General features: G+C 45.9%; 3 protein-coding genes across 5 annotated transcripts; 1 reads left to right on the forward strand and 2 right to left on the reverse strand.

Moving 5' to 3' along the window:
- Window positions 1-7,894: 7,894 nt before the first annotated feature.
- On the reverse strand, window positions 7,895-34,643 carry Zbtb8os (zinc finger and BTB domain containing 8 opposite strand). 2 transcript variants are annotated; one of them, XM_042677774.1, is made up of 7 exons: window positions 34,599-34,643; window positions 23,357-23,381; window positions 21,954-22,075; window positions 21,667-21,749; window positions 18,454-18,506; window positions 12,758-12,794; window positions 7,895-8,075 (listed from the first exon to the last, which is right to left on the reverse strand). In XM_042677774.1, exons 3-7 carry the CDS (start codon window positions 22,024-22,026, stop codon window positions 7,989-7,991), a joined length of 333 nt encoding a protein of 110 aa, XP_042533708.1. In that variant the 5' UTR covers window positions 22,027-22,075; window positions 23,357-23,381; window positions 34,599-34,643; the 3' UTR covers window positions 7,895-7,988. The 2 variants fall into 2 exon arrangements, with proteins under 2 accessions (XP_042533708.1, XP_042533707.1); XM_042677773.1 differs by lacking the exon at window positions 34,599-34,643 and adding an exon at window positions 34,090-34,231.
- A 180-nt stretch (window positions 34,644-34,823) lies between these two features.
- Rbbp4 (RB binding protein 4, chromatin remodeling factor) lies at window positions 34,824-50,941 on the forward strand. The gene is made up of 12 exons (XM_042676290.1): window positions 34,824-34,960; window positions 35,559-35,706; window positions 40,195-40,340; window positions 42,396-42,569; window positions 42,876-42,991; window positions 43,922-44,082; window positions 44,211-44,337; window positions 44,476-44,553; window positions 47,261-47,337; window positions 47,669-47,726; window positions 47,824-47,934; window positions 50,106-50,941. The coding sequence occupies exons 1-12, from the start codon at window positions 34,945-34,947 to the stop codon at window positions 50,169-50,171; spliced, it is 1,278 nt and encodes a 425-aa protein (XP_042532224.1). The 5' UTR covers window positions 34,824-34,944; the 3' UTR covers window positions 50,172-50,941.
- Sync (syncoilin, intermediate filament protein) lies at window positions 50,682-72,810 on the reverse strand. Of its 2 annotated transcripts, XM_042676272.1 has the most exons (5): window positions 72,740-72,810; window positions 63,363-64,524; window positions 56,599-56,723; window positions 56,361-56,437; window positions 50,682-52,292 (listed from the first exon to the last, which is right to left on the reverse strand). In XM_042676272.1, exons 1-5 carry the CDS (start codon window positions 72,784-72,786, stop codon window positions 52,282-52,284), a joined length of 1,422 nt encoding a protein of 473 aa, XP_042532206.1. In that variant the 5' UTR covers window positions 72,787-72,810; the 3' UTR covers window positions 50,682-52,281. The 2 variants fall into 2 exon arrangements, with proteins under 2 accessions (XP_042532206.1, XP_042532214.1); XM_042676280.1 differs by lacking the exon at window positions 56,361-56,437.
- Window positions 72,811-109,875: the final 37,065 nt, after the last annotated feature.

The following is a 109,875-nucleotide window of genomic DNA, read 5'->3' on the forward strand; positions in this document are numbered from 1 at the left end:
CTGTTTATAAGCAAGTAACTATGGGTGTCTTAGTGAAGAAATGACATCTTAGTATAGTGTTTGTTCTATGAGTATCAGGTCTTAAGATGCTTTCAGAACCAATGTTTTAAATCTTTTTTACTATTATTTTTTTAAGTACATGCTAATTAATATTTTTTAAATACACATAGGGCCTAGCGGCAGTAGGTCAGTGGTAGAACACTTGCCCAGCATGCATGAGGCCCTTGGTCGGATTTACAGCAGCATACACAGGAACGTGGGTGTGCATGTGTGTGCGTGCGCGTGAGTGCGCACGCACACACGCGCACACACACACGCACACACACATGCACAGAGTAGTTCCTGCTTCTTATGTGGCCAAGTTATTGCTTGATGCATAAAAAAAAATTGATGTTTCAATTACTTATGATCTCAGAACTCAATTGATGAAAACTATTTTTCCAAGGCATGCTAAGATATATTGAAATTTCCATTCATATTAGGTTTTTGGGGTTTTGGTCAGTCATGGGGCCTGATCTCTGGGCCTAGGTGCTGTCCCTCAGCTCTTCAGCTCAAGGCTAGTGCTCTACCACTTGAGCCACAGTGCCACTTCTGGCTTTTTCTGCTTATGTGGTGCTGAGGAATCAAACTAGGGTCTAATGAATGTGAGGCAAGCACTCTACCACTGAGCCACCTTTTCCCATCCCTACATTAGTGTTTAAAATATATTGAGTCCTATTAACATTATGGAAAAATGTCTGAAGTGCAGTACATTGTAAGAACACATATTTAACTGAGAAAGGGACATCAGGTACAGGAGAACCAGACTTTTTAGATTTTACTGGGAAATTTTTGTTATTGTATATGAGTATAGCACTTACTATTTATCATTTATGAAGTATCTTGTATTTGTAAAATGTTTAATAATTTGTACATTTCTCTTATGTATGAAGTATAACAGATATCCTATATAAAAGATAAAGCAAAGCACAAAACAGTGAAGCCACCAATGAGGTAATGGTGGAAATAGGAGTTAGGCCAGGTACTAGTGGTTCATGCTGCTACTAATGAACCTGAGATCTGAGGACCTGTTTGAAGTCAGCCTGCACAAACAAGTACATGAGACTTACCTCCAGTTAACTACCAAAAAGCCAGAAATGGAGGTATAGCTTAAGTGACAGAGTACCTGCTTGAGCCAAAAAGCCAAGCAAGAACTTGCGGCCCTGAGTTGAAGATCTATTACTAGCCAAAAAAGTTAGAACGGCCAGATTTTCTGAAGTTTAAGTATCAACTGAATTCTGAAATATTGTCATTCTAGTTTATAAAATGACTACAAGTTTTAAAGCTAATTGTTTAGTCTTTGCGTTTGTGTAAGTCCTCTACAGAACAAATATTATGTAAGATGTGACTTTAGTTATGAATTTTTTTCTTTCTTTTTTTTGCTGGTCCTGGGCCTTGAACTCAGGGCCTGGGCTCTGTTGCTAAGCCTCTCTGAACTCAAGGCTAGCACTCTACCACTTGAGCTACAGCACTTCTGGCTTTTTCTGTTTATATAGTACTAGGATCAAACCCAGGACTTCATGCATGCCAGGCAAGCACAGGTTGTCATAGAAATATTAGTATTTATCTTTTCACAAAATTTTATTAGTTGTACAAAGATTTCACTGTGACATCTCACAGGTATACAATGTATCCCAACAGAACTCACCGCCCCCCCCCCCTTCCTTACATTCCTTCCCACTTCTAAAACAATTTAAAAAGCTGGGCGCCAGTGGCTCATGTCTTTAATTCTAGCTACATAGGACACAAATCTAAGTAAGGATCAAGGTTTGAAGCCAGCCCGAGAAGAGAAACCCAAGACATTTTCCTGCCCAGACTAGCTTCAGACCACCATCCTTAGATCTCAGACTTTTTTTCCCCACACCCCCCCAGATCTCAGCTTATATAGCTAGGATTACAGGTGCTCAGCTCAGTTTCTTTTTTTTTAGTGTGTATTAATGATGCCAGGGCTTTCACGTTGATATTCCAAACATGCGTATATTTTAATCAAAATAATCTTTTCTTTCCCATCTCCCTGTTTTTTGTTTTGTCAGTCATGGGGCTCGAATTCTGGGCTTGAGCGCCGTCCCTGGGCTCTTCAGCTCAAGGCTAGCCCTCTACCACTTAAGCTACAATGCCACTTCTGGTTTTCTGGTGGTTTATTGGAGATAAAGAGTTTCACAGCTTTTCCTGCCCGGGCTGGCTTTGAACTGTGATCCTCAGATCTCAGCCTCCTGAGTAGCTAGGATTACAGGTGTGAGCTACCAGTGCCCAGCCCCATCTCCCTGTTAATCAACAGCCTTCACTGAGATATTTTTTGTTGGTGGTGGTCATATAACTTGAACCCAGGGCCTAGGCATAGTCCTTGAGCTGTTTTTGCTCAAGCCTAGTGCTCTACCACTTTGAGCCACAGTGCCACTCTGGTTTTCTGGTAGTTAATTAGAGATTAGAGTCTCATGGACTTTCTTACCCAGGCTGGCTTTGAACCGCAATCCTTAGATCTTAGCTTCCTGCATAGTTAGGATTACAGGCATGAGCCACCACTGAGATTTTTTTTTTCTTTTGGGGGTCTGGTCATGGGACCTGAACTCTGGGCTTGGGCCCTGTCCCTCAGCTCTTCAGCTGAAGGCTAGTGCTCTACCACTTGAGCCACAGCACCACTTCTGGCTTTTTTCTTTTTTTTTTTGGGTCCGGTCGTGGGGCCCGAACTCTGGGCCTGGGCGCTGTCCCTCAGCTCTTCAGCTCAAGGCTAGCGCTCTACCACTTGAGCCACAGCACCACTTCCGGCTTTTTTCTTTTTGCTTATGTGGTGCTGAGGAATTGAACCCAGGGCCTCATGCATGCAAGGCAAGCGCTCTACCATTGAGCCACCTTCCCAGCCCAAACCACTGAGATTCTTATGTCATCTTCATACACATATGCTCTTTCCTTTTCCCTTGTTTTCCTCATTCCCATGAACAATCCCATAGTTTCTTTTTTTTTTTTTTTGGGTCCGGTCGTGGGGCCTGAACTCTGGGTTTGGGCGCTGTCCCTCAGCTCTTCAACTCAAGGCTAGCGCTCTACCACTTGAGCCACAGCGCCACTTCCGGCTTTTTTCTTTTTGCTTATGTGGTGCTGAGGAATCGAACCCAGGGCCTCAGGCATGCAAGGCAAGCGCTCTACCACTGAGCCACCTTCCCAGCCCTCCCAGTTTCAATAGTGGGTTTTTTTTTGTCAGTCATGGGGCTTGAACTTTGGGCTTGGACGCTGTCCCTGCGCTCTTCAGCTCAAGGCGAGGGCTCTACCGCTTGAGCCACAGCACCACTTCCGGTTTTCTGGTGGTTTTATTGGAGATCAGTGTCTCATGGACTTTCCTGCCCGGGCTGGCTTTGAACCTAATTCTCAGATCTCAGCCTCCTGAGTAGCTAGGATTACAGGCGTGAGCAACCAGCACCTGGCTGAATAGTTTTTTGTGTGTGTGTGTGAAAATACCGTATAGAGGGGTTACAATGACATGGGCAAGGTAATGAGTACATTTCTTATCAAGCATTGTTGCCTCCTCCTTTGTTTCCCCTTCCCATCTCCCTACCTCAAGTGTTTCGTGTGTATATACTCACATCCACGAATATGTCCTTTCAGTCTAGCTTCCACAATGATCAAAAACATGCAATGTTTTATTTTTAAGCTTAGTTTATCTTGCTCAACATGATGTTCTCCATTTTCCTGCCAATTATTTCATTTTTCTTTATAGTACTTCATGTGTATATGTACAATATCTTCTTTATCCATTCATCAGTTATTGGGCACTTTCGCTGATTACAGTTTGGCTATTGTGAGCAATGCTGTAATAAACAGGGGTATATAGGTACCTTTCTTTTATATTGATTTACACTCTTTCAGATATATGCCCAAAACTACAGCAGGTCTTGAAGTAGGTCTATTTTCAGTTTTTGAGGCACCTTCATACTGATTTCCATAGTGGTTGTACTAGTTTACATTCCCACCAACAGAGTTAAGAGGGTCCCCTTTTCTTATATTCTTACCAGCATTTATTTGTTGTTTGTTTTCTTAAGAGTTGTCACTTGGGGGCAAAATGGAATTTTTACGTGTTCTTGATTTGCATTGCTTTTATGACTAAAAATAACGAACATTTCTTCACATATTAGCCATTTGTACTTTGTCTTCTGAGAATAAGTATTTGTTCTTTTGGTTTTTGTTTTCTTTTGATTGGTGGTGGGGCTTGAACTCTGGGTCTGGGTGCTGTCCCTCAGCGCTTCAGCTCACAGCATGTACTTTACAACTTGAGCCATAGCACCACTTCCAGTTTTCTGGTGGTTTATTGGAGATAAGAATATCACAGGGGCTGGGAAGGTGGCTCAGTGGTAGAGTGCTTGCCTTGCATGCATGAGGCCCTGGGTTCGATTCCTTAGCATCATATAAGCAGAAAAAGCTGGAGGTGGTGCTGTGGCTCAAGTGGTAGGGCGCTGGCCTTGAGCTGAAGAGCTGAGGGACAGCGCCCAGGCCCAGAGTTCAGGTCCCACGACCAGCCAAAAAATAAAAAAGAATTATCACAGACTTTCCTGCCCAGGCTGGCTTTGAACTGCGATCCTCAGCCTCCTGAGTAGCTAGGATTATAGGGTGAGCCACCAGTACCCAGCTGTTTCTTTTTTTGAGCTCTTTATAGATTGTGAATATTAATCCTTTATGTGTTGAATAGCTTAGCCAGCTGTTTTGTATGTTGTTAAGTATAATTAACATTTTATTTTTCTGCAAGACTTTGTTAACTACTCATGCTAATAGACCAGCAAAATGAAATCCACATATTATCTATAAACTTTATTGAACATATAAACCCTCTCATTCTTGTAGGAAGGCTTGCCACCATCAATCAAATATTTTGATATAGTGTTAACAAGAAAAACTACCCATACAGCTGGGTGCTGCTGTATACATTCAGCTAAACAGCTGCTTTTCAAACACCAGGCTCCTGGGTTGCCTGCATTAAACCCTAATTTTTTTTAAATTTTTTTTTTGCCAGTCCTGGGGCTTGAACTCAGGTCCTAGGCACTATCCCTGAGCTTCTTTTGCTCAAGGCTAGCACTCTACGGCTTGAGCTACAGTGCCACTTCTGGCTTTTTCTGTTTATGTGGTACTGAGGAATTGAACCCAGAGTTTCAAGCATGCTAGGCAAACACTCTACATTAAGCCATATTCCCAGCACCATTAACCCTACTTTTAAGTATCCAGAGAAAAATAATCCAGTGCTCAGGGCTAGGAATATGGTTTAATGGTAAGAGTACTTGCCTAGCATGCAGGAAGCCCCAAGTTCAATTCCCCAGTACCACATAAACAGAATAAACTGGAAATGGCACTGTGACTCAAGTGGTCGAATGCTAGCCTTGAGCAAAAACAGCTCAGAACTCTTGAGAGCACACAGCTCTAATTCTCTCAATTCAAGGTGAACATAATGTCTGGCACCATCTAGTGGCAATTTTATGAAGTTGTAAGTTCCCCAATTTAGCGATCACAAGAGAAGCCCTCAATCAGTGCAGACTAATGCTGTAATCAAACCAAGTAATTCTTAAAAAAACAAAAACAAAAAAAACCTACTTCCAGGGCTGGGAAGGTGGCTCAGTGGTAGAGTGCTTGCCTTGGATGCATAAGGTTTGATTCCTCAGCACCACATAAGCAGAAAAAAAGCCAGAAGTGGTGCTGTGGCTCAAGTGGTAGAGATCTAGCCGTGAGCTGAAGAGCTCAAAGACAGTACCCAGGCCCAGAGTTCAGGCCCCATGACCGACAAAATTCAAAAAACAAAAAATGCTCGGCACTGGTGGCTCACGCCTGTAATCCTAGCTACTCAGGAGGCTGAGATCTGAAGATCACGGTTCAAAGCCAGCCGGGGCAGAAAAGTCCGTGAGACTCTGATCTCCAATAAACCACTAGAAAACGAAGTGGAGCTGTGGCTCAAGAGATAGAGAGTTAGCCTTGAGCTGAAGAGTGCAGGGACAACATCCAAGAGTTCAAGCCCCATGACCGACCAAAACAAAACAACAAAACCCACTTTCAGTCTCCAACACTGAAAAAAATTCAAATACTTCAAAAAGTCTGAATAATTTTGAGGTTACTCCCCCTTCTGTTTTATTAAAGATTACAATCTTGTTAGAAAAGAGGATTCCTCTGTAAGATGTCAATTTTTTCTTGTAAGAAACATGAGCCAATAATCCTAGCTACTCAGGAGGCTGAGATCTCAGGATCCTGGTTCAAAACCAGCCCTGGTAAGAAAGTCTCTGAAACTCTTATCTCCAATTAACCACCAGAAAACCAAAAAGGCCCTGTTGCTCAAAGTAATACAGTGCTAGCCTTGAGCAAAAAAGAGATCAGAGACAGTTCCCAGGGCCCTGAGTTCAAGCCCCAGGACTAACAAAAAACAAAGAAACATAAAATCATCATTATCACTTTGTAAGGAGTACAGAACATTTCCTAGAGAAAGGTCTAATTAGTTCTAAGAAAACTACATGGAATATAGATGATCTGTCTTAATCTAAAACAAAACCTCCTTAATCATACATATCTAAACCATTCTGGAAAAAAACAAAATTCTAGGTGCAAAAATCTGATTTTCTCAGCCAGGCTCATGTTTATAAGCCTAGCTACTTAGGAGGCTGAAATCTAAAGCCCATAGTTTAAGGACTCTTATGTCCAACCAATCAGCAAAAAGCCAGAGGTGTGGCTCAAGTGGTAGAGGGCCAGCCTTGAGCAAAACAACCAAGTGACAACATGAGACCCTGAGTTCAAGCACCAGTACTGAACACACAAAAAAAGTACCTTCTCAAATCACTATTTTTTATTTATTTATTTATTTTTTGCCAGTCATGGGGCTTGAACTCTGGGCCTGGGTGCTGTCCCTCAGCTCTTCAGCTCAAGGTTAGCACTCTTCCACTTGAGCCACAGCACCAGTTCTGGCTTTTTTTCTGCTTATGTGGTGCTGAGGAATCAAACCCAAGTCCTCACGCATGCAAGGCAAGCGCTCTACCACTGAGCCACCTTCCCAGCTCCTCAAATCACTATTGTTATCATCATTGGTACTGGGGTTTGAGTGCTAGGCAAGCACTTTACCATTTAGTTCATAGACTCAGCTATTTTTGTCGTTGTTGTTGGTTGTGGGGCTTGAACTCTGAGCCTGGGCACAGTCCCTCAGCTCTTCAGCTCAAGGCTAGTGTTCTACCATTTGATCCACAGCACCACTTCTGGCTTTTTCTGCTTACATGGTGCTGAGGAATCGAACCCAGGGCCTCATGCAACTGAGCCACCTTCCCAGTCCCTTAGCAATTTTTTTTTTGGGGGGTCCGGTCGTGGGGCCTGAATCTGGGCCTGGGCGCTGTCCCTCAGCTCTTCAGCTCAAGGCTAGCTCTCTACCACTTGAGCCTCACCTCAGCGCCACCTCCGGCTTTTTTCTTTTTGCTTTATGTGGTGCTGAGGAATCGAACCCAGGGCCTCATGCATGCAAGGCAAGTGCTCTACCACTGAGCCACCTTCCCAGCCCTCCCTTAGCAATTTTTAAGATTTCTTTTGAAATAGGGTCTCATTATTTAACTCAAGCCAGTCCTAAATTCCTTCATCCTCCTGCTTCAGCCTCCTGACTGCTGGGATTACAGGCAACTACTTCTTATACAGGTCACTGATTATTTCTGGGACCAGGCTGGAAATGTTTCATTCCATTGGAAAGGTGTGAGGCACCTCCTGCTACAGCAGGGAATTAACAAAGGAAGCACCTTAATATCTCCATAAGAATCGAAGAAATTACTATAGACCAAAGCTTTGCCCTGATTTTCTATTTCTGAAAGTCAGACTTAAAGTTAAAAATTTCTGTTCTGTAAACTTCCATTTAGCAAAAAGATACTATAGAAATTAAATCATTATATTTTCTCAAAAAGAAAAAAGAAATCAGTTCTTCATAGGAGTGTTTTCTTTCTTTCTTTCTTTCCGGTGTTTTAAATGTCAATGATCACAAAAACTTCCGCCTTATCTTCATTATGGACCTGCATCGCTGAATATGTTATTGCTTTGACTTCTGTTCCCTAAAGTTGGGATTAGAGAAAAACAAATATGAAAATGAGAATCTGGAATCAAACTCTTTAGTAACAATTGGCATAAAGCCCAGAGTGAAATATTATTCTGAAAAATTAAAAAGCTTTAAGGACCAATGTGTTATCAAATTAGCATAGTAGTATATCTCATTTGATAAAAATGAGAGCAATATGTGCCATCAGAAAATCACTGATGTAGAGCTAGGAGTTAAGAACCCTAATCCAGGATGTGGTTACACAAGAGCAGGGAAACTGTCTGCCTATCCAGGCATATGTTTTTTTCCATTATAAAGTAACTTGTACCAGGCATTAGTAACTCACCTGTAAACCCAGCTACTCCGGAGATGACATCAAAGGATTGTGGTTCAAAGCTAGCCCAGACAAGGAAGTTTGTGAGACTCTTATCTCCAATTAACCACCCAGAAAACCAGAAATGGCAGTGTGGCTCAAAATGGTAGAGTGCTCAGGAACAGCACCCAGGCTCTGAGCTCAAGCCCCATGACCCACCAAAAAAAAAAAATTAAAAATAGTAATAAAGTGGGCTGGGATGGTGGCTCAGTGGTAGAGCACTTGCCTTGCATGCATGAGGCCCTGGGTTCGATTCCTCAGCACCACATAAGCAGAAGAAAAAAAGCCGGAAGTGGCGCTGTGGCTCAAGTGGTAGAGCGCTAGCCTTGAGCTGAAGAGCTGAGGGACAGCGCCCAGGCCCAGAGTTCAGGCCCCACGACCCGACGCAAAAAAAAAAAAAAAAAAAAAAATTAATAATAATAATAAAGTGACTTGGATTCAAGAACACAACTGTTGCTACTCTTTGGCTCCTCTTGGTCTCCACCTACTCTCTCATGCTGTGTCTTGGCCTCTTTTCAGAGGCCAATATTCCCTCACCTCTTGGGACTCTGTTGTCTTTAACTCTAGCTGGAGTGACATAGCTCCCCATGTCAGAACCCTCCACAGGATTCTGATATAAAACACTCCTCACACACTGCCCTCATTGGATCCACGGGATTAGATGTTCTCTTAGGTCCCTTCTAGCTCTAAAATGGAACCTATAACAATCCTGTGTACCACCAGATGGCTCAGGCAATGGGTGAATAGCATTTGTTAGGTCTATAGCACAAAATACATATAAAGATTTCACAGGAGCCGGGTGCTGGTGGCTCACACCTGTAATCCTAGCTACTCAGGAGGCTGAGATCTGAGGATCGCGGTTCAAAGCCAGCCTGGGCAGGAAAGACCGTGAGACTCCTATCTCCAATAAACCATCAGAAAACCGGAAGTGGCGCTGTAGCTCAAGTGGTAGAGCGCTCGCCTTGAGCTGAAGAGCTGAGGGACAGCGCCCAGGCCCAGAGTTCAAGCCCCACGACCGACAAAAAAAAAAATATTTCACAGGAGGTATGAGTGGAACTGTCTCTGATTTCCCTCTTGGCCATTATCTCCCACAACCTGCCAAGTTTACCTTTCTGCCTGAGGTGCCACATTCACTTGCCCCGTCAGCACGACTCCCTAATCATATGGACCGCTTCACTCCCCTCCCTCTCAGAGTTCTCTGGCATCCCTTTCCGCATTCTCACTCAGTCAACAATGTTTCCAAGAAAAAGAACAACTAGGAAGAACTAGCTCATCCTACCATCAACTTAACATCTCTATCTGTTCTGAAGTCAGCCTCCCCTACAGTGACAATGGAATCTGTCCCAGTCCTGCCAGACGGCCATGGCTTCCACCTGAGCACCGGATCTCACACACTCCCCCCCTTACTGCATCCATAGTTCTGAAATCATCGTTTCTCTGTTTTTACATACAGCAAATCAATTTTCTTCTCCTTCCTAAGTCATTTCCACTCAGCATGCAACGGTGCTATAAAACATCCCAGCTCAAACAAAACAAAACCCTTCTCTACTAGCCACACTTATCTCCAACTAATACTTTCCTAACAATCTATTCTCCATTTTACAACTGTTTCAAAAGGTACAATTAGAACAGACAAGCCAGAAGTGGTGCTGTGGCTCAAGTGGTAGAACAGTAGCTTCAAGCAAAGGAAGATCAGGAACAGCACCCAGGCCCTGAGTTTAAGCCCCAGGACCTGAACTGAAAATATATGTGGATGTGCATGCACACATGCACATGTGCAGGCACATGCGGGTATACAGGCTCTTACACACACACACACACACACACACACACACACACACACACACACACACACACACACACACACAGTCTGTCTTTACTTTCTCATCATTTTTCACTTCTTTTTTTTTGTATCCAAATAGGGACATAGATCCAGAGGCCAGTGGCTTATACCTATAATCCTAGCTGTTCAGGAGACAGAGATCTGAAGATTGTGATTCAAAGCCAGCCCAAGCAGGAAAGCCCAGAATATTCCTATCTCCAATTAATCAACAAAAAAGCTGAAAGTAGAACTATGGCTCAAGTAGTAAGAGTGCTAATCTGGCACAAAAAAGTTCAGGGACATATCCAGGTCCTGAATTCAAGTCCTAGGACCAGAACAAAAACAAAAATGGACAAACATGACTATATTCTGATTAGTAAATGTAACAGCTGTTGGATACTTGGCTTTTCTTGTTTGTTCTTTTATTAGCCTCTCTTTCTTCTTTCCCTTTTAGCTCCTTCTCTTCCAAACTTCATGGCCAGGACTCAATTACTTCTTTTTTTTTTGGTCGGTTGAGGGGCTTGAACTCTGGACCAGGGCGCTGTCCCTCAGCACTTCAGTTCAAGGCTAGCACTCTACCATTTGAGCCACAGTGCCACTTCCGGTTTTCTGAGTGGTTTATTGGAGATGAAAGTCTCACAGACTTTCCTGCCCGGGCTGGCTTTGAACCTCGATCCTCAGATCTCAGCCTCTGAATAGCTAGGATTACAGGCATGAGCCACCAGCACTAGGCTAGGACCCAATTACTTCTACTACTCTCTTACATTAGCTGGTTGGTAATCTAATCTAGTCCTATTACTATAAATATCTGATTAGTGATGACTCTCAAATTTTTACTTCCAGCCAGGCACTGGAAGCTTATGCCTGAAATACTAGCTACTAAGGAGGCTGAGATGTAAGGATGGAGGCTCAAAGCCAGACTGTGTAGAAAAGTCCCCAAGAGACTCTTTTTTTTTTTTCTTTTTGGGTCCGGTCGTGGGGCCTGAACTCTGGGCCTGGCCGCTGTCCCTCAGCTCTTCAGCTCAAGGCTAGTGCTCTACCACTTGAGCCACAGTGCCACTTCCGGCTTTTTTCTTTTTGCTTATGTGGTGCTGAGGAATCGAACCCAGGGCCTCATGCTTGCAAGGCAAGCGCTCTACCACTGAGCCACCTTCTTAGCCCCCCCAAAAGACTCTTATCTCCAATTAACCACTCAAAATCTGGAAGGAGAGCTGTAGCTCAAAGTGGTAAAGTGCTAGCCTTGAGCAAAAGGAGCTTCAGGGATAGTGCCAAGCCCTGAGTCCAAGCCCTATGATTGGGAAAAAAAAAATTACTTCTAGACATTGCTGTCCCCTGAACAAGTCATTCCATAGCTGAATGCCTATAATCTAATATTTCCATGTAGATGGCTAAGAGGCAGCTCAAATGGAACATATTCATAGCCAGGCATGGTGATGTAAGATTGTAATCCCAGTTACTAGGAAGGCAGAGGAAGGAGAACTGCAGCTCAAGACCAGCCTAGGACCTGTCATCCCAGCCAGGACAAAGATAGGTGGATTGAGTATCAAGCATACACCCATGCAGGAAGTAAGACCCAATCTCAAATAAACAGTGCAAACAAGGGCAGGAAATGTGGCTCAACAGTAGAGCTCCTGCCTAGCAAACACAAGGACATGAATCTAAACTCTATTAATGCAAAGAATAAAATTTAGTCCAACTTTTTCACTGTAGAAGAAACAAAAGCTCAAGAAGACAAATGGAGACAGGAACTGGTGGCTCGCTCTTGCAATCCTAGCTACTAAGGAGGCTGAGATCTGAGGATCGTGGTTTAAAGCCGACCTGGGTGAGAAAATCCATGACTTTTTTTTGGCGGGGGGGGGGGGGGGGGGGGGCGGTGTTCGGTCCTGGGGCCTGAATCCTAGGCCTGGGCGCTGTCCCTCAGCTCTTCAGCTCAAGGCTAGCGCTCTACCACTTGAGCCACAGCGCCACTTCCGGCTTTTTTCTTTTTGCTTATGTGGTGCTGAGGAATCGAACCCAGGGCCTCATGCATGCAAGGCAAGTGCTCTACCACTGAGCCACCTTCCCAGCTCCAGTCCATGACTTTTATCTCCAATTAACCACCAAAAAGTGAGAAGTGGAACTGTGGCTCAAATAGTAAAGTTTTAGCCTTGAGAGAATAAAGCTAAGGTACAACACCCATGCCCTGAGTTTAAGTACCAGTAGTAGCATGTGCGTGCACGCGTGCACACACACACACACACACACACACACACATAGACAAATGAGTTTTTATTTTCCACAGCAATCTGTAATACAGTATGTAATAACAAATCTGACCCTACAGTACAGTGCTGACTCCTAATCTAATATGTGAAAGTATAGTTTTTACATATGTAGACAGGTTAGAACACTTGAAGAAAAACTTAGCATACTAATTAGAATGAGTTAAAGTTTACTTTCACATATATAGTCCTTATGGAAAGGAAATACAAAATGTTTCCAATGGTCAGACTTTAAAACATACCTGAGGGTGCTTGGACAGTGAAAATTCTTCTCCCCACCTTGAGAAGAAAATTAAAACATGATTGAGAGTTTTAAATTTTGCATTTATTCTCCTTATGTATTTTTAAATAAGCCTTACAAATGTGGTTCAGCTACTAAAGAACCAAAGGCAGAAGTCTTAACAGATATCATTTATTCACCAGCAGATACATATGTGAAGGACTTATAGTAAACAGCCACTGTTACTCTCAGTGTTGACAATGGTCTAAAATTGAGGGTGAAGCCCATGGTAGTGTGTTTATAGTAGAGTCTCAAATTTTTTTTGTTGGTCATGGGCTTGAACTCATGGTCTGAGCACTGTCCCCGAGCTCTTTTGCTAAAGGCAAGCACTCTACCACTTTGAAACACGGTGCCACTTCCGGTTTTTGGTAGTTATTTGGAGATAAGAGTTGCAGAGACTTTCCTGCCCAGTCTGGCTTTGATCCATGATTCTGACATCTCAGCCTCCCAAGTAGCTAGGATTACAGGCAGTACCCGGCTCAATAATCTTTAGTGGACAATATTTCAGGATAGTGTATAATACTCAAAAATCTCACTATACTTAGAGCTAAGAGAAAACTGTGGAGAAAGTTGGCCTGAGTACTATAAACACTAGATTAGAAATAAATTTGAGCTTAATTTGTCTTTATAATTTTGTTTTTTTTGGTGCCAGTCCCAGAGTTTGAATAGCAAGACTAGTGCTCTACCACTTGAGTCATAGCTTCACTTCTGGCTTTATTGGTAGTTCTAGTGGAGATAAGAGTCTCATAGACTTTCCTGCCAGGTCTGGCTTCAAACTATAATTCTCAGATCTCGGACTTCTGAGTAGTTAGGATTATAATAGGTGTGAGCGCCCAGACCCCAGCTTGTCTTTACAACAATTTTTTTTTTTCTTGGTCATGGGGCGTGAACTCTGTGTGTGGGAGGTCCCTGAGCTCTTAAGTTCAAGGCCAGTGCTCTACCACTTGAGCCACTGTGCCACTTCCAGTTTTCTGGTGGTTTATTAAAGATAAGAGTCTTGGGCTGGGAAGGTGGCTCAGTGGTAGAGTGCTTGCCTTGCATGCCTGAGGCCCTGGGTTCAATTGCTTAGCACCACATAAGCAAAAAGAAAAAATCCGGAAGTGGCGCTGTGGCTTAAGTGGTAGAGCGCTAGCCTTGAGCTAAAGAGCTGAGGGACAGCGCTCAAACCCAGAGTTCAGGCCCCACAACCGGACCAAAAAAAAAAAAATCTCTCTAGAAAAAAAAAAGAGTCTCAGGGCTAGGAAGGTGGCTCAGTGGTAGATTGCTTGCCTCGAATGCATGAGGCCCTGGGTTTGATTCCTCAGCACCATATAAACAGAAGAAGAAGAAAAAAAAAAAGAGTCTCACAGACTTTCCTGCCTGGGCTGGCTTTGAACTGTGATCCTCAGATCTCAGCCTGCTGAGTATCTAAAATTACAGATGTAAGCCACCGGCAACAAGCTTTTTTTTTTTTTTTTTTTTTGCTAGTCCTGCAGCTTGAACTAGGACCTGGGCACTGTCCCTGAGCCTCTCTGTGCGCAAGGCTACCACTCTACCACTTGAGCCACAGTACCACTTCTGGCTTTTTCTGTTTATGTAGTACTGAGGAACTGAATCCAGGGCTTCCTGCATGCTAGGCAAGCACTCTACCACTAAGCCACATTCCCAGCCCCTTTTTACAACTTTTGTCAAGATGTCCACACCCTGAGTTCAATTCCAGGACACACACACACACACACACACACACACACACACACACACACACACACACACACACACACACACACACACACACACACACACGATGTTCACAGTTTGTACACAGATAGCTCTAGAGAGATATGCTCCTAAAACTTGGAAAATGCTCTAGTCTCTCCTTTTCATACCAAACTGGTTAACTATTACAACATAGCATAATAGAGCAAAGTTTAGAAATTCTGTTCAACCACTTTTAGCTAAGAACCCTGAAACAAACTAGTTTTTTTATTCATTGAAAAGAAAAACATTGGGCTGGGAAGGTAGCTCAGCGGTAGAGTGCATGCCTTGCAAGCATGAAGCCCTGGGTTCGATTCCTCAGCACCACTAAGCAAAAAGAAAAGCCGGAAGTAGCGCTGTGGCTCAAGTGGTAGAGCGCTAGTCTTGAGCTGAAGAGCTGAGGGACAGCGCCCAGACCCAGAGTTCAGGCCTCATGACCGGCAAAAAAAAAAAAAAGAAAAACATACACATGTACACACAAAAAAACAAACCAGGAAGATGGGCATGTTACTGAACCTGTATTTCTAACACTAGTGAGGCTGAGGCAGATGGCTCATGGGGTTTGAAGCCAGCCTGGACTACACAGTGAGTTTACTGGGCCAGCAGTATGCCTCAAGTGGTAGAGCTCCTGCCTGGCAAGTGAAAAGTCCCAAGTTTAACAATCACTGCCAACCTGCTCCCCATATCAGTGTTTCACTAAATGATTTATGTTGTAACAATGACTGCATTTTTGGGTACTAATAAATGCCATGAATTAAAAAAAAAAAAAAATCACTGCCACTCAGGAGGCTGAGATCTGAGGATCGTGGTTCAAAGACAGCCTTGCATGCATGAGGTCCTGGGTTCGATTCCTCAGCACCACATAAGCAGAAAAAGCCGGAAGTGGCACTGTGGCTCAAGTGGAAGAGCTGAGGGATAGTGCCCAAGTCCAGAGTTCAGGCCCCATGACCGACACAAAAATAAATAAATAAAGCCAGCCCAGGCAAGAAAGTGTGAAATTCTTATCTCAAATAAAACACTCAGAAAACCTGATGTGGCACTGAGGCTCAAGTGGTAGAGTGCTAGCCTTGAGCTGAAGAGCTGAGGGACAGTGTGCCCTGGCCCAGAGTTCAAGTCCCATGACCAACCAAAAAAAAAAAAAAATCACTGCCACATTGCTGGGTGCAGGTGGCTCATACCTGTAATCCTAGCTATTAAGAAGGCTGAGATTTGAAGATCACAGTTCAAAGCCAGCCCAGGCAAGAAAGCCTGTGAGACTCTTATCTCCAATAAACTACCAGAAAATCAAAAGTGGTGCTATGGCTCAAGTGGTAGAGCACTAGCCTTGAGATGCCCCACAACCAAAAAAATAAAATCACTGCCACAAAAAAACAAAGCTGGGCACTGGTGGTTCATGCCTACAATCCTAGCTACTCAGGAGTCTGAAATCTGAGAATTACAGTTCTAAGCCAGGCCTGGCAGAAAAGTCTGTGAGACTCTTATCTCCACTAGAACTACCAATAAAGCCAGAAGCGAAGCTATGACTCAAGTGATAGAGCACTAGCCTTGAGCTGAAAAGCTGAGGGATAGCACCAAGGCCCAGAATTTAAACCCCATGACCAACCAAAAAATAATTAAAAAATAAACAACTACAACAATAAAGAATTAGGGCTATGAATGTAGCTTAGTTGTATAGTGCTTGCTAGCATGCATGAAGCCCTGGGTTTGATTACTCAGTACCATAAACAGAAAAGGCTGAAGGGTGCTATAGCTCAAGTGGTAGAACACTAGCCTTGAGCAGGGGACAGTGCCCAGGCCCCTGAGTTCAAGCCCCAGGACTGGCCAAAAAAAAAAAAGATTAGACATAGTGACTTTGCAGCCAACCAGGGCTATTACAAAAAAAAGATAATAAAGCTGAGCACTGGTAGCTCACGCCTGTAATCCTAGCTACTCAGGAGGCTGAGATCTGAGGATCACAGTTCAAAGCCAGCCCAGGCAGGAATGTCATGAAACTCTTCCCTCTAATTTACCACCAGAAAACCGGAAGTGGCACTTTGAGTCAAGTGGTAGAGCACTTGACTTGCGCTGAAGAGCTGAGGGACAGCGCCCAGGCCCAGAGTTGAAACCTGTGACCAGAAAAATAAATAAATAAATAAATGTAATAAAATACATCATTTTACAAAAAGAAAATAATAAGATTCAGTATTAAGGGCTGGGAAGGTGGCTCAATGGTAGAGCGCTTGCCTTGCATGCATGAGGCCCTGGGTTCGATTCCTCAGCACCACATAAGCAGAAAAAAAAAAAAAAAGATTCAGTATTAAATGGAAAAATAAACTGCAAATATTGGGGCTAGGAAAGTGGCTCAGTGGTAGAGTGTTTGCCTTGCATGCATGAGGCCCTGGATTCGATTCCTCAGCACCACATAAGCAGAAAAAGCCAGAAGTGGTGCCGTAGCTCAAGTGGTAATGCGCTAGCCCTGAGCTGAAGAGCTGAGGGACAGTGCCCAGGCCCAGAGTTCAGGCCCCACAACTGACAAAAATAAATAAATAAATAAACTGAAAATATAATTATCTCACTGAATAAACAAAGTCAAGGTAAATTTGGTCAATTGTTTGCAAACATTGGAAGGAAAAGAAGATATAATTTATGTGGATGTAATTGGTTTCAGTAGGTCTAGAAAGATGGGAGTATGAGAAAGGGTGACTTTGTATTTCTCATCCAACAAGCTAGGTTGGTATGCTGTGCCCTTTAGCAATTACACACACACACACACACACTCTCTCTCTCTCTCTCTTCCTCTCTCTTTGTCCTCCACTAAACAACAAAATCAACAAATTGAAAATCAAAATCAATTTTTGTTTGCTTTTGTGCCAGTACTGGGGCTTGAACTCTGGACCTGAGCACTGTTACTTAGTTTTTGCTCAAGGCTGGTACTCATCACTTGAGCTACAGCTCCCCTTTTGGCTTTTTGCTGGTAAACTGAAGATAAGAATTCATGGGGAGGGCTGGGAAGGTGGCTCAGTGGTAGAGCGCTTGCCTTGCATGCTCAAGGCCCTGGGTTCGATTCCTCAGCACCACATAAGCAAAAAGAAAAAAGCCGGAAGTGGCGCTGTGGCTCAAGTGGTAGAGCACTAGCCTTGAGCTGAAGAGCTGAGGGACAGTGCCCAGGCCCAGAGTTCAGGCCCCACGACCGGACCAAAAAAAAAAAAAAAAAAGAATTCATGGGGAAAAAAAAAAAGAATTCATGGGGCTGGGAAGGTGGCTCAGTGGTAGAATGCTTGCCTTGCATGCATGAGGCCCTGGGTTGGATTCCTCAGCACCACATAAGCAGAAAAATCTGGAAGTGGCTCAAGTGGTAGTGTACTAGCCTTGAGCTGAAGAGCTGAGGTACAGCACCCAGGCCAGATTTTAGGCTGTATGACCAAAATAAAAAAAAAAAAAAAGAATTCACGCAGGCCGGGTGCAGGTAGCTCATGTCTGCAATCCTAGCTACTCAGGAGGCTGAGATCTGAGGATCACGGTTTAAAGCACAGGAAAGGCCGTGAGACTCTTTCTTATCTCCAATGAACTACTCAGAAAACCAGAAGTGGTGCTGTGGCTGAAGTGGTAGAGTGCTCACCTTGAGCTGAAGAGCTGAGAGACAGTGCCAGGCCCAGAGTTCAAGCCCCATGACCAACAACAACAAAAAAAGAATGCATGGACTTTCCTGCCTGGGCTGGATTGGATTTAGGCCAGGATCCTCAGATTATAGCCTTCTAAGTAGAAACGATTACAGTTGTGAGCCACTTCACCTGGCTCATGATCAGTTTTATTCTGAGAAGTTCTGATCCTTCAAAGCTCAGCTGAATCTACAGGGCTCTGCCAAGCCCAAATGGTCCTTTGAATTAACATGTTGATTTGACTTTCTTCCCACGTTCAATGCAGAATATAACATTCAAAACTTACCCAATTGACCGTAGTTTAAAATTTCTTAGGTCAATATTAAGTACTTTCACTTCCTAAAAAAGAAAAAAGAAAAATTTTATTAAGAAAAAATTGTTCCATTAGACTATCTACTAAAACCTGTTAAGTGACCATTTTTCTAAGAAATAATAGCTTTGATGGGGCTGGGAAGGTGGCTCAGTGGTAGAGCGTTTGCCTTGCATGCCTGAGGCCCTGGGTTCGATTCCTCAGCACCATATAAGCAAAAAGAAAAAAGCCGGAAGTGGCGCTGTGGCTCAAGTGGTAGAGCGCTAGCCTTGAGCTGAAGAGCTGAGGGACAGCGCTCAGGCCCAGAGTTCAGGCCCCACGACCGGACCCCAAAAAAAAAAAAAAAAAAAAGAAATAATAGCTTTGAAACAACTTCTCTGAAGCAAAGATTAAAATGGAACAAGCTAAATATATTTCAAGCAATACTTCAAATATATACAAGATAAAAACATGAATCAAGGAGCTGCTGCAGATAGAACTTAGTGGTAAAGCATGTGCTTAGCATGCATAAGGCCCTGGTTCAAGATCTGTTGCCAACACAAAAAAAAACAAAAAGCCATCCAGGCATGGTGTATACCCTTGTAATCCTAGCCCTGAGGAAGCTGAGGTAGGAGATGGAAAATTAAAGGACAGCCTGGGCTGTGAAGTAAGCGAAAGACCAGTGTGGGCTATATAGTAAGACCATCTGAAACCAAAAAAATGATAAAGTAAAGTCAGACTATCTCTGAAGGAGGATATGAGATTCTAATCACTTCTATTTTTATGTAATACTTTAGGCACCCGAGTGCTGTCAGATAACTGATACAGCTGGTATAGTATGTATAGCAGAACTGCTAAAGGAGAGGATGACAGAACCAAGAAAGGCATGGGTGAGATAACAGTGAAGCTAGAGGAATGTTTATTTTGGTCCGTTGCAGGGCTTGAACTCAGGGTCTGGGTGCTGTCCCTGAGCTCTTTGGCTCAAGGCTAACACTCTACCACTCTGAGGCACAGCTCCAATTTGGTTTTTGAATGGCCTAGTCTGGCTTTGAACTGCGATCCTCAGATCTCAGCCTCCAGTAGCTAGGATTACAGTCATGAGCCACTGGCGCCCGGCTTAAAGGAGTATCTTTCTAGAGGCTGACAGAAATAAACAACTTCCTTTTTTTACATTAAGGAAAACTAAAATCAGCTATTGTTGAACTTAGGCCAAAGTGACAGAGTTTCACTTGAAATGGAACAAAAGTAATATATGAATGTCTATAAGCATCAAATTTGGGAGACATAAAGAGTGTAGATGAAACCGGGTATGGCGGCTCATGCCTGTAATCCTAGCTACTCAGGAGGCTGAGATCTGATGATCAAGGTTCAAAGCCAGCCAGGGCTGAAAAGTCTGATATACTCTTTTTTTTTTTGTCGGTCATTGGGCTTGAACTCTGGGCCTGGGTGCTGTCCCTCAGTTCTTCAGCTAAAGGCGAGCATTCTACTGCTTGAGCCACAGCACCACTTCCAGTTTTCTAGTGATTTATTGGAGATAAGAGTCTCAGGGACTTTCCTGCCTGGGCTGGCTTTGAACCATGATCCTCAGATCTCAGCTTCCTGAGTAGCTAGGATTACAGGAGTGAGGCACTGGCACCCACCTCATAAGACTCTTTTTTTTTGGGGGGGTGGGGGGGTCTGGTCATGGGGCCTGAACTCTGGGCCTAGGCCCTGTCCCTCAGCTCTTCAGCTCAAGGCTAGTGCTCTACCACTTGAGCCACAGCACCACTTCCGAGCTTTTTTCTGCTTATATAGTGCTGAGGAATCGAACCCAGGGCCTCATGCATACAAGGCAAGCACTCTACCACTGAGCCACCTTCCCAGCTCCATGACTTTTATCTCCAATAAACCACCAGAAAACCGGAAGTGGCCCTATGGCTCAAGTGGTAGAGTGCTAGCCTTGAGCTGAAGAGCTGAGTGACAGTACCCAGGCCCAGAGTTTAAGCCCCACAACCGACAAAAAAAATAGTGCAGATGAAGAATGAAGCTGTGCTTTTTTTTCTTTGTTTTCCTTCTTATTTTGCAGGTACATTCTTTTTTTTTTTTTTCTTTTTTTATGTCGGTCATGGGGCTTAAGCTCTGGTCCTGGGTGCTGTCCCTCAGCTCTTCAGCTTAAGGCTAGTGCTCTGCCACTTGAGCTACAGCACCACTTCCTGACAGTACCACTTCCAGTTTTCTGGTGGTTTATTGGAGATAAGAGTCTCATGGACTTTCCTGTCTGGACTGATTTTGAACTGTGATCCTCAGATCTCAATCTCCCAATAGCTAGGATTATAGGTGTGAGCCACTGGTGCCCCGCTCAGGTGCACTTTTTTTTTTTTTGGTCGGTTGTGGGGCCTGAACTCTGGGCCTGGGCACTGTCCCTCAGTTCTTCAGCTCAAGGCTAACGCTCTACCAATTAAGCCACAGCTCCACTGCTGGCTTTTTCTTCTGGTGCTGAGGAATTGAACCCAGGGCCTCATGCATGCAAGGCAAGCACTCTACCACTGAGCCACCTTCCCAGCCCCAGGTGCATTCTTATTCAATCCTAACTAATGACAAGTGCTACCTATCAAATATCTAAATACAAAATGCATGCATATAGGCAAACTCAGGTTAACCAAAAAGTGCTCATAATTTATGCAAATTGGTATCATCTCATATGGCTATATAGACTTTTTTTTGGGGGGGGAGGGGTCAGTCATGGGCCTGAACTCTGGACCTGGGCACTGTCCCTCAGCTCTTCAGCTCAAGTTATGCTCTACCACTTGAGCCACAGCACCATTTCCAGCTTTTTCTGTTTATGTGGTGCTGAGGAATTGACCTAGGGCCTCATGCATGCTAGGCAAGCATTCTACCACTGAGCCACCTTCCCAGCCTGACTTTTTTTTTGGTCGATCGTGGGGCTTGAACTCGGCCTGGGAGCTGTTCCTGAGCTCTTCAGCTCAAGGCCAGCATTCTACCACTTGAGCCGCAGTACCACTTCCAGTTTTCTGGTGGTGGATTAGAGATACGAGTTTCATGGACTTTGTTGCTCAGGCTGGCTTTGAACTGTGATCCTCAGATCTCAGCCTCCTGAGTAGCTAGGATCACAGGCGGGATCCACCGATGCCCGACTTCATTTGTTCAGTTTTAAAATATAAGCTAAGAGCCCACTTGTTTAAAAATAGAACACAAAAAAGCCTTTCTTACCCGGGGTATGAAGAATTCATCAGCACTGAACTTATAAAGCCATTCATCCAAAAAGTGAAACAGAAGAGATAGTAAGTCATCTCCTACATAGGATCAAAAAAGGCCACAACAGTATGCTTAATCATTCTGGTCAGTAAAAATTTGTTTCAATTTTAAAGGACGGTGAATTTTTTAGCTAGTTTATGGACTCATAATCATTTTTGTTGTTTGCATTGTGAAAAAATACTCAGATCAGGGAGAATATCACACATCTGTCTGCCAAATTTTTCCTTATGAATAAATGTTACCTTGAGTTTCCACCTCGACTGTTTGGAGGGGCTCCACAGTCCCAGTATCTGTCATGTAGCCAAACATGGCCATTGCACATTGCTCAAATGCTTCCTCCAGCGTATCTCCCCAAGCGTGTAACCTAATGAAATACACATGTACCTTATGTAAGGTATTCCATTGCAACAGACCAAACTCAACAGCAAAGTCAAAATAAAATCAGTACAAGAAGTACAAAACTAAAGCTCTAATTTAATAGCACCAAATTTGGGAGTTTTTATTTTCCTCCCAGGAAATGAAAACATGTTTTCTTTTTAAAAAATAATAATACAGCGGTGGCTCACATCTGTAATCCTAGCTACTCAGGAGGCTGAGATCTGAGGATCATGGTTCAAAGGCAGCCAGAACAGGAAAGTCCTTGAGACTCTCCAATCAACTACCAGAAAACTGGAAGTAGCGCTGTGGCTCAAGTGGTAGAGCACTCACTTTGAGCTGAAGAGCTCAGGGACAGCGCCCAGGCTCAGAGTTCAAGTCCTACAACCCTCAAAACAAAACAAATCCTCACTATTAGATTGTTAGGGTTTTTTTATTTGTTTGTTTTGGTTGGTTGTAGGGCTAGAATTCTGGGCGTGGGTGCTGTTCCTCAGCTCTTCAGCTCAAGTCAAGCACTCTACCACTTGAGCCACAGCACCACTTCCGGTTTTCTAGTGGTTGACTGGAGGTAAGAGACTCAAGGACTCTCCTGCCCAGGCTGGCTTTGAATGGTGATCCTCAGATCTCAAGCCTCCTGAGTAGGATTACAGGTGTGACTCACCAGCACCCAGCTTAGTGAGGAAATCTTAGACAAACATAAAATGAGAAAAAAATTCAGACATTACCTTTCTATGTAATGCAGGCTTTCCTGGACTTAATTAATTAATTGTACCAGTCCTGGGGCTTGAACTCGGGCATAGGTGCCTTTCTTGAGCTTCTTTTGCTCTAAAGCTAGCACTCTGCCACTTGAGCCACAGAGCCACTTCTGGCTTTTTCTGTTTATGTGGTACTGAGGAATCGTACTCAGGGCTTCATGCATGCTAGGCAAACACTCTACCACTAAGCCACATTCCTAACCATTGCCTGGAATTTATAATCTTATCTCAGCATTCAGAGTGGCATCTATCTGCATTCAGGGGAGAAAATTTGGGAGTTTTTAAACCATCATTTTCATATATAAAACTAAATTAAAGGAGAAAATTAAAGAACTAGAGACATCCAAATTAAAACATTCAGCTTGGGCTTGGGATGTAGCTCAGTAGCAAAGTGCTTTCCTCGCAAGTGCAACGCCCTGGGTTTGATCCCCAGCACCAAAAACAAAAAACAGGTAAAACATTCAGACTTCCTATTTAAAGACAGTTTCAAAGGAACAAACTCAAGCTATACTCACTGAACATCTGCTGTATGATCCAAATCTGAAAGAGAGGAAACACATCTGTAAGTCAGTAATATTGACTCCAAATCATAAGACCTCTAGGAAGGCTGGGAATGCGGCTTAGTGGTAGAGTGCTTGCCTAGCATATAAGCCCTGGGTTCGATTCCTCAGTACAATATAAACAGAAAAAGCTGTAAGTGGTGCTGTGGCTCAAGTGGTAGGGCGCTAGCCTTGAGCACAGAGAGGCTCAGGGACAGAGCCCAGGCCTTGAGTTCAAGCTGCAGAACTAGCAAAAAAAAAAACAAACAACTCTAGGGAGGTAACAGGCAGTGACATGCTGAGAAAAACAAAATACAACAATAAAAAATCTATTTCATTATTACTCACTATTAAGAAAATCATCCTAGAGTCGGATGGCAGTGGCTCACACTCATACTCCTAACTATTCAGAAGGCTGAGATCTGAGGACCAAGGTTTGACATCAGCCAGACAGGACAATCTCTGAGATTTTTTTTCTTTTTTCTTTTGGCTTGTCATGGGTCTTCTGGTTTCTGGGGGTTTATTTGAGATAAGAGTCTCATGGAGGGCTGGGAAGGTGGCTCAGTGGTAGAATGCTTAACTTGTAAGCATGAGGCCCTGGGTTCAATTCCTCAGCACCACATAAGCAGAAAAAGCCAGAAGTGGCTCAAGTGGTAGGCTAGCTTTAAGCTGACGAGCTGAGGGACAGTGCCCAGGCCTAGAGTTCAGGCCCCACAACAGATTAAAATAAAAGAAGTCTCATGGACTCATCTGCCTGGGCTGTCTTTGAACTGTTATCCTCACATCTCAGCCTCCTGAGTAGTTAAGATTGCAAATATGAGCCACCAGTGCCTGGCACACAATTTTTAAATTTTTTATTTTGTTGGTTGTGGAACTTGAACTAGGGCTTGGGCACTGTCCCGGAGCCTCTTTGTGCTCAAGGTTAGCATTCTATCACTTGAGCCACAACACCACTTCCAATATCTGAGATTCTTATCTCCAATTAACTACCAAAAAAACAAAAACAAAAACAAACCACTAGAAGTGGAGCTATGGCTCCACTTTTCTGTCCGAACTAAGGACAGTGCTCAGGACTGGCATTAAAAGTTTTTGGGTTTTGGGTTTTTTTGGGGGGAGGAAGGTACTGGGGTTTTGAACTCAGGGCCTCAAATTTTCTGAGTAAGTGTACTACCACGTGAGCAACTAAACGAAGTTCCTTTTTGCATTCATTTTGATTGATTGTCAGTCTTGGGGCTTGAACTGAGGGCCTGTGTGCTGTCCTTGAGCTTTTTTGCTCAAAGCTAGCACTCCACCACTTTGAACCACAGCTCTACTTACAAGTTATTTTTGTGGTTAATTGGCATCTCTTGGACTTTTCTGCCTGGGCTGGCTTTGAAGAACCATGATCCTCAGATCTCAGCCTCCTGACAGCTAGTATTACTTAGACATGAGCCACCAGCACTGGTCTGCATTTATTATTTTTGAGCTAGGATCCCACACTATTCTCAGGCCTGCCTTGACTTTGATCTCCCCCTATATATGCTTCCCTTTTTCACTGTGTTAACAGCTTACTCCACTATGCCCCACCTTTGTTTCTCCTTAGCTTGGAATAACAGGTGTGCCAATGCGTCCAGCACTTATTAATCGAGACTTATGATTTTTTTTTAATGTGTGTGTGTACTGGGCAGGACTGAACTCAGGGCCTGGGTACTGGCACTTAGCTTTATTTGTTCAAGGCTAATGCTCTACTAACTTGAGCCACAGCTCTACTTTGAGCTTTTTGCTAGTCCATTGGGCCTAACAGTATCACATACTTTTCTGCCTAGGCTGACTTGTGTTATAAATATATTCTCCAAGAACCACTGGAGTCACATGATAAGCTTAAAAACAAAGAATTGTTTCAGCAAGGCAAAATTTCCTTCAGGAGAAGGGTGATCCATCAACCAAAAACCTAGCAAGGACACAGAGCAGGCATGCTGTATCCCTAAAACAGGAGGCCCTACCCCTCAACTCGTATTGGTTGGGCTCAGGTTCACAATCTAGTTATATAAGGGGACCTTTAAAGACTCTGAAATAAAATAGTACACAAGCAATCTCAAAACATAACCATACCCTCTACTTCCTGAACAATTTGAGATGTATCTTCTGAAGTGTGTCTTAATTTTAATTAGGAAAAAGCTTACATTTCAAAAATCCTTTACATCCCAACGCAGTTCCCCTTTTTCTTGCTAACCTCAGGACTAGCAAGAAAAAAATAAAGAAAAAGAAAGAGAAATTAATATAGCCAAAAAGGCATGTAAAATTGTTTACAACCCAGCCTTAGTGGTACTCCCCTGCAGTCCCAGAACTCACGAGGCAGAGGCAGAAGGTCTCCAAGTTTGAGGCCTGCTAGGGACACACACACACACACACACACACACACACACACACACACACACACACACACACACACACACACACACACACACACGCGAAGCTTTTTTCTTATGTGGTGCTGAGGAATCGAACCCAGGGCCTCATGCATGCAAGGCAAGCACTCTACCACTGAGCCACCTTCCCAGCCCTGTAGTTTGTTTGTTTTTTATTTTGCTGGTGCTGGGGCTTGAACTCGGTCTGGGCTCTGTCCCTCAGCCTCTTTGTGCTCAAGGTTAGTGCTCTCGCTCTAGCACTTGGGCTACAATGTCACTTCTGACTTTTTCCTGTTCATGTGGTACTAAGGAATTGAACCCCAGGCTCCATGCATGCTAGGCAAACACTCTACCACTAAGCCACATTGTAGCCCAAGTGGTAGAGCGCTAGCCTTGAGCTGAAGAGCTGAAGAACAGCGCCCAGACCCAGAGTTGAGGCCCCATAACTGGACCCCCCCAAAAAAAAAACTACATAGAAAACTTAAAAAAAAAAAACCAAAACAAACCAAGGACTAAGCCAGCACTGGTGGCTAACACCTGTCATCCTCGCTACTCAGGAGGCTGAGCTCAGAGGATCATCTCAAAAACAGGAAAGTCTGAGACTCTTATCTCCAGAAAAAGCTGGAAGTAGGGATGTGGCTCAAGTGGTAGAGTACTAACCTTGGGCTAAAGAAGCTCTGTGATAGTGCCCCAGAACACATATGCATACACACACACACACACACACACACACACACACACACACACACACACACACATATGCACATACACACAGCTAGAGATGGTGCTGGTAATAAAGCACTTGCCTAGGATGTGCAAAGACCTAGGTTTGATTCCCAACACCACAAAATAAACTTTAAAAAAAAAGTTTTTTTTTTGCTAGCCCTGGGGGGGCTTGAACTCTGGGCCTGGACACTGTCCCTGAGCTCCTTTGTGCTCAAGGCTAGCAATCTACCACTTGGGCCACAGCTTCACTTCTGATTTTTTCTGGTAGTTAACTGGAGGTAAGAATCTCACAGCCTTTCCTGCCTGAGCTGGCTTTGAATAGCTATCCTCAGATCTCAGCCTCTTGAGTAGGTAGGATTACAGGAGTGCGCCACTGATGTGTGGCTATTTTTTTTTGGGGGGGGGGGTAGAGGGGTTGGTCATGGGGCTTGAACTCTAGGTCTGGGTGCTGTCCCTGAGCTCTTCAGCTCAAGGCTGGCACTCTACCACTAGAGCCACAGTGCCACTTCTGGTTTTATGATGGTTAACTGGAGATAAGAGATAAGAGTCCCAAAGACTTTCCTGCCTCAGTAGGTTTTGAACTGTGATCCAATCATCAAATGTAAGCCTCCTGAGTAGTTAGGATTACAGGAATGAGCCATAGGTGCCCAGTCTGACTATTTTTAAAAATTATTTTCCCCCCCAAAATTTAACATCTATTTTCCACCAACAAAAAGGATAAAGTGAAGGGCTGGGAAGGTGGCTCAGTGGTAGAGTGCTTGCCTTGCTGCATGCATGAGGCCCTGGGTTCAATTCCTCAGCACCACATAAGCAGGAAAAAAAAAGGCCGGAAGTGGCACTGTGGCTCAAGTGGTAGAGCGCTAGCCTTGAGGTGAAGAGCTGAGGGACAGCACCCAGGCCCACAGTTCAGGCCCACGACCAGACCCCCCCCCCCCAAAAAAAAAGGATAAAGTGAAGCATAATCACACAGTAGGATGATAGGGGTGGGAAGAGGGAAAGATGGAGAAAAATGTGGGAAGGAACAAGTTAGACAATAAATGTAATCAATACCTTACTTATATAACCACAACCTCCTCTGTACATCACCTTGACAATAAAATTTTTTAAAAAATCGACTAGATGCTAGATCTAAAATACACCTGGACATAATAAATTACATAGGTCTCTAGGCATTCACACACAATGAGACCAAAGGAAGATATTCTTAGGAGATGAACAGAAGGCATAAAGCCTATGTGCCTCTGATCATATAAAATAATATTTATTGAAATGAACTCCAGGAAACAGAAATGAGTTTTTTTTCTTCTTTTTGGTGTTTTTGTTTTCTTTTCTTTTTATTGTTTGTTCATTTATGTCTTTGGAAGTGTTAAGGGAGGCACAGAAATGAAGAGACAAAGGGTGAACAAATGCAGCAATGGTACTCACTGGACACTATGTTGAAATGAACTATACAACTTGGGGTGGGGGATGAGAGGTAGAAACTGGGAAAGAGGAAGGGGAAAGGGTGACCTTGTCCAAAAAGAAATATACTCTTTACCTGACTTACATAACTATAACTCCTTTGTACATCTCCTTTATAATAACAAAAAGAAACTTAAGGAAAAAAAGTATCAACTATTGATAATTTTTTTTTTGGGGGGTTGGAGGGGTCGGTCATGGGGCTTGAACTCTGGGCCTGGGCACTGTCCCTGAACTCTTCAGCTCAAGGTTAGCACTCTACCACTTAGCCACAGCACCACTTCATTTTCTGATGGTTAACTGGAGATAAGAGTCTCACGAAAGGCCGGGTGCTGGTGGCTCATGCCTGTAATCCTAACTACTCAGGACACTGAGATCTGAGGATCATGTTTCAAAGCCAGCCAGGGGCAAGAAAGTCCCGGAGACTCTTATCTCCAATAAACTACTCAGAAAACTGGAAGTGGTACTGTGGCTTAAGTAGTAGAGCAGTAGCCTTGAGCTGAAGAGCTGAGGGACAGCAACCAGGCCCAGAGTTCAAGCTCCACAACTGACAAAAAAAAAAAAAAAAGAAGTCTAATACACTTTCCTACCCAGACTGTTTTTGAACCATGATCCTCAGATTTTAGACTCCTGAGTAGCTAGGATTATAGGTGTGAGCCACCAGGGCTGGGCTCAGCTATTGATAATTATGTTAACATGAATCCAAAAATAACATAGAAAACTGAAACACAGAACTACTGTCAGTCTGTGACAACTTCACCTGAGTCCCTGCACTTGACCTGAGTTCCTGCACTCTAGTATGGCTTCTAGTAGTTTATTGACACACTACTAAAATAGGGGGTAGAGGGGATACTAAAATACCTGACTAAGTTCAACAAAGGTAATTCAGTATTTGTTCTAGTCACCAACTGACATAGGCCTCTGATCTCCCTTTGTTTCAGTATCCAAACGGGCTTACCAAAAGAACTACCAAAAGAACTGTGAACGTGTATCTCTTACAACTCCAAAGTATCTTTCTCAAGGACCTGAGAGACATTCCTTTGAAATGTAATCATCTCTACAAACTGAACCTTTACCGCCCAATCTGTAGGAGGAGAGCATCCTAATTCTGTAACTGCCAGCAAGCAGACACAACCAGCCTTGGCCTAGGGGTGCTTAACATCATTTACAATGACTGGCCCTTTGTACTTTTTCATATCTTTTAACTACTGAGCCCTAGGTCTGTACCCTCCCTCGTTTCTCTTGTAAAACAGTATCTTTATACAAATTGAAATAGTCAGTAGTGATTTCAAGCTGGGCCCTGGGGGCCTATAATCCTAGTTACTCAGGAGGCTGAGATCTGAGGATTGGGGTTCAAAGCCAGCCGGGCAGGAAACTCCATAGACTCTTATTTCCAATCAACCACTGAAATTGGAAGAGGCACTTTGGCTCAAGTGGTAGAGCACTTGCCTTGAGGTGAAGACCTGAGGGACAGGGCCCACGTCCTGAGTTCAAGACCCACAACTGACAACAATAAAAAAATAAAATAAAATCCAACCTTGTGCTGAAGTGATAGCTCAGTGCTAGAGTGCTTGCTTACCAAAGTAAACATGCATGTGGCCTTAGGTTTGAATCCCAGAACTAAGGAAAAGATAACTAAATCCAACCTCACAGGTATGCAAGAGAAAAAGACACTGAGCATGAGAGAAGGCTAGCAAGGTGTAGTCACCTATAATGCCAACATTATGGATGCAGTAGGGTCATGAGTTTGTGGTTAACTTAGGCTACAATAGCAAGAGCAAAGAAAGGATCAGGAAAGGGGGATAGAGAAAAGAAAGGAAAAGAAAGCAGTATTTTTATATGTATTTTTAATTTTCTTATTGGGGGGGTTGGGTACTCAGGATTGAACTCAGAGCATCATTCATGAAGCCCCGAAGTGTAAGCCAAACTCCAGAAGAGCATTTAAATAGCTTTTTCAAATGACATGGGTATGAAACCAAGCTTGTGCACACTAGGTCCAAAGTCCAGAAATTCCAAATTAGGTCTAGCCACATGCCCCAAAATGCCAAACAAGAAACATGGCGAATGGTAAAGAAAAAAGACTTGCTGGGTGCCGGTAATCCTAGCTACTCAAGAGGCTGAGATCTGAGGATCATGGTTCAAAGGAGCTGGAGCAGGGAAGTCCATGAGACCCTTATCTCCAATAAACCACCAGAAAACCAGAAGTGGCACTGTGGCTCAAGTGGTAGAGTGCTGGCCTTGATCTGAAGAGCTGAGGGACAGCGCCCAGGCCCAGAGTTCAAGCCCTACTACCAACAAAAACAAAAAAAACAAAAAACAAAGGAGACTTATTACATGGCAGTTGGGAAGACAGCACTTCAGTACACCTTCAACCATCTTCAGGAGTACAGGCATCAGGTTAAATAGGGAGAATTGGGGACCAGGGGGTAAGAAGAGTATACATAGTTAAACCAGTCTCAAATCAGAGGAGTGGCCAGGTAGACCATTATCTCTCTCCTCCTGTGAGTTCTGGAGAACAGTTATTACCTTACATTGGAATGGGAACAGGCACAAGTTGCTTGGTAGTATAGTGGGGAAACTGAGTCACAGCCATCCCTGTGCCTGGCCAGGTTCTGGGGCTGTTGGTTTCACAGACATCCTGAACCTTATTACCTGGCTAGGCTTCAGTTTCCCCACTACAGTAGGTGATCTCCAGTTTTGGGCTATTTCCTTTAAGATGGTAAGAAGGGGGCAGAATAGCTTATTTAACAACTGTTTGTCTACCACATTTAAATACTTAATAAGGAATTCACTCTTTCCAGAAGCCCAAAGTGGTTATTCTGACTACAGCAGAGAATGAAGTAGACATTGTTACCACTCCCTAGTAACTGTGTTCCCAGCAAAGGCCAATTTGCTGGAATGTGGCTAGGCGAAGCAGTCTCTCAGAATGTGGGCTTTGGGCAGACTAGGTAGGGCTACCTGGATTGATAACAGAAAGTCCACAAGGTAATTTCGAAATTGTACCCCTGGCCTGAAGTTGATGTTACCTCTACTGGACTGTTGCCTTTCTGATTAATGACTTGTCTTTGTGTGTAATATAAAACCCAGGGACTCTCCTCCCTCGCTATCCAAACTTCTTTCTAGCATCAGCCTAGTTTGGATCACTAGCAATAAACTTTTTTTATCCTTTCTAAAAAGTGGTCTTGATCTCTGCTGGTCTGCGCTGCCTTAATGGGAATGGTAGATCTGGTCAGGCACTGGTGGCTCATGACTGTAATCCTAGCTACTCAGGATGCTGAGATTTGAGGACTATGGTTCAAAGCCAGCCTGGGCAGGAAAGCCCATGAGATTTTCATCTCCAAAAACTAAAAGTGGAGCCGTGGCTCAAGATGGTAGAGTGCTAGCCTTGAGAAGAAAATTTCAGGGACAGCTCCCAGGACCCGAGTTCAAGCCCCAAAACTGACATTCACCCCCAAGAAAAAAAAAGAACAAGAGATCAAAGTGAACAGATATAAAGTTGGAGGACTTTTAGTTAATATATTGGTTCCAACAAAAGAGGCATCTTTTAGGATGCCTCTTATAGCTTTTTTGATGTTACACCAAAATGCAGAATGTGGTAGATGGTTGTGGCTTATTTGTTGGAGGACAGATTTGTTTTTGTTTTTGTCAGTCATGGGACTTGAACTCTGGGCCTGGGCCCTGTCCCTCAGCTCTTCAGCTCAAGGCTAGTGCTCTACCACTTGAGCCACAGCACCACTTCCGATTTTTTGGTGGTTAATTGGAGATAAGAGTCTCATGGACTTTCCTGCCCTGGCTGGCTCTGAACGATGATCCTTAGATCTCAGCCTCAAGAGTAGCTACGATTACAGGCTTGAGCCACCAGTGCCCAGCTGGAGGATTTTTTTTTTTTCTGGTTGGTTGTGGGACCTGAACTCTGGGCCTGGGTGCTGTTCCTCAGCTCTTTAGCTCAAGGCAAAGGCTCTACCACTTGAGCCACAGCACCACTTCCAGCTTTTTCTGTTTATGTGGTGCTGAGGAATTGAACCCAGGGCCTCATACATGCAAGGCAAACACTCTACCTCTAAGCTACCTTTCCAGCTCCAGGGAGGGCAGGCAGGTTTTTGAGACAGGTTTTCAAAAAGTTCAAGCTGGTCTCCTGCATCAGCCTACCATGTAGGAAAATGTCATTTTTTTCAAAAGTTAGTTATAATGTAGAATTTAAAGCTATAACAAGGGAGTTGCATACTATGTAACAATATAATCCAGTGGTATCTTACAGGTTTAAAATGGACTTTATACAAGCAGGGAGTGGTGACACAGTAATCTCAGTATTCAAAAAGCAGAAACAAAAGGATCTAGAATTTAAGGCCAATTGAAACTGTCTCAAAAACTTTATTTTTTTTGGTCAGTCATGGGGCCTGAACTCTGGGCCTGGGCTCTGTCCCTCACTCTTCAGCTCAAGGCTAGCACTGTACCACTTGAACTAAAGCTCCATTTCTTGCCTTTTCTGCTTATGTGGTACTGAGGAATCGAACCCAGGGCAAGCGCAAACACTCTACCACTGAGCCACCTTCTCAGCCCCTCAAAAACAGTTTTTAAGTACACATTTTCTTCTGTAAAACAATCTGAGAAATTTATTCTACATCTCTACTGGCACAATACAATGGATGTAAATTCATTGCTGCATTGTTCCAGTCTCAAAACTGAAATATTCTACATGTCCCTCAACTGGAAATTTAAGTAAATTCCAGAACATTTGTGCATATATACCTAAGAAAAAGGCATCTGTAGTTGATTTAGAGATGATTGAGGATTTTAAATTGTTTCTAAATGAGAGAAAGACATGAAAGAGAGAGTCTGGGTCCTAAAAGCATAGAACCAAGAATGCTATGGTAAATACTTGCACTTTTTTTTTTTTGGTCTGGTCCTGGGGCCTGAACTCTGGGCCTGGGCACTGTCCCTCAGCTCTTCAGCTCAAGGCTAGCGCTCTACCACTTGAGCCATTGTGCCACTTCCGGCTTTTTTCTTATGTGGTGCTGGGGAATTGAACCCAGGGCCTCATGCATGCAAGGCAAGCGCTCTACCACTGAGCCACCTTCCCAGCCCTACTTGCACTTTTTATACAGAGGACAGTGGAAAATTAATGAAAGATTTAAAACAGAGAAATGAGACTGATCTGTACACCCAAACAATAGCCACCCTTAGGAGTGACAGCTTAACTTTTATTAACAGACTTTAAAGAGACTGGAATTGGGGATGTAGCTCAGCTTAGTGGTACAGCTTAGCAAGTATGAGGTTCTGAGTTCAAACCCTAGTACAGAGACAGACAGACACACACACACACACACACACACACACACATGAATTTAAGAAAAGGCAGTATACTTTGCTATGCATTATCATTATGGTGCTAGGGATTAAATCCAGAGCTTTATACATGCTAGGCAAGGCTCTACCACTGAACTACTTCTTTAGGCTACTTCTTTATTCCTCAGACAAAGGAAATAAGATGTAAAAATAGGTAATGTAAAGTGCCTAAAATCACTAAGCTGATAAATGATAAAGCCCAGATCATTTTACTAACAACATGATTAAGTTTAAACAAAAGTTAGAAATCCACTCAAAAAAGCTGGAACTGGTGCTATGGCTCAAATGGTAGAGAGTTTGCCTTGAGCACAAAGAGGCTCAGGGACAGCACCCAGGCCCTGAGTTCAAGCCTCAGGACCGGCAAAAACAAAAACAAAAAATAAACAAGTAGTTCCCAAGGGGCCGCTGGTGGCTCACGCCTGTAATCCTAGCTACTCCTGAAGCTGAGATCTGAGAATCTTGGTTTAAAGCCACCGTGGGCAGGAAAGTCCTTGAGACTGTTATCTCAAATTAATCACCAGAGGACCGGAAGTGGCTCTGTGGCTCAAAGTGGTAGGGCTCCAGCCTTGACCAAAAAGAGCTCAGAGACAGTACCCAGGCCCTGAATACAAGCTCTACGTCTAACCAAAAAAAAAAAAAAAAACTAAAAACGCAAAACGGCAAAAAACAAGGCACAACTGAACCTGCTTGAAACACCTACAGGGCAAAGTTAAAGGAAAGGCCAGACGCCGCAGGCAAGGAGCCAGGGACGCCCCAAGTGTTCCAGCCTGGTGAAGCGAGCTACCTACTCACATTCATACTTCTGATTGATCGGAGGATATTTGGCCTTGATCGCCTTCTGCTCCTCAGTCAAATTGTAATCCCTATCGTTTTTCTCTAGAGCCATGATTGCAGGATTGTGCACGCTACTTCCGCCCTTTACCAGCTGGTCCACGGCCCGGCGTTACAACTTCCGCACCAGACCCCGCCCCTTGGAACAGGCTCTTAAAGGAACAGAACACGCTTCCAACTCAAAGCAGGGCCTACTCGATTCTAGGCTCTGCCATCTGCATGTCATGTATGGAAGACCAAGGCTCCATCTGCTCCTGCTTGCTTTATCAATAATCCTTTCTAAACACGTAGTAAAGCAAGGCCTTAAATTAGGTACAATGCTCTGGGTTTATGTGGTGAGGCCTTTTCTTCCTCTTCGTCCTCAGTGTTGATCACTGGACCCAGAAGCATGCCTGGCTTTTTAGGGTACTCTGAAAGTTAGTATAACGGCCCTTAAGAAAATGGCTGCCCGCGGGAGCGTGCAGACAAACCTCTCACGTGATGTGGATGGGCACAATCCCATCAGCCCGGGCGCGCGCAATCGCTGGAAATCATCTCCGAGCGGTGGGGGGAGAAGGGGAGGAGCGGATGCCTGGGCCCCGCCGAAAACGGCTCTGTGCGTCTGGATAGGCTGAGAATGCAGATTCCCCGCCCACTTCATCGCTCGCTGCGCTCCGATTGGCTGACGTTGGCGCGAAGGTGCGCGAGCCTACCCTCACGCAGGGGCCGCAGGAAACAATAGAGGCCGCGCGCGCCGAGCGAGCGCTCGCAGCCTCCCCGCCCCTCCCGCAACGTACGACCCCGGGATTCCCCCCTCCCCTCGGCTAGCCTGCCGCCATGGCCGACAAGGAAGGTGAGAATGCTGAGGTTTCCTCGGCAGGGCGTGGGGTGGCCGGGACTGCGGCGTGGTCCCCTATAAGGCCGAATAGGGAAGGCAGGCCCGACTCTACCCAACGGAACGCAGCCCCAGTAACGCGGCCGTGAGGTGGGAGCTAGCGGCGGGGCGGGCTCACAGCGCGCCCGCTCCCCGGGAGCGGATGCGGGGCGACGCCGACGGCTGGGGCCCCGGCGGGTGTCCTGCCTTCGTCGCGCTCGCAGTCGGACCCTCCGCCTTCCTGGGCTTCCCTACGCCGTTCCCTCCCCCTAGGCCCGGTGCGCGGGCCGTCTCGCCGGTCCTGCGGACTTCCCTCGCGCTGGAGCGGGCTTCGGGGTCCCAGGAGCCGTCGCCCCAAACGGGTAACGGAGTGCGTGGCCCGGGCGGCCAGAGCATTTCCGGCCTGCCGAGGTGGAGAGCCGCGCTGGTGGCTGCGTCTAGGGAATTTCAGACAGATTCCCACCATTTCAAAGTCGGAACGAAGGAGCCATTCCCGGAGCTTTGGGGAGGGTTATTTTCCCCTTGTTTTGTGTTGCTGTTGGCTAACTTAAGTTGTTACTGTTTACAACAATTGTAGCAGCCTTTGACGACGCAGTGGAAGAGCGTGTGATCAACGAGGAGTACAAAATATGGAAAAAGAACACTCCCTTTCTGTACGACTTGGTGATGACCCATGCCCTGGAGTGGCCCAGCCTCACTGCACAGTGGCTTCCCGATGTGACCAGGTGACAGGAGTCTCTTAAACGTTACTTTGATAGCTCTTCAATATAAATGTCCTACGTTGATTCTTCCATGTTTTTTCTCTCTTGTCACCTCCCCCCAGAAGCCATGTGATCAGAGTCTGTTAATAACATTTGTCTTTCCTAGCCCCAAAAGTGAGGCAGAATGTACAATTATTTTGTGGACTTACCAGGCAAGAGGTAAACGTTTTAAGTCCAGTTCGTTCAGCAAAATGTGTAGGTTGATTATGGGGCTTGAACCGGTCTGGGTGCTGTCCCTTGGCTTCCCCGCCCCCCAGATCCAGCCCTCCACCACTTCGTTTAGAGGTAAGGGTCTCCAATACATTTCCTGCCTGGGCTCCCTTTGAACCTTCGTCCTCAGATCTCAGCCTCCTGAGCCGGTGAGATTATGAGTGTGAGTCCCTGGCTCCCAGCTTTGTGTCGTTTGATTTAAGAAGTTGAAAGTAGTAAGGGCTTTAGACTAGTATGATTCCACCTGTCAGTACAATTACAAGCCTGTGGCGGTAGGGTTTAAATCAAAAGGGAAATACATACTTCTACTTGGTAGGTCCAGAAAGGAGTTACAATGCAAACCTGAAGGTAGCTAGAGATAACTGTTAGTGTAGTATGTGTACAATCGGTGTCTGTTGGAATAATTGCTTCACTTTCCAGAATATTAGGAAATTAGATTTCAAACTAAGATTAACAAGTGATATTTACAAAATGGTACTGGACTGATTCAAGTCTACAGGTATGGGAAGTTTGCCATACATATAAGAATGGCTTAAGGGGAGCTGGGAAGGTGGCTCAGTGGTAGAGTGCTTGCCTTGCATGCATGAGGCCCTGGGTTCGATTCCCCAGCACCATATAAGCAAAAAGAAAAAAAGCCGCAAGTGGCGCTATGGCTCTAGTGGTAGAGCGCTAGCCTTGAGCTGAAGAGCTGAGAGACAGCGCCCAGGCCCAGAGTTCAGGCCCCACAACTGGACCCAAAAAAACAAAAAAAGAATGGCTTAAGGAAAGAGGGGTTTTGATGCTAAAGCTTTTGAACAAAGCTATAACCTAGATACTTGGAATTGGAAACTTTGTAAATATTGGAAGTTCCCAAGTTTAACTGATTGCTGATCTTATGAAATACTTGGAATTCTGGCTTGGGCAGAGATTTCTCCTGTTTTCAATGATAAAACACTGAAGAACTTGTATTGTTTGCTGGGTGTGGTCACACTGAGATGTTATCTCACTGGTGGCTCTGGCATTTTTTTTTTTTTTTATGGATTTGGGGTTGAGGACTGTTTGGGCTACAAAATAAGACCCTGCCCATCCCCAGGCGCCCAGGCCCTAGTTCAAGCTCCAGGTCCTGCAAAAAAACAGACACGTTAGCCAGGCACCAGTGGCTCACACCTGTAATCCTAGTTACTTAGGAGGCTGAGGGCTGAGATCCGGGCATTGCTGTTTAAAGCCAGCCCACGGTGGAAAGTCTGAGATTCTTAATCTCTCATTAACCTGTGGAAAAGGAAAGTGTGGGTAAAGGTGATAGAGCACTAGCCTTGAGCTGAAGAGCTCAGGGACAGCGCCCAAACCCAGAGTTCAAGACCCAAGACTTCCCCCTCCCCCCACCCCCCCCAAAAAAAGAAAATGGTTAGATTGTAATTTCAATTTGCTATAATCATGTACTAAATTTTGGACCAGTGAGTACCTATGTCTACTAAGTCCGTCGTGTGCCCCCCCCCTTCCCAGCTGATTAGTGATGTCTTGGTTTGTAAAGCAACACAGACTAAATTCCCCAAAGCAGAAATCTACATATTTAGTAAAATTTCTGCATAAACAGATCTATAAATAATACAAGGTGTGAGCAGTGTTTGGTTTAAGGTGAAGATTACAAGTGCTTACTCTTTCTGGGGGGCTTTTCTATTGTTTTTAATCCTTCAATTTGTTTTTTTCTTTCAAAACATGGCTGTAGGTTCTGCATCACTGTTATTCTCCCTCTTTTCTATTTTTTTGCCTAACTTCCTAAACAGACCTTTTTAATTTTCTTTTCAGGTCCTTTCTTTCCTGTGTTCTTTTGCTACACAGAGTAGATATTCCTAGTATATTTGCCTGTCAGAGTTGTACAGAGACGTTTATATTGGTATCTCTAGACCTAATGTTGAGTTCTTGCTGTTTGGCTGCCTGCTGGTTTCTTTCTTTCTCTTTTTTGTTTTTGGTCTGTTGTGGGGCCTGAACTCGGCATGGGCCCTGTCCCTTGCTTAAGGCTAGCACTCTACCACTTTGAGCCACAGCACTGCTTCTGGCCTTTTCTGTTTATATGATGCTGAGGAATTGAACCCAGGGCCTCATGCTTACTACATAAGCACTCTACTACAAAGCCACATTCCTAGCCCCCTATTGGTTTCTTCTCTGGAGTATCTTACTATTTCTCCAATTTAACATCTTCTGATAAAATCTCCATAGTCTTTTTTTGACATTTCTTAGATTTTTCCCTTCATCCTTTTGAATAATTTTTCTTTTTCTATTTTTTTTTCTTTTTTTTTCTTTTTTGGGTCTGGTCGTGGAGCCTGAAGTTGGCCTGGGCCCTGTCCCTCAGCTCTTCATCTCAAGGCTAGCGCTCTACGAGCCACAGTGCTACTTCTGGCTTTTTCTGCTTATGTGGTACTAAGGAATCAAACCCAGGACCTCATGCATGCAAGGCAGGCACTCTACCACTGAGCCACCTTCCCAGCCCCTGAGTAGTATTTCTAATGTGAACATATTTCCTAACTAGACCAGGGGTTTTCAAATTGTGATGTACAACAATATAATCAACTGGAGATGTAAAATAGTGTGTGCACCTCCAAGGTTCTTAATTCAGTAGGTCTGAAGAGGACCTGATCATTTTTATTTCTAACAACTTTGCAGATGATCCTGATACTAATGGTCTTAGGATTATATTTTTTTTTGGTTCTTGGTTTTTTTGCGGGGGGGGGGGGGGGGGGGGGGTCCGGTTGTGGGCCTGAACTCTGGGCCTGGGCGCTGTCCCTCAGCTCTTCAGCTCAAGGCTAGCACTCTACCACTTGAGCCACAGTGCCACTTCCGGCTTTTTTCTTTTTGCTTATGTAGTGCTGAGGAATTGAACCCAGGGCCTCAGACATGCAACTCAAGCATTCTACCGTGCCACCTTCCCAGCCCCTTTTTGTTATTTTTGAGACGTGATCTCACTGTTTAGCCCTGGCTGACAGCAATGCAGGCTTCTGCCTCAACATCCTGAATGCTGGGATTACATGTGTACATTAGTACACCAAGGTTCTTGGACCACAGTTTATACTGTTAGATTAATCCTGAAGGGAACACAAATGATATTAAGCTATGTCCCTGTTTAGAAATTTACCATAATTCCTTGTTCTCTACAATTTACAATTTATCCACAAAACCTTTTAAGTTCTCATTTAGGACAGAGTCTCATTATGTAGCTCAGGCTGATTTCTTCTCTTCTTTCTCCCAATGTGCTTTTCTACCTCAAAAGCTAGAGGGTTTGAAAGGATGGCTCAGGTGGTATAGAGCTCCAGCCAGTGAGTGAAAGTGTCATAAGGAGTTCAAGTCAGGGAAAGGACAAAGCTAGATTTGGACTTTAGCCTTGGTTTTTTACTTAGTGGTTGTGTAATCGTGGATTGCTTTAATTTTCCTAAACTTCAAGTATCTTCATTCTCAAATAGGAATACTACTAGTGATGATAGAGCGTTTAAATAGTGTGTGTAAAGTACTAACATGGTGTTATGTTTGAGACTGTTCTGTTTAGTCTCTGTTTAGTCCTGGGGCTTGAACTTGAGCCCTGGACACTGTCTCTGAGCTTTTTTGCTCAAGGCTAGCACTCTACCACTTGATTCATAGTTCCACTTCTGGTTTTTCTTTGGGGTAAGAGTCTCAGGGATTTTCCTGTCTGGGCTGGCTTTGAGCCATAATCTTTAGATCTCAGCCTCCTGAGTGTCTAGGATTACAAGCATGAGCCACTGCCATCCTGCTTTGAGTTTGATCTCTTCAAGTTTTGTTTTTTGTTTTTTCATTTTAATTAACCCCCCCTTTTTTTTTGTGTACCATTCATGTAGTATATATTTTTTTATTTTTGCTTGAATTTGGCCTGGTCACTGTCCCTGAACTTCTTTTGCTCAAGGCTAGCACTCTACCACCTGGGCCACAACACCACTCTTGGCTTTTTCTAGGCAAGCACTATATCACTAAGCCACATTTAGCCCTGTTGTTTGTTTTCCTCTATCTCCCAGCTCTTTCTCTCCTTTCTTCCCTCCACTACTGTTTGATCTCAGTTAAGTTTACCCAGATTCTTTCTGTTTACCTAATGTTCTTTTCTTTGGGGAGTCAGACAGGGTGCTAGGAATTATTTTACTGATGGTATATTAAAAGTAGGTCTTTAATGGGTTTTCCCTTTCAAAATCTGTTATAATAAATTTTGCATATATGTGATATCTCTTGCTGTTACTAATTAATAAGTGACTATTACTATTACAGACCGGAAGGGAAAGATTTCAGCATTCATCGTCTTGTCCTGGGGACACACACATCGGATGAGCAAAACCACCTTGTGATAGCCAGTGTACAGCTCCCCAATGATGATGCTCAGTTTGACGCATCACACTATGACAGTGAGAAAGGAGGTATGAATATTAGAAGATACATAGGTTTTATTTTTCATGTTTTTGAATTATTACAATACAGCCAGTTTGATAAAGTTGCCTCTCAAGTTAGAACTAAAATTTTTTTAAGTTTGAAAAGGCTGAGTCTGCAATCTAAAAGAAACGTTTAACACATACTTGATTCTGAGCCTTTGTTCTAAGCTTCTTAATAAAACGGAGTAGCCATTTTATTATGGAGTAGCTTGTACCTATAATCCTAGGCACTCAGGAAGATGAGATCTGAAAACATTTGGAAGCTAGCCTGGCAGGAAATCTGTGAGACTCCAGTCAGCAAAAAGCCAAAAGTGGAGCTGTGGCTCAAGTGGTACAGTGCTAGTTAGCTCTTGGCAAACAACAAAAAAGATGGGGGATAGTGCTGAAGTTCTGAATTCAAGCCCTAAGACTAGCACTAAAGGGAATAAAAAGATGCTGGTGGGATTTCTGCATTAGAAGCAAAGACCTACCTATATTTATTACTGTGCATTCTTGGAGGAAATATTGGTGAAAATTGGATATGAGTGAGTATAAACCATACTCATTGAAGCCACACACTGGTGGTTCATACTACTCAGGAGGTTTTAAGTTCTGGAAAATATGGGCTGGGAAGTTGGCTTGGTGGTAGAGTGCTTGCCTTGCATGCATGAGGCCCTGGGTTTGATTCCTCAGCACCACATAAGCAGAAAAAAGCCAAAAGTGGTGCTGTGGCTTAAGTGGTAGAGTGCTAGCCTTGAGCTGAAGAGCTTGAGGGACAGCGTTCAGTCCCATGACCGACCAAAAAAAAAAGTTCTGGAAAATAACAGTTTGAAACTTGAGCAGAAGAGTCCATAAGCCTCTCAACCGGCAAAAAACTAGGCTGAAAGTATAGTATAAGTGGTAGAGTTCCAGCCCTAATATTATCACCAGAAAAATACTCAAAATGCCTTTTCTTAGTTTTTGCCTACCTGATTCATTTTGACCAAGGACTATAATTTGTAAATTAAGAGGGTGAGGTAGGGTGGCACAGTGCAGCATAGCTCAAATGGTTAGAGCATTTTTGTATCAAGTATAAAGTCTAAAGTACAACCCAGTGTTGCCAAAACAAAAATGTTAAATAGGAGCACTTGTGTCTCCCTTTCTTCAAAAGAAATGGGGACAAGAAGGGATGATCTTTCATCCCAATCCAGAGCTTCAAATAAAACATGTGAAGATAGATTCTCCAGTGCCTCATACTGTAGTTTAATAGTCATTAAAATAGTAACTTGTTTGCTCATTCAGCATCTTATGTTTTATACCTCAAGTGAGATTTGAAAACTGTTCATCATGAACCTTTTGAAATGAATTGGCAGTCTTAATTTCTTTTCCTTATTTTTTGGGGCTTGAGTTCAGGGCCTGGGCACTGTCCCTAAGCTGCTTTTTGCTCAAGGCTAGCACTCTACCACTTGAGCCACAGGGCTACTCCTGCTTTTTCTGCTTATGTGGTACTGAGGAATTGAACCCAGGGCTTCATGCATGTTAGGCAAGCACTACCACTAAGCCATATTCCCAGCCCCTTAACTTCTTTTAATTATTACCATCTTTTAAGTAGTTCTACAAAGGGGTTACAGGGCCGGGAAGTTGGCTCAGTGGTAGAGTGCTTGCCTTGCGTGCATGTGGCCCTGGGTTCTATTCCTCAGCACCACATAAGCAGAAAAGGCCACAAATGGCGCTGTGGCTCAAGTGGTAGAGCGCGCTAGCCTTGAGCTGAAGAGCTGAAGGACAGCACCCAGGCCCAGAGTTCAGGCCCCACAACTGGCAAAAGTGTGGGGGGGTTACAATTTATCAATGTCATTCCTTTCATCTTTCCACTATTTAATTTTAGATCAAAACGTACCAAATGAGGATATTTTATACTTAATTACGTGTCTGGAGTCAGAAGGGTCTGAGGCACTTTGTGGTGCTAACAAATGTCTAGTGTTATATGTCTTTACTGGGAAAGGGTTTGCCTATGTCTTTACATGCTGGATGATACATACAGAATAGCTCTTATTTCTCTCTTACTTAAGATTAATTTGTTTGCAGAATTTGGAGGTTTTGGCTCTGTTAGTGGGAAAATTGAAATAGAAATCAAGATCAACCATGAAGGAGAAGTAAACAGGGCTCGCTACATGCCTCAGAATCCTTGCATCATTGCAACAAAGACTCCATCCAGTGATGTTCTTGTTTTTGACTACACAAAACATCCTTCTAAGCCAGGTACTACTGCTTTTTTACGTTCACTTATTCTGTTTAATTGCTTCCTTTGCTTTTTATATAATTTAGCCTGTTGGAATTTATATTGATTCATGTGAATTGTTTTCTTGCATATTACTTCCTTCAAATAAAAAATGCTTTACATAAAACAGAACGATTATGCCACTTAAACATGTATTTATTTAGCTGTAACATTTTTTGTTTGTGAGTGTTAAGAAGCTTTAGACTTCATGATCAGTGCTTTGTTTTGTTTTGCTTAGTGGAGAAGCAGTGGACTTGATAGTCTTGATACGTTTGTTAACTTTTCAGACCCTTCTGGAGAGTGCAACCCTGACTTACGTCTCCGTGGACATCAGAAGGAAGGCTATGGGCTTTCTTGGAACCCAAATCTCAGTGGGCACTTACTTAGTGCTTCAGATGACCATGTGTGTATCTTTGTAATTTTGAAGCACATCTGGGCTAGTTACCAATTAGTTTCTTTGGAGGGACTGGGGGGTGGAGAGTGAGAATCTTTGAATTTTTTTTTCCTGGTCCTGGTGTTTGAACTGAGGGCCTGGGCATGTCTCTGAGCCTCTTTGTGGTCAAGGCTAATGTTCTACCACTTGAGACAGCACCATTTCTAGTTTTTTCTGAAGACGAGAGTCTTACAAACTTGTCTGCCCCAGCTGGCTTCAAACCATGACCCTCAGAGCTCAGCCTCCTGAGTAGCTAGGATTACAAGTATGAGCCACCATCTCCCGGCCTTTTATATAATTTTAAATTTAACCTTTAAGATGGAGGCTGAATAATTTTGAAATACATCACAACTATGCATAAAGAATCTCAAAGCTGTTGATCAATAGGGAAGGGGGGAAAGAAATAGATAGGGCTTACTGTTTTGGGATTTTTTTCCCCGCAGGCTTGAACTCAGGGCCTGGACACTGTCCCTGTGCTTTTCTGCTCAAGGCTAGCACTCTACCACTTGAGCCACAGAGCCACTTCCTACTTTCTCTGTTTATGTGGTACTTCCTGCAGGCTAGGCTAGCATTAAGCCACCTATACAGCCCAGGATAGGGCTTATTTATTATAAACAAAATAAATATATGCACACCTGAGAAACTTAAGTGAAACCTGTGTATACAGTTAATATTCACTAACAAAAACAATGACTAAATAAAGTTGTGGGTCAAGTGGTGGAATGTTAGCAAATGAAGCGTTTGCATGAGGATAGATATCATGGTGGTAGTTTCTTTGAAAGGGAGATGACAAGTATAGGGGAAAGATAGAGTAAGGTTGATGGAAGTACATTATATACATACATGGAAATCACAGTGAAACTTTGTGTAAGTAATGTATGCTAATTTTAAAAATTTAAGACCATCTGCTTATGGGACATCAGTGCAGTTCCAAAGGAAGGAAAAGTTGTAGATGCAAAGACCATCTTCACCGGGCATACAGCAGTAGTAGAAGATGTTTCCTGGCATCTGCTTCATGAGTCTCTTTTTGGGTCAGTTGCTGATGATCAGAAACTTATGATGTGAGTAGAACCCATTGTTTAGTTTTTATTCACACATTATTTAAGTTTTATAGTAGTCACCATTTCATGCTTTTTTCCATTTGCTCTTTTTCTTTTTTTTTCCTTTTTTTTTTTTTTAATAACCAAAGTTGGGATACTCGTTCAAACAATACTTCCAAGCCAAGCCACTCAGTTGATGCTCACACTGCTGAAGTGAACTGCTTATCTTTCAATCCTTATAGTGAGTTCATTCTTGCCACAGGATCAGCTGACAAGGTCAGTTTGGTTTATTTTAAAGGAATAAATACATAGGGTAAATTTCCGTAGCATCTTTTAAATATGAAGCAGTCTTGCAGTTAATGGATTTGCTTTCTCTTACAAAAACATTATTGATCTTTTCTTTTTTGTACATAGACTGTTGCCTTGTGGGATTTAAGAAATCTGAAACTTAAGTTGCATTCCTTTGAATCACATAAGGATGAAATATTCCAGGTAAGGGAAACCAGTGCTGCTCTTTTTTAAGACTATGGGAAGTAAATGAGTACACTTATGTTAACATTGCTAAAAATAACAAAAGTCTTGTGTGCTATTGCTATTTCTGCTCCATGAGAAGACAATAGTAGTTATTGGATAACTACATTCTTCAAATGTTAACCAAACCTAATGTTAATACAGTGGTACATACTTGTAATTCCAGTATACAGGAAACTGAAGAAGGAAGATTGATAGCTGGAGGTCAATATGTGCTACACAATGAGGTTAGGCCAACCTCGGCTACCTTTTCTCAGAAAGATTAGTACCTCATTTAATGAGTCAGCCTTGTTCCTGTTTCTTATTTTCTTTCTTAAAAAAATTTTTTTTTATTATTTTATGGATGAGGTATGGCTGATCCTGGGGCTTGGAACACAACCTGGTTGCTGTCCCTGAGCTTTTTCACTCAAGGCTAGTGCTGTATATGAGCCATAGCTCCGCTTTTGGCTTTTGTGGCGAACTGAAGATTAGAGTCTCTTGGACATTTCTGCCTGGCTGGCTTTATAGCTTGGACCTGTGTTTGGTTTTTTGTTGTTGTTGGGTTTTTTTTGTTGTTGTTGTTGGTTGTGGGGCCTGAACTTGGCCTGGGCGCTGTCCTTCAGCTCTTCAGCTGTCGACTAGTGCTCTACCACTTGAGCCTCAGCCCCACTTCCAGCTTTTTCTGCTTATATGGTGTTAAAGAATCGAACCCAGGGCTTCATACATGCAAGGCAAGCACTCTACCACTGAGCCACCTTCCCAGCCCCCTATGTTTGGTTTTATACCAACCTAAATTATTAGCTTCGTATTTCCTACTTCAGCAGTTTAGAGCTCCTTTCTTAACATTCAGCTCCCTCTCAGTAAATAATTGCACTGTGTTCAAAGTTAAAACACTGTAAAGAGTATATGTTATATAGTTTTGTCAAAAACTTGAAATTTCATACCGAATCTGGAAATTATTGTAATATTTCTGTAATCCCAGCACTTGACTGGTTTAAGGTCAGAAGAATAATGTTTAAGAGCCAGATGCCAGCGGCTCACGCCTGTAATCCTAACTGCTAAGGAGGCTGAGATCTGAAGATCACAGTTCAAAGCCAGCCCAGGCAGGAAAATCCATGAGGCTCTTTTTTTTTTGTCTGGTCGTGGGGCCTGAACTCTGAGCCTGGGCGCTATCCCTCAGCTCTTCAGCTCAAGGCTAGCGCTCTACCACTTGAGCCACAGCGCCACTTCCGGCTTTTTTTTTTTTTTTTTTTTTTGCTTATGTGGTGCTGAGGAATTGAACCCAGGGCCTCATGCATGCAAGGCAAGCACTCTACCACTGGGCCACCTTCCCAGGCCCCCATGAGACTCTTTTATCTTCAGTAAACCACCAGAAAACCAGAAGTGGGGCTGTGGCTCAAGAAGTAGAGCGCTCGCCTTGAGTTGAAGAGCACGGGGACAGTGCCTAAGCCCAGAGTTCAAGCCCCATGACTGACCAGAAAAACGAATAATGTTTAAGGCCAGCCTGGGCTGCCTAGAGCCTGTTGTGAAAAAAAAGGGATGCATGTAGTAGAATACACCTATAATCTCAGCTACTGAGGAGGCCAAGGTCAGGAGGATCTCTGGTTAAAATCAGCCTAGGCAGAAAGTTAGCAAAACCTAATCTCAACCAAGAATAATGGCATACCCGTAAAGGGGTACGTGGGAGGAATAGCCCCAGGATCAATATATACAAATAAGTTATTAACAGTGAAAGATTTTAATGAAGATCTGGTTTTTTTGTTTTGGTTGTTTTGTTTTTGTGGCTTGGCTCGGTTTATTTTAATATAGCATCTCCTTATGTAGCCTAACTTAACCATCCTCTTGCCTCTGCTTTAAGAATGCTAGAACTAAAGGCATGTACCACTACACCCCGTGGATCTCTTTGTCTTGGTTTATAATGGTGTTCTTGCTTGAAGAGTATCCCAACTTTTCTTAGCCTGCTGCCAATATAATGCCTCTTTGTACCATGAGACAGCACTTTCTTAACAATAACTAAGTGTATAATTTTTTTATTTTTTGGGGGTGGGGTCCGGTCGTGGGGCCTGAACTCTGGGCCTGGGCGCTGTCTCTCAGCTCTTCAGCTTAAGGCTAGCACTCTACCACTTGAGCCACAGCGCCACTTCCGGCTTTTTTCTTTTTGCTTATATGGTGCTGAGGAATCGAACCCAGGGCCTTGAGAATGCAAGGCAAGCGCTCTACCACTGAGCCACCTTCTCAGCCCTAAGTGTATAATTTTTTGCATGTTTGTAGTTAACTTTTTTGTCTGCTCATATAAGATTGTTTTATGGAATTTTAAGTGTAACAAGGGTTGGTGGGAATTGACCTCAGGACCTCTCAGGCAGTGGTGTATATTCTGTTAATGAGCTGGACACCCAGCTTTCTCTTTTCTCTTACAATTTTTTTTTTTTGTTTATTTTTATTTTGTTTTATTTTTTGTCTGTTGTGGGGTTGAACTCTGGATCTGGGCACTGTCCCTCAGCTCTTTAGCTCAAGGCTAGCATTCTACCACTTGAGCCACAGCACCACTTTCATCTTTTTCTGTTTATGTGGTGCTGAGGAATCAAATCCAGAGCCTCATGAATGCGAAGCAAACAGCACTCTACCACTGAGCCACCATCCTAGCCCTCTTTTCTAATTCATTGCTTTTTTTCTTCATTCTTATGTGTAGGTTCAGTGGTCCCCTCATAATGAGACTATATTGGCTTCTAGTGGTACTGATCGCAGACTGAATGTTTGGGACTTAAGGTAAGTCTTGGGTCTGTTCTCCATGGTAATGTTGCTTTCTATGAAGTTTTTATCTTTATTTCCACTTTCCAAGGCTAGTTATGCAGGATAACTTTTTTATTTTTTTTTTGGTCGGTGATGGGGCTTGAACTCTGGGCCTAGGCACTGTCTCTGAGCTCTTCAGCTGAAGGCTAGTGTTCTACCACTTGAGCCACAGTGCCACTTCTGGCCTTTTCTGTTTATGTGGTGCTGAGGAATCGAACCCAGGGCTTCATGCATGCTAGGCAAGCACTCTTACCACCTTCCCAACCCTCCCCCCCTCTTTAATTTCTTAAAATTTTTTTGAACTTAGTAAAATTGGAGAAGAACAATCCCCAGAAGATGCAGAGGATGGCCCACCAGAGTTGCTGGTATGTAATAAGCACTGAGACATATTGAATAGTCACTAATCTTTTTTCACAATTTGTAATTTCTGTCTACATTTTATATATTTTTGTTCCTCTTTAGTTTATTCATGGTGGTCACACTGCCAAGATATCTGATTTCTCCTGGAATCCCAATGAACCTTGGGTGATTTGTTCTGTATCAGAAGATAATATCATGCAGGTGTGGCAAATGGTAAGTGTTTTCAACTGGTGTGTGTGTGTACGTGTACATGTACGCACGCACGCCATTGTACCAGTACTGGGGCTTAAACTTGACCTCATGGTCTCACTTGTTTTTTTTCTTTTTCCCCTCCTTTGTATGCAGTGCATTACTTTTTAGAATTTTATTGTGAAGGTGATATACAGAGGGTTACAGTTATATAAGTCAGGTAATGAGCACATTTCTTTTCTTTTTTCTTCAGTCCTGGGTCTTGAACTCAGGGTTTGGGCACTGTCCCTGAGCTTCTTTTTTTTTTGGGAGGGGGGGGGAGTTGGTTGTGTGGCTTGAACTCTGGGCCTGGGCACTGATCCCTCAGCTCTTCAGCTCAAGGCGAGCGCTTACTTGAGCCACAGTGCCACTTCCTGTTTTCTAGTGGTTTTATTGGAGATAGGAGTCTCACAGGCAGGGTCTTTCCTGCCCTGGCTGGCTTTGAACCGAGATCCTCAGGATCTCAGCCTCCTGAGTAGCTAGGATTACAGGCGTGAGCCACCAGTGCCTGGCTGTGAGCTTCATTTGCTCAAGGCTAACACTGTACCGCTTGAGCCACAGTGCCGCTTCCGGCTTTTGCTGTTTATGTGGTACTGAGGAATGGAACCCAGAGCTTCATGCAAGGAAGAATATCAAAACATATCATAAAGCCAGGCACAAACCTATAATCCTAGCTATTTAGGAGACTGAGATCTGATCACCACCAAAAAGCTGGAAGTGGAGCTGTGATTCAAGCGGTAGTTAAGTCAACAACTCCGCTTTCAGCCTTTTGGTGTTTTAATTGGAGATTAGATTCTCATGGACTTTCCTGCCTGGAATACTTCAAACTGAGCTCCTTAGATCCCAGCCACCTGAATAGCTAGGATTATAGGTGTGAGTCACTGGCACCCAGCATATAAATTGTTTTATTGTTTTTTCCCTAAACAATATAGTAGAGCTACTATTTACATAGGATTTCTATTATATTAGATATTGTCAGTAATGGAGAGATGGTTGAAGATATACATCTGGCTTTAAACCACCATCCTCCCGGTCTCAACCTCCTGAGTACCCATAGAATTACAGGCATGGGCCATCATTGTTGGGTTTGTAGTTGGTGTTGTAATGGGAAAGTGAATTGGGCAGCCTTGATAAACTGTCAGTTAAAAGGAAGCTGGTTGTGGCTGACTCATGCCTGTAATCCTATCTACTTAGGAGGCTGAGATCTGAGGATCACAGTTTACAGGCAGCCCGGGCAGGAAAGTCAGTGAGACTCATCTCCATTTGACTAACATTGAGATTTGGAACACTGGATTTGAGGAAGGTTTTTAATATTACAATTCAGTGTTTTTTGTTAGTTGTGCTCATATTACCACAGTTTTAGAATAATTTTCATTGCTTCAAAAAGAAACCCTGGGGGCTGGGAAGGTGGCTCAGTGGTAGAGTGCTTGCCTTGCATGCATGAGCCCCTGGGTTCGATTCCTCCGCACCACATAAGCAGAAAAGGCCATAAGTGGCGCTGTGGCTCAAGTGGTAGAGTGCCAGCCTTGAGCTGAAGAGCTGAGGGACAGCGCCCAGGCCCAGAGTTCAGGCCAGTGACGGACAAAAAAAAAAAAAAAAGGAAACCCTGTTCCCCATAAACAACTGCTTTGCTTTCTTTTGTTTCCCTTTTGTTGTTGTTTAGTCATAGGGCTTGAACTCTTGTCCTGGGCACTGTCTCTCAGCTCTTTAGCTCAAGGCGAGCACTTTATCTCTTCAGATACAGTGCCACTTCTGGTGGTTAATTGGAGATAAGATTCTTACAGACTTTCCCGTTGGAGCTGGCTTTGAACCACTGTCCTCAGATCTCAACTTCCTGAGTAGCTAGGATTACAGGTGTGAGCCACTGGCACACCTGGCTTGTTAATAGCTTTTTTATTAGACAAATAATTATTTGATGGACAGGATTTTTCCCATCAGTTGATAGGCACTGGACTTGCTTTTACTTTTTTGGCTATGATTGGTAATATTTCATCAAAAGACTTGAGAATATTGGTTATGAAGACAGCAGCTAAACCTAATGCTTGTGCCTCTGACTGACCAGCTACCTATTTTCTGTGTAGTATACCATTATTCATGATTCATGTCTCATATACATTTCCTGTTTACTAAATATATTGTTTCTTGTTTTTGGACAGGCAGAGAACATTTACAATGATGAAGACCCTGAAGGAAGTGTGGATCCAGAAGGACAAGGATCCTAGATATGTCTGCACTTGTGGTTTTAGACTCCCCTTTTTATTCTTTTCTACCCTGAGATTGATTTAACACTGGTTTTGAGACACAGACTTTGTTCAGCTATCCCTCTATAATAGTACCACCAACAATGCCATTAATCTAAACAGTGGGTATTTTCTAAATATTAACTGGGGGACTTAATTCAACAAAGCCACAGATATGTATTTAAATATTCTTCAGGAATTTTCTAGTAAAAACCCAGGTCTAAAGTAGCTCCAGAAAGGGATATGTTATGTGTGATTATTTTTCTTCTTATGCTATATCCCCAGTTTTTCAGACTAAAGGCTAGAGTGAGTAAGGAATAGAGCCAAATGAGGTAGGTGTCTGAGCCATGAAGTATAAATACTGAAAGATGTCATTTTTATTCAGGAATAAGGGGAGATTCAAGTCATATAGATCCCTAAAGACTTCACTTCACACCTGACTTTCCAGGATGCACATTTTCCTACATAGACCAGTTTTCTCTTGGTTTTCTTCAGTTAATTTGAAACTACATGTTCCTCCTTGCCCATATATTTTTGCTCATTAGTGTATTTCTTGGGCTGTTTTCATATTATGCCTTTCCTTTCTGTGAAATGGTTTTTGTTGTGTTGTTTTGTTTTTTTAACTTGGGACCACCAAGTTGTAAAGTTGTATGTTTTTACCTGGCAGTTGTACCACAGGTGGACTGTCAAGTTAAGAAGAGTGAATTGATAGCTTATATTTGTTCTTAAAATTAAATTAATCCTTGATAAAAGTTGCTTTTTTTTTTTTAGGAGTTAGTCCTTGATCACTAGTTTGATACCATCTCCATTTTGGGTGACCCGTTTCACCAGCAGGCCTGTTAATCTCCATGACTAACTGTGTAAGTGCTTATAATGGAATAAATTGCTTTTCTACATAACCCTATGCTATAATGGGTTTTATTTATCATATAACATTCATCAAATAACAGTCTGGCTTTTAGAAGAAAGAGTATTCTGATGACAAGTTGTTTTCAATGGTCTTTGTAGAAAAGGATTAAATATAATACACCCAAACCTATAGAAAAGAGTTTTTACAGTAGAAATAAAAGACAAAACGCTGAACTAGAAGTGAATGGACTAGTCTGATAAAATGACATCTTTTTTTAAGTCCTTAGGTATTTTACAGGCTTTGAAGAATGTCAAAGGCAGAGTGGTAGAATTTAAGGCACAATTTAAATTTGGAAAAGGTTTGAGTATTTAACCATGACTTGTACTTAAAGTATTAATGTTTATCACCAAGTGCCATAAAATGCTAGGTCCTTAGCAATACAGTTTTTGTTTCCTCTGAGTAGATAATTGGCCTAAAAAATAAACCTAAGATCTTTGGGAAAAAACTGAATAGTCTTAAGCCATTAAGTTCAAGTGTAAATTGTTCCTTTTCTTCAAATCTAGTTTTAGGATGTAGGTGAAAATTAACTCCAGGTTTTAGTTTGTTTTTGCTGGTACTGGAGCTTGAATTCAGAACCAAGCCTGTACTCTCACTGGTTGCTGGCAGTATACCACTTAAGCCATAGCTCCACACAATTGTAAGAGTAAACTGAATCTTCATAGACTTTCAGGAAAAGTAAACTTTGAAAGAAGATCCATTGCAAACCTGATACTTATTATGGCACAAAAGAATTTAAGTTGTAAACCCTTACAATTTGGAAATTGGCTGTCTTTTTTCACCCCAGCTTTGTCCCCCAAAATAAATATTCCTGTGGTTTGGGTCAACATAAGGCAACATACATTCTTCATAATCTTGCAAAGGTATGTCCATACATTTGTCCATTCCTCAGTGTGAAGGTAAAGGTGCTGCCAGAAAATAGAGTCTTATATTTTCATTCCTCAGTGTGTTGATAGCAGTACCAGCAGCCTGAGAGGTGGAATCCAGATAAAAGTTGAATGGTGTTCTGCTTCTAACCAGCACTAGAAATTGTTGAAGCAGGTCAAGTCAGTATTTGCAAATTTCAGAGTGAAATGTTCGCCAAGTTCTGACTTTCTTGTCTGTTTCAGGGGGAAATATGTCCCAGGTACTTAGTGATCCTTTGCTAAGAAGTTGTTTCTAGGTTACACATTTATCCACACATTTCTAAACCGCCCCTGTAAGGTTGAGGGGAAAAAAAGAATAAACTTGTACTTTCTGCAATTTCAAATACAGTAGAGAAAGTTTGTTAATGTGAATGATGTCCAAGATTTTGTTAACAGTCTTTGGGTGAGATTGCTACAGTCATTCATATATGATCAGAGATAACATTCCAGTAAAAAATAGGGAGCCTCCTGTTTGCAAAATGGAATAAATGGTAACCTGTGTGATGAGAGGGGGATAATTAAGATTTTTCTAAACTGATGTGGTGGCACATTTGTAATTCTACCACCTAGAAAGCTCAGGCAGGAGCCAGGCACCAGTGGCTCATGCCTGTAATCCTAGCTACTCAGGCTGAGATCTTAGGATCATGGTTCAAAGCCAGCCTGGGCACGAAAGTCCATGAGACTCTTTATCTCCAATAAACCACTTAGAAAACCGGAAGTGGTGCCGTGGCTCAAGTGGTAGAGCACTAGCCTTGAGGTGAAGAACTGAGGGACAGAGTTCAAGCCCCATGACCAACCAAAAAATATAAAGCTGAGGCAGGGAGATAACAAGTTTTGGGTCATCCTGGGTACACATGGAGACTATATTAAAAATGTGTGAGGGTGAAGGTGGGCTGTACCTCAAGTAGAACTGCCCAGGGAAGCATAAGGTCCAAGTTCAAATAGTACCCAATAAACAAAAAGCATATTCAGGCTGGAAAGGTGGCTCGGTGATAAGAGTGCTTGCCTTGCATGCATGAGTGCCTGGGTTCAATTCCTTAGCACCATATAAGCAGAAAAGGCCAGAACTGGCGCTGTGGCCCAAGTGGTAGAGTGCTAGCCTTGAGCTGAAGAGCTGAGGAACAACGCCCAGGCCCAGAGTTCAGCCAACAAAAAAAAGTAATAAAAGTATTTAAATTTATTTTTCCACTGCCCAGATTAATTGCCTGAGACTCTTCAAGGTGTTGGAACTGCCTTGTGCTTACAAAGGGGTTATTACACCTTCAGTGTTCAGCCTCTTGAGTAGTTCTGCTCTTTTGCTGATTATTTTAGAGGAGACAGGCAAACTTTTTTGGTTTTTTTTTTTGTTGGTCATGGGGCTTGAACTCAGGTCTTCGGAGCTGTCCCTGAAGTCTTTAGCTGAAGGCTAGCACTATACCACTTTGAACCACAACTCCATTTCTGATTTTCTGGTGGTTAATTGGGTCTCAGGAACTTTCCTGGCTGGGCTGGCTTTGAACCAGGATCCTCAGATCTTAGACTCCTGAATAGGATTATGAGCGTGAGTCACCAGCACCTGGCTTGCAAACTTGTAATTGTTGTGTTTTTCTGTGGACACACAGAAGTGTTTAACAGATTGTCATCCTCTAATAAAGGATATAATCTCACAAACAGTAAAAATAACTGCCTAAGTCAAGTGCTGGTGGCTCAATTCCTATAATCCTAGCTACTCACAAGGCTTGAGTTCTGAGGATCGAGGTTCAAAGCCTTCCCAGGCATGAAACCCCAATGGACTCGTCTCCAGTTAACCACCAGAAAACCAGAAGTGGCACTGACTCAGTGTGGTAGAGCATTAGTATTGAGTGAAAAAGCTTAGGAATGGCACCCAGGCCCTGAGTCCAAGCCCCACAACTTGCAAAAATAACTACTTTTAAGCCTGGTTCCAGTGGCTTAAGCCTGTAGTCCTAGCTGCTCAGGAGGCTGAGATCTGAAGATATTGAGCTTAGAAGCCAACCTGGGCACTTAATTCCCTGTGAGACTCATCTTCATTTAACCACTCAAAACCCAGCTTTGGACAGCTCAAGGTGGTAGATAGAGCTCTAAAACCTTGAGAAAAAGAGCTCAGGGACAATGTCCAGGCCCTGAGTTCAAGCCCCACAACCAACAGTAACATCAAAAAAATCCTACTCCTGTTAGAACTTTTATTTACTTTTTTTTTTTTTTTTCCAGTCATGGGGTTTTAACTCTGGACCTGGGCACTGTCTTTGAGCTCTTGAACTAAAGGCTAGTGCTCTACCACTTGAGCCATAGCGCCACTTCTGGTTTTCTGGTGTTTCATTGGAGAGAACAGTCTTCACAGACTATCCTGCCCAGGCTGGTTTTGAACCATGGTCCTCAGATCTCACTAAGGCTCCTGAGTAACTAGGATTACAGGCGTGAGCCACTATACCCAGTTGGAAAGGATTGCTTTATGTACCAATCTAGCCTCAAACTTGTGATCCTCCTACCTCAGCCTCCTGAGTGTTGAGATTACAGGCTTGTACCACGATGTCTGGCAAATATAACACTTTATATAGCATATGAGAATATACTGGCAACCAGGCCTTCAGTTTTGCCTTAAAAGTAAGTCTATGAAGTATGAATAGCTTTCTCCCTTCTTTCTAAAACAGTCTTTGAGTATTTTGTAATATAATGAAATTAATGGTTGGCGTGTTAGATAATTCACATATTAAGCAATAAATCTGATAAGTAAAAGTCTGTCCTTAGGGGTTTTTATGGTTGCATAGTAATTTAGCCTTCTTGTTGGCCTCTTGTCACAGCCTGAATTTGATACCCACAGCTGCCTTCTGTATTCCAGCATATGGGATAGGGCACAGAACTAAAAATGCTCAGTGTAGAAGCTTTATGTATTACAGAATTTCTGGTGGACATTAGGTATATTTTAAGGCTTACGAAAAATGAACTGAATGCTTGACCTAGGCATTTTGGAGGCATGAGTTAGATAATCCTAGGTGATTTGTCATTAAGATACTTTTTTGTGTATGTGTATGCCAGTCCTGGGGCTTGAATTTAGGGCTTAAGCACTGTCGGCTTTTGTGCTCAAGGCTAGCCTGCTACCACTTGAGCCATAGCTCTACTGGCTTTTTGGTGCTTAATTAGAGATAAGATTCTCATAGAAGCTGGAAAGGTGGCTCAGTGGTAGAGCGCTTGCCTTGCATGCTTGAGGCCCTGGGTTCACCACATAAGCAAAAAGAAAAAAGCCAGAAGTGGCGCTGTGGCTCAAGTGGTAGAGCGCTAGCCATGAGCTGAAGAGCTGAGGGACAGCGCCCTGGCCCAGAGTTCAGGCCCCATGACCAGACCCAAAAAAAAAAAAGATTCTCATAGATTCTTCTGCCTTGCTGGTTTCAAACCATGATCTTGAGGTCTTAAGTTTCCTGAGTAGCTAGGATTACAGTACCCAGCTAGGACAGATTTTGTTATGAAAAGGTATTCATGGGGCTGGGAAGGTGGCTCAATGGTAGAGCGCTTGCCTTGTATGCCTGAGGCCCTGGGTTCGATTCCTCAGCACCACATAATGCAAAAAATAAAACCGGAAGTGGCACTGTGCTCAAGTGGTAGAGCGCTAGCCTTGAACTGAAGAGCTGAGGGACAGTGCCCAGGCCCAGAGTTCAGGCCCCACTACCGGACCTAAAAAAAAAAAAAAAAGTATTCATAAGCCGGTGCCTGTGCCTCACACCTATTATCCTAGCTACTCAGGGAGGCTGGGATCAGAGGATCACAGTTCAAAGCCAGCCCAGGCAGGAAAATCTGTGAGACTCTTATCTCCAATAAACCACTAGAAAACCAAATGCCACTATGGCTCAAGTGGTAGAGCACTTGCCTTGAGCTGAAGAGCGCAGGGACAGCGCCCAGGTGCAGAGTTCAAGCCGCACGACCCACAAAAAGTATTCATGGGCTAGAAGTAGTAGCCCAATAGTAGAGTGTCTGCCTAGCAAGCACAAGGCCGAGTTTAAACCATAGTACCACAAAATAAAATTTAAAGGTATTAATTAACCAGTGCATAGCAGCATTAATTCTAGCTACTCAAAAGGCAGGCCAGCTTGAGTAGCATAAATTAGTAGTATTAAGAAAGCATTAAAAAAAAAAAATAGGGGCTGGGAAGGTGACTCAGTGGCACAGTGCATGCACAAGACCCTGGGTTTGATTCCTCAACACCATATAAGAAGAAGCCAGAAGTGGCACTGTGGCTCAAGTGGTAGAGCTAACCTTAAGCTGAAGAGTTGAAGGATAGCACCCAGGCCCAGAGTTCAAGCCCCAGAACTAACAAGCAAAAAACAAAAGCAATGATGCAAACACCACTCTTCTACCCACAAAGATCACCTTGGGACTGTGTCTGGGTTCCGCCTGCCTGAGAAGTGGGAACATCAGCCTCGTCCAGGCTTTTGGGTAGCATGGCCCTTTAAAAAGAGAGAGCTGTTTTCCATCTGTTCATGGATGAGCACAATTTGAAAGTAATTTCCCTAAATTTTTTTTACTGTCAAATGAAATTATCCCTGCTCCCTCCCCACTATACTCTCAGCCAGTATTAGGTGAGATTTGAATAGCAGTGAAAACTGACTTATAAGTTGAGAGTTCTTCAGCAAGACTGATCCTTAGTTGCTCCATCTCTTTGTTCTTCTGTTGCTGGAGTTGTACTCCACTTCTTAACTGCCTTTGCCGCTCTTCCATTTCCTCCAGCTGTTCCTGCATAAGATGGCCAAAAACATTCTAATGAGCCAAATAATATTTTTTAAAATAACAAGTATTTGAGGCTGATACCATAAATGATAGGTTAGGAAACAAGTCTGGGAAGATGGTACTGACAAAGGAACAACTGTTTTTAAAAATGGTAACCTGAGAGGGCTGGGAAGGTGGCTCAGTGGTAGAGTGCTTGCCTTGCATGCATGAGGTCCTGGATTCATTTCCTCAGCAGTATGTAAGCAGAAAAAGCTGGAGGGCTGGGAAGGTGGCTCAGTGGTAGAGCGCTTGCCTTGGGTTCAATTCCTCAGCACCACATAAGCAAAAAGAAAAAAAAAGCCGGAAGTGGTGCTGTGGCTCAAGTGGTAGAGTGCTAGCCTTGAGCTGAAGAGCTGAGGGACAGCGCCCAAGCCCAGAGTTCATGCCCCACAACTGGCAAAAAAAAAGTCTCATACTTTCGTGCCCTGGCTGGGCCTCCTGAGTAGCTAGGATTACAGTTGTAAGCCACCAGCACCCAGCTCCAAGGTTTATTCTTTTTTTTTTTTTTTTTTGCTAGTCATGGTGCCTGAACTCTAGGTCTGGGCACTGTCCCTCAGCTCTTCAGCTCAAGGCTAGTGCTCTACCACTTGAGCCACAGCACCACTTCCAGCTTTTTCTGCTTAAGTGGTGCTGCGGAATCGAACCCAGGGCCTCATGCATGCAAGGCAAGCACTCTACCACTAAGCCACTTTCCCAGCCCCCTAAGGTTTATTCTTAAAGGCGTGGGAGACTTCATAAATTATTTACAGGCCTCTGGGATTTAAAGATTATTTCAAAAGTAAAACCAGATTCAAGAACTTGTACATGTAAAAAATAATTTCCATGCTGGACATCAACTGTGCATACTAGTTGAATGTTCTACCACTAGATCACATCCCCAGCCCTATTCAGAAGTTCAAAGTTGAGGGCTAGGAAGGTGGCTCAGTGGTAGAGTGCTTACCTTGCATGCATGAGGCCCTGGGTTCAATTCCTCCTCACCACATAAGCAGAAAAAGCCAGAAGTGGGGCTGTGGCTCTAGTGGTAGAGCAATAGCTTGAGCTGAAGAGCTGAGGGACAGCGCCCAGGCCCAGATTTCAGGCCCCGTGACCAAAAAAAAAGTTCAGAGTTGGAATATGTGATGCCTGGGAGGCCATTGAGCCTTCAGAGAAACTGTTCGTTTCCCATTCTGTCAAAAACATAATGGAGATGCACTCTGTAATTGTCTGCCTGGGATTAATGCCTAGAAATGAGGTAAGGAAGATGTCAGTGAGCAGTCTTTGGCTTAGCTACTAGCTGGCTTGGATCCTTAAGAATGAGGAGAAAGGGTGTTGATGTGGGAATGTATATTGTAAAAAGGCAGTTGACTTCATCGTAGTTGTTTTGGCTTTTTTTTTTTTGGTCGCGGGGCCTGAGCCACAGCACCACTTCTGGCTTTTTCTGCTTATGTGGTGCTGAGGAATCGAACCCAGGGGCTTCACGCATGCAAGGCAAGCACTCTACCACTGAGCCACCTTCCCAGCCCTTCACCTTAGATTTTTTTAAGAAGACTAAACATGAGTCCAGTTTGTATATGCTATTATTAGAAGACTAAATAATCAATTCTCTGAGTCAGCCATGATACTGAGCTGTGAGACAACACTGCAATGTTTGATCCTCTTGCTGGATCTCAACTTCCATAATCATTGTCAAAAGGCTTTATTTTACTGCAGAGCTATGCTTAGGCACCACACGGGGACGCACCAAAGAGTCTCATCTGAAGAGAGGCATCTGCACACTGCTGCCATAGTTCCTAAGCCATGCTGCCTAACTTGTTTTGATAAGGCACAAAAGTATATGATTGGCCAAGCGCCATGGCTCATGTCCATAATCCTACTAGTCAAGAGGCTGAGATCTGAGAAAAGCAGTTGGAAGCCAGCCCAGGCAGGAAAGTCCATGAGACTCTTCATCTCCAATTAATCACCAAAAAGCTAGAAGTAGAGCTGCAGCTCAAGTGAGAGAGCACTAGCCTTGAGTACAAAAGCTCAAGACAGCACCCATGCTCTGTTCAAGCCCCTAGGACTAGTACACACACATACACAAAAGGTACATGATTAATGAAGCACTCTGCACTGAGTGACGATCTGCCAAGCTGGAATGACAGTGGCAGTAAAGCCGGGCGCTGGTGGCTCACGCCTGTAATCCTAGCTACTCAGGAGGCTGAGATCTGAGGATCCTGGTTCAAAGCCAGCCCGGGCAGGAGAGACCGTGAGACTCCTATCTCCAATAAACCACCAGAAAACTGGAAGTGGCGCTGTAGCTCAAGTGGTAGAGCGCTCGCCTTGAGCTGAAGAGCTGAGGGACAGCGCCCAGGCCCAGAGTTCAAGCCCCACGACCGACAAAAAAAAAAAGAAAGTGGCAGTAAAGAGTCTGCAGTCCTGCCTAGTGCACTACTAAATTAACCTTTCAAAAGTAGATTGACCCTCTCAAATCCTAATGCTTTCTTACTGGAATTTAGAACCCTAAGTTTGATCCCTGTGTCTAACTTGAACCTCCATTACTCTGCCATATCAGTATTTCCTCTTCTTTGCCCCACTTTCAAAAGGGAAGCCACATGTAGCTGGTGGACATTTTAAGTATGGCTAATGTGAATTGGAATGCCTGCTAAAACACATAGCAAAGCCAGGTGCTGGTAGCTCTCACCTGTAATCCTAGCTACTCAGGACACAGATCTGAGGATCCTGGTTTAAAGCCAGCCTGGGCAAGAAAGAAAGTCTGTGACATTTTGCTTTCTTTTCTTTTTCCTTTTTTTTTTTTTTTTTTTGTCAGTTGTGAGTTTTCTTGGGTACTATCCCTGATCCTCTTTGTTCTCAGGGATAGCATTCTACCATTTGAGCCACAGCACCACTTCTGTTTTTTTTGTTGGCCAGTCCTAAGGCTTGAACTCGGGGCCTGGGCACTGTCCCTGAGCTGCTTTTTTCTGCTCAAGGCTAGCACTCTACCACTTGAGCCACAGCGCCACTTCCGGTCTTTTCTGTTTATGTGGTACTGAGGAATCTAACCCAGGGCTTCACATATGCTAGGTAAGTACTCTACCACTAAGTTACATTCCCAGCCGACCACTTCTGTCTTTTGAGTAGTTAATTGGAGATAAGAGTCTCACAGGGACTTTTCTGCCCAGGCTGGCTTTAAATCATGATCCTCAGATCTCAGCCTTCTGAGTAGCTAGGATTACAGGTATGAGCCACCGGTGCCCAGTTTGTGACCCTTTTTTTTTTTCTTTTTTCTTTTTTTTGTCGCTTGTAGGGCTTGAACTCTGGGCCTGAGCACTGTCCCTCAGTCTTCAGCTCAAAGCTAGTGCTCTACCACTTGAGCCACAGTGCCACTTCCGATTTTCTGGTGGTTTATTGGAGATAAGAGTCTCAGGGACTTTCCTGCCCGGGCTGGCTTTGAACTGTGATCCTCAGATCTCAGCCTTCTGAGTAGCTAGGATTACAGGTATGAGCCACCGGTGCCCAGTTTGTGACCCTTTTTTTTTTTCTTTTTTCTTTTTTTTGTCGCTTGTAGGGCTTGAACTCTGGGCCTGAGCACTGTCCCTCAGTCTTCAGCTCAAAGCTAGTGCTCTACCACTTGAGCCACAGTGCCACTTCCGATTTTCTGGTGGTTTATTGGAGATAAGAGTCTCAGGGACTTTCCTGCCCGGGCTGGCTTTGAACTGTGATTCTCAGATCTCAGCCTCCTGAGTAGCTAGGATTACAGGTGTGAGCCACCAGCGCCAGGCTTTTGTGACACTCTTATCTATAGGTAGATCCTGAAAACTGGAGGTGGCACTGTGGCTCAAAGTGATAGAGCAAAAGAGCACAAGGACAGTGCCCAGACCCTGAATTCAAGCTGCACAACTGACATACACACACACCAAAAACACAACACAAAACACACATAGCTAAAAGCCACAAGTGACTAGGTGCCAGTGGCTTATGCCTGTAATCCTACTCAGGAAGCTGAGGATCATGATTCCAAGTCAGCTTGTGCAGAAAAAGTCCATGAGACTCTAATCTCCAGTCAGCCACCACAAAAGCCAGAAGTGAAGATGTGGCTCATAGCAGAGCCACAAGGAAAATGCCCAGGCCCTGAGTTCAAGGTCCAAGGCCTGCACAAAAAAAGAATTAGGCAAATGAAATAGGGGATTTGGGGCAAACACAATTTAGGAAGCCCTTTCAGAAGAATTAGGGCCATGTGCTGGTGGCTTATACCTCTAATCCTAGCCACTCAGGAGACTGATGTCAGAGAATTGTAATTTGAGGCCAGCCTGGACAGAGAATTCCAGGAGAATCCATCTCCAAAATAAAAGACTTAGGAGCTGGGTGCTGGTGGCTCATGCCTGTAATCCTAACTACTCAGGAGGCTGAGATCTGAGGATCACCGTTCAAAGCCAGCCCGGGCAGGAAAGTCCCTGAGACTCTTATCCCCAATTAACCACCAGAAAACTGGAAGCAGTGCTGTATCTCAAGTGGTAGAGCACTAGCCTTGAGCTGAAGAGCTAAGGGACAGTGTCCAGGCCCAGAGTTCAAGCTCATGACCATCAACAATTTAAAAAAATTAGGAGCTGAACATGGTGTCCCATCACTCCAGAGTCTGAGGCAGGATTATGAGTTTCTCAAATAGTGCTATAAAAAAGGCCACACTGAAGTCTCATAGTGCCCAGCAGATTTAACTCAGCACTTACCTATGTGTTCTCTGATCCATGAGTGGTGGAGAGAATAGAGATAAATATCCCTGTCTTCTGAAAGCCCAGTCTGGAGGAGCAGATGTAATTGTTTATTCACTTAGTATTTATATCCTACTCTGGTCTAAAAAGGGATTAGAACTGGCTCACACTTAATCAGAAATAACAGATATAATGAAGATGGTGACATGCACAAAAAAAGGAGAGAATATTTATGGGCTTCAACCTAGTCTAAAGACTAGACAAGGGACCGGGAAGGTGGCTCAGTGGTAGAGTGCTTGTCTCACATGCATGAAGCCCTGGGTTCAATTCCTCAGCACCACATAAGCAGAAAAGGCTGGAAGTGGTGCTGTAGCTCCAGTGGTAGAGTGCTAGCCTTAAGCTGAAGAGCTAAGAGACAGCACCCAGGCCCAGAGTTCAAGCCCATGACCAGCAAAAAAAAAAAGACTGGACAACTTTAAATGAAGTAGAACTTAGATGAGTGAGGCAGAAAAGAAGGAATGAATTTATTCCATCTGACCTCATTCCTTCCAGCTCCATATATCCACCATTCAATTAGAATTAGAAAATGGAACTAGGTGCTGGTGGCTCATACCTATAATCCTACCTCAGGAGGCTGAGCTCTGAGGACTGTATCACAGTGCAAAGGCAGGCCTGGCAGGAAAGTCCAGGAGACTCTTATCTCCAAGTAACCACCAAAAATCCAGAAGTGGAGCTGTGGCTCATGTGGTAAAGCACTTGTAATCCTAGCTACTCAGAAAGCTGAGATCTATGGGCTGGGAATATGACTTAGTGGTAGAGTGCTTGCCTAGCACATGCATGAAGCCCTGGGTTTGATTCCTTAGTACCACATAAACAGAAAAGGGCAGAAGTGGCACTGTGGCTTCCATGGTAGAATGCTAGCCTTGAGCACAGACAGGCTCAGGAGCAGTGCCCAGGCCCTGAATTCAGGCCCCAGGACTGGCAAAAAAGCTGAGATCTGAGGATTACAGTTCAAAGCTAGCCTGGGCAGACAAATTCAAAGGACTCATCCCCAATTAACCATTTTTAACAAGGCAGAAGTGGAGATATGGTTCTAGAGGGAGAGCACCAGCCTGGAGTGGAAAAGCTAAGCATGAATGAGGAGCCCTTAATTCAAAATCTAGTACCAGCACCAAAAGAAAAAGATGGAGGGGCTGGGAAGGTGGCTCAGTGGTAGAGCGCTTGCCTTGCATGCCTGAGGCCCTGGGTTCGATTCCTCAGCACCACATAAGCAAAAAAAAAAAAGCCGGAAGTGGCGCTGTGGCTCAAGTGGTAGAGCACTAGCCTTGAGCTGAAGAGCTGAGGGACAGTGCCCAGGCCCAGAATTCAGGCCCCACGACCGGACCAAAAAAAAAAAAAAGATGGAGAACCGAGCACTGGTGGCTCACTGCTGTAATCCTAGCTACTCAGGAGGCTGAGACCTGAGGATCTTGGTTCAAAGCCAGCCTGGACAGGAAAGTCCGTGAAACTCTTATCTCTAATAAACCACCAGAAAACCAGAAGTGGCTCTGTAGCTCAAGTGGTAGAGCGCTAGCCTTGAGCTGAAGAGCTCAGGGTCAGTGCTCAGGCCCAGAGTTCAAGCCCCAGGACTGACCAAAAGAAAAAGGAAAAAGATGGAGGCCAATGTGTACTAGAGTAAAATGTTAAAAGAAAATAAAGGGAGAGAGGAAAAAAATTCTCCTAGGATTAATGTGACCATCAAATGAAATAGGTGGTCCAAAAATGCTGAGTAAACAAAATGCTGACAATGAAATAAAGAATGGAGAAAAGGACAGGCTCCAAAGAACAAACTGTTCTTCCAACAGAGGATAATATCCTCCAGCCCCAGAGATAAGAGATCCTAGCCACTCTTTCCCTCCCCTCATTAAGAGAAGGCACTTGATTGTACAGCCAAGGGGCCTACCCTGTACTGCTGGACTTCTTCATCTCGTTTCTGCCTCACAAGTGTGATCTGATTTTCGAGGTTCCTGTTTTGCAGGTGGAGCTGCCCAGCCTCTGCTTGCAAGGGCCTCAGAGCCTCCTTCATCTCTTGGATCTCTGCCTGGGTTTTCTGTAGAGCCTTGGTCCCTGCTTCTTTCCTCTCCAGGAGCCTCAGCAACTGTGGTTCATACTCCTCTTCCAGGCCCTGGCGGCTCTCTGCCAGGAGACTTTCAAACTGGGTAGACAACCGCCGGCTCTCCTGGAGAAAGTGCCCATCCCTCTGGTTTGAGGGTGCTTCCAGTTGTTGCCTCAACTGTTCCTTTTGCTTCTGATAGTCATCCTGGAGTTGGGACAGCTCTCCTGAGAGCTGGGCTGCCTTGGTAGTCAGTTCCTCCCGAAATTCTGCAAACTGAGCCACGTCATGTTGGCGACACTCCAGCTGGTACTGATAGGCCACACATTCCTTGGTCACTTTAAAGAGCTTCTGCTTGACCAGCCGGATTTCCTCCCTTAGCCCATCCCTCTCCAGCTCTGCCTGGGCATGCAGTTTGTAGGCAGCCAGGATGTCCTGGTGGGCTTGCTGTACCTCCTGCAGGGCTGGTTCCCGGAGCAGCACAAGCTCATGGATGAGCTGGTCCCGCTCCTCTTCTAGCTGGGCCACGGCTTGCACACACTGCTGGAAACGGCCCTCCAGCCGTTCCAGGTCCTCTGCGCTTAGGCTCTCCTCTGTGCTGGGACTTGGCTCAGCTCCGAGACTTTCTTTAGGCTTAGATTTCTCCTCCCTTGTGACCATCTGTCCTTCACAAATAATCTGCTTTGGGCTTGGGCTCTCAGCTGGCTCCACCGGCTCCCCCCCACATTGTCCCTCATCTGGCTCCATGTGCAATGTCTCATGGGGACTCACGGGCTCTTCCAAGTCCAGTGCCTCCTCAGTCTGCCCTGACTCCTCAATAAATAGGAGCTCCTCTGGCTTCTCAGTCCCTTCCACGTAAAGAGTGTCTTCTAAGTCTCCTCCCAGATAGAGAATGTCTTCTAGGCTCACGGTCCCCTCCAAAGATAGAGTAGCTTCCGGGTTCAAGGTTGTAGCCTTACTCAGGGACCCAGAGTTTTCCTCTTGAAGAGAACTGGCCTCTGCTTTTGTTCCCCTGCAAGAAAAATGACAAAGTAAAAGTGCACCCCCAATGCCAAGAGATTTGTTATTTAGAACCATTGCAGGCCTCGATTATAGAATGTTCTCAGATCTCTGTGGTCACCCATCTGCTCCCTTCCTGGTATCATTCTACCTCTTACACACAGTCCATTGTTATTAGTTTCTTTATCACGAATGTTCATAGCAGCATTGTATGGAACAGTCACAAACTGAAATGTCAGGTGAACAAATTGTGTCATAAAAGTAGAATGGAGCTGAGTGCTGGTGGCTCAAGCCAGTATCCTAACTACTCAGGAAGCCGAGATCTGAGGACCACTTTTGGAAGCCATCTAGGGTAGGAAAGTTTCTGACAGTCTTATCTCCAATTAACCACCAAAAAGCTGGAAATGAAACTGTGGTTCAAAGTGGTAGAATGCTAACCTTGAGCAAAAAAGTTCAGGGACAGCACTCAGGCTCTAAGTTCAAGGCCAGGACTAGAACCAAATATATATATGTAAGGTCCGCCCCTGGATGGCAAGCAGACTCCACCCTCCTCGCAGCAAAGTCTCCACCCAGTGCCTGCATTACCTAGGCAACTGGGACACCTGGAAGAGGTCACATCTGCATCCGCTGAGGTCACATCTGAATTTGATGTGGCCACACCTTTCCCCGCCCATACCGTACATAAGGACTAGCCCAGGCCCAGACGCTCTCTTGCTCTTCTAGCTCTCTTGCTCTTCTTTTCTAGCTCTCTTGCTCTTGCTCTTCTTTTCTAGCTCTCTTGCTCTTCTTTTCTAGCTCTCTCTGCTCTCTCTCTGCTCTAGCTCTTCCCTCTCTCTTTCCCAGCCACGTGGAGTGCCAACCTTGCCTGGTCCCAGCAGGTCTACTGAATAAGCCTACCCCTTACCTGAATACCACGTGAGTGCTACTGTTCTTACCCCTCTCTCTGCTCTTTTCTAGCTCTTTCCTCTCTTTCCCAGCTCTCTCTCATTGCCAGGCCTTTCTCAGCCACGTGGAGTGCCAACCTTGCCTGGTCCCAGCAGGTCTACTGAATAAACCTACCCCTTACCTGAATACCACGTGCGTGCTGGTGCAGTTTTTACTCGGTTATCTCTTTTTAAAAACCTAACATAAATGGTGCCGTGACTCGGATAAAGGCTTATAGTCAGGAAAGCTGGGATTTCTGTTTTTTTCCTCTTTTTTCTTTTTTTGTTCTTCCCTTTTTGCTCTGAGGAATACCCACAGTTCTGACGGCCTTTTGCGAACCTGTCTGCTGCAGAAACAGTGCATCGATACCATTGCTGGCCTTCACATCCACGTCCACACCACTTCTCTACTCTGGTGAGTGAAACTACTCTACAGCTCTCTGTCGCTCAGTCTCTGTCCAGACGTGGCGCCACGCCAGAGAGCTCCTACGGCCTTTAGCTGAAAGGCCGGTCACCTCTGAAGCCGAGGACGCTTGGCTTTGGGGGCTTGGCCATTTCTCTCTAGAGGGCTCTGGGGGAAGTCGGGACGCCGCTTCTGAACTGGTCAGCTCTCCTTCACTCACCAGACTGACTCTACTCATTTAATGGGGTGCTACGAATCACGCCTGAGCCGTGAAACCCCTTTGAAATGTCTCCTGCGCTCCCTGGTAAGCCAGAGAGCCTCATTTTTATGCCATTCTCAGAAGTACAGTTTTTGCTACTGCAATGGTAAATGATCAGAAGTCTGTTTACTTTCGGGCTCTCTTTGCTCTCTCTCTGCCATTCATGGGCAAGTTTCTACCCTTTTTTTTCTACAACTTTTTGGCTTGTGCCTTGAAGAGTGCGACGCAGACTGGGTCCCAGGGACCCCCCTCTAGGTTCCCTCTCAAAGGCTAGCCAATGTAGGCTTGATCTATTTGTTCAGGCTTTCTTTGCATTCTTTCAGAAGTTCGCCATCTTGGCCACATGGTGGGTTAAGGGTTTGGCCCCATCTGACCCTTAACCTTCCACTAAGTTTACTACTCCATCCATCTATTCTAAAGTGCCTTGCTAACAAGTTGCTCTTTTCACAGGCCCTGGTAATGGAGGCCCAACCAGCTGATATGCTTTGTTAGCAAAGATGTCTAAACGTTGTCGAAATTTTAGGTTTTAAGTTTTGCCGTTTTTGTGTTGTGTATTCTACTACTGACTACGTGGTTCTAAAATACTGGGCATATCTGTGCTAAAATTATCATCACATCTAATGAGTTTTGTCATTTCAGAATATTTGTTGGCAATTCTTGTTAAGGACCAGGTAAGCTCTACTTATTCTACTTGATCTCCTTGTTGCTTTAATTGGAAATAATAAAGGGCTTTTGAGGCAAAGACTGCAGTTCAAAGCCAGCCCAGGCTGAAAAATCCCTAAGACTCCATCTCCCAGCTAAACTCTGCAAGTGGTACTATAACTCAAAGTGGTTCAGTGCTAGCCTTGAGCAGAAGTGCTCAGGGACAGTGCCCAGGCCTTGAGTTCAAACCTCCTTGAATATTAGTGGTACTATAACTCAAAGTGGTTCAGTGCTAGCCTTGAGCAGAAGTGCTCAGGGAGAGTACCCAGGCCTTGAGTTCAAATCTTGAATACCAACTGGGACAAGCCATCCCAGCAACGAGCACCTAGACTCAGCCAGTCTGGGGAACAAGGGAACATGGAGAAGAGTAAGAGGAGATAATGTCACATCAGCTACTTTGTGCCTGCCCTTTCAAAATTAACCTGAGCTGGGAGGTCAGTAGAAGTAAGAAGCGTGCCCATCTAGTGTCCATACCAGTCTACCTATTAACTGGACAGGAATTTATATTCTTGCCTTTGTCACCTGACTTCTCCACCTAGTCGCCCGATGTCAGAAGTAGCTAGGGACGTTTCTAACAACATTTTCAGCTCAAGTCCTTCCTCTTGCCATTTATTTGCTCTCTAGTATTTTTTTTTCCAGCCCCTCAATGCTCATGAGACTTCTCCAGACTTCACCTAAGGACTCACACCACCAAGGGACAGCTGCTGCTCACTGCCTTCTCTGGGAGGAGACCAAATTCCAGCCTTTTACCCCTATTGTTGACGCCCCTTGTCAGCAGGAAGTAGCCAGAGAGAATCCTCGCCCTATTTCATGATTATTAAAAGGCTGGAATGTAAGGTCCGCTCCTGGATGGCTAGCAGACTCCACCCTCCTCGCAGCAAAGTCTCCACCCAGTACCTGCATTACCTAGGCAACTGGGACACCTGGAAGAGGTCACATCTGCATCCGCTGAGGTCACATCTGAATTTGATGTGGCCACACCTTTCCCCGCCCATACCCTACATAAGGCCTAGCCCAGGCCCAGACTCTCTTTTCTCTCTCTGTTCGTTTCTAGCTCTTGCTCTTCTTTTCTAGCTCTCTCTGCTCTAGCTCTTTCCTCTCTCTTTCCCAGCCACGTGGAGTGCCAACCTTGCCTGGTCCCAGCAGGTCCACTGAATAAACCTACCCCTTACCTGAATACCACGTGAGTGCTACTGTTCTTACCCCTCTCTCTGCTCTTTTCTAGCTCTTTCCTCTCTTTCCCAGCTCTCTCTCATTCCCAGGCCTTTCTCAGCCACGTGGAGTGCCAACCTTGCCTGGTCCCAGCAGGTCTACTGAATAAACCTACCCCTTACCTGAATACCACATGCGTGCTGGTGCAGTTTTTACTCGGTTACCTCTTTTTAAAAACCTAACAATATATATATTTTTTTCTTAATCATTTACTGCACCCCATCTAACACCTCCTGAGTCCCTGATTTCCCTCCATGCATGTCAGAATATCCTCTGGAACCATATAAGTGCCAGATCTCGGATACCACTAGCTTCATTCTACCCAACACCCGCACAAAAAGTTTTGTTTTTTGTTTTTGTTTTTTTTGTCATAGAGCTTGTTGAACTCAGGACCTGGATGCTGTCCCTGAGCTTTTTTGCTCAAGGCTAGTGCTCTACCACTTTGAGCCACAGTACCTTCCAGTTTTCTGATGGACAACTGGAGATAAGAGTCTCATAGAGGGCTGGGAAGGTGGCTCAGTGGTAGAGCGCTTGCTTTGCATGCATGAGGCCCTGGGTTCGATTCCTCAACACCACATAAGCAGAAAAAAAAAGCCGGAAGTGGTGCTATTGCGCAAGTGGTAGCGCGTTAGCCTTGAGCTGAAGAGCTGAGGGACAGCGCCCAGGCCCAGAGTTCAGACCCCATGACTGGACCCCCCCCCCAAAAAAAAAAAATCTCATAGACCTTCCTGCCCAGGTTGTCTTTGAACCTCAAGCCTCAGATTTCAGACTCCTGAGTAGCTAGGATTAGTTGTGAGCAACCAAGCATCCAGCTGCACCAAAAATCTTAGAGATGACTTCATCAATCACCTAGGCCATCCATTTGAATGAATTTGCCAGAGAGAAGATGGTTTGCAGCTTTCTTCATCTGATATCACCCAAAATTATTGTTCTTCTGAAGCTTTCTGTATATCCTTCAGCTCAGAGAAACACATGCAAGTTGACCAGCAAGAAATCTTTAATTTTTGTGTGTGTGCGGGTACTAGGGCTTGAACTTGGCACCTCCTATTTGCTAGTTAACTGGAGTCTCATGTACTTTTCTGTCAGAACTGGCTTCAGACCATGATCTCAGATCTCAGCTTCCTAAGTACAGGATTATAGGTGTGAATCACCAGTGCCTGGCTCAGGAAGAAATCTTGAGATGCCTCTTTCCCTGCTCAATTCAGCCAACTCAACTGAGAATATTTCTACCTCAGAAAGTCTCTGGTCTTCCTCCTCTCTTCTCCAACCCACTGCCAGGGCCCTACTCCAAGTCATTCTCTATTCCTACATCCTACTCCAGCCTTCCAATGGACCTCCAGGCTCCTCCTTACTTCAGGCTGTTCTCTATAGTCCCACAGTTAGCTTGTACAACATAAGGCTGCTCCACTTCATGGGCTCAAAATCTTCAAGATGTGACCCCCAACTTCCCTTTTTTAGCCCAATTCACATTACTCCCACAACCCACCCAGTGCCCAACAACCCAGAACATGTGTTAACTTTTCACACCTCCCACTCTAAGCCCACAATATCTGAAGATCTGTCTTAGAAATACAGCTTCCCAAACGCCATCTGTCTAGTGAACAGCGCCACATTACCTGGGAAGGTATAGCTCTGAGGCCCAGGCAGATGCACCTGCTCAGTCAACCAGGCACCTTGTGATACAAGGTGATGTACTAGGTTGGGCACTTTTGCAGTTTCCAGAAACCACTTTTAACAAGCAGGAAGATAAACCCCTGGGGCTCATGGGGTGTTAGATATGAGGATAGTGTGCGTGATTTTGAAGAAAAAAATCTTTATTGGGTACTTGGAGTTAAGTTAGAGCTTAGCATGTATCCTAGCCAAGAAGGACTTTACCACCATGCTCCTGTAGAACAGCACTTTGGAGTCACCATGTTCAAGGCACTACTCTAAGCATCTTACATGAATAACTTGTAGAATTCTCTTTTCCTATCCCCAACTGTACAGATGGAAATCCAGAGCACAGAGTAAAAAACTCACTTAAAACCTGGGTGCTTGCTTGGCTTTGATGGCTCACACCTGTAATCCTAGCTACTTAGGGGGCTGAGATCTGAGGTTAGGAGGTTAGAAGCCAGCCTTCCCAGGAAAGTCCAGGAGTCTCTTATCTCCAATTAATCACAGAAATAAAAACAGAAGTGGCATTGTGGCTAAAGTGATAGAGCACTAGCCTTGAGCATAAAGGAGCTCAGGGACAGTGCCCAAGCCAAGTTTGAGTCCCAGGACCAGCCCCCCTCCCGTGCCCCCACCTCAAAAAAAAATCTGGGCAGTAGTGGTTCATGACTCAGAAGGCTAGCTGAGTTTGTGGTTTGAAGCTAGCCCAAGCAGCAAAGTCTCTGAGATTTTTTTTTTTGTTGGTCATGGGGCCTGAACTCTGGGCCTGGGCGCTGTCCCTCAGCTCTTCAGCTCAAGGCTAGCACTCTTCCACTTGAGCCACAGCACCACTTCTGACTTTTTCTGCTTATGTGGTACTGAGGAATGGAACCCAAGGCCTCATGTATGCAAGGTACCTTCCCAGCCCAAAGTCTGTGAGATTCTTATCTCCAATTAACCAGCAAAAAAGGAAGAGATGGAGTGAAAAAGTCAAATAAGTCAAGGCCCTGAGTTCAAGCCCTAGTACCAACACACACACACACACACACACACACACACACACGAGAAATAATAGACACACAGTACTCAAAACATCTTTCTAAGGCTGGAAAGTGTGTCTCAGGGACAGAGCACTTGCTCTGTGGGAGGCCCAGAGTTTGAGCTCTAGCACTGGAAACAAAACAACCTATTTACCTAACACATTTTTTTGTCAGTTGTGGGGATTGAACTCTGGGCCTGGGCGCTTTTTTGCTCAAGGCTAGCCCTGTATCAGTTTGAGCCACAGCACCACTTCAGGTTTCCTGCTGATAAATAGAAAATAAGAGTCTCTTGGAGGCTGGAAGGTGGCTCAGTGGTAGATCCCTAGTAGAGACCTTGTACATGAGGCCCAGGGTTTGATTCCTTAGTACCACATAAGCAGAAAAAGCTAGAAGTAGTGCTGTGGCTCAAGGGGTACAGTGCTAGCCTTGAGCTGAAGAGCTGAGGGACAGTGCCCAGGCCCCATGACTGACAAAAATAAAAATAAAAAAAAAAGAGTCTCATGGACTTTACTGCCTGAGCTGGCTTTGAGCCTTGATACTCAGATCTGGTTGGTGGCTTGAGCCACCAACACCCAGTTACCTAGCAACTTCCTACTCCTCCTTCAAGCCCAGCTCATACTCCATCTCTTCTGAGACACATTACCCAAGCAAGTGCACCTATGTCACCACACTGATTGCAGCTCAGCTTCACTGCTGGTGCTTTGCACTACTACTGAAGTGCACACGTTCACCTGGTTGAATTCCTGAGGACAGCATAGTTCTTTTTTTGTTGTTGTTGTTGGCCGTGGGGCTTGAACTCTGGGCCTGGGTGCTGTCCCTCAGCTCTTCAGCTCAAGGTGAGCGCTCTACCACTTGAGCTACAGCGCCACTTCCGGTTTTCTGGTGGTTTATTGGAGATAGGAGTCTCACGGTCTTTCCTGCCAGGGCTGGCTTTGAACCCCGATCCTCAGATCTCAGCCTCCTGAGTAGCTAGGATTACTGGCGTGAGCCACCAGCGCCCGGCAGGACAGCATAGTTCTGCTTTTGGGCTCCAGTGTGGGGTTCTAGGAAGACAGGCAGACACCCACAGAGTTCCCAGGAGGAAACTTGCCCAAGGTCAAGTGTTCTAGCAAGAAATAAAAGCCAGGCATCCCACCCCCCAGGCGTGGCCATCACCCCACCCTGGGTGCCACCTGCTGTCCTTCTCTCTCAGGAGCTAGGAAAGAAGCAGATTGGGAGAGGCCCAGAGAAGAAGTGAGCTGAGCTGGGGGGGGGGAGGGGAGGGCGAGGCTGACCTTAAGCTTCCTTGGGCCCCAGGCAGCCTGTCTCTGCCAATCTATCTCTAGAGAGCTCCAACAACTCCCTACCCTGTCCACCAGAGCTGTGGCTGGGTGTGGCACCAAGCAGGCCTGATTCCTGCACGTGACAGACAGGGTGCAGTTCCCCCTCCACCTCTTGGCACGCTAGGAAGACCTGTGGTCATAGTCTGACCTGGAGCAGAAATGCACTTCCATCACTCCTATCCTCTCAGCCACAGGTCACTTCCTCCAAACTAGTGGGAAACCCACAGTGGTGAGATGGGGCCCTGCCAAGCCCAGGCCCTCCCATTGAGCAGAGACAGTTGACCTTCCCTGCCCCCACCCTAAGCCACACCGGAGAGAACCGTCTGAACAGACTCTTAACTTCAAGCAGGCACAAACCCAACCTTGCACCAAGAGGCTTCCAGCAGCCAAGTCACAACTAGCTCTCTGCTCGCCATTCCTAGTTGACGTTTGAAGGACTACAAACGCTGTCTCTGGCCAGGTGGGACAGGGAGGATGGCCTGGAAAAGGCCCTTCATTAACCCCGAAAGGGTTAATTCTCCCACAGCCTGGAGGAGGGGGAAGGGGATGATAAAAAGCCACAATCAATAGGGGTGCTAGGACCCCAAGCCAGGGCTCCCCAGGTCCCTCCCTCGGTAGGCCCGCCCCGTGCCCCACCCAGGCTGGACCACTACTCCCAGCCCAGAAAAAGGGGTCATGGATGACAGGAGAGAGCCAGTCCGGCACCCTCGTCCCCAAAGGACGCCCCGATAATCCTACCTCGGGGCCTGGGTGGTGTCGTCCCCGCCGGGCTCCGGGCTGGCCATGGCTGCGCGACCCGGGCTCCGGCGGGCGCGTTATTAATAGCCGGGCCCGCAGGCGGCTGCTCGGCGCCCGCCCCGCCGCCGCACTGCCAGCTGCAGCCGACACCGGATCCTGGCCTGGGCCGGGCGCGCCCACTTGGCTCTGGGCGCAGGAGGGGGGTGGGGAGTGGCCGTCCCTCCCCCGCCAGGCGGGTGGGGGGTTCCTGAAGGTGCGGGGGGGGGGGGGGGGGGGCAGTGAGAGGGCGGCCTAGCCTGCCCAGAACTCTTCCAGAATCTTCCTTCTCCGGATCCTGGTTGGAAGGGAAGAAGAAGGGGGTACTGCAGACCCCCTTGTCCTGTCCCTGGGGAGGTGCAGAGTTTGAGGGAGGGATGCCCAGAGAGATCTAGCACCCCTTGCCCGCAAGGTCCCTCCGGATCCCCACTGCACTGGGGGTGGGAGCAAGTTGACACGCTTGGTGGAGGGTTGGGGCAGGGCGCTGGGAGAGGGAGTGGGGGGGGGCACTTGGGCCTCAGGAGACACTCAGGGCCTGGGGTTAGGGGAGGTTAGGGAGGATGCGCCCCCCCCCCCCCTCTCCCCAGGAGCTTCAAGCTCTTACTGTGGAGTGGAATCTATTTAACACAGCTCACTACCCCCACCCTGCAGGTTTATAGGGGTCTCCTTCAGCTCCACCCCACTCAGCTTCTGCTAACTTCACAGCAAGTCCACTCCTTCAAATCCTTGGCCCCCCCAAAGCTTCTTCCCTCTCCAGACCTGGGCCTCACATTCTGCCTCATTTGATTCTTTCTTTCCCCTCAGTCCCTGTGTTGGGGGAGGAGGGCTTTGACTTAATCACAGAGAAAAAAAAGGAAAACCAAGAACACTAGGCACTTCACAGGCCAAGGGGCTGCCACCTGGGTTTCATCAGAGAGGCCCGAGTGTGGGCTGGGGAGGGAGGGAAGTCATTGTGTGGAATGGGTGTAAGCTGTGTGGGCCACAGCTGGGAACATGGTTTTGTGTGTGGAGTGGAAAATTGTGGGATTGTGTGTCCATGTGTGACTGGTGACATCTGGAGGGTGTGTGTGTGTGTGTGTGTGTATGGTAAAGGTACACATGATGAATTAATTAGTTAACTAATTAGTGCCAGTCCTGGGGCCTGAATGCAGGGCTTGGGCACTGTCCCCTGAGCTTCTTTTGCTCAAGGCTAACACTTTACCACTTGAGCCACAGTGCCACTTCTGAGTAGTGTACTGGCGGTAAGTGTCTCACAGACCTTCCTGCCCAGGCTGGCTTTGAACCCTGATCCTCAGATCTTAGCCTCCTGAGTATTAGGATTACAGGCGTGACACCTGCAGGGTTGAATTTTTCTTTAGGGGAAATGGGGCGTTGGTGAGAGCACTTTGTGGGGCACATGTGATTGTGATTGTATGACTGGGGGCAGCTGCTTGACTGTGATGGGGTGAAGGGGTCCTCACAAGCAGCTGTGCTGAGGGGCCTCTTTGTGACTAGGGCTGTGTGAGTCCATTCATCCACTCTGAGGGTGCCGCTGTGGCTGTGTATTTATATCTCTCTGTCTAGTGCAAGGGGGTGGGTGGAACATTAACACCCAGGGCAGCCCAATATACCCTTGTAAGGTATGCAGGAGAAAAAGCCCGGTTTTGGAGGCTGCTGGTCATTTTCTGACTTAGCCCTGAAATATTCAGGGGAGGAGGTTGGCAGCACCTCAGCAGCTGCTTGTTTGACAGCTGCTGCCAGTCAGAGGGGAGCTAGAGAGGAAGGGCAAGCCGGCCAGCCTGCTGTTTGCTGTGGGTACTAGGCAACAGGCAGTAAGGGTGGCATTCAAAAGGGCCATTCCTTCCCCTCAAGCCTTTCTCAGGAGCTGATTGAGCAGTCCCCCAAGATAGCATCCTTAACCCCTCCTTGCTTTCCCTAAGCCTCATTTTTTTCTCCTGTGCCAGTACTGGGGCTTGAACTCAGGGCCTCACATTCTTTTTTCTTTCTTTTTTTTTTTTTTTGTCGTTCGTGGGGCCTGAACTCTGGGCCTGGGTGCTGTGTTCCTCAGCTCTTCAGCTCAAGTCTAGCACTCTACCAGTGAGCCACAGTGCCACTTCCAGCTTTTTTGCTTATGTGATACTGAGGAATCGAACCCAGGGCTTCATGCATGCAAGACAAGCCTCTACCACTGAGCCACCTTCCCAGCCCAGGGCTTCACATTCTTGCTTAGCATTTTTGCTCAAGGCTGCTGCTTTATCACTTGAACTAACCTGCACATATAGATTTTTGCTGCTTAATTGGAGATAAGGACTTTTTGTTTTTGGCCAGTCCTGGGACTTGAACTCAGGGCCCGGGCACTATCTCTGGGCTTCTTTTGATCATGGCTAGCATTCTATTACTTGAGCCACAGTGTCATTTTTTACTTTTTCTGTTTACTTTTTTCTGGTACTGAATTGCTGAACCCAGGGCTTCATGCATGCTAGGCAAGCATTCTACCACTAGGCCTAGATCATCCTCAGTGTATTCCTGAAGGTAGGCATGTACCCAGTTGCCCACCAAAGAAGCTTGAGGCAGGCAAGTCACAGGAATTAGTTCCTTTAGCATACATTGGCACTTGGTGTGTGCTGAGGCTACATTAAAGCTAACTGCTTCATTTAGCTCAGGTCTTCAAGAAACTCATTTTAAGAGGAGGCCAGAACTACAGTGATGTGGTTAGGGGGAGGCCCTGGGGTAGAGGCTGACTCAGGAATGGTCATTGCTGCCTGTGGACAGTATAACCTGAACCTGGAAAAATGGGAGAGGGTTTCAGAGTCACGCACAGATGCTGCTTTGAAAGACAAGTACAGGGACTAGGAGGGTAGCTCAGGGGTAGAGTGCTTACCTCATATACATGAGGCCCTGGGTTCGATTCCTCAGCACCACATAAACAGAAAAGGCCGGAAGTGGCACTGTGGCTGAAGTGGTAGAGCACTAGCCTTGAGCTGAAGAGCTGAGGGACAGCGCCCAGGCCCAGAGTTCAAGCCCCATGACTGACAAAAAAGAACAGAACAGAAGAGAAAAGTATAGCCACAGCTTGCCCCCTCCAGAAAGCAAAATCTGGGAAAAAGAGACAACCATGCTGGCTAGTCTCCACCTAACTTCATTTTCTTTTTTCCTTTTTTTTTTGGTGCCAGTTCTAGGGCTTGAACCCTAGGTCTGGGCACTGTGCCTAAGCTCCTTTTGCTCAAGGCAGCAATGTACCATTTGAACCTCAAGTCCATTTCTGGGTTTTTGGTGGTTAGAGATAAAAGTCTCAGGCTGGAGCCCAGCGCTGATGGCTCATGCCTGTAATCCTAGTTATTCAGGGGGATGAGATCTGAGGATCACCGTTCAAAGTCAGCCCATGCAAGAAAGTCTGTGAGACTCTTATAGCCAATTAACCACCAGAAAACTGGAAGTGGTGCTGTGGCTCAAGTGGGAGAGCGCTAGCCTTGAGCTGAAGAGCTGAGGGTCAACACCCAGGCCCAGAGTTCAAGCCCCATGACTGACCAAGAAAAAAAAAAGCCTCAGACTGGGAATGTGGCTTAGTGGTACAATGCCTCTTAGCAAAATTAAGATTAATAGACTTTGCTAGAGAACCACACAGATGGAGCTGGGAAGGTGGCTCAGTGGTAGAGCGCTTGCCTTGCATGCCTGAGGCCCGGGGCTCGATTCCCAAGCACCACATAAGCAAAAAGAAAAAAGCCGGAAGTGGCGCTATGGCTCAAGTGGTAGAGTGCTAGCCTTGAGCTGAAGACTGAGGGACAGCGCCCAGGCCCAGAGTTCAGGCCCCACGACCGGACCCAAAAAAAAAAAAGAGAACCACGCAGATATCCAGGTACAGAGAACAAAGAAAGGTTATTGCTGGGGAAAGGGGGCCAGCAAGACTCCTTCTCACAAGGTAGGAATGAGAAGAAGCACCTGCTATTGTCTGGGGTGACCTATATAACCTAGGAGGTTTAGGAGGGGCTAGAAGGGGCTAGGAGGCAGAGACCCTGGTGTAGACGTGTGGGCCAGGGGCTTCATCATGGTGGACTAGGATTTATGGCTGCTATCCAAATGGTAGATAAGGGTCCTGCAGCTGCCCAGAGCTGAAGGTCCCTCTAAGGGGCTCTTGTTGCCTTATATGGTGGTAGCTGCCCCAGAGAAGTGCCATCCCAAGGTAAAGGGGGTTGGAAGTTGATTATTCACTGCCTTTACTACATAGGCCTAGAGTTGCCTAGGAAGGGAGCATGCTAAGCTGTGGAGAAGGGAAGGATGGACTATGCTATGGGAAGGGACTCATTTTTCTAACAGTGCCTGCCTAGCATGCATGAAGCCCTGGGTTTGATTCCTCAATACCACATAAACAGAAAAAGCCAGAAGTGGCACTGTGGCTCAAGTGATAGAGTGCTAGCCTTGAGCAAAAGAAGCTCAGGGACAGTGCCAGGCCCTGAGTTCAAGCTCCAGGACTGGCAAAAAAAAAAGAGTCTCATAGACTTTCCTGCCCAGGCTGGCTATGAACCATGATGCTTAGAGCTCAGCCCCCTGAGCAGGATTACAGATGTGAGCTCAGCCCCCTGAGCAGGATTACAGATGTGAGCTCAGCCCCCTGAGCAGGATTACAGATGTGAGCCACTGGCACCCGGCTCTAACTTCATTCTCTATGCCTCTTTGCCCTGCTCTGTCCTGGGACAGACTCCTAGGTATTTCACAGCACTCTGGCCTGCTGGCTTCAGGTGAGGGGTTTGGTCAGTAGGAGATATGCAGGAACAGAAGGAGGGGGATGGGAACTGATCTGGATATTTATTCTCCGTCCCTTTCTCCTCCCTTCCGTCCTCTGTGAATTTTGGTAGTCACTGGATTCTTCTTCTAAAAGCCCCAGTTCCTGGATCGCCTGGTTCATTGGCAGGGCTCCCTCCCCCCCATCCCTGAGGCCTGGGGGAGTGGCTCCATGCTCTGCTGCCCGCTTACTGCTTCCCCATTCCTGCAGTCCCCGGGGAACAGTCCCTCCATGAGCCCTCTTGTGGCAAAGGTTTAGAGTGAGCCTGTTCCCTGCCGGAAACTTCTAAGGGTAAGAACTGATCTCTGGATATCTGAGCCCTGATAGAAAAGTAGAACATTGAGGAAAACCTTTCTTCTAACCCTCCACCAAAAAATCAGAATCAGAAAAGTTGTGACAAAGACTGAGGCTATAGCTCGATGGTAGAACGCTTGCCCAGCATGTATAAGCCCCTAAATTCTTCTATAACCCAGCACAGGAAAATAAATAAATAAAAAGAAGAAAGGTGTGAGCAGATGCCATCTTGGGTGAAAAGTGAGCTCTTGTTCATCCCTCTGGCCAGGGTCCCTCTTATGCCTTTTATGATGGGGACAGGGAGGGGATAGGAGGAATGAGTGGCAGAGGGGTATGCTGGAAATTGGGGCACCAGAGGGCAGCAGGGAAGTAATACCCTCTTCCCAAGAGTGTGAAAGGCAATCAAAGAAAGTTGCAATATGAGGACCACATTCCGGTCCCGTTGCTTGGTACAGGTGGAGGCCGTCCTGCTCAACTTCTCTGTGCCAAAAGCTCCCATACACAACCAAGAGGCAGAAAGCGGGATGGCTCCTTGAGCCAAAGTACAAGTCCAAACTTTGGAAGCAACAGGCTTGAGCCTGAAGCCTACCTGTGTACTCAGTGTAAATTAGGAAGTCATTCTACCTCACAGACTCTTTCCTGTGAAATTTAAAAAAAAAAAAAAAAAAAAAAATATATATATATATATATATATATATATATATATGAGAGAGGGAGAGGTGGGACTTGAACTCAGGACCTCAGGTTAGGTTTGCCCAAGTTGCTTGCTCAGTTGCTTGCTTGTTCAACCAATTAAAACACTTCTCCAGCTCTGCTTTTTTTGCTTTTTTTTTTTTGGTCGGTCGTGGGGCTTGAATTCTTGGCCTAGGCGCTGTCCCTCAGCTCTTCAGCTCAAGGCTAGCACTCTACCACTTGAGCCACAACACCACTTCTGGTTTTCTGAATGGATTATTGGAGATAAGAGTCTCACAGACTTTCCTGCCCAAGCTGGCTTTGAACTGTGATCTTCAGATCTCAGCCTCCTTAGTAGCTAAGATTACAGGTGTGAGCCACCAGCTCCCGGCTTTGCTATTTTTTTTTTTTTGGGGGGGGGGTCCGGTTGTGGGGCCTGAACTCTAGGCCTGGGTGCTGCCCCTCAGCTCTTCAGCTCAAGGCTAGCACTCTACCACTTGAGACCCAGTGCCACTTCTGGCTTTTTTTCTTTTTGCTTATGTGGTGCTGAGGAATCAAACTCAGGGCCTCATGTATGCAAGGCAAGCGCTCTACCTGAGCCACCTTCCCAGCCCCTGCTATTTTTTTTTTGTTTGTTTATTTGTTCTGGGATTGAACATAGGGACTCCCACATGCAGGGAAGTGCAATACACTCTTATGCCCCAAGCTCCACTCACTATTGAAAAGCTAAGGGTAGGCTAGTGGTTTATGCCTGTAAATCCTAGCTATTCAGGAGGCTAAAACTGAGGATCCTGGTTCAAAGCCAACCTGGGAAGACAAATCCATGAGATTCTTTTTATTTTTTTTTTGTCAGTCGTGGGGCCTGAACTCTGGGCCTGGATCCCTCAGCTCTTCAGCTCAAGGCTAGCTCTCTACCACTTGAGCCATATCACCACTTCTGGCTTTTTTCCCCTGCTTATGTGGTGCTTAGGAATCAAACCCAGGGTCTCATGCATGCAAGGCAAGCGCTCTACCACTGAGCCACCTTCCCAGCCCCCCTCCCTGAGATCCTTATCTCTAATTATCTAGAACAATATTGACAGTGGAGAGTGGCTTAGGTGGAAGAGTGCCATCCTTGAGCAAAATAGTCAAATGAAAAATCCAAGGCACCAAGTTCAAGCCCTACTACCAGCACAAAAAAGGGAAGGTAGATTAAAAAAAAAAAAAAGGAAAGGAAAGAAAAGAAAAGAAAAAAACCCTGAGTTTTGGGAATATATGAGGTAATAAAGATTTTGGTCATAGCTTAGTACCAGTGGCTCCCACATATAATCCTAGAGGCGCAGGAAACTGAGACCTGGAGGACAGAGGTTCAAAGCCCGCCCAGAGAAATTAGCTTGGCTGGAGGCAATGCTCAGGTATTAGAGCACCAGCTATAAAGACCCTAAGTTCAAGCTGTTGTCCCAGAACACAAAAGTAGGGATGGGTTTTTCGTTTTTGTAATTTCAGCATTTAGGAAGCTGAGCTGGATGAATCTGAGGGCAGTCTGGCTATATAGTGTGAGACCCCATCTCAAAAGAAAAAAAATGTGGGGCTGGGAATGTGGCCTAGTGGTAGAGTGCTTGCCTAGCATGCATGAAGCCCTGGGTTCGATTTCTCAGTACCACATAAATAGAAAAAGCTGGAAGTGGTGCTGTGGCTCAAGTGGTAGAGTGCCAGCCTTGAGCAAATGAAGCTCAGGAACAGTGCCCAGGCCCTGAATTCCAGCCCTAAGACTGGCAGAGAGAGAGAGAGAGAGAGAGAAGAAAGAGAGAGAGAGAGAGAGAAATGTTTTAATGATGTATACATGTTCCTAGAATTTAGCACATTGGCTTAGTAATTGTTCAACTGAATGAAGACTTGTGTTGCAGTTAGTCACTCCCAGTGTACTGCTTTGGACAGAGGGAGAGGGAGAAAGAAGTAGTTCTAGCTACTTGGAAGACTGAGGCAGGAATATACTTGAGCCTCCGCTAGTGGGTCTCCAATGTCATGATACCCTTGTCATCCCTGATCTCTAGAACAGGCTGGTGGATCTAGTGTCCTTTTCCCCCTTCAAACATATTCCCTACTATGGCCTCAGATTTGTTTTGTGTCTCTGAGCAAATTAATCTCTCTGAACCTCTGATTCTGCTTCTGGGAAATGTTAGGTGGATGTTAAATGAGAAAATGAGAAATGTCTAACACCTGAACCAGTACATACAGGAAACTCAGTAAGTGCTGATCAATGTTTCTTCTCTGCACGCCTTCTCTGACCACTGTCTGGAATGCTGGCTTGCAGATCTCCCACATTGAACCAAGGATGCTGGATGATGGGTTCAGGGTCGCTCTGTGTAGATTGGGTTCTCTAACAATACCGATCATGACCTATAGGAGGCACCATCACACCGGTCCCTGCGCCATTGGGGCTTGGTTGTTCCCTCCAAAGCCGCGCGGGGTCGCCACCGGCCCTGAATTTTCTGGACCCCCAGGGCTGACAGCCAAGGAGGGCAGGCCCTCAGCTAAATCAAGACTGTTCTTTGTAATACTCAGTAATACTTTGTAATACTCAGTAATAAACAACGGGGATAGGAGTGTAGCTATGCATGAGTTCCTGATTTCTTCCCCAGCACGACAATAAACAAATAAAAACAATAATATCAGGAGGCTGAGATCTGAGAATTATGGTGCCAAGTCAGCTTGAGCAGGAAAATCTATTAGAATCTCATCTCCAATTAACCACCACAAAAAGCTAGTATGGAGCTATGGCTCAAGTGGTCAAATGGTAAAATGATAGCCTTGAACAGAAGAGTTCAAGGGATAATGCCCAGGCAAGAGCGCAAGGACCAGGACCTGCACAAATTAATAATAATAATAATAATAATAATAATAATAATAACAACAACAATAATAGCACTCAGACTCTTTTTTTTTTTTTTTTTGGTCAGTCATGATGCCTGAACTCTGGGCCTGGGCACTGTCCCTCAGCTCTTTAGCTCAAGGCTAGTGCTCTACCACTTGAGCCGCAACACCACTTCTGGCTTTTTCCTGCGTATGTGGTGCTGAGGAATCGAACCCAGGGCCTCATGCATGCAAGGCAAGCACTCTACCACTGAGCCACCTTCCCAGACCACCACTCAGACTCTTTAAAAGGCGCATTTGTAAGCTGTGAGGCTGTGGGCTCAAGGCTGTTAGACTCAGACCAGGATGAGAATCTAGCACCCCTATCCTACTCTGCACTCTGTGCTAGTTTACCTTGAGACCCTCAGTCCCCCACACCCATCACTTATCAGACTGAAAAAGAGGCAATTGCTTTGCTGGGCCCTGTGAACTAACTGTAAGTCCTCAATTTTGCATCTGTTTCCTTTGATCGGAGCTATTCTCTGTTGTTGCAGTCCCTTTACAATCACATTGGGCTCTAATAAAGATGATTCATTGGTAAGCATCTTGTGTAGAAGGCAAACTGCCTCTCAAACAGGCAAGGCCTTCTTCTTACCATCGTGTGTGTGTGTGTGTGTGTGTGTGTGTGTGTGCTCGTGCGCGCACTCACGCACACACACATGCACACCAGTAATGGGGCTTGAATTTGGGGCCTCTGTGGCTTGGTTTTTTTTTCTACTTAAGGATGGCATTTTACCACTTGAGCCACAGCTCCACTTCCAGCTTTTGTCTGGTTAACTGCAAATAAAAGTCTCTTAGATTTGTCTTCCTTCAACTGGTTTTAAACCACAATCCCCAGATCTCAGCCTCCTAAGTAGCTAGAGTTACACATGTAAGTCAGGGCCTGCCTTGTCATCTTTTTTTTTTTTTTTGGTCGGTCATGGGGCCTGAACTCTGGGCCTGGGCACTGTCCCTCAGCTCTTCAGCTCAAGGTTAGCACCCTACCACTTGAACCACAGCGCCACTTCCGGCTTTCTCTGCTTATGTGGTGCTGAGGAATTGAACCCAGGGCCTCATGAATGCAAGGCAAGCACTCTACCACTGAGCCACCTTCCCAACCCTCATCTTGTCATCTTAAAGGAAATAGCCCAAAACTCAGGAGATCAGCCATCAGACAATTTGTTCCTGCTCCCATTCCAATGGTAACGTGTTAAGAATTCTCCAGAACTCCTCCAAAGACAAAGGCTGAGCTAATACTGATCTAATGGTAAAACCAGGCCACACCTGGTTTATTGAGATTATTATATACCTGTGCTTACCCTTCTCACCTCCTGCCCAGCTTTTCCCTATTTAACCTGATGCCAATGTTTATACCACTGAAGATGGTTGAAGATGAACTGAAGTGTTATTTTACCATGGCTGTCATGTAATAAAATCTCCTTTCTCTGCCCTTCACCACGTCTCATTATTGGACTAACTTGCAACTTCTTGACTTTGGGCCTAAAGCCTAAAACCCTGGTTTAATCCATTTACCTCTTAGAAAATCTATCCTGGCACAGTTCAAGCCCCACGACCAACAAAAGAAAAGAAAAGAAAAGAAAATTTATGCTGGGTACATGCATTCTCCTCAGGCACACACCTTTGCCCATGCTGTTCCCTATAGTAGCTTTTTCCCCAGTCTTAAAACCCATGATATGCCAAGCACTCTCGCCTGTAATCCCAGCTACTCAGGAGGCTGAGATCTGAGGATCACGGTTCAAAGCCAGCCCAGGCAGGAAAGTCTGTGAGACTTTTTGTTGTTGTTGTTGTTGGTTGTGGGTCTTGAACTCTGGGCCTCGGCGCTATCCCTCAGCTATTCAGCTCAAGGCAAGTTTTCTACCACTTGAGCCACAGCGCCACTTCCAGTTTTCTGAGTGGTTTATTGGAGATAAGAGTCTCACGGACTTTCCTGTCCGAGCTGGCTTTGAACTGTGATCCTCAGATCTCAGCCTCCTGAGTAGCTGGGTTACAGGTGTGAGCCACCTGTGCCCAGCTGTCTATGAGACTCTTATCTTCAATAAACCACCAGAAAACTGGAAGTGGCGCTGTGGCTCAAGTAGAGCCTTGAAGTAAAGAGCTGAGGGACAGCGCCCAGGCCCAGAGTTCAAGCCCTAAAAGGGGGGCAGGGGGGAGCCCATGGTGTTGGCAGCAACTTCTCAGCCTCCTCAACCTGGTCTGTGGTTGTTATAGCAACAGAAAATAGACTAGGTCACTACGTAGGTAGTGGGCCCACTAACTCACTGTGCCTTCCCAATGGTGTCGGTTCAGCGGCCCAAGCACTGAAGTCCACATGGAGCCAATTTAGTCACACACACGATCTCTGAGCCGCAAATGAAGTCACAAATCTCTCCATCTGAATGGTGGCTCCTGACGACAAGCTGTTCCTCCCTGATCCCTCTCCATTTCTACCACTTACTTACTATCCAGACCCTGTCCTCACCATGCAATCACATTCTGAGGGGCTGGCAATGGGGACCCCTAGGACATGGTAGGACAGGAGTGGAGTTCAGCATGTATGACCTGGCCTATCTCAGGCTATTCTAGCAAGATCTTAGATTCTGTCAGCAAGCCAGTTCTGAGTCCCTAGGTTGTCCTCTATTAGTCTAGGATGCCAGTTAATTCAAGGATCTGGAAGGTAGGTATGTCTATCAGCTCCTTTTGTACCAGAGGAAATGGAGTCCTGGGGAGGAGGAGCCACTTGTCCTTTGGCTGGGAAATAGCAGAGCTAGGTGGCTCTGCTACCCACTCCCTTAAACCTTCTCCCTCCTCCCCCCAGTTTAGAGATTCCACAGGGAGCCAGAGGTGTGGAGGTGACGCCAGGTTTCTGGCTTGAAGCCCAGATACTACTGGCTTCCTAAAGGAGGACTGCCAGGGGGTGGGAGTGTCTGCTTGGAAGAGTAGGAACAGGGAGGGACAGGTTGTACCAGCAGCCAGCCAGGGCCATCAGGGAGTAAGCCTGGACTCTAGCTTCTCAGTGTCAGCATAATCTTCTTCTTCCCACCTGGCTCGGAGCCTGAGAGTCCTGGGTTCAAGTCCCATTCACCATCTGACTCCTCTCCAGGCTATTCCCCATCTGGGAAACAAGGACAACAGGCCAGGTCACATGGGAAGTCCTGTGCCTTTAAGGCCTTTCCCAGTGGGAGGGTGTGGCTCAACTGCAGGTGAGCTACAAACCTGCCACCTCAGCGGGGTGAGCCCCGCCTTCCCCTTGCTCCCCCACACTGGAGGGAGGCCCCAGAGGCCCCAGAGGATGGTGGGAAGTAGGTGGGGAGAGGGAGCCTGGTTGGCTGGAGCTTCCTGAGGAGGGAATGGCCGCAGGGGTGGGTATGGGAATGCTGAGTGAGTTTACCTGACCCAGCTAGCTCCTGTGTGTCTCTAAGGGTGTCTGTGAATGTTCCAGAGTGTATAGCAGCATGTATAAAATACAAGCATGTCTTTACTGTGTGGGTACAAGTTTGACTTCGGTGTAGGGTTTGTGTGCAAATATGTGAACGGGTCTTTAAAGCAAGTCTTTGTGTCATTGATTGTGGGAGTTCCTGGATGTGCAGCAGTGAGAAGGTTTGTGTGAATGGACTCCAGTACAAGTGTGTCTGTATGTGTGCCCTCCACCCAGTCTGTGTAGATATTGTTGGAAGTATGTGCCTTCATGTGGATGTAGCTGAATATAAAAATGTGTGTGATGCCAGGTGCTGATGGCTCACACGTATAATCCCAGTACTCAGGAGGCTGAGATCTGAGGATCCTCCTGGTTCAAAGCCAGCCCTGGCAGGAAACTCTGTGAGACTCTTTTTTTTTTTTTTTTCTCGGTCGTGGGGCCTGAACTCTGGGCCTGGGCTCTGTCCCTTAGCTCTTCAGCTCAAGGCTAGCGCTCTACCACTTGAGCTACAGCGCCACTTCCGGTTTTCTGGTGGTTTATTGGAGATAGGAGTCTCATGGTCTCTCCTGCCCGGGCTGGCTTTGAACCGCGATCCTCAGATCTCAGCCTCCTGAGTAGCTAGGATTACAGGCGTGAGCCACCAGCGCCCAGCCAAACTCGGTGAGACTCTTAATCTACAGTTAACCACCAGCAATCCGGAACAGCACTGTTGCTCAAGTGGTAGAGTGCTAGCCTTCAGCTGAAGAGCTGAAGAGCTCAGGGACAACGCCCAGGCCCAGGGTTCAAGCCCCATGACCAACAAAAAGAAAGATGTATGTGAATACTGGGTGCCAGTGGCTCATGCCTGTCATCCTAGTTCCTCAGGAGGCTGAGATCTGAGGATCACAGTTCAAAGCCAGCCAGGGCAGGAAAGTCCATGAGCAGCTCATCTCCAGTTAGCCACCAGAAAACTGGAAGTGCTGTGGCTCAAAGTGGTAGAGTGCTAGCCTTCAGCAAAAGAGCTCAGGGACAGTGGCCAGACCCTGAGTTCAAGCCCCATGATGGACAAAAAAACCCAAAAAATTACAATGTACATGCATGCATGCTGGTTCTGGGGGCTTGAACTCAGGGATGGGTTCTGACCCTTAGCCTCTTTTTTTTATTTTTTTGCCGTTGTGGGGCCTGAACTCAGCCTGGGCGCTATCCCTCAGCAGTTCAACTCAAGGCTAGTGCTCTACCACTTGAACCCTAGCGCCACTTCCGGCTTTTTCTGCTTATGTGGTGCTGAGGAATTGAACCCAGGACCTCATGCGTGCAAGGCAAGCACTCCACCACTGAGCCACCTTCCCAGCCCCCTTAGCCTTTTTGCTCAACCACTCTATATTTGGCCACAGCTCCACTTCAACTTTTTTTTTTGGGGGTAATTGGAGAAAAGAGTTTCAGGACTTCCTTGCTCACCCTGGCTTAGAACTTTAATCCTTAGATCTCCACCTCCTGAGTAGCTAGGATTACAGGTGTTGAGTCACTGCTCAAATGTTTGTTTGTTTTTTATCTTGGCTTATCTTGCTCAACATGATTTTCTCTTGTCCCATCCATTTTCCTGCTAACTGCATGATTTCATTTCTGTTTTTGGTTGTGTAATATTCCATGGTATATTTGTAAGATATCTTCTTATGTATGCTTCTTCATTTGGGTACTTCAGTTGGTCAACAGTTTAGCTACTGTGTACAGTGCTGCAGTAAACATGGGTGGGTAAGCTGGAATCTCTCTTGTATATTGATTTATACTCCTTCAGACATATGCCTGATAGTGGTATCACAGGGTCATAAAATAGGCCTATTTTTAGTTTTTGAGGAACCTCCATACTAATTTCCATAGAGGTTATACTAGTTTACATTCCCATTCTCCTCAGAGGTAATTTTCTTTTCTTTCTTTCTTTTTTTTTTTTTTTTTCTGGTCCTGATCCTGGGGCTTGAACTCTGGGCTTGGGCTTTGTCCCTAAGCTTTTGTGCTCAAGGCTAATGCTCTACCATTTTGAGCCACAGTGCCACTTCCGGTTTTCTGTTGGTTAATTGGAAATAGGAATCTCATGGATTTTTCTACCCAAGCTGACTTTGAACCATGATCCTCGGATCTCAGCCTCCTGAATGGCTAGGATTATAGACATGAGCCACCAGCACCCAGTTCGCTTCTAGCTTTTGGTAGTTAATTGGAGATTAGAGTCTCATGTACTTTCCTATCCCAGCTGGCTGTGAACCACCTCAGATCTCAGACTCCTGAGTAGCTAGGATCACAGGTGTGAGCCACAGGTGCCTGGTTTATTTCACTTTATTTTTGGTGGTGCTGGGGATTAAACTCAGAGCCTGTTAAATGTTAAGTATTCTCACTGAACTGCACCCCCAGTCTGCCAGCCCTAGCTTTTCTCAGAAATGTTCTCAGCATGCCTGGGGTCACACATTGAGAAGGAGCTGAGCTAGTATTTGCACCCAGGCCTATTTGGCCCTGGAGTCCGTCTTACTAAGGGCAGTTCAGCTTATTGTACGAGATCAGTCTGGATCCTAGAGTGTGGGGAGGAAAGCATGATAAGACATGGTAGAATAGGAGGCTATATAACTCCTCTGTGTCACTGCCCATTCTGAGGTGACACAGACTCATGTGAGCCCTAACAACAGTTCCTGCAGGACTTCCTGTTCTAACTGGAATCTTACTCCCTGCCTTAGAGGTCTGGGTTGGAGAATAAAACATGATTAAGTGGGTAAGGCTTGAGCAACCACAACCTCACCCTGCTGGCTTGTCCTGAGGGTCTGGGGTTCCACCATTCCACTGACCTGCTTCCTACTCGGGCTCCATTGTAGGGCAGAAGCCTGGCGTCCCCTGTGGAATGGGCATCGAGCAGTCAACAGGATAAGAGGCTAGCGCGGAGGCGAAGGGCAGGCCTCTGGGGACAGCTAGAAGCTGCTCTCCTCACCCATTGCTTCCTTTCATCCTTTCAGCAGCCTCTAGGGCAGCAGGCGCTTCTTGTTTCTGATTAAGAAACTGAGATCTGGGCTGGGAAGGTGGCTTAGTGGCAGAGTGCTTGCCTAGCATGCATGAAGCCCTGGGTTTGATTCCTCACTACCACATAAACAGGAGGAAGTAGCACTGTGGCTACTGTGGCAAAAGAAGCTCAGGGGCAGTGCCCAGGCTGAGTGCAAGCCCTGGGACTGGCATTAAAAAAAGAAAAAGAGCTGGGCACTGGTGGCTCACGCCTATAATCCTTGCTATTCAGGAGGCTGAGATCGGAGGATCCCGGTTCAAAGCCTGCCTGGGCAGGAAAGTCCATGAGACTCTTTTTTTTCCCCCCAGTCCTGGAAGTTGAACTCTAGGCCTAGGCACTGCCCCTCAGCTCTCCAGCCCAAGGCTAGCACTCTACCACTTGAGCCAAAGTACCACTTCTGGTTTTCTGGTGGTTTATTGGGGATAAGAGTCTCATGGACTTTCTTGCCCAGGCCGGCTTTGAACTGCGATCCTTAGATCTCAGCCCCCTGAGTAGTTAGGAATTACAGGCATGAGCCACTGGTGCTTGGCCCATGAGACTCTTATCTCCAATTAACCACCAGAAAACCGGAAGTAATGCTGTGGCTCAAGTGGTAGAGCACTCACCTTGAGCTGAAGAGCTGAGGGACAACGCCTAGGCCCAGAGTTCAGGCCCTACAACTGGCAAAAAAACCATAACAAAACAAAACAAAAAAACCCAGATCTATAAAATCAGAACTTGGGTCTTGACTTTGGACTCCCTCAAGTTCAGGCTTTTTGTTACCATTGTGGCTTCCTGTGGCTCCTGGGCCTGGCTTTAGCTGGTGGAGGGGTCCTGAGAGACAAGGATATGAGAAGCAAGAGAAAACTCACATGCTTGGGAAGGCAGGGGCTTGTTGTCTAAGGCCACAGAAGGTAAGAAAGTCAGGGATGGGGCCTGGAATGTGGCTTAGTGATAGAGTGCTTGCCTAGCATGCATGAAGCTCTAGGGTCGATTCCTCAATACCACATAAACAGAAAAAGCCAGAAGTGGTGCTGTAGCTCAAATAGTAGAGTGCTAGCCTTGAGCAAAAGAAGCTTAGGGACAGTTCCCACACACTGAATTCAGGTCCCAGGACTGGCGAAAAAAAAGGAAGGAAGGAAGCAAGGAAGGAAGCAAGGAAGGAAGCAAGGAGGGAAAACAGGGCTGCTGTTCCCTACCTCCAAGTTCAGGGAATCTTTACAAATAGGCAGGGATCAGAACAGATCCACAGACTTGGGTGCTGTGTCTTTGACTAAATTGTGTGTGTGTGTGTGTGTGTGTGTGTGTGTGTGTGTGTGCTGGAACTGAGGCTTGAACTCAGAGCTTGGGCTCAGGCAGGATCAGGCGCCAGTGGCTCATACCTGTAATCCTAGCTACTCAGGAGGCTAAGATCTGAGGATCACTGTTTAAAGCCAACCTTGGCAGGAAAGTGCATGAGGCTCTTAACTCCAATTAACCACCAGAAAACCAGAAGTGGAGCTGTGGCTCAAGTGGTAGAGCACTAGCCTTGAGCTGAGGAGCTCAAGGACAGCGCCCAGGCCCAGAGTTCAAGATCCACAACTGACAAAAAAGAAAGAGAAAGAAAGAAAAAGAAAGAAAGAAAAAATAGTTCAGAGATAGTGCCCAGGCCCTAAGTTCAAGCCCATGACCACCACCACAAATAGCAACAATAAAGTCTCACAGACCTTCTGCCCAGACTGGTTTGAACCTGGATCTTTAGATCTCAGCCTCCTGAGTAGCTAGGATTACAGATATGAGCCAAGGGTGCCTGGCAGCTGTAAATGTCCAATGCTCCTGATTTTGAGATCCCAGAGACTCCCTGGAGCTGAGTCTCCATTTGGGTTTTTCCTCCAGGTCCTGTCATTCTAGGGTCCTTCTGCCTGTCTGTCCATAGCCTTCTTTGGTCACTGCCCTCCACCCAGGAGAGGAGCCACTTGGGTTGCTGAATTTAATTCATAGAGGGCAGCAGGTTCAGGCCAGACCATTTCTTGGGTCACTAGGCAGCTGAGCAAGGGCCAGGTCCTGGGTCAGGCCCACCTGCAGCTCACTTAGTCCTAGGGCAACTGGGTTATGGGGTTTACAATACAGTGACCTCTAAAACCTTCAGAAATGATATGGGTGAGGTAGGCTCTTAGAACATAAGCCACTCTCTGAATCCAGACCTTGATTCCAGCCACTTGATGAAGGTAGGGCAGCACCATTTGGTCTCTTTGCCCCTAGTGTCTAACACTAGGAAGACTGATGTGAATACAATGAGCCAAGGAGCCTGAGGCTCTGCTCAGAACCACAGCTGCAGAGTGGGGCTTGTGGTTCCTACGTCCTTGTCTGGGGCACTTCAGGATCACCTGCACCCTGAACCAGCCTGCTTCTGTGTCTGTCTGGGCTTTGCTCCCTCACAGGGGCCTGCTTCTCCATGTCCTGACATGTCACGTGTACTTGCTGCCACCCTCGCCTCTTGGCCTACAGGGCTACCAATATCTACCCTACCCTGGGGCTTTCTCCCTTGCTCCCTCACTGCCTGGGTGTCCTGTTTCCTGCTCCATGGGTGGCCTCGTCTGACCCTGGCCTGGCCTGAGGAGCAAGGAGGGGGTGGAGGGTGTTCACAGAGCCGCTCTTGTTCAGGGGATGGGGGAGGAGGGCTGCTCAGGGTTCCAGCCCCTGGCTAGAGTCTTGGCAGAGGAAGGGAGCTGCCTCTCTGGTGGCAGCAGCATCGTAGCCTGGGTGCCACTGGTAAAGCAGCCAGAGTGGTCGTGGTGCTGCCAGATAGTGTTAGCTGAGTTCTGCTCCCAGACTCCTACTGATTGCTTTGCCCCTGGCTCCTCCATCTCATAGAGCACAGCATGGGCCATGAGGAAGGCAAGGATGTGGCTGGTGTGGCTATGGCAAAGACTGAATAAACTGCCCCGGCAGTGCCCCATGGCTGTCATTCCAAATGTCCCATCTGGGAACTGGAGGGTGATATCTACCAGGCTTGACTAAGGCGCTAAGAATCCAAAGAAGGGATGGGGGGGGGGGGGCGGGGGCTGGGAATGTGGCTCAGTGGTAGAGCGCTTGCCTTGCATGCATGAGGCCCTGGGTTCGATTCCTCAGCACCACGTAAGCAGGAAAAAAAAAGCCAGAAGTGGCGCTGTGGCTCAAGTGGTAGAGTGCTAGCCTTGAGCTGAAGAGCTGAGGGACAGCGCCCAGGCCCAGAGTTCAGGCCCCATGACCGGACCCCCCCAAAAAAAAACAAAAACAAAAAACCAAAGAAGGGATGGGGTTCTGGGAGGGGCCCCAGAAAGGTTTAGGGTTCAGGAAGGGAGCAAGGAAAGGTGAGTGACAAGGCTCAGGAAGGGGATGGGGTTCAGGGAGAAGGTGAGGTTCAGTGAGGGCCCAGTAGGAGAAATGGAAAGATAAGGCTCTGGAGCAAATCAGCTTCTTACCCCTTGAGTGTCTCTACCTCTGTCTACTCAGCGTGACCAAAAGGCATATGGCTGGGTGTCTTGCTTGATGTCAGGAAGTCCCTCTGAACAGCTCTGTAGAAACCAAAGACTTGTGTCTGTTAGGATGGGAATGGACAGGTCACAACCACCAACCCTGACCACCAAATGTGGACACCTGAGGTGTGAGGCCAAAGCTCAGGGGAGCCCTTGAGGCTGGAGAGGAAGGCCTGGGCATGGTGAGCAAGAGGGCCTTGCACAGGTTTTCTTGTTTTCCTGAGGTTTCTACCATCTCCCTAAGGCCCTGAATAGGCTGGAGGAAGCTCTCAGAAAACCATTTTGAGTGCTAGGAATAAAAGGGGGCATCTCTATGACATTAGGGGTGTCTCCTTATACCTTCATGTTATAGCCCTTGCCCCTTGTCAAGCCTTTTTTTTTTTTTTTTGGTCTGAGACCAGGACTTGAACTCAGTACCTAGTGCTTTTGCTCATTGGCTACTGTACCAACTGGACCACACCTCCAACCCCTTGCTTTTGATTAAGTCCTGGCCTCTGGTGGGTCACCCCCAGCCTTGCCCCTGGTTTGATGCTCAGGGCTGGGTGGCATGGCCTGTCCGGTCCTACCCTACCAGGTCTCTCGTTTCCACTCAGATGTTCAGAGGCCTACCTGGCACCAAAGTGCCCAGCCACTTAGGGTCCTTAGGGTCAAGTTGAGTGGAGGCTACAAGGGTTGCTGAACTTGCTGAACTGCAGTTCAGGCAAAAGAGTGCATTAGGAGAACCAAATCGCCCACCTGCACCAGATGTTGGTGTGCAGAGAGAGAACTTGTGGTGAAAGAGAGATTATAGAGGGGAGGGTGAGGAGGAGGTGTGGCCACAGTGGATGTGGAAGCAACCTCCGAGCCTGGGGGACCTCTCACTGTCCCAGTGAGGGGTAACCAGGAATGACCTCAAAGCCTGGGGGATTCTCCCACTGCCCCCAGGAACACTAGCTACATGGGTTACAAGTAACTTCCTTCTAGGGAGGGCCACATGCAGAGGACAAGGGGGAAGAGGTTTTTTTTTTTTCTTCTGTCACTTGTGAGGCTTGAACTCTGGGCCTGGGCGCTGTCCCTCAGCTCTTCAGCTCAAGGCAAGCGCTCTACCGCTTGAGCCACAGCACCACTTCCGGTTTTCTGGTGGTTCATTGGAGATAAGAGTCTCACGGACTTTTCTGCCTGGGCTGGCTTTGAACTGCAATCCTCAGATCTCAGCCTTCTGAGTAGCTAGGATTACAGGCGTGAGCCACCAGCGCCCGGCTTGGGGGAAGAGTTTTATGTGCAATTTTGTATGGAGAGAAAACAAAGGGAAGGGGCCATTTTTTCTGGGCAGACCTAAGAGAGGCCAGGTTCCCAGTTCTCTGAGACACTGTCCTCTTAGTGAGCTCAGGCCACTCAACCTTGCAGGACTCCTGATACAGACTGGGCCCTTCCTTCCAATGAAATGTTCAGGTGCCTGTGGGGAGATATGATTTGACACTGGCCCCATCCACTGTGCCAGTGCTGAGGCCTTATTGCCCAAAGAACTGGGCTTATTTGCACTCATTTGCATTGGATCATTTACTATTCAAACCTTCTGCCCTAGCCAGACTCTCAAGGTCACTGTGCTGAGAACTTGACTTGGGGAAAGCCTTGGTTGGGCTCCACAGACAGGAAAGGTTTGCTCTTAAAAGGTTGAAATTGAAGTAGTACTTAGGATTTCTTCAAGAATATAATGGCAACAGGAGTATGTACATACTATCCCTGCTCTTTTCTGCTTCATGGCAGACATGACTAGTTGATACTGGCACAACTTTCTTAGAACCCAGCACTGTTTCACTCAAGGCAGTACTTGTCCCTGGTAAATCCAACCCTTTCTTTTCTAGGATGAAAACTATGGCCAGAAAATATCAGCCACTCCCCTTCCCTAGCCTATGAACACATGAGTCACTCTCCTGGAGTATGAGGAAGGATAGTTCTATTTTGTTTAAGAAACCAGGAAATAGAAACAAGGTTTTATCTTTTTTGGTCCGGTCATGCAACCTGAACTCTGGGCCTGAGTGCTGTCCCTCAGCTCTTCAGCTCAAGGCTAGCACTTTACCATTTGAGCCACAGCGCCACTTCCAGTTTTTTCTGCTTATGTGGTACTGAGGAATCAAACCTAGGGCCTCATATATGCAAGACAAACACTCTACCACTGACCCCAGCCCTGGTTTTTTTCTTTTTGATGTTTTTGTTTTCTTTACTTTTTGTTCTGTTAGTTCATTTATCTGTCTTTGAGGAATGTGAGGGGAGGCAAAGAAATGGAGGGGCAAAGGGTGAAAAAATGCAGCAATGGTAGTCACTGGACACTTTTTGAAAATGAATTATATATCTTGTGGGTGGGATGAGAGGGAAAAACTTGGAGACAAGGAGGAAAGGGGTGACATGGTTCAGAAAAAAATGTACTCTTTTACCTGACTTAATGTAATTGTAACCCCTCAGCACATCACCTTTATTTTATTTTTTATTTTTTTGGGTCTGGTCGTGGGGCCTGAACTCTGGGCCTGGGCACTGTCCCTCAGCTCTTCAGCTCAAGGCTAGCGCTCTACCACTTGAGCCACAGCGCCACTTCCGGCTTTTTTCTTTTTGCTTATGTGGTGCTGAGGAATCGAACCCAGGGCCTCAGGCATGCAAGGCAAGCGCTCTACCACTGAGCCACCTTCCCAGCCCTAGCACATCACCTTTATAATAACAATAAAATATTTTAAAAAATCATCATAAGAAAGAATTTTTGGGTAGAATCATGATTTTTATTTATAACGTTTTTCATTTCTGCATTTTCCAAATTCTTTCTGAGCATGAATTCATTTTCTGTCAACAGAAATTCCCTAATAGGGCACTGGTGGCTCATGCCTGTAATCCTAGCTACTTAAGAGGCTAAGACCTGAGAATCACAGTTCAAAGTCAGCCTGGGCAGGGACATCTGTGAGACTTATCTCCAATTAACCACCAGAAAACCAAAAGTGGCTCTGTGGGGCTGGGAAGGTGGCTCAGTGGTAGAGCACTTGCCTTGCATGCATGAGGCCCTGGGTTCAATTTCTCAGCACCACATAAACAGAAAGAAAAAAAATCCAGAAGTGGTGCTGTGGTTCAAGTGGTGGAGCACTAGCCTTGAGCTGAAGAGCTGAGGGACAGCGCCCAGGCCCAGAGTTCAGGCCCCATGACTGGACTCCCTGCCCCCCCCCCCACCAAAAAAAAAAAGTCCCAAAAGTGGCTCTGTGGCTCAAGTGGCAGAGCGCTCACCTTGAGCTGAAGAGTTCAGGGTCAGTGCCCAGGCCCAGAGTTCAAGACACATTACCGATGCCCCTCTTCCCCCCAAAAAGAAATTCCTTAATAGAGTGAATGAGGATGAATAAGGCAAAAGCCGTTTATTTGCATGTATAATATAGAACAAGGAAATATACTGAAATTGTTTTAAGAAGAGGAGAGAGGGGTAAACAAGAGTGATAGAGAGGGAAAGCTCTCTATTTTTATTTATATATACAGGTATAGAAGTATCACGATGAAACTCCTCTTGTACAAGTAATGTATGTGGTAGGGGAAGCTACGCATTGGTGACCATGCTTGTAGTCCAAACTACTCAGGAGACTGGGATCGGGAGGAACTCAGTTTAAAGTCAGCCTAAGCAGAAAAGTCTCCAAGACTGAATCCCCAGTTAACCAGTAAAAAGTTGGGATAGGAGCATGGTCAAACAAGCAAGCTGAGTACGTGGGAGGTCTTGAGTTTAAACCCTAGCCAGATGCCATTAGCTCACGCCTATAATCCTAACTACTCAGGAGGTTGAGATCTGAGGATCACTGTTTGAAACCAGCTCAGGCAGGAAAGTCCGTGACACTCTTATTGCCAATTAACCACAAGAAAACCACTAGATGTGGAGTTGTGGATCAAAGTGGTAGAGTGCTAGCCTTGATCAGAAAAGCTCAGGGACCACACCTAGGCCCTGAGTTCCAGCCCCGTGATTGAACAAAAAAAAAAAAAGCTGGAAGTGGAGCTGTAGTTCAAATGGAAGCCCCAGGACCAACACACACACACACATACTCACACACACATGTACACACACACACACGCACACACACGCACACACCTGAAATACCACCAAAAAGCAAAACAAAACCAGTATCTATCAATATTAGATTTTTTTCCAGATATTACTGTATAGTCCAGGTTGGCCTTGAAATCACTCTGGTGTCCATGATCCTGCTACAGATGATTTTTCTGCCTCAAGTGCCTTACTCTCCAGAGTTCTGGGATTATAGGCATGTACAACCATACCTGGACAGATATATTCCCCCTCTAAACACTATGTGATATGTGCTTTAGGCATTATCAAATCAACCCTGACATCCATTTGAGGAAGAAATACTATTGTTTACTCCCATTTTATATTTGCTGGAGAACATGAGCAATAGTCATTCTTATTTTCTTTTATGCTAATTCGTGCTTGAACTCAAGATTTTGTGCTCTCACTTCCCTTTCTTGCTCCCAGGTGACACTCTAACAGGAGAATCATGAGTTTGAGACCAGCCTGGTCTACATAGTAAGACCCTGCTTCAAAAAACCACTTAAGCCAGGTATGTGTGGCTCGTGCCTTTATCCTAGCTACTCATGAGTCTGAGATCTGAGGATTGTGGCTCAAGGCCAGCCTGGGCAAGACTCTAATTACAGAATTACTCCAAATTACCCCAATTACTCCAAGATACAGAAGTAGAGCCGTGGTTCAAATGATAGAGCAGTCAAGCACTAACCTTGAGCATAAATGACCAGGGACAGCACTCAGGCTTTGAGTTCAAGCCCTAGCACCAAAAGGCAAACAAAGCCATTTAAGAGAGGGCTGGAGGCATGGCTCAGATGACATAGTGCCAGCCTATGAGCAAAAGCACTAGGCCCTGAGATCAAGTCCTAATCCTAGGGGAAAAAAAGAAACATTTAAGGGACTGGGACATGGCTCAAGAATTATACTGCTTACCTAACAAGTGGAAGGCCCTGACTTAAAAACCCAGTACTGCCAAAAACAACCCAACAAAGAAAAACATGACAAGAAAAAAAAAAAAAAAAGAGGAAATGAAGACTTAGGGAAGCTCAGAAACTTGTCAGAAGGTCAAACAACAAATGGTATAATTGTGACTCTCTACCACATTGTACACAATTAAACCAGTCAAAGCTAACCTTCGGCATAGGTTGGATCTATGGGAGAATAAGGATTTGTAGGATCTTCCGTATGATCATAAAGGTGGGATGCACCACACCAGGAGGAGGGAAGTGACTTGCCCAATATTACACTGGATGTTGTATGGAAAACAAGCCTGGGTCTGAGAACCCTGCTGGGCAGCCTGAAGAGAAATCAGAAGCCCTGGCATGCTCTGTGCCCCTCCTCAGACCTGCATGTCTCTCTCTGCTCAGGACAATAGGATCACTGTGCCCTGGCAGGATACAGGATGGCAGGACACCTCCTGCCAAGGTCCCTCTCAGCATGGAAAGGTCAGCATGGAAGGGTGGAGAGAGGACAAAAGATGCTGAGAAATGGGAGTGAGTGTAAGAGGAGAGCCAACAACAAGATGGGCAGAGCAGCAGGGGTAGGTGGGGAATAGGGACGGGAAGGATAGCCCTCCTTCTACCATGACCTGGGTAAGGGGTCATTTGGTCAGGAGCATGGGCTGTCTGTCTCTTGCCACCCATCTTTTGCAGTGATCACTCATGAATATGCCTTGAACCCCTCAGGGCCTTTGTCTACTGTCTCTAAGTATGGCTTCCTCCTGTGTGACTGACACACAGCACTGGGCCAGCTCTCCAAATCCGTGTGATCTCACACAGGCCCCAGGATGCTTAGTCCTCTCACTGTGCCACTGGGGTGATCAGCCCTACTTCCCAGGCTGCTTTAAACATTAAAGGCAATCACAGAAACAAAGGACCAGCTGAGGGGTAAAGCAGATCAGCAAAGACAGGGTGGGGTGGAGGGGCTCCCAGGCTAGGATTTCTCTCCCAGTCTGTCCCACACAGCTGACTATGGCTAGGACCAGCCAGGAGAGCACTATTCGGGGAGTGCCTTCTTCCTTCCTGCCCTTTCCAGCTGGGTATCAAGATCTGAGACCAGATGTGCTGCCTCTGAGTGATTCAGCTCTTTCCTGCCTGGAAACTCCTCCCTCCTGCCTCAGCAGGCTGGGCCAGCAAGGGTGAGACAGCACATTGTGGGCAGGGGTGGCCCGTCTCGGACCATCTCCTGGGAACCAGGGGATGAGGGCCTTGTAGGGTGAGGAAAGGAGGAATGAGGAAAGCTGGTATGGCCTGCTAGGTGGAACAGGGGAGGTGGGATGTTGGGAGTACAAGTGTCCTTATCCATCAAATGCTCAGCCTCCTCCTCCTACCTGCTCATATCCCCCAATGTGTCCAGGCTTCTTGGGCCTTCGTATTCCCAGCATGCTCTCTGCCTTCCCTTCTTTTTCCTCCCCTTTCCATCATTCACTTTCCACTGCCTCACCTTGTACCCACAGGCTCCTTACTACTGCTCCAAATCCCTGGAGATAGCTCTCCCGAAGGCTGCAGTATCCCTCACCTAACTCAGCTTGGCCTCTCGGGGACGGCAGGTACCTACCACCTGGCCCTTCTTGGAGCTCTTTTCTTGGCCTCAAATGGCATTCTGCTGATTTCCATCCTATCTCTTGAACAGCTCCTTCTCTGATAGCTCTCAGTCCTGGGGATTGAACCCAGAGCCTCAAGCCTGCTAAGCAAGCATGTTACACTTTGCTACTCCTCAGCGCTTTTGTTTTCTTTTCATTTGTTTTTTGGCAGTACTGGGGTTTGAACTCAGATCCTCAAGCTTTCTGGGCTAAGCAATACCAGCCTTAGGTTGTTTTTTTTTTTTTTTGGGTCCGGTCGTGGGGACTGAACTCTGGGCCTGGGCGCTGTCCCTCAGCTCTTCAGCTCAAGGCTAGCGCTCTACCACTTGAGCCACAGTGCCACTTCGGGCTTTTTTCTTTTTGCTTATGTGGTGCTGAGGAATCGAACCCAGGGCCTCGAGCATGCAAGGCAAGCGCTCTACCACTAAGCCACCTTCCCAGCCCCCTTAGGTTTTTTTTTTTTTTTTTTTTTTAAATTTCCCCTAGTCCTAGGGCTTGAATTAAGGGCCTGGGCACTGTCCCTGAGCTGCTTTTGCTTAAGTCTAGCACTCTACCACTTACCACAGCACCACTTCCGGCCTTTTCTGTTTAAGTGGTACTAAAGAATTGAACTGAGGGCTTCATGAATGCTAGGCAAGCACTCTGCCACTAAGCCACATTCGTAGCCTTAAAATTTTTTTTTTTAAGTTTGTTTTGGGGGCTGGGAAAGTGGCTCAGTGGTAGAGCGCTTGCCTTGCATGCCTGAGGCCCTGGGTTCAATTCCTCAGCACCACATAAGCAAAAAGAAAAAAGCCGGAAGTGGCGCTGTGGCTCAAGTGGTAGAGCACTAGCCTTGAGCTGAAGAGCTGAGGGACAGCGCTCAGGCCCAGAGTTCAGGCCCCACGACAGGACCCAGAAAAAAAAAAAACTTTGTCTTGTTTTTTTGCTGGCTATTTTGGAGATGAAGTCTAGTTGGTCTTTCCTGCTTGGGTTGGCTTCAAACTGCCATACTCCAGATCTCAGCCTCTTGAGTAGCTAGGATTACAAGTATGTACCACTGGTACCTGGCTTAATTTTGTCTTCAAGAAAAGGTCTAACTACTTCTTTGGCAGAGGCTGGCCTAAAACTCATGATATCCCTGTCTGCATCTCTGGAGTAGCTAGGATTAAAGATGTGCTCCATCAAACCTGGCTATAAACTTAACGGGTTCTAATCTACCATCTGGAAGAGGTATTAGATGAATGACATTGGTATCATATGACCTGAGTTCAAATACTACCTTTTATTTACTGTGTGACCTTGAGTAAGTTGGTTTACTTCTTTTTTTTATGACTTGAGCTTTTCTTTTCTTTTCTTTTTTTTTAAATAAGTTTTTTTTTATTGTGAAAATACTGTACAGAGGGGTTACAGTTATATGAGCAAGGTAATGAGTACATTTCTTATCAAGCATTATTGTCTCCTCCTTTGTTTTTCCCCTACCATCCCTTCCCTCCCACTTCCACAACTACACTCCCCCCCCCCCCCCTCAGTTGGTTTACTTCTTTGAGGCTTAAGTTTCTAATGAGTCGATATTACCTGCCTCTTTTGGAGTAGATGGAACATTGCATATAAAGCCTTGAACCTGTGGTCTGGCACAGAGTAAGGAATCAATGAATAATGGCATTTTCAGTAATGACTTTTCTTTCTGGTTAGTTTTTCCTCCTTCTCCTCAGTTGCTACCTTGGATCATGATCAGCTTGGTGGCACTTCAGACTCCAAATGACCAAAAGTAAAATTCCATCCTTTCTTTTTCCTCCCCAGACATCAGCTTCTCTTTCTCTCTGTCTGTCTGTCTGTCTCTTTTTGCCAGTCCTGGGGCTTGAACTCAGGCCTTAGGCACCGAGTTTCTTTTGCTTAAGGCTAGTATTCTACCACTTGAGCCACTTCCAGCTTTTTCTGTGTATGTGGTACTAAGGAATTGAACCGAGGGCTTCAAGCATGCTAGGCAAGCACTCTATCACTAAGCCACATTCCCAGCCCATATATCAGCTTCTCTTGATGGCTCTACTTCTAATAATGCTTCTGCATCTCCCACCAGGTCCAGCCCTCAAGGATGTTTATACATTCATTCCACAAGCACTTACCAAACATCCACAACCACATGTGGGGAAGACAGACCTGGAAAATCACTGTCTTTACCCTTAAGGAGCCCACAGTCTGGTGAGAGAGACAGGCAAACAAGTATAATAAGCTAGGGCTGGGGGTATAGGTCAATAATGGAACACTTGACTGGCATGTGCACCCACACCCACACCCACATGTGCTCATACACACATTAAGATAATAGTCTGAGCCAGGTGCTGATGGCTATAATCTAGCTACTTGGGGGCTGAAATGGGGAGAAGTATGGTTCGAAGTCAGCCCAGGCAGAAAAGTTTGGGAGACCCTTTCTCAACCATAGTTGGGTGCCATGGCACACTCCAATCATCTCCAAGGTACTTGAAGGATCCAGGTTCCAGGTCAGCCAGGTCAGAAAAGTATGAGAGAGTCCATGTCACGGAGAAAGCTAGATACAATGGCATACACCTGTAATCCCAGCCACCACAGTAAATGTAAAATGGACGGATTGAGACTCAGGTGTGAACCCCATCTTAAAAATGACCCTGAAGGGGCTGGGAAGGTAGCTCAGTGGTAGAGCGCTTGCCTTGCATGCCTGAGGCTCTGGGTGCAATCCCTCAGCACCACATAAGCAAAAAGAAAAAAGCCGGAAGTGGCGCTGTGGCTCAAGTGGTAGAGCGCTAGCCTTGAGCTGAAGAGCTGAGGGACAGCACCCAGGCCCAGAGTTCAGGCCCCACGACCAGACCCCCCCCGCAAAAAAAAAAAAAAAAGACCCATGAAAAACAGGGCTGGACTTGTGACTCAGTGGTATTGCATGAGCCTAGCAAGCTGAAGGCTCCAAATACTGGCAAAGAAAAGTGATAAAGAGCTTTGTATGGAGGATATTGTGTGCATAGAAAGTGTGTACAACTGTTGTTGAGTCAGGCTGTGAAGATTTCCTAGAGAAGAGGTTTGGCTCCTCTAGGCTGAATAGGAGCTTGAAAGGGGAGGAAAGGGAGACAATAAATCAGCCATAGCCAGGCGGCAGTGGCTCATGCCTGTAATCCTAGCTACTTGGAAGGCTGAGATCTGAGGATCACAGTTCAAAGCCAGACTGGGCAGAAAAGTCTGTGAGACTCTTATCTCCAATAAACCATCAGAAAACCAGAAGTGGCGCTGTGGCTCAAGCAGTAGAGCACTTGCCTTGAGCTGAAGAGCTAAGGGACTGCACCCAGGCCACGAGTTCAAGCCCCACAACCAACAAAAGAAAGAAAGAAAGAAGAGAGGGGCTGGGAAGGTGGCTCAGTGATAGAGCGCTTGCCTTGCATGCATGAGGCCCTGGGTTCAATTCCTCAGCACCACATAAGCAGAAAAAGCCAGAAGTGGCGCTGACGCTCAAGTGGTAGAAAGCTAACCTTCAGCTGAAGAGCTGAGGGACAGTGCCCAGGCCCAGAGTTCAGGCCCCACGACCTACCGGAAAAAAAAAAAAGAAAATCAGCCACAAAGGTGAGGTCTGAGAAGCAGGACTAGACACTCGCTCCCCGTCCCCCCCCCCCCCACTTCAGATGAATATCTCAATATGTGGCCTAGGCTGGCCTCGAACTCTCAATCTTTTGCCTTAGTCTCTTGAATAACCGTGACTACAAGTATGTGCATGCAGCTTTTTTGTTTTTTAGAGAGTAGGGGCAGCATAGAGGATGTTAGAGGGGCGGATGTGGAGGTAGTAGAGATGGGCAAGATTTTTATTTTAGGTCCTAAGGATGGAATCCAGGGCCATATGCATATTAGACTCTAGGACTAAGCTACATCCTCAATCCTCCCCCTTCCCTGACACCCCCAAGGTAAGATTAGGTCCTAAATATTTATTCTTGCTCTACTTTGCAAGGCCTGTGCAACCTTGGGAAAGTCACTTGACCTCCCTGAGCTTCTATCCCTCATCTGTCAAGTGGAGATAATAATAGGTACCCATGGGAATTCTGGGGAGGGCTGCATGAGCTAATGGAAGGGAAAGTGCTGGGCAAGTGCAAGCTGTTTGTATTGTAGAGAATTCACCAGGGCAGGCTGTGTTCCAGCCACTGCCACACCTCAAAAAACGGCCTCCCTGAACCTCCTCCAAGCTGGGCTGACCTCCTCTCCGCTGGGGGGTGGGTGGGGCATAGAATGCAGAGGAAGGCTATGTGCACACCTGAGTCTGGATCCTGCCTCCGCGGGCTCTGTGGCCTGGGCCTCGTGTCTTTCCCCTTCTGAATCTCATTTCCCCATCTACAAAACAGGGATGAGACCTCAGCCTGCAAGGTGGCTGGAAAGATTCTGTGGTACTTGGTATGTGATCAATAACTACAGACAGCTCCTGGTCCCCTCCCCTCCTTCCTCTCCTCCAGAGCCTTGCACCAAGCAGAACAGAGTGGGAAACCGTAAATATTTAATGACAGATTGGCTGAGAGATCCAAACTGAAGAGAGACTTGGAAGAGCCAGAGGACACCTGCTTCCCTAGGCAGGGCACACATGGCCATCTCTGGGATTCTGGGGTGGTCACAGGCAGATCACAAGGGGACTCCTACCTTCAATGACTTCCTGGGGGAGATCCCAGGTAGCAGGCAGGGACCCTCCCAGGGCACTGCACTTGGGGACAGTCCTACTCAACAACCATTCTCTAAGCCACCTTCTACTGTGTCAAGTCTTTGCTGGTACCATAGATTCAGAGATGAAGGGGAAGAAGGCCAGCCCTTGACCGTTGAGCGCTGTGGTCTGACTGGGAGAGCAATGGCAAACATGTTTGCTAATTATGAATGCATGTGGTTTGACAAAACTCTCTCTCTGTCTCTGTCTGTCTGTCTGTCTGTCTGTCTGTCTGTCTGTCTATCTCTCTCTCTCCCCTCTTCCCCCCCAAATACTGGGGCTGGGACTCAAGGCCTGGGTGCTGTCCCTGAGTTTTTTTGCTCAAGGCTAACATTCTACCACTGAAACCACAGCTCCACTTCAGCTTTTTGGTGGTTCATTATAGATAAAGTCTTATGGACTTTTCTGCCTAGGCTGGCTTTGAATTGTAATCTGTAGATCTCAGCCTACTGGGTAGCTAAGATTATTACAGGTGTGAGTCACCAGTGGCTAGCTAAGGACAGACTTTTGAGAAAATTGGACCTGGAGGGGCCTTCCACTCAACCATCTGTAAAATGGGAAGAATAATTCTTACCTCCCTAGGGCTGTTGTAAAGATTAATAGGATGATGATGTCATGCAGTTGGGGCAGGACCTGTACAGAAGTCAAAAGGTTCCACAGGGAGTGCACTAGCTTCTTACAAGTTGAAAAGTGCTTTGAGCTAGCTCCTAAAGGCTGAGAAGTGCTCTGGCAATGAAAAATCAGCGAGATGGGGGTTTAGACTTATTAGTGAAGGACCCTATGTGCCCAAGAGACTGGGGTTTACCACAGAGACCTTGGAAGGGATTGAAGCAGCAGAGCACCGAGCTCCAGATTTATCCAAGAAAAGGTTGATGTGGAGAATGGAGGGAGGGAGAGAGGGGTTGGGGAACAGGTGACCAGTGTGGTGGGGGAGGGGAGGAAACTGTGCCTGTCATCACTTAGTCACCAACCAGATGCTCACCTACAAATCAGTGACTCAAAGATTCCTTCCCGGGGTATATATCTAGCCCTTAACAGGAATTGAGCAGGATAGTGCCTGTGGCCAAGAGGAGCCACCCAGAAGGCTGAGACCTGAGCTGGAGAAGCTGTGGAGCTTCCAGTCTTTTCCAGACCAGAGTCTCACCCCTCCCCCTGCCCCTGCGCCTGCCTCCTCTTTGGGGGTTGGTGTCTCTGTGGTTGTCTGTGGGCTGAGGCAGCAGAAAGTCAGGGCTAAATCCAAATCCTGATTCTACTACTAACTAGCTGTATGACCTTGGCTGGATTTCTCATCCTCTCTGAGTCAGATTGGTAGAAAATGTTCCAACTGGCAATATCTGCACGTGTGTATGGAAACGCACAGAAAAAGGCTGGAAGGATATCTCTCTTTTCTCTCTCTCTCTCTCTCTATGTATATGTATATATATTCCACTAACATTGATAGTGGCCAGGTGAGGTGAGGGAGGGTGTGTTCAAAGAGCTACTCCTTCCTTCTTTCTTTCTTTTTCTTTCTTTCCTTCCTTCCTCCTTTCTTTCATGCCCATTCTAGTGCTTGAACTCAAGGGCCTGGGCTCTTTTCTTTAGCTTTTTCCACTCAAGGCTGGCACTCTACCACCTGAGCCACACCTCTACTTCTGGCTTTGTGCTGGATAACTGCCTTTGAACTTCTATCATTAGATCTCAGCCTCCTGAGTAGCTCGGATTACAGACATGAACTTCCAGCTTCTGGCAAAGCATGCATATTTTGCAGAACTGATGATGCTATCAACCTCACAGATTGTTAGAAGGGTTTTCAAAAGATCCAAGCGATAAACTTCCTTTCTTGTGCCTGCTGCAGAATCGTCATCAACTATTAATTCTCTTCTATTGCAGTTGCCTGGATCAGTGTTTTCACTTGTTACTGTTTGTCTTTTTGTATGTTTGTATAACCAGCCTGTGTATATCTCTCTTTGTGGTTTATGGGCTGCTGAGCATCTGTGTGTATTCTGATCTTGTATCAATGAATATTTATGCATCTGGAATGTGTGCTTTGTGTATGTGAGTACATCTGTGTATCAGTGTGTCTTTGAGTGTGTTAACAGTGTGTTTGCCTGTATCTATGAGTTAATAGTTCAGTGTGTTTCTATGTTTATTAGTGTTTAATATCAGTCTGTATTCAGTCTGTCTTAGTATACCTAACTGCTCACAGGTATTTAGATATGTTTTTGTGTAGTAATACAATCACATATCTGAATGTGTATATGTGGCTGTGTCAACTTCTGTGTTTTCTCCTGTTTATGTATGCCACTTTGTAGATGGGAAGGTGGAGTGGAGGCAGGGAGCCCTGAAAAATCTTCCTTCAGCTCTTTCTCTGAGCAGGTAGTTCAGCTTTTTGATCTCTCCTCCAGCTTCCAGAAAGCCCTGTATGTGGGTGTTTTTCTCCTAACCCTGCCCTTGGGCACAGGTCCAACTCTGCCGCCCAGAACTCAGAAGTGGGTGTCTGCAAACACCTAGGAGAGGCCCCTCCCACACCCTCTCCAGAAAACCTTTCTAACTGGCAGGCCAGACTGTTCATCTCTCTGCTTGGAAGTACTGAGCCCCTGTCCTTGGAGAGCAGCAAGACTTTTGAACCTCAGGGTCAGGAAATCCTTGCTCTGCCTAGGTCAGTGTCCATCTGGCTGAGCTTTTTGTGTTTGTCAGATGCAGCTAGACAGTTGGGGAAACAAAGCATATCTCCATGGTAACACGCCTCCACTTTCCAACGTGGACCATTCAGTGGTTTCCTGGGGCCCTCTCTAGTCCCAGTGCTGGGATGGGGGTTAGTGGTGAATAAATGAGACTGTTGCTTACATGCACACACTCCAACATACTCCAATAGTTCCATGGGTACCTTTCTTTCCCAGATGAAATTAGATGCTGAAGACTGGTGTCCAGACAGTGGCAGGACCTTGATGAGACCAGATTAGCTTCAGGACTCCTTTTATGCCACATGTTTTTCTCACTCTAGGATTCAACAGTCTTCTGTACTGGGGCTTGAACTCAGGGCCTGGGCATTGTCCCTTAGCTTTTTCACTCAAAGCTGGCACTCTACCAGCCTTACATTCCAAAACATTAGCCTTATATTGAAATATTAACACATATACACAAGCACATATACTTTCTAACACATAATACCATATCTCCACTTTTTTCCCCTGGGTACTGGAGTCTTATGGATTCTTTTATCCAAGCTGGTATCAAACCTTGATCCTCAAAAATCAGTCTTCTAAATAGCTATGTTTACAGACATGAGCCCCTGACCTCTCTTTTATATTTTTAGTGGATAAAAATGTCATTACTGCTCTTACTGTTTAACTTCATGGTAAGTAAAAATTATATTTTGATTTTTTCTTTTTAATGGCTTTAAAAATTTTTATTGTTATTTTTGTAGAGGGATGTACAGAGGGCTTACAGTTACATTAGTCGTGTAATGAGTACATCTCTTTGTTGTTGTTGTTAGTTATGGGGTTTGAACTCAGGACCTGGGCACTGCCCCTGAGCTATGTTGCTCACGGCTAGTGCTCTACCACTTTGAGCCACTATACCACTTCTGTTTTTTTGGAAGTTAATTGGAGATAAAGGTCTCATGGACTTTCCTAGCTGGGCTGGCTTTGAATTTTAGGTCCTCAGATCTCAGTCTCGTGAGTAAGTAGGATTACAGGCCTGAGACATTGATGCCCAGATTATGAGTACATTTCTTTTTGGACAATGTCACCCCTTTCCTTGTACTCTCCCCTCATATTTTTTTTTTTTTTTTTGGCCAGTCATGGGACTTGAACTCTAGCCCTGGGCACTGTCCCTGAGCTCTTCCGCTCAAAGCGAGCATTCTACCACTTGAGCCACAGGGCCACTTCTGGTTTTCTGTGGTTTATTTTTTGTTTTTTGACGGTCATGGGGCTTGAGCTCTGGGCTTGGGCACTGTCACTCAGCTCTACAGCTCAAGGCAAGTGCTCTACCCCTTGAGCCACAGCGCCACTTCCAGTTTTCTAGTGGTTTATTGGAGATAAGAGTCTCACGGGGAAGTGGCGCTGTAGCTGAAGTGGTAGAGTGCTCGCCTTGAGCTGAAGAGCTGAGGGACAGCGCCAAGGCCCAGAGTTCAAGCCCCACGACTGACCAAAAAATAAAAATAAAAAATAAAAAATAATTACCTTTGGAGCTGGGAAGATGGCTCAGTGGTAGAGTGCTTGCCTTGCATGCCTGAGGCCCTGGGTGCAATTCCTCAGCACCACATAAGCAAAAAGAAAAAAGCCGGAGGTGGCGCTGTGGCTCAAGTGGTAGAGCACTAGCCTTGAGCTGAAGAGCTGAGGGACAGCGCCCAGGCCCAGAGTTCAGGCCCCACGACCGGACCCAAAAATAATTTAAAAAAAAAAAAAAAAGAGTCTCACAGACTTTCCTGCCCGGGGTGGCTTTGAACCGTGATCCTCAGCTCTCAGCCTCCTGAGTAGCTAGGATTACAGGCCTGAGCCACCAGCATCCTGCTCCACCCAGATTTCTTTTTCTTTTTTTTTGGTTGGTCATGGAGCCTGAACTCTGGGCCTGGGCGCTGTCCTTCAGCTCTTCAGTTCAAGGCTAGTGCTCTACCATTTGAGCCAGTGCCACTTTGGGCTTTTTCTGCTTGTGTGGTGCTGAGGAATCAAACCCAGGGCTTCATGCATGCAAGGCAAGCACTCTACTACTGAGCCACCTTCCAGGCCCTCCCAGATTTTTTTGAAGACAGAAGCTCATTCTCTTGCAGGTTGGCTTTGAACTGACAGGCTCAAGTAAGTGATTCTCTTGCCTTCTGAGTAGCTGGGACTTATGAGCACCCTGCATACGCCACTGCACTCTATTAAGGAAGCTTGGATCCTGCTTTTCTATGCTTCCTACAGCTAAGAAAGATCATCATTGATTATCTGTGGTCAGTCTCTTGAAGCCTAGAATGCAGAACTAATGCTGAGGAGATACCTGCTGAAAGAATGAAGGTGGAAAAACATTCTGTTCCACATTGGAGACCAGGAGGCAACAGCCACCTCTTCTCCCTCTGTTCTCTCCAAATTTTCTTTCCATTTTCTCCTCAGCTTCCCACAAGCTGGCACCAACATGGAAGCAGCATCTCCTTTCAGCCACACATCAATCCAGTGGGGGGAGGAGGGATGGGAAAAATTAGGCTTGGGGTGTGATTCTAAGATATACCAGGAAGATGAAAGAAGACTTCAGCAGGGAGGCTGTTTGAAATGTTCACAAGACTGCTCCAGAAGCTAGGAACCATGGTTTAGGGGACACAGGAATGCTAGTTGTATGACAGACCAGCAGAGGGTCCCCCAGGTTTGCTGGTGGAGGGGCTCTTCAGCAGAATTGTTTCACTCTCCACCAAGATTGCTCACCATCCAAATGGTCTAAGAAAGAGGTAAGGTAGAGACAAGCCATTCCCACCTCCAGGCTCTGGTTCTCTTCTTGAACCTTCCCTATGAAATGAGGGAGGCTCAGCCACATTCTAGCCTGGATGGAATGAAGTACAGTGAAAGAGCTCAGGCCAAGCCGAGTGCTGGTGGCTCTGTCTGTAATCCTAGCTACTCAGGAGGCTGAGATCTGAGGATAGAGGTTCAAAGCCAGCCCAGGCAGGAAAGTCCGTGAGACTCTTATCTCCAGTAAACCACTAGAAAACTGGAAGTGGTGCTGTGGCTCAAGCTGTAGAGCACTCACCTTGAGCTGAAGAGCTCAGGGACAGTGCCCAAGCCCAGAGTTCAAGCCCCATGTCTGACCAAAAAAAAATAAAAAAGAGGTCGGGCCAACAGGGGACACAGCTGGCATCTGAGAGACAGTTTTAAGCAGTCTGGGGGTGAGAGAGGCAACCTTCATATGAATCTAGGCTCTGTGTGTGGGGGGGGGGGGGCGCAGGGGTGCCAGTACTGAGGTTTGAATTTTTTTTTTTGGTCAGTTGTGGGGGCTGAACTCTGAGGGCTGAACATGGGTGCTGTCCCTCAGCTCTTCAGCTCAAGGCTAGCACCCTACCACTTGAGACACAGCACCACTTCTGGCTTTTTTCTGCTTATGTGATGCTGAGGAATTGAACCCAGGGCCTCATGAATGCAAGACAAGCACTCTACCACTGAGCCAACTTCCCAGCCCTCCTTGGGCTTTTGTAAAGCTTTTTTGCTCTTCCACCTGAGCCATAGCTCTACTTCCTGACTTTCCCGCCAGGGAACCAGTCTAGGTTCTCAGATCTCTACTTCTGAGTAGTTTGAATTACAGGTGTGAGCAGTTTGAATTTATCCACCTGAGCCCGGGGTTTCTGGGGTTTCTAGAAACAGTAGAGTAAAGCTGGAGGGGCCTTAGGCTGCTGCCCCTAGCTTGATGGCTAGTTCCTCCCTGCGGAAAAGTTGGCAATTTCCTGCTAGGTCAAGTGACAGCCTGGCTCCAAGTTGGACTTTGGGCCCAACTCCCAGGGACTGCTGGGATGTCGGCTTCCTCTGCAGCTTGTATAGCCAGTGAAGAAAGATAGCTGAGTTGAACAATCATTAATCCAGAGGGTGGACTCAGCTGTAGCTAGAGCACAGGCTGGCCTTTCCCAGGAATAGGTGCTCCAGAAGCTTGTCTGTCCACTAGGCAAGGGGACAAAAAGAGAAACTGGGCTGCTGCTGTTGAGGTAGTCTAGGTGGGGGATGAGAGGTGAGGGTTCTAGGTGTTGATAGAAATAATGAAGGTAATATAATCCTGACCCCTTCTTACTGCCACTTTCCTTCCTCCTCCAATCACAAGATCCAATCTTGAGTTGCATCTTGAGGAACCTTCTAGACTTACATGAGCCACTGGCAGGGCTGTTTTCATAGTTACGTGAAGTCCACACAACCATGGGTCCAGAAAGGCCTGGTGCTGGTTTGAATGCTTTGCTGTTACAAAGAGTTGGGTGGGGATGGAACCCAGAAGAGTTTGGTCCCACAAGAGATAGGGGAAATCCTGGAATTCTTTTGCTAGAGTAAGAGAATTTGGAGAATCTCCTCTAATTTCTGAAAATGCCTGCTTGCTAGAAAAGTGCTCTACCACCAGGCTAGGGGGTAGAAGTTCATGACTATATGGTTGTTCTTGTTGGTACTAGGGTTTGAACTAAGGGCCTTCCACTTGCTAGGCAGGTGCTGCCTTAGTAATTTTTGACAAAGGGCTCTGCAAATTATGTTAATCCCAGTCCCTGGGAAGAAAGTGCTGAAAGAGCTGGTGCTGAGCAAGATTAGCCAGCATTCCTTTCCTGACTCCCCCTTCCAAAAGTCCGAGTGTGCTTGCCTTCCTCCCCCTCCTTACACCATGTATCCAGAATTA

This window comes from Dipodomys spectabilis, unplaced genomic scaffold (genome assembly GCF_019054845.1).
Source record: "Dipodomys spectabilis isolate Male_0828 unplaced genomic scaffold, ASM1905484v1 ptg000002l, whole genome shotgun sequence".
In the NCBI taxonomy this organism is placed as follows: domain Eukaryota; kingdom Metazoa; phylum Chordata; class Mammalia; order Rodentia; family Heteromyidae; genus Dipodomys; species Dipodomys spectabilis.

Coding starts and splice junctions, on each gene's coding strand:
- Zbtb8os (XM_042677773.1), bottom strand. CDS start 34,183: ATGGCTCTAGAGAAAAACGATAGGGATTACAATTTGACTGAGGAGCAG. Junction 21,750..21,953: donor AGTCGAGGTGGAAACTCAAG/GTAACATTTATT, acceptor GATCCTATGTAG/GAGATGACTTACTATCTCTT. Junction 18,507..21,666: donor ATGAATTCTTCATACCCCGG/GTAAGAAAGGCT, acceptor TTTCTTTTTTAG/GAAGTGAAAGTACTTAATAT.
- Rbbp4 (XM_042676290.1), top strand. Junction 42,992..43,921: donor TTAGTGCTTCAGATGACCAT/GTGTGTATCTTT, acceptor TAAAAATTTAAG/ACCATCTGCTTATGGGACAT. Junction 47,935..50,105: donor TCATGCAGGTGTGGCAAATG/GTAAGTGTTTTC, acceptor GTTTTTGGACAG/GCAGAGAACATTTACAATGA.
- Sync (XM_042676272.1), bottom strand. CDS start 72,786: ATGGCCAGCCCGGAGCCCGGCGGGGACGACACCACCCAGGCCCCGAG. Junction 64,525..72,739: donor GACACCACCCAGGCCCCGAG/GTAGGATTATCG, acceptor TTTTTCTTGCAG/GGGAACAAAAGCAGAGGCCA. Junction 56,438..56,598: donor GAAGAACTCTCAACTTATAA/GTCAGTTTTCAC, acceptor CTCTTTTTAAAG/GGCCATGCTACCCAAAAGCC.